At 42.6% G+C, this 101216-nt stretch overlaps 7 protein-coding genes across 11 annotated transcripts; 4 read left to right on the plus strand and 3 right to left on the minus strand.

Moving 5' to 3' along the window:
• Positions 1-3214: 3214 nt before the first annotated feature.
• LOC147244108 (ER degradation-enhancing alpha-mannosidase-like protein 3) lies at positions 3215-13910 on the minus strand. 2 transcript variants are annotated; one of them, XM_086188288.1, is made up of 21 exons: positions 13773-13910; positions 12987-13488; positions 12838-12883; positions 11871-11971; positions 11567-11606; positions 11266-11378; positions 10947-11100; positions 10677-10811; positions 10466-10571; positions 10263-10360; positions 10031-10156; positions 9800-9883; positions 9340-9423; positions 9127-9251; positions 8611-8776; positions 8259-8416; positions 8050-8167; positions 6869-7039; positions 6524-6689; positions 6201-6392; positions 3215-5482 (listed from the first exon to the last, which is right to left on the minus strand). In XM_086188288.1, the coding sequence occupies exons 2-21, from the start codon at positions 13136-13138 to the stop codon at positions 5199-5201; spliced, it is 2619 nt and encodes an 872-aa protein (XP_086044414.1). In that variant the 5' UTR covers positions 13139-13488; positions 13773-13910; the 3' UTR covers positions 3215-5198. The 2 variants fall into 2 exon arrangements, with proteins under 2 accessions (XP_086044414.1, XP_086044413.1); XM_086188287.1 differs by having other exon boundaries at positions 8259-8419.
• A 1212-nt stretch (positions 13911-15122) lies between these two features.
• On the plus strand, positions 15123-20740 carry LOC147244109 (annexin A3-like). The gene is made up of 14 exons (XM_086188289.1): positions 15123-15457; positions 15783-15816; positions 15917-15964; positions 16095-16182; positions 17031-17125; positions 17211-17324; positions 17534-17624; positions 17741-17820; positions 18037-18093; positions 18815-18908; positions 19008-19103; positions 19197-19255; positions 19599-19721; positions 20303-20740. The coding sequence occupies exons 2-14, from the start codon at positions 15805-15807 to the stop codon at positions 20360-20362; spliced, it is 1017 nt and encodes a 338-aa protein (XP_086044415.1). The 5' UTR covers positions 15123-15457; positions 15783-15804; the 3' UTR covers positions 20363-20740.
• rcl1 (RNA terminal phosphate cyclase-like 1) lies at positions 20474-31883 on the minus strand. Its single transcript, XM_086188290.1, has 9 exons — positions 31669-31883; positions 30361-30432; positions 29253-29428; positions 28240-28314; positions 28022-28146; positions 27504-27629; positions 27199-27355; positions 22275-22378; positions 20474-20909 (listed from the first exon to the last, which is right to left on the minus strand). The coding sequence occupies exons 1-9, from the start codon at positions 31796-31798 to the stop codon at positions 20756-20758; spliced, it is 1119 nt and encodes a 372-aa protein (XP_086044416.1). The 5' UTR covers positions 31799-31883; the 3' UTR covers positions 20474-20755.
• Positions 31884-32516: 633 nt separating this feature from the next.
• On the plus strand, positions 32517-40134 carry ak3 (adenylate kinase 3). Its single transcript, XM_086186697.1, has 5 exons — positions 32517-32988; positions 34788-34907; positions 35015-35187; positions 37147-37265; positions 39008-40134. The coding sequence occupies exons 1-5, from the start codon at positions 32841-32843 to the stop codon at positions 39117-39119; spliced, it is 672 nt and encodes a 223-aa protein (XP_086042823.1). The 5' UTR covers positions 32517-32840; the 3' UTR covers positions 39120-40134.
• Positions 39779-48352, minus strand: cdc37l1 (cell division cycle 37-like 1). Of its 3 annotated transcripts, none has more exons than XM_086186696.1 (8): positions 48337-48352; positions 47359-47486; positions 46185-46484; positions 45926-46019; positions 45209-45324; positions 44915-45037; positions 44182-44343; positions 39779-42808 (listed from the first exon to the last, which is right to left on the minus strand). In XM_086186696.1, the coding sequence occupies exons 2-8, from the start codon at positions 47443-47445 to the stop codon at positions 42692-42694; spliced, it is 999 nt and encodes a 332-aa protein (XP_086042822.1). In that variant the 5' UTR covers positions 47446-47486; positions 48337-48352; the 3' UTR covers positions 39779-42691. The 3 variants fall into 3 exon arrangements, with proteins under 3 accessions (XP_086042822.1, XP_086042821.1, XP_086042820.1); XM_086186695.1 differs by lacking the exon at positions 48337-48352 and adding an exon at positions 47639-47819; XM_086186694.1 differs by lacking the exon at positions 48337-48352 and having other exon boundaries at positions 47359-47819.
• Positions 47012-89093, plus strand: exd3 (exonuclease 3'-5' domain containing 3). 2 transcript variants are annotated; one of them, XM_086186693.1, is made up of 22 exons: positions 47012-47640; positions 48779-48912; positions 50216-50276; positions 53628-53692; positions 54780-54941; positions 55326-55515; positions 55611-55660; positions 55743-55882; positions 55969-56075; positions 56150-56223; positions 56827-56865; positions 56963-57129; positions 58171-58324; positions 58414-58612; positions 58702-58811; positions 58948-59131; positions 59270-59433; positions 60413-60631; positions 60755-60808; positions 60893-61024; positions 87152-87218; positions 88020-89093. In XM_086186693.1, the coding sequence occupies exons 3-22, from the start codon at positions 50249-50251 to the stop codon at positions 88406-88408; spliced, it is 2694 nt and encodes an 897-aa protein (XP_086042819.1). In that variant the 5' UTR covers positions 47012-47640; positions 48779-48912; positions 50216-50248; the 3' UTR covers positions 88409-89093. The 2 variants fall into 2 exon arrangements, with proteins under 2 accessions (XP_086042819.1, XP_086042818.1); XM_086186692.1 differs by lacking the exon at positions 47012-47640 and adding an exon at positions 48586-48688.
• Positions 89094-90841: 1748 nt separating this feature from the next.
• Positions 90842-99919, plus strand: nrarpa (NOTCH regulated ankyrin repeat protein a). Its single transcript, XM_086188055.1, has 3 exons — positions 90842-90856; positions 95783-95895; positions 96060-99919. Exon 3 carries the CDS (start codon positions 96514-96516, stop codon positions 96850-96852), a length of 339 nt encoding a protein of 112 aa, XP_086044181.1. The 5' UTR covers positions 90842-90856; positions 95783-95895; positions 96060-96513; the 3' UTR covers positions 96853-99919.
• The last annotated feature ends 1297 nt before the right edge of the window (positions 99920-101216 follow it).

Here is a 101216-nt window from a genome sequence, read left to right on the forward strand (position 1 = left end):
CCTCCCAATATAGATTGTTTCCCATAAACTTGAAGGCATCAGTCTAAAGACCGATTATGTACGTAAAACGTGATGACGTACTAAAACCGGTTTAACATTATGATATGATGCGCTTAAATGAATCGTTTATACACTGCGACATCTGTGCTGCCAGTGTTCATTTAATGATGTAATTTGAATGATGATGAATTTGTCAACCAAATGGGCGATCATTTTTATTATTTAATCTTACATGACATATTATAGACAAGCTTATATGCAATTAAAACAATGATTGAGGGAGGAAGAAGGCTTTAAATAATATATGAATATGTATGGTATAATGGTGCTTATTAGGGCTACAGGGTATGTGATTATTTTCACAAGCATGTCATAGAGATTTGAATTAAAACAAACATTGGATTAATAATGGTATGATTTTTGTGAGGCTGTATCAAACAAAGATATTTGATCCAGTGTACAGAGTGGGATATGAAGATGGGATATGTCTGCAGCACCATGATCCATCCATCCATTTTCTTCAGCTTATCCTGTTAAGGGGGGGGGGGGGGGGTAATCTCAGTCACTTTCAGCTAGAGGCCGGGTTCACCCTGGACGGGTCACCAGTCAATCGCAGGGCCAAGACATATAGACAGACAACCATTCACACTCACAGCCACACCTACGGTCAATTTAGAGTATCAGTCAGCCTCGTCCCCCCTTTGGACTGTGGGAGGAAGCTGGAGTACCAGAGAGAACCCACGCAGGCACATCGTGAACATGCAGACTCCACACAGAAAGATCCCGTGCCCAAGCCTTGAACCCGCAACCTTCTTGCGGTGAAGCAACAGTGCTAACCACTGTACCACTGTGCCACCCAGCACCATGATATTTAAAAAGGTATTTTCATTGGCATTAGAACAAGTAGAAATTTCAATTCAATTGTGTTTAACCAGATACCTGCATTGCCAATGATTGATTCATGATTCATTTGATTTGTTAACAAAAACAAATAATTATATGTAATGATTGACAATTTGCTAGCTTTAAGTAAACTTGCACATTCTGAGAACTGAATATAAATGACTGAAGACAATTACCTATTGAACAAACAGCTCTGGGGGAATATAATAGAGTCAGAGATGACAAATCCAAGAGTCATAACCGTCATACGGATCAGTGATACAGTGTTTATCTGTGGAAAAAGGCAGATGAGTCATTGTTTCCTTTCAAAGAGCCATTTGAGGTTATGAGAATGTGGTTGTGACAGAAAAGCCACAAAATCTGCTGAATACTTGATGATGAACCACAGCTGGATGTAGAAGGTGCAGTATAATGTACTTGAAAAGGTATGACCAACATTGACCAAACAAACATTATATATTAGGTATTTCTCTTATTGCTGCCATTAATTGCATGGTTCTTTGGTGAATGGCAGCTGGGCCTGTACATTTATGACCTGCCTCATCATTACACACATTAACATTATTGCCAAAAACAACCAAAAGATAGTGAATCAGGTGAAATTTTGTGATGTAATGTTTGCCACCATTCTTTTTAGCATTCGTCATCACCATCAAGATCAGTGATGTCATTCAAAACATGTCATCATGCTGAATTCTAATGGACTATCTGGTGCAAAAGATGCAAATCTTATTTTCTGCTGACAAAAAACAGACAGCTGTGAAAACCTGAAAATTCCCTGTAGAATTGCATTTTATTTTTGCTTTCTTTCAGGATGCAATCGATTCTCCCTGGAAAGAAATATGCTTTGAAAAAGTGGGCTCAGAAGTGCACATCAGAGAATATGTAAATAATTATTTTCTACTTGTTCCACTTTTTTTCCCTGACAAGAGTGAAATTAAATTTTACAGTTAGATTCCTGCAGCAGAGAGAGCAGTCAAGCAGTCTTTCAGGGCTCCATTTCCAAATGTGATTACTGTAATGGAAAAAAAAAATCTATTTCAGAGTGGGTGTAAAAAATGCAAGCAGAGAAGAAGAGATAAATTATGAGCAAGATCACTGCAGGTGCAGAATAGAAACAACCAATTAAGCATATGCATTCTTTATAATGTGTATAAAAGAAAATATCTCATAGCAGATATATAACAAAGGGATTTTTCTGATGTGGCATGTGTAGCACCACTAAATACATTACATCGTGTCATTTGGCAAAACATTTTTGGTCCAAAATGACTTAACATTTTGACAGGAGTGAGACCTGCTATTTATCATGTTCTTTATTAGTTAAACTGATGAATGGTGAATGAGTCGCAATGATTCTGGTGGTATAGGGAAAGGAGGAGAAAAGTAGTGGGCGAGATGAGGTTTGGAACCTGACTATAGATCGTAAGTGGGGGATGAAGGCAATTTGCAGTGTCTTGAATTTTATTGGCACAGAGATGGGAAGCCAGTGAAGTGTTCAGACGAAGGAGGAACTGTGCAAAAATGTGAATTTGAGATGGAGAGATCTGAGAGAAGGCATTTTTCCCAGGGAGGAAGAGTATTTTTATGTTCCTGGTGTGCATCAAAGGGTCAGTGTGTGAGACAATCAAGGACAAGTATTTTGACTGAAGAAAGGAGAGGGAGAGTTGAGAATCACCAGCATTGCAGTAGTAGGAGAGGGTATGAGGAGAGATGACAAAGATATTTGGTATTGAGAGAGAAATGCAAGGGCCCGAATGCAGAGCCTTGAGGGACAACGGTTTTCATAGAGCGTGAAGTATACAGCGATCCACTCTGAGACCTAATAAGAGTGGTTAGAGAGGTACCAAGAGTGTGTGGATTCAGTGATTCCCAGTTCTGAAGAAAGGAAGATTGGGAGAATGTTTTTTTTTAATTATGGTCAACTGAAACAAAAGCAGTAGATAAGAGAAGAAGGAGGAGGACACAGGAGACGGATGAAGCCCTGGAAGCCTGTAGATCCTCTGACAGAATGGACAGATGTCTCAGTAGAGTGAAACCAGATTGAATACATCATTCCAGGAGGCGTAGATCATTGGAAACTGCTTGGTCAAGGTTTTTGGACAAAACTGAAGAGAGAGAAAGCTGTGGTTTTGGAAAGCAATCGGGTCAAGGGAGGGTTTTTAAGGAGAACCTTGAGTCTGGCAGCCTTTAGAGCACCTGGAAAGAGACCAGAGGGGGAATCGATGAGGGGAATGAGGAAGGGACGGATTCCTGACACTGCAGAATACTGCAAATCTCATGTACACAATAAATAAGATGGAAATGGATTTTAAATTGTGACTTTTAATTCATATTGACTACAGAGAGGATGTGAAACAAGAGTCAAGTCATGCATCACTTCTGGCACTTTTTGACCCTCTGCTCTGATGACCAACAAAATGCTTACAAAGCAGGTAAGCACATTATTAAATACAATGAAAAATTAAAAACAGGAATATCCTAAGTCTTGCCTTCTTTTCTCTGTGTTAACAATAATGAACACAGTCCTGAGGTATACAAGTTAGCTAAGCCTCATACACGCCGAACACAAAATATCATTTAAGACTAACTCAGCAGCATCATGAAAAAGTCCACTGTATTACTTAAGTGTCCCCCAACTCCCCAACTCAAAACATCAGCTCACATTTTCATGTACCACAAAAGCCAAAATCATGCAACTTTTAAAATAAAGTGAGAGAATAGTAATCATTCCATGCTAGTAATGCCCACAACATGGTTTGGTGTGTGTGAATGTAAGACGAATAAGCAGAGGAGTAAAAAAAGCTGAATCCAAAATGCATGGGAGTGTGCAACCGTGTCAATTATGCTTCGGAAACAAAGACCGGGATACAACTGACCTTTCTATTTCAGATGATTAAAATAAAAACTCAATACGATCCAGCAATCGAATGAACACCACTGACTATTAATATGATTACTCTGTAGCCTTTTTGTAATTTGAGATACATTTAACACTGGACCATTGCACAGTATACATGGACTGATGAGTGACAACAGTACCTCAGCATATACAAATGGATGCTGACTGGTTTCTCAAAGTGCACAGCTGTCTAGGAGACAGTTACATGTAGACTTCAGCTCCAGAAAATAATCAAAAATGTTTTTAAGATACATGAAGTCTTTAAATTAAATCAACTCTGACTGCACAAATTAAAAAAAAAATTGCATAAAATCTGAAAATCCAAAATTATGAGAAGCTAATGTCCAACATGAAAGTTTCATCTGATAGTAAAGATCAATGGGCCTCACTCTTGAAACTTTCTTGTGCAAAAATGTATTCTGAGACGCAAGGATTTTTAACTCTCAATTTAGTGTTGCAGACAGGAAGCAAAGCCTGAAAGGTATTTATAACTTCATGCTCCCGATAGCTGTGGTATATCACTTGTGGATTCCAGTCTGTAAGACTAAACTGAGGGTTTAGAAAAAAAAAATCCTATAGTGTGTAAGAATAAATTTGTGTGTAAAACTGTTTCATGAATGAGGCCCTTTGTGATGATGAGGCTGGGTAATTCAGATACCAACAAATACACACATACATACATTCTAAAGCAGAAACAAAACATACATGTGAAATTCCCTGAAGTTACTTCCTAGTACAAAATATATTTTCCAAATTGGCCCCAACTTGTCTCTATCATCGACTGAAGTTAAATTACTGAGAAGTTATGGCCCGCAACACCACCTACTGGCCAGGTAATAATCCAGTCACTATTATTGAATATTTTAACAGTACTCGTTTAAGTGAAAAGGTGCAATATAGATAAAAAACAAAAAACAAAACTGCATTGCATAAAAATGTAGCTTTGTACATTTTCATTATCTTATCTACATTATCCTCAAAAGTGAGGTCCTTTTAAGCTCTAGTCAACGGTTTACGTCATTATTATCACCACAAACACCTTGTATGTGCCGACAAAAGCAATACTACGGGTTTAGGCAACACCAGCCTATAATTGCCTCCATCTTTTGGCTTTTAACTACCTACTTTTATCTCTTAACACCCCTCATTTCAGAGAGACCTGCACTGCAGAGAATAAAAATTCCACTTTGTCCCAAAAATATAGAACCATCTTTAGGATCACAAGGCAAAACAGGATAAGATTGTGGCCACCACACTGCTTGACTCTCCTCCATCAGTTGTAAACATGCAGGCAGAGTCACATAGGGCTCCATGAGGGCAGTGAGGGGCTCTGAGGCACGTGCCTTTCAGAAACAGATGAGGGATCAGTTTGCTGCTTTGGCTTCAGCAGTGGTCAGTGATTTGTGTCTGGTCCACTGTTCGAGTTTTGGGTTTGAGATGAATCTGCTGACAACTGTTCAGTCCTGTCACTCTCAGGCGCCCTCGTGCAGAACTGCTGCGGTGGCTGAGACTGTTTTTCTTCAAGCTCTTCCTCCTCTTCCTCTTCTGTATCAAGAAGCACATCTTCTTTCTCTAAGACAAACTCCAAGGTGGGCCCCCCGGCTGCCACCTCCTCAAGCTCCCCCTCCTCTGCCAGCCGGAGTTTGATGTTCACACCTATGGGTTTTTCAGTCTTATCTGGACAATGAGGAGAACCGATGACAAGCAAAACAAAAAGAAGAATAGAAAGAACAAATGATTAAACATGACATCTTTGGAAGGCAACATGACATCAAGGCCTGAATAAGCTAAAAAGCATCACAGAGTACATGAAATCACATTTTAATATGATCATTTTATTATATTCTGATTTGTAAATTTAGATACACCTATAGCATGGAAATAATGGAAAACCCCTGCAGTAAATGAGGATTTTAATGTTTAGTATTTATTCATTCTGTTTGAGACATGCTCATTTTGTTGTTAAGCTGCACTGGGTGATACTGGGAAGTGTTCCTAATATTTTGGCCATCCCATTTAAATTATTTACGGTAGAAAAAAATAGTAGGAATACCTTTCAGTCTAGCTACTTCTTTTTTAAGGAGTAATTACAGTTTACCATCACCAGAATCAATGTAATACTAACATATTGTAAAATGTCAGAGGACTTGAATCAATAACTGTAATGGAGCCTTAGCCCTTGTTGAAATTTCAACAAAGGTTTGTGTCACAGGTATTTTTATTACTGTGTCCTAATGAAGAATGAACCAGTCCCCACCAATTGTAACATTTACACAGGTTTGGTCATGTTTAAAAACTACAAATTATTTTGCCTTTTCACATTTGTGGCCCAATTTAATGAACACCTTCCGAAGAATAGAAGAAAAACTACAAGGGTCCTCCTCCTGGTCCTCACCGTGTCCAAGCTGCCTCTCCTTAGACAGCAGCAGCACATCCACATTGTGATGTTCCTCCAGAGCAGCTGTGAGCACGGTGCCCTCTAGGCTGAACAGGAATACCAATGGTATGGTGATGTCATCGGTGGAGTCACCATCCCCGACCATCTGAAAGAGCGGCGTTTCTTCACTGTTACTTCCTTCACGGTGGTCTATGGAAGAGATGAAATGAACAATTAAGTCATTTCATTTTCTTGAGCTCCAGTCTTTCCCAGGTTTGTGACTGCAGTGTTGCGTTTTGACGGAAATCACGTGACTCAGTAACTGAGGTGACAATCCTTACCTACAAAGACGACTCCTATGGCTCCGGCCTCCTGCAGCCAACGAGCTTTAGCAGCAAACATACAGTCGCCACGCAGGGCCAGAGCAATGTGGCCTTTCAACTCAACTGTGTTGTCTATTGGTCCACATGCAGTGTAAGGGGAAGCCCTCACTACGGTACCCTTCACCTGATGATTAAAGTGTGTCAGTATAACTCAGGAGATGAGACAGGTAGCAGTAAACAAATTCATATAATCATCACCCAAATTTGAGAAAACAGATAAAAGAAAGCTTCAAATAGAGCAACAACCCATTTCTTATAAAAGCTCTACTACTTGTGGCTACAGTATCATCATGAGAAACCCACCCCATGCTCTTGCTTGGTCAGGTCCATTCCAAACTTGGCAGGTCCAGCAGTGAGGACTGTCCTACCCAGAAATGGGGGTGATATGAGCTGAACCACATGAGGCACCACCTCCTCCTCTGGTGTTTGACTGAGCTCTGCTACAAGTTTTACCCGGTACAGTCCTTTATGCTCCTGAAAGGGTTCATATTTGAAAAGTGAAATGAACAATTTGAATTTATTACTTTCCCATGGTGTCAAGTGTGAAACAATTTTAACAAGGACTTTGTATGTGTTGTCATATTTACTATTCTAGTAATCCCCCATTCCAGGCATCATTTACATGAACTCAACTCAATTTTAACATTAATTCAATTTGCATTATTAATTTAAAATGCATTATTTTGTTTTCCATATTTGGCGTATACAATTTCTCTCATGATGAGAGAGCAGATCTGCATCCCGCTGACTTAGATAGACTGTAGAACGGAGCATGGCATCGTTGATTAAAGCAGCTTACAAATGTCCTAAAATTTGCTGAAAGCAATGCTGTGCAAATAAAAATAGTAACATGTTCAGCAGCTGGGTTCATGCTCCAGATATGCAGACGGCTCCAAACGAGCATGTTTGAAGACACAGACATGCAAGATTCAACATGCTGTTTCAGTTCACTGTAGGAACTGAAGACAATTTAGGAGAGTTAAAGACATTTTAGGATCATTTTGTATCAAAGGAAATGATTTCATTAAAACTTGTGAAAAAGATCCCAACTTTTTTCTTTGTTACTCATTTCATTTTCTTCCCATTCATTCCCTCTTCTCATCCTGAAAATGTATGTAAAAAAATATTTGGAATATTTCTCTTCATTTCACGCACTTCTCAAAGCTGTATCTATCAGTGTTTTTGCTGTCAAGAAAGGACTCTGAGAGCTTAAGGACTCAATACTGACTTGTTCTATCTTAAAAATATTGCCGTCAACCTCCGGAAATGAAAACACTTTTTCAATAGTTGCAAGTCAAAGACTTCCCATTTAAAAGACTAGATACTAGATTCCATTACAGTGAAGTACGGAGCATTGCATTGCAACACAAATGTGTGATAACTGTAATTACTTCGTTTTGTAATTCTGTAATAACGTAAACAAAATTCCTAAAATCAGCAAGACAGCCAGAAGTCATGAGGTGAGCATAAAGTAACTAAAATACCCTCCGATTCCCGGTGTCTCCTGCGATGACCTCGTTCAGGGGGGTGAGAGAAATACCCATGCTTTTCAGGAACTCCACTGGCTCCATGCCGTTATCATGGAGGGGCAGTTCAATTTCCCTGGAAAGTACAAACACACCAAAGTTCAAACATTAAGTAAACATAGCTAACTGTCTCCACTCTAACAAGAGCCCCTTGCATCTTGTCCCACCTGACAGGTAAAGGGTGGACAGCTCGTCCCACCCCGGTAAGGTACTTGTAGCCATCCCGGATGGTTTTGGCAAATGAAGGGTTGTTAGGAAACAACGTCTCTGTGCTGGGGCAGGAGTGTGTGAACAGATCCTCTTCCTGAGCAACAGGAACCGTTTCCTTCAGCACAGGACATCCAAAAAAACTCAAAGTTTAAACACTTGCCAGCTCCTACATTCATATGTAAATTTTAATATTGTGAATTGTGAAATAATCTGTGTTTTTTTAAGCTCCCATTTTCTTACATCATTCCAAGATTCAAATTCAAAATGTACTATGTGTATCTATGTTTGTGTGATACCAAGTACACTCACTGTGATGTTGCCCAGGCAGGATGGCTGCGTGGTGGAGAGAGAGACGGGGAGAAGGTGCGCCTCCGTGGTGAAGATGTAGTCGTCAATATCGATGGGTAGATGAGTCTTCTCCGTAAACAGCAGGTACAGGTACTTGAACATCTCTGCCAGAAAGAATGAGTCCATCCTACACACACACACACACATTTTTTTAAAAGGTGGACGGTTTCCACAGTAACAGCTAATTCATCAAAGAAACATTTGTGTATAAATTCAGGCTGCGACAATATCAGATCTCAACTATGTGATAATCGTGGTCACAACTGAACTCACAATAATGTTTTAATTAATATGAATGGCATCAGACAAATGCACATTTAAATGTGTTCGTTTGTTTGTATGGCAGATGATAACACTCAACAGTGTAGTGAGTTAATCACCATACCTGAGTATTCATTCTCAATATTATCATGTGTGCATTAACATAATATCTTTCGTAAATATCAGTTATCATCAATATGGGTCCAAACAGAACACCTGTCTTCATGCGTCCCAGTGCGGACATCTTGCACAGCAGCGAATCCACAAGGCACCCTGGCGTAGGCATTGAGTTTCTCCACGATGGACTGTCCCACTCTGAGGTAGTAGGGGTCGCTAGTGGCCTGCAGAGGGCACAACATAACTTAACAATCTCCAGATTGTTTAATTAAGGCTTGGTGCAGAGTGGTGTACTTTTTTCAGCCTTTTCACCTTATAGAGGTAGTAGGTGCTTTCTGCAAACTCTGGTCTCAGTAGGTGTTGGCCCCAGTGAACTCTGAACTCTGTGGTGAACGCCTACATGGAAAAGAGAGAGGAAGAATTCAGTACCACAGGCTTCATCTAGAACAGGAGCAGGCTAGGCAGTTTAAGGAGAGGTTCACTGAATGGATGTGACAGAATATTAGTTATCAAAAGGATGTCCTGTAGAACAGCCTCAGCGAAAGTGACGTAGTTGGTAGATGATGTAGATGTCTCACGGATGGCACTTGTGTGTCCTGAGTATTGTATGTGCTCCTAAAAAAAAGTCTGCTTTTGGCATCAAATACATGCTTGTTGATGAGACAACACTAGATAACAACACTGAGGAATACACAACCCACATGTTAAATGATAGGAGGCAGTAAGGGACCTGGATATCACCGAACAGAGCAAAAAGGAAAGAGGACGTCACCTCGGGAAGAAACTTGTGCTGTTTAGTCACTTGATAAAGCATCTCATGAGTCTCGATAGCCGGTTTAAGATCTCCCCTCAAAACCTGTAAGTAAAATTTATTACACCACAAATGTCTGGAACAATTTTTTTGATTTGATGAGTCACCACTTCTTTGTTGGTGCCTTATTTCATCATACGGCTGTGAATGTGATTAATCTAGTGTACAGTACCTTGAGGAAAGAGTACAGACCTGTAAGCCAGGGAAGAATGCCAGGAGAGAGTCCATCCAGCTACGCACACTCACAGTGGGGTTGTGCATGTGCACGTTGAGCAGCAGGGGAGGCTGACTTATGTACTTCATAATGGCACTGTAGTGCTGGTACACACAAATCCCATCAAAAAATAAATAAATCAACACGGAATAACAATAATATAAAGCACTGCAAAAACACCAGGAGCAGAAAAACAGCAGGTTGACCTACAGTGTTGAACCTCTCCAGAAAAACATTGTCTCCCAAAAGAATATAGGCCTTCATCAGATATTCGTAGTAGGAGTCGATACCGGCACCGACTCCACTGTCTGCAAACACACAAATGACAGTCAAATTATGTTTCATGTAGGGGTCATACAGTGAGGTTGAACCACTATCTGGGTGAGAATGTGCATGCGTTTAAGTTGTCTTACCCCTCCGGACCCATTCTCCATTATGGATGTTGATGACTGTCCCCACTAAGTCACTTCCTCTCTGTCTCCTCTCCCAGAGGACATCCAGAGCCTTCCTTGCATGCTCCTGACAAATAGTAAGAGGTGTTATGCGTCTCTTTACTCACATCAGTTAGCAAGATAACCAAATAAAAAAGACATCCACATTTCTAGAGAGCCAGAGAGGTAGTACCTCGAACACAGCCTCTCCTGATAGTCGGCTCAGCGCAGCAAATTCCAGGATCATTGTTCCCGCACAGGCTGTGCAGGTGTCCGATTCAGTGCCTGTCCGTGAAAGTGGATTTTGGACTCCATATCGCAGATTTACCTGGAAAATAAAATCTTAAAAACTGACCCGGTAAAATGATTTTCTGTAATGTATTGTTGATTAGTCACCCCACTGCAGCACTGGCTTTGGGGAAACTGCTGAGCTGTGACTATTCAACCATCCGTGAAGGAATACCTTGGGATAAGGAAGGCCACTTGTGGTGTTAAATGCAGGTAATAATCGATGGCCAAGCTCTTTAGCCATGTTCAGCAGCTCATCCTCATACCACTGCATCCTCTCCCCACGCTGGCGGAGCAGGTCCGCCATCACATGGGCTCCTAAAAGCCCGCTGGAAGAAACAAAAGAAAGGAAGAAGAAAATAACTCGATATAGCACATAGAGGCAAGTGTGAAGTCATTTCTGTCTCTAAGGGAAACTGTGGCTCAGAGAAATTAGCAATGCATTCAGATGTTGCAATTGATATTAAATTAAAAATGATACATTGGTTTTATACCCCAAAACTCTGATGTTGGTCTCAAACACAGACACCACCACGTCGTTGTCCAGGCGCACATCCCTCACAGTCTTTCTCACAGCATCCTCAAACTCATCAAGCTTGTTTAACACCTGAACACAAACAGAAGGCGCAAGTATATGTTGGTGCAAAATGAATTCAACACCATTTGTACAAATATTAATACTTTATCTGCTTCAATATGTAAGTATGTCAAACGTGCACTTTTCGAAGATGCTCCAATACCACGCTGATTCCCGAGCAAATTATTCATGTAAACAGAGGAAAACAAAGTACTTACCACCAGAGTATCAAGGGTGTCAATCAGTGTGAGAGAAAACCTAAAGAAATAGCAGGATGAAGGTTATCAATGCAGCCTCACTGCTCATTAATCCAGTTTAGTATGTAATAAAGTACCAGCTCCTCATTGCAAAATCTGTTAAATTAGCAGTGAAATTACACTACACCGCATGTTTGACAGATAAAAGAATTTATTGTGCCGCAAGTTCCTTGTTGTAACATTCAGTTAGCATCTTATGTTTGTTAGAGTTACAGCTCTATGAATACTGCTCTACATACACACAGCACTGAGATGATGAACTTACTTCCCAAGGGAGTCATCTATGTCACCTCTGTTGGGTTCCTCTCCTCGGACTCTCCCCCTGCAGCTTAGAGGCATCAGCTCGTCTGCTGGATAGGCATATTTCTGCAACACAGACATCAGCAGCTGTCCAAGTACTGAGAGATTCTCATTACAGAAGTGTGGCTGCAGGGTTTCAAAATCCACTGGGTCCAAATGCGAAACAACTCCCCATTTTCCCCTCCCCATACACCAACTTGTCTGTTACCTACTTATGCTTTCTAGAATTCAGATAGAAGATCAATGATTTTAATATCCCAGTTTTCAGTTTTAGTGCTGAGAATTTCAGCCTGGACTAAAACCATTTATCAATATGATCTAAGATATACTGGTGTGGGTAAATTCTGTATGTCAACCAGTAGAGAAAGTCAAGAGTTCACTAATTGTGGCAGCATTACACTATTTCTCCACTAGAGTGAGTGGTTTGCAAGTTTATTTTTTAACAGATATACCTCATTAAATGAAAATTAGTTCTTACCACATGAAAAATAAAAACAACCCCAGCATCTTTATGTTGAAGATGAATATCAAATCATTATATTCAATAACACAGTTTTACAAGTTTTATTTGAACATGGCCGAAAACTGATTTTGCTTTCAAAAACACTTCTGATGACCAAAATTCAGTTACACACTAAAAAGGACAAGATACTTGCAGAAACAAAAAGCTGCTGTTGTATGATAATAATCTGTAAAGCTGCTAATAGTCACATCAAAGATCTCTGCCATGCACCTTTTTCAGAGTGAAAACATCTCACCTCCTTTGGATCCTTCCCTCAGTAACATCACTCTCCTCACCTGTAACTGATCTTCATCACCAGTCCAGCAGCACTGACTGAGACCACCACATATGCCACACTACCCTACTACACTACTGCAACATGCAAATATAAAGGTGGTGATAGCAAATATAAGACATAAGAAGGTCTTACCATGTAACTGCCGTAAGCATGATCAAACATTTCAAGAATGAGGTCCCTACAAAAAGGGGAAATCAATGATTAACAAGATAGTGTAAGTAAAGCTGCTATACTTTTGACTAAAAGAGAAATATTTGTATGTGTGTTTAGAAATTCTTTACCTGATGACAGTCTTCTCCTCGGGTGTCATGCTCTGGCTGTCCTGACATTCAACCCAACCCAGGAGACCGGCGACCAGTAGGATCTTCAGCATCATTCTGGTGACAGAGTGGTTCCACACCTCCCAGCAACTTTGAGTTCTACTTCTTTTCATGTAAGGTCAATCTTGACTTTGGTTTAATATGGACAAATCAACCCCAATACTTTGCCCAACGCCCACACAAAGTCAAACAGTCCACTGGGCACAGATGTACTCCTTCAAATCCTCGATGGTCTTCATTTTGGTAGGGTCGGCTGAAGACCTCTGATTGAACATCAGCAGACGTTAGCTAGCTTCCATCTCCAAGTCCATGTCGCCACAGTGGTCAGTCTGTGTTTGATCCAGTCTCTTTGCGGTCAGCACCTTCCCCAGGAGCGCTTCAGATGACCGCAATCCATGTAAACAATAGAGGGAGAGAGCAAGCTAACGTCTGAGCATCGGTAAACAATGACTGCTGACGACACCTGTTAAGACACAGACAAAATATTAGCTGTTTAGAGACAGTACAAATATGTCTTATTCAACCTGGGAATTTAATTAATTTTAAATAACAATGTAGACAATGATAATTACCACCGAGTAGTTGCCAAATTGATAACACGGTGGCAGAGCTGCTAACAATCGCTAGCCAGCTAACATATTACAAACAGTCAGTTAGCAAAGCTAGCACAGTAGCTACCGTAACATATACAGCGATACCTGAAGAAATTTGACTTGATATTTTCTTGGAATGAAAAGGTTCACTTGCCGTGTAAACTGCCCGTCATTCAGTTAAATGACCGGTGACACGTCGCCGGAGGAAGACTGCAGGATCCTGACGTTGAGTACCAAGCTGTCAAAGTCCAGCGAGGCGTTCTTCATAGTCGGCTGAACCATAGGCTGAACGAGAAACGCCGTCTGCGTCAGCACTAGTTACGTCATCACGTCTCTGACGACACAGTAGGGACTCCCGTATTGCGCCCACTAGTGGCTGTTGATTTATTTTTGCACGAGTCCCTGTTTTTTTTAGGTTTTGAGTTGAATTGCTTAAAGAGGAGCAAGATACTGAGCCCCTAGTTGCTCCTGACGACCCTGCTATGAACTGGACTGACCCAACGTCAACTGGGATAGGCTCCAGCAACCCCGCCACTACTAGTCGTAGTAGTAGAAGAAGTAGTAGTGTTTTAAAATCGTTCTAAATTTACAGGTTTCAGGTTGTACTTTTTCTTCTCTTTATTTCAAAGGAGGGTTTCAATTCTTTACTTGGAAAAGTGAAGTGAAAGATGCTATTTATCTCATCTGAGTAGCGCTGTGTCCTGCTCCTGTAGTGTCACCAATTAACCAGTAGGTGTCACAATTGTGACCTTCTTGGGGTGCCTCACTTTCACATCTGGTGGTTGTTTTTTTGTTATGCGGTGCAACAAACATTCACTCTCTCCTCGTCGCTGTGGTGACCTCACAAGTTTTGTACTGTTATACATCATGCTTCATGATGTTAAAGTGATACTTCTCCCAAAAAGTATATTTTCACTTTCAAGTACTCACAAATAGATACTTTAATTTCAGATTCATGAGCCACTAAAACATATCCGCCATTCTTTAGCACAGATGAAATTCTGCCTTCAAATTACACTTTGCTTGCTCACGCAGAATCAAATTTACATGGCATTAAATTCCCATAATGGAGATGTAACATATACACTTGACAAATTCTGTATGTCACTCCTTCCACTTCTCAGCCCCTTTTTGTACCTACTTTCAGACAGAAATGGGGAAAAAAATACAGTACAGGGGTGTTATTTTCCTCTAAAGTCTGTGTTTGGAGATAATTTAGTCATGTCAATAGACAGACAGAGGCTTGAGTGCAGGGGACCGTAAATGAATGTTAGGGTTTTCATGTCCAGATAGCACATAGGGCCCCACAAAACACATCAGAACATTAAATAAGGTTGGGGCCAGTATTATTTATTTGCATGGAGGGCTTTAAACTCTAGCTGCACTCCTGTTCAAGTAGAACAGAAAGATCTTAGAATGAGGTCACTGATTAAATATGGGATTACTGAGGTAAATATTTGTTTTCCTGCATTTCCAGTGTCCTTCCTGGGAGTGACTCATTTCATTGCCCTTCAAGCAAACACGGACCCACACTGCTCGTTCTATGAACACAAAAAGTGGACGAAAGTTAACGTTTTTGTGGTGCAAAAGATAATGTAACGGAACATGTGGGTATGAGTATTTACAATAAAACGCAGACAAGGATTCCGCGGCCTGTTCTGGTGTGCGCTGGGGTGAACAGACGGCGAGGAGTTAATGGTTGAACTTCCCCGAGCTGGAGCAGCTGCTAGCTAGCCGGCTAGCCGATGGGCGTCGCCTTCTCCACGTCCCTGAAAGGTGTGGCGACTTTGGCTCACTGTGAAATTCCAGCTTTGACATCACTCCTGCCTTCTCACTGAGGTAAGACGGACTATCATCGAGTCTTTAAAGAATGTGGCTTTGTTCCCTGTCTGGTTTAACACTTTAACAGCCGGGGAAATGGGAGTTCATTGGCTAATTTGTCGGCTGTCGACGTTAAAAATCTGCATCTCTTACACGTGACACGGGCCACACTGTTACTCCAGAAAGTGTCAAACGGAGGTAGAGGGTGAAGTTTTACACGCATTTGTGGGAATAATTAACGTTGCGGAAGTGGGTGTTAAAATGCTGGCAGGGAGGCTGAGGTGGAGGATGAGCGCGCAGGGACACGGCACCACTAATGATTGTTGCGTTTTCCTTTACTTAGACTTTAATCTACAGGCACAGCCATGTCTGTTTGGGTGAGTCGGTACAACACAAGTGATTTAATATGAAGTGAGTTTGTAGGTAATCGGATAATGACGTTTAAATGAGAATTAAACAAGTTTTTCTGTATCGTAGGATGACTTGGACCTGCTGTTAGACTCCCCGTCGTCACTGACTGTGACTGTAAGTTCAATGGTGATGGGGTTTGATGATTTAGATTGGGACGAATTGTAAACTTTGGGTTAGTTTTATTTTAGTAATATGTTTATGTGTCATTGCTTTCTATCTGAGTATGCATCTGTGTATTTGTTAGTCCAGTGCAAGAGGGACTGTGAAAGACAAGGCCAACTTCAAAGCGGAGGAGGATGTGTCTGCACTCAGGGAGGGAATAGAAGGCATTGGTAAGATATTGATGTACTTTGAGATAGTTCTTGCAGTGGAAAATGATTTTCAAAAACGGAACCCATTTGAAATCTTAATATCCCAGGTAGAAGAAAAATACCAACATAAATCCAGAAAAAAGCGAAACGCTATGTTTGAAACATTAAGAAGAAAAATCCACACAATTTAGGCCATCAGTCATCAGTGCAAGACAATAACAATGGATAAATTGAGAGAGGAGCCACTGCTTCTCTGACTGTAGCAGCAGCCATCAAACGCTTCTAGGCTCAAGTCCTCTTGCTATATTGATTGAAATTGCATTCTTTAATTATGGTATTAAACTATAATTATTGGGGATATGAAGCTGTTTTTAAAATAGAATTTAATTCTCATTCGACCCTGTAGTACTCCACACGTAACCCCATTTTGAGAAATTGCAACATGTGGAGTGAAATATAGCCAACGTCGAGCCGGGGACAAAGGATTGTGGATCATCTTTCCTGTTCTAACAATCAGTTTCATTCCCTCAGATATGGACAGGAGCCCTTGAATTCAATAAATACAATAAAAACAAGTTTTTCAAATCATTAGGATCTGCGCCTATATATCTTTACCATTATTCGCCACACACCAGCCCAATGGCAGCTTTTAGTTTGCCAAACTAACTTTGTGTTGTTCAGAAATGGATTTTACAGAACAAATAATTTAAAGCTTTATAAACTTGAAACAGTGTAAATCTGTGCTTCCCATCATATTTTTTGGATTAATATTAAACCTTAAATTCCCCTCAAAAGAGCTTCATCCACTGGAGGGCGGTCATGAGCTGCAGCCCATTAAGTACAATAGTCTTTTTTTTTTTTTTTTGCAGGTACGACAGAAAAGACACTGATTGAGGTGTTGACCCAGAGAAGCAATGCTCAACGGCAGCTCATCGCGAAGGCCTACGAGAAGGCCACCGGAAGGGTGAGAGCGCTTCAAAATATTAACGGTGACTGTGTGAACATTGACGTCAGATATAAGATGTGTTTTATCACCTTTGCTGAATCAGAAATTAATAGCTGATCTGGAGGGTGACACTCATGGAGATTTCGAGGACTTGTTAGTAGCCTTGGTGACGCCTCCTGATGTCTACGACTGCCATGAAGTCATCAGAGCCATCAAGGTGCGATTGTTACATTTCTATTTTGTTCAGTAACGGCGTGCTGATACACCGGGTTTAGAAGCATGCTGAATTCATTTGAGATTTAGTGAGTTTGTTTGGGGGGGGGGGGGTGGTGTGTGACTCACCCATAAGAACACACCCTTTCTACATGTTGCACGATGTCATTTGGTGAAAAAAAATTTTGTGCTTTTTTTGTGTGTCCCACTCAGGGTGCTGGGACCACAGAAAGCACGCTGACCGAAATCTTTGCTTCCAGATCCAACAGACAGATGAAAGCTCTGTCTGAGGCCTACCTGGCAGGTCGGTATCTTCACCACCCCACTTGTCATGTCACTCACTGGATGGTGTAACAGCTTTCAAAAGATCCAGTTTCAAATTATTTTGAAATTGTCTACATGTCGCCGTTTCGTCTCAAGAAACTGGAAAATCGATGATTCATGATCTGAAGTCAGAGGTATCTGGAGATTATGGACAAGCGCTGCTCATCTTAGCTGAGGTAAATTATTGTGCTACCACAACACATTCCTGATAGCATCACGGCTTTATGTAGCCAGCTGAGCACTCCTGTGCTATTTCCAAAAAATGTGGAGGGAAGCAATCAAGGTGTTGACCCCCCCCCCCATAGCTGATTCTCAACTAAAATGTCTTTTTTTTTGTGCTGAATTAAGAATACACTGAATGTGTTTTTACGTGTCAAACTTTATTCTAACAGGGGAAGAGAGACGAGAGCACAGCTGTGGATAATGCCAAAGCTAAGGCCGATGCTAAGGTATAGCCATGGCGTTTGGATCGCGACTTCCTGCTTTTAATTTGCATATTTTTGCATGGAGTTTGGCTCAGGTAGTCCTGACGGAGGCATGTCCTCCTGTTCATTGTGTGGACGACCTGTTTGTCAAGCATATTGCGGAAAAATGCTGGTTTTCATCAACAGAATCAAACAAGCTGTAGTGGCTGGAGGATTTGATTTTGTAAAATGGGAAGGGGAACTAAAAAAAAAAAAAAAAAAAAAGTGACATAAAAGACAACCCCCCACCTCCAGGGTAGAGTAGCTTTTCATCCAGGGATTTGTTATTCCCCATCCGTTACACTTTTGTCTTGACCTTCCACATTCCCAGGGCCTGAAGGCACCACTCAGCCCACACCTCACTCACTGTTCAAGTATCCACCTGTTTATCTTTCTCATGAGTAACATTACAAAAGCTTCCTTTTTATTGCGTTAGTGCACTACACATCGGTTGAGGGGCGGGGCGAATGGGTAGTATGACATCACGAAACCTCACTGAAGGCTCTGACTTTGACCAAATTTATCCCATCACTGCTGTCATCTTGGTTCTTTTACTGCTTTGATCACTACATTCAACATTCGTCATCTCTGCTATTCTTTCATCTCAAACCCCAGACCTTTCTCTCTATGAACAGTAACATTTGTCATTATATTTTATCCCCTGGTCAAACACTGTATAACCCCCCCCCCCCCCCCCCCCCCCCAGGCTCTGTATGAAGCTGGGGAGAAGAAGTGGGGAACTGATGAGGGCAAGTTTATAGACATCCTGTGTCACAGGAGCATCCCTCAGCTCAGACAGAGTGAGTATTACCATTTTACTACTATCAGTAGTATCATTACCTTTATTCTGTATACCAGCATCACATCCTCAAGAATTCCCATCTGTTGTGTTCTGGCAGCTCTGGTAGAGTACAAGAACATCAGCAAGAAGACTCTGCAGGACAGCGTGGAGAGCGAGATGTCTGGAAACCTTGAGGACCTTTTAGTGGCTATTAGTGAGCTTTATGTCCATTTCTGTGTCGCAATATGAATCTGATTCATTCATCAGTTATTGAAATGAAATCATTAATATCAAACATTCTCTCCAGTCAAATGTGTGAAGAACGTCCCAGCGTACCTTGCAGAAAGGCTCTTCAAGAGCATGAAGGTGAGCTACTGCGCACCGCTGCCACCGTTTCACCAGAGCCCTGCCCTAAACAAAATCCACACACTGTTGTCCCGTTTGGCTACAGTAGACAATCACAGTCACCAGCAGTGGTGTGGAAAGGAATGTTAAGCCACCGTTTTATCCACCTCCCTGCAGAAATATGCCACGTTGGTTGTTTTGTGCTGTTGTGTGAATTAAACAACAACAGTTGCTCCTTTACGGCACGGTGCTCTCTAGGTGAACCCAATCAATTGGCATGTGAGTGTATTAGGTGAACAAAATACGATGGCTGCTCCCCCCCCCCCCCCTACATTCAGAAAGTATTTGTGCCTTTTATTGTCAGGGTGCAGGCACCACAGAGTCCATTCTGACCCGGATACTGGTCAGTCGCTCAGAAATTGATCTGCTGGACATCAGAGCGGAATACAAGAAGCTGTTTGGATACTCCCTCTACTCCCAGCTAGAGGTCAGTGTACACTCACACTCATGAAACAGTACTGCCAGATGTCAACTCCATGATCCCCCAAATCAGCCATCCGCTTTGACAAGCATGGCTCTCATTTCATTTAAAAATAAAAAAATAAAATAAAAATCAAAGCCAGAGGCTCCAGAAAAATCTTCACTTTTCCAGTGCTCCTTTCAAGTATCACGTCCCACACACACTTCAGTCAGGGAGAAAACGACCCTATGAAGTCATGAAAATTGTATTTCCAAAAGACAACTCAATTCCTAATATAAAATGTCTCCCATCAACCAGATTGTTTAAAAAAAAAAGGGGGGGGGGTTGTGCCCATCAGCTCAACTGGGAAGCTACATTAAATTCAGCTGAGACCGAGAGTCATGTGACAAACGCAGTAAATATTCAGCTGCGCCGCAGACGGCAGGATGTGGCCGTTTGCTTTTTTTCCCCAATCATGGCGACATTTGCGTGCACTAAAATGAATATGTATAATTGTGCAATTGTTTTTTTTGTTGCAACATCAGTTTTGTATGATGCGTTCTTGAAACGCAGATACAGATCTTTGCCCCTTCTCTCTCCTCATGCAGTCTGAAGTGTCCGGTAGTTATGGCGACGCCCTCAAACATCTTTGCGGCCAAGACGACTAAACTCCCGATGAGAAACATGTGGTGTGAGCTGTAGCTGGGAAGAAGCTCATCTTAAGACCAGACCTTTGCAACAGCATCTCACGGATACGTTAATTTGAATTTAGGGTGACTGGAACTAACGGTCTTAAAACGCTCTTTAATGTGGAATTCTAGCAATGTTCAACCAGAGAGGCTTCAGAAGTAGATTTTCACGGATTCCAAGATGCTGTTGGATGTCTTTCTGAACATATAAGTATTGTTTATATATCATGTGACTGACAGCTTGCGGTCAACAACTGCACATTTATCATTTTATGTTTGTGTATTCTTACAAATAACCAGAAAAGTTGGCAGCATAGAAAAATGTATCAATTTGTTTACAATAAATGCAAAAAAAACGATAACAAAACATGTTTATTTAAGGCTTTTGTTGAGGTTGCTGTAACCGACCCCCACGCAGGTCATTAGGACTTTATCTCCTCCTTTCCGTTCATCTTCTAAAGGTTTCTGAACTTCAATCTTGAACATGATCTGAAAGTATTCCCTTATGTGCCTGAGGAACTCGATCCTAGAGACAGAGAAAGACAGATGGGTGGAGGGGGGAGAGAAGGAAAATTTTTAAAATCGCAGGGAGAGACACTGACCCTCAGCTGGATACAAAGTACTCCAGCCGTCAATAAATAATACACACTAGAAGACTCATGAGTGTGTTAGGGGTTTACTCAGCTTGCCGTGACATCACCAAGGGCGTGTTAAATGACAGATTACACCGAAGTGGATACATTTGGTTTTGGTCAAAACTTCAGCGCTGGAAAGTGTGAATTATTCAGCCCAGATATTCAGAAAACGTATCAACACATGATTGAGAGCATGGCTGTGTGGTCTGTCACTGGTGTTACCTGAGCAGGAGCAGCAGTGTATTGTGATGGCACTGCCAATCTTCAGTTATCATAGTACTGTACTTGAGAGGGACACAGCACCGGTACCATGATAACTGAAAATGGACAGTTCATAGTTCACGCCTGGTTTCTGAAGAAGGTGACAGAGCCTGAAAGCATTTTTTTTTCAAAACATTTTTGAAATAGTTGGTATGCAGGTAACACATCCCACTTTCACCAGCAGCTCAAGTTCATCTTATATCCGATTCCTTCCTTCAGCTTCGTCTGCTGCTTTTTTGGTTTTGAGAATCAACAGACAATGGCTCCCTTTACATGGATGGCATTATTCTGATATTAACCAATGCTGGCATGCAGACAGCATTCCCGTAATTTAACTGCAATAAGGTCATACTGTGAGTAAGCAATGATCAAATTAAGTCAGGGAGTATTCTGAAGAAGTGTGTTTATTAGGTGAGATAAGATGTGTATTAATCAGGTGCTAGCGGATTTTTAGCAGGATATTTGGGACACGGGCTAGTCTGACTGCTCCAAAACCTGCCGCCCAGCTTCCATTAAGTGTTACTAGCGCCACTCTGAGTGATTTCCTGCATTACTTGCTAGAAAACACTCAAAATGTTCCAATGTGACAGAAATGGTTTCAGGTCAAATTCCAGCAGATTGCAGGGACGTGATGTGGGCAGACATCTTCAGAGTTTGAACCGACTTTTCTCTGGAGCACGTAAAAAGGAATATTTAATAAAAAAACTCAGCGAATCTCTGTCCATGTACATGTAGCTGGTGAAGCTGATGCGTATACAAGATGTTTCTGCCTTTAATATGTCAAGCATCTGTCCTTAGTGGGATGAAAATAACCCTACTGGTTTTTCAGCGGAGGACTAGTGGAAGAGTAACTGAACATGAGTGTCCAGTGCTTCTACATCTGGACAAAGTACATCTGTCTAATAATTTATGAGGAAGCCAAGTTCCTCTTCTAAAGTTTTAGTAGGGCAGGGAGGTGCGTATGCGTGTGTTTTTGTTGGAGGACAGTGACTTACGTGTATGGGGAGAGGGGTCCGAGCAAAACCTTCGACACGTCCTGTTGGCCAAGGGTCATCAAGAGCAGCGCCAGGCTCTGATTGGATGAATCCACGCAGCCCCCCTTTAACAGAGAACAGACAGAGCGAGAAAGAGAGAGAGAGAGCGAGAGAGTGTGAGTGAGTGTGTCCTCAGCAGCAACAACAACACAGAAATACGTCACAGAGGTGGAGATGTTTTGCAAAAGCTCAGCCACCCCATGATAACACCGACAGTCCACAGCTTCCAGAACCTTAATTAGCTAAAGCCTCAAATCTGACCAAGTGGATCGCCTCTGAAAATATGGTTTGGTGGAGAACCAAGTGGGTGTGTGGGGGATTTCAGGCTGATTCAATATTGATGGGGAATTCCAACAACGTAACACAAGGATTGCATACAGATTTTGAGGCGGACTGGTGCTTAAGTTAACAAAAATGAAAAACTTATGACTGCTTTTGTAGCTCCAGAAGGTCTTTGAAGTCTAAAACTATAACGACATTAAAAATAAATTAGGAAGTGTGGAGTTTAAATGAGGTGATGTTACAGGCACTCGGCTAGCCGCTTCAGGCTACATTCATGATAACAAATTAATAATAATAATATTAATAATGACTTGCTAACAGTTCCACAAAAAAAAACAAAACAAAACACAAAGCTTTGCTCAAACAAAGCGGAGACAAATTCATACTGAGGGTACTGATACAAAAACATGTTTGAGAGTGGAGGGATAACTGGAGCTGCATCCATGTTAATGAATCCTGCACGTGGCCCAGTCATTGTGACAGCCTGTCAGCAGGAATATGATTCAATTACATAATCATATCACCCAACCAGCAGCAGACTGTGGCCACATTGTTTTTATTGATGAGGCAGACGTTTTGGCATCTGCATTCATTCTACAAGTGGACATGTTTTTAAACTTGTTGTCAAATGAGCTGACCCCCTGTCTCGTAACTTAAAACTCTGAAACCATGTGCAGACATACAAACCTCGACATGATGGATGTTTAATGGCCTTTTCCGGTTGTGTCACAAAGCACGCCTACCTTCATGGTGATTACCTCATAAGTACGGATGTTCCATAGGGCTTGGTGTTGTTCTGAACTGCTGATAACGGTACCAGATCATATACCTCGACTTTGATATCGTGTCCTAAACAACACTTTTTTTTTTTTTTACATCGATCAAAATGAGAATTGCGTTTCCTTACAAACCTTTGGTCTTGGATGACAACTTTTTTTTCCAACCGTTTTCACACAGCCAAGAGTTTCAAAACATGAAAATACAAACTGATTTACAAGTTTAACTTGACTTTCAACTCTTTAGCTTGATGTTTAGTTTTAACTGACATTTTTACAATCAAAGCAGTTTTAAAGAATAATAATAATTAAAAAATGTTTTACTCCTTTGAACCTCAACTTTGATCCTGTACAAGGAAACATTTGAAATTTAATGAGGCAATTTGGTGGGTGCAGTTGAAGTACCGATGTCTGATTCCCAGCCTGACATTGCTAACATTTAACTTCAGAACATTAGTGTATAACCACAGAGTTCTGCCCCAGTAGCGATCTGAGCAGTCTCTGATGAGGACAAGAAACTGGACTCTTCTGGCTTCATTCACCTTTGGTGACTTCTCTCACGTGTCCTACAACTCCGAAAGCACAAAATCAAGTAAAATACCCGCGCACCTTACCTTTACACGATCTTGGGCAAGGAGAGTTCAACCTCTTCCACTTTCACTCGCTGTGCTCTTCTCTCATCACATTTAAGAATCACAAAAAAAGAAAGCGCCAACACTCCATTTGACACATTCAGGCTTTCAGAAAAAATATGACATTAACATCTCCCGTGAGACCAGCGGCTATCAACCAACCAAGCAACCACAAGGCCGTGTGGAAAAGTCCCTTGAATCCCTCCTGCCAATGCAAACTCCCTCTTAACAGTCAAATGTACCCAAAATGTGTCCAGGTGCACCTATAATTACTCGATCATTACACTATTACATTATTTTACAATCTGGTCAAAACTGAAAAACCAAGGTTTAACGTCCAGACTTTACAGAACTGGTGGATGAAAGTTCTAGTTGCGCTAATTCTGAAACTGTTAAACCTTTTTCACTTACAAGTGAGAAGATGAAAAAAAATAAAGCCACTCCGAACGACCACCTTAATTAGTAGTTGATTGTTGCTAAATCCCCATACCGCGCGCGCACACACACACACACACACACAAACACACGCACGCGCGCAACATTACTGAATAAATTTGAGTCAAATCAAAATGCTCACCAGAATGTGTTGAAGAGCACTACTTACATCAGCTTGTGCCCGTTGTTGATGTTTCCTCCAAAAACAAAATGTCCACAGTGTGTATTTGGTCTACTACAGGAAGACTGTACTGATTAACCCTAGAGCAAACAGACGCACGCACAGAGCACCCATGCAGCAACATTTTGTTTTCCTTTTTCTGTTTTCAAAAAAAAAAAGAAAAAGAAAAAAAAAACCCTCATCCAGCAGGCGAGTCGCTCGTTCTCGTGTCCTCTTCCTGACAGCACCTCTCGCCAGCCTGTCACTGTGCTGCAGTTGTTCAACACCAGCGGTTATTCAAATCCTGTCGCGTCCGAACCAGGTGAATCTACCTGAGCGACCACGAGGGGCGGCTTCTTAAAGACAGCATGTTAAACGGAGGGATTTCTGAACCTTGGTGTTCGGAGGCTGCGTGACAGAAATATCAGCTCCTCACTCTGCTGCTTGGAGTGAGGAGGATGCGTGTGACAATATTGCTCTTTCAGAGTTAATCAGCAGCACTACCCTGACCAGCTAACTGGACTCACATGGCTCGTATGAGGGGGCTGAGAGACGAAGCCACTCAAGACACAGATTCTCTGCGTCTAACTGGTCGTATTCTGATGAAGCCTGCTCTTTTTTTCCTGTGGGCCAACGTGAGGTGATTTGTTTAGAGTTCCAGCCGAGTTATGTCGGCTCGTAAAGCTGCTACAGGGAGGAAAACCACGGGAGTTGTTGAATATGGGCAGACAGAAATGCTCATAAAGCCATTTATTGTTCATACCAGGGATGCACCATCCCCATTATGTACTGCAAAATATACTCTGAAACACCCTGATAAAGTCGTGAATCAACATTGCAGACTCGGGACGCATGATATTGGACTTTTTCCAATATCCAATATGCTGATACTTTACAACTTGTTTGACCAATAGTTCATTTTATCTGTATCAAAAAAAATAATTCAGATATTTTTCTCCCATCCAGGAGAGATGTCCGGCTCAGCTAGTAGAGAAAAACACTCTCGCTTGATTGCATTTTCATCACCATGGGCGTCACGGAGCCCAGGATGCCCTTTGCCCTTGCAAAATAACCTCGCAGAGAAACTCCATTCTATGCAGTAAACTATACACTGTGTTTGCTGTGAATTTGATGTTCACAGCCACTCGTGAAGGGAACCGAGTAGGCCTGCTTCATTGCACGACTCAAATCCTTGTTAAACTCGCCACTTCCAGCGTCTAACTTGCTGGCTAGCTTGCTCACTCAGATGTTGCTGCTGTTTCAAGCTGTTGGGAGGTGTGTGTGTGTGTGTGTGGGGGGGGGGTGGGTGTGTGTATTCAAAACACTTCTTTTGAGTCCAACTTGTATTTCCACATCAACGTACTTATATAACCGCTTTCTCAGAAGGCTGCAGCAACTCCCGTATCGGAACTGAGAGCAATTTTGATGAAAACCTCTAAAAAGGAAATACCCTAACGTTTCCCACATTGTGGTTGGTGTCCATAAACTGATTCACTGTCACATTCCAGACTTGATGGCCATTACTGGGGAATGTGGGTAAACAAGGCCAGAGAAGGTCAGTGTTGCATGCTGTCATCCTGATTCTGTATGTCAGGTATTCCCCAAAGAATTCCAAATTGTCTCCCGACTCTCATATGAACCACCAGGGATAATCAGAGGTAGCTTCCAGGCCAGTAACCCAACAGAGGCTTGATTCTATGTCAGGAAGTAGCAGTGTTAAAGTACTGCATCAAAGCTTTGAGAACACAATGAGGCTTCATTGCTAATTTGGCTTTCACATGAACACTCTCTTAAAGTGCTGCACAATTAATCCAACCCAATGTCGGGCTGTCCCGTTACATAACTCCAAACCCCCCCCCCATACATTAATCAGTACTGCGCAATTGTTGCACAAATGCCTTTCCTTTTTCAACAAATGGATTTTTAATTTTACTGCTATTCATACAATTTGTCAAAATCATTGTTCTTCTGAAGTACCGAACAAATGTTTGTTTTGTTCATTTTCTTTATGCTGGTTTAAGTTTGTGTTTCTAAATCGAGTAGCACACGTTTCCAAAGTAGTTATTGGCATTTTTCTAGACAACTAAGTAGAATCACAAAAAAAAACACAATTATTATAATATTGTGCACAATAATACAAATAGGACTTTTCCAACAATTGCGCAGCACTACTCACTACTAAAAGTCATAAAATACATCCTCCCATCCAACAATAACAATGATAAGAAGAAGAAGAAGAAATCAGCACTGGATGTTCTGCTAACTGTTTTCCGACTGTTTACAGTGCAGGCAGGCTATCACTATGCCTGCAAGCATTATGCACATAAAACCGGATGGGTTCTTTACTTTGAATGGCAGTTGCTTATGAAATTGGTTCGATGTTGCCTGCACTATTTTCAGTAACTGAATAAGTCACACACCATGCAGGCCTTTGGTTTTGCATTGGACCGATCTGAAGCAGATTTGGATGTTCAGGGGCTTAAACGGTTTATGCAAAGGCTGAAAAAAGTCAGACACTCCTGTGACATGCAGAGGCAGTGGACCAGCCTCCAAGCCCCGGGTGCCGGCGTGTGAGTATGTGCCAAGGTAACATGGCTTACCCGATGAACCTCCTCCAAAAGCAGCTTGGCGCAGTTCCTGCCCAGGTCTTCTGGTAGTACAGGGTCTCCCTGACCCTGCGGCGTGGACGACATCTCAGCACTGAGGAAGCAGCCGTTAAGCGTCTCTGCCACCAGCATCAGACCGAAACCTGGAGACCTGCGGCAAAGCACCAGGGATCATTCAGTACTAGAGAAAAGCTGAGAACCAGACAGAAACACATGCGAATTGCAGAGAGGACTGGAACTTGGCTTACACATGAATGCACTAATGCCTGTGTGGGTACCAGACATGTCCAAATACTCACTTGCCAGAGTTGGCTCCCTTCATGTGGTCGGTGTGGATGTAGATATCCGGGAGCAGCCCGTTGAGGATGCCCCTCGCTGACTCCACTATCCTGTTGGCCATCTGAGGAGAAACCCGCACCGAGTACCTGAATTTATGTCATCAAGGAGGAAGAACCGGACGAGGGTGTGGGAACAAAACTGGTTGGTCTCCATATTGGAGGAAAAAACAAACCAAGAATCTCAGATCATTCTGACGATAAAAGTTAATTAAAAATACCAAAACTAGTCTTAAGGGCTTTTCGGCTTTGTGCGGATTTGCTTTTCTTTGTCTCAAACTGTAAACTCAAAGTCTTTAGTTCTGAACTTCAATAAAGTATAAATTGTGACTTTTCATAGAGTTACATCAACAGTTTTATTTATCAACAATAAGAATAATGTTATCTACAGCCCTGGTGGATCATGCAGAACACATCTGGATTGGTGGGGTTCAAATTGGTGTTGCTTTCTCCAGCCATGGTAAACGAGGTGAGAAGGATACGCCACTCCTCTGATTCTCTTGATCTTCCCTGGATCTGTGAGCTGCACTGGTCGGATGGTTCTGCGGACAGGACAGGTGAGAACGACCTCCCCTCCCCCTCCAGGTGCCATTCCTCTCTTAACCACCTAAGGGAGCAGAAACAGAGAACTGAATGTGGGGTGGCCTCCAGGACGAGTCAACCAAAAAACTACATCATGCACGCGTGGCGAAGCCCTCACCTTGATGTCGAAGGCCTCTCCATCGATCCCAAACTTCTTCATGAGAGGAAGGGCGGTGGCCTTCAGTAGATCCACCTGCAGGGCACGGAAGGTTTAACCCCTCAAACATGATTCTGTCTGGAAAGAGTTGAAACTGGCAGCCTAGTCAATGGGCCATTTCACAGGATGGCAAGAAGCGGAGACTCTCCTCAGTGTTTCCATGACAACACCTATTGCCAACTTCATTCTTGTCTGTGGTTTGTTGACACGATTTAGAACAATGGATCTCAGAGCAAAGAGTAAGAAAAAAAAGGTGAGGCGTGTTATTGTTCATGCTGAAACAACAAATTCAATTCAGGCAGATTTAAGGGTGAGGAAATTGTCACGGTGAGGAAAACAGAAATAGAAAAGTTATCATGTGAACCCTAAATTGTGGGCATTTCAGCAACAAGCCATTTTCCTGGAAATAGATAGCGGTGTTTTGTCAGAATAACTCAAAAAATATGATGCAGATTTCCACCAAAGTAGGTTTGGGGGAAGTTAGCATAGATTAAGGAGGAAGTAATTACATTTTGGGGGCGGATCTGTTCCTTTGTGGTGGAAAAATTGCATGTTTTTACATCGGGTTTGGCTGAGTTCACCTTGGCGGTAACGTGTGCTCTCCGTCTCCGTCTATCTAGTTGTGTCAAGTGAGGAGAAGCTGTGCTGAACAGTTGCATTGTGGACACGAAACTGTTGTAAACAGATCAGCCAGTGAGTGCCTTCAAAAAGCATAACAAATGAGTGTTGTGTAATGGACTTTCACGATGTGTCGGCTTGGGGAAAGTTCAAGGCTGACAAAGTGACAAGTGTAACAACGATGCAGAGTAAAAACTGGAGCAAACAGGGAGGAAGTTGTTGATTTACCCCCCCCCCAAAAAAAAAATTAGTTGCCCAGTCAGACATTTTTCGGTCTGACTGATAAAACAACATGGATAATGGGATCACGAGTTAAGTCATTCACACCAGCAGCATAAACAGGAGGTGATTCTCACTGTGGGGTCTGTGGGGTCATTGGTGACTCCCCTCAGGGTGGCCTTCAGGGGGGTCTTCATGAACGGAGCCAGCATGAGCAGAGCCTCCAGGTAGTAGCCGACAGAGCGCTGCAGGTTACAGTCGTGTTCCACGGGGCCGCCGTATAACAAGCCAGGCTGGTAGAAGAGCACCGTGCCTGGTGGAGATGGAAAAATAACGGCAGTGAGGGAGTGCATACTGTGGTCAGACACTCTGCAGACCATGAGCTTTAACTGTGTGTGTGTTGATGTCTATAGCCCCTTTCACACTGCACCAAAGACGCGGATGAACATGGGTGTTTAGGCACTCTGAAAGGGTCGACTCCACATTTTGACCCGCATCCACCGACCCTCGGCTCTGCTCGGCTTGCCTGCAGTGTGAAAAATGCAACCTGCGTTGTCTCAGGTTTCCTGCGACTTTCCTGTCGCAGTCTGATTTTTTCACTGGGCCACCTTTCAGGCTGTCATTGTGGAAGCTCCGGGAAAAATAAAAAAAATAAAAAATCGGGCTGGGCTGCTCACTCATCTCGATAAAATCTTGGCCTCTGCCATAACACCAGTCTTCCTGTTGATGTCCCCGAGACGATCTCCTTTTCTCCTGACAATTTACATGTGTATAATCTTACATGAATTAATCTATGCTCGTGAACTCCCACCTACAGGGAACCCTAACGTGAACTGCGCAAGTGTCACCGTGTTCATCGACAACTTGTATAGCGATTTTCACATCTTTTTTATCGATCAGGGTAGCGCACTGGCAAGATCCTGAAATCTGCAAGCTGCTCACCATCTGTGGTGAAGAGGAGACCCAGCGGCAGATGTCTGGAACCGTATGTGACGCGGTGATTTATGGGAACATCACCAGCATTTTGAGACACAGCACACTTTGAATGCGCCCTAATGCTGAGCAAATGCGGGTCCAAAAACCCGCTTTGACACACGTTTCAGTGTGAAAGGGGGGTATATGAGTGTGTGTGTGTGTGTGTGTGTGTGTGGGTTCAGCCAAAATGAACAGATGAACACTTGCTCGCAGGAAACACAAAAACCTGGAACAGGAATAATCCTGCGTCACCTTCACATCGTCACTCACCCGTTTGGTTGATCTCTATTCTGGAGCCGTTGGTCACTTTGTCCAGCAGCCTGATGAAACTGGCTTCAAAATCTGGTGATGGAACCAGGAAACATGAAGTTCAAACCTGAATATTGCAGAACATTTGACTTCAGGTAGATTTAGATGCTTTCTGTAACAAAAATCTCATAAAACCCTTACTTATCTATCAAAATGCAATTCTCATTTTTACTAGAACTATCATCTGAACACAGTAATTCATTATTTATAAATATTTAAATATTTCCTCCACATGTCAGATTAAATGTTTATCATCCAGTAACTGTTCCAATGTTAAGAGAAAAACCCACAATGAACTGACTTTAAGGCATTTTATTTGATGAATTCTGATGTTGCGGAAGTAAGAAATATTTCAATTGAATTTAAACAACAGTTGTGTCTGAAAACGTGCAAGTTTTTCAATATGTTCCTAATAACTTCCTACATTCAATCGAGCAATGTAGAATTACTCCTGCCACGGATCAGGGATTATATTTTTTTCAGTTTATTCTGTGTGGGAGGGAAATGTTAAGGAAGGACTTTATCAAAATGAATAAAACTGTAAAAAACAGTTTAATTTTCACAACTTGCTAAAAAATTTTAAAATATATCATGTGTTAGAATTACTCTAGAGATAAATATACACATGCAAAATATCATTACATTAATATTTCCTGAGAAAATCAACTATAATTTTTTTTAAAGCTTTTATGAACCTCTGTTACTGGTCAGGGTTGGCTTACCAAACTTCCAAATTTTAAAAGTACAAAATTATAGCAACGCCGACCACAATGTAATAAGCATTAAAGACAAAATAAAACTTTAAACTGTGGGCGGGGGTCTCGATTTGTCAAGGAGCTGTGCATAAATACATCATCTTCAGATTTAAGTAATCGACAAACGTCACGTTTGCAACTGTTTTCCCCTAAAAAATAATCAGAGCATCATTGGAGATGAAACTAAATAACACTTCCTGCTCCGCAGCATTTCAACATTTTCTGTTAAATGATAACATGGTGCTGTGTTTGGGGAACTTCAGGTAACCCTCCCAAACATCACTCAAACCCGCTAAAGTAAAGAAGCTAACATATGACTGCTTTCCACTCGCGATAAAGTGAGATATGTGCTCATATAAAGCAATAAAACATGTATCTCATGTGTTCACTCGTGTGCCCTCGTTCCTCCACCTCTGACGCCGTTCTTTAAAACACACTCCCAACTGCGTAATGGCTAGCTGGTTAGCTAGCAAGCTAACTGCGACGCCACACGAAGAGGGACGCTAAAACTCACCGCGCAGCCCCGGGTTGTCATCTTTAGATCTTATATTTTTGATTTTAACACGCTTTCCGCTTAGGGTGGATAAAACCAGCCGCTGTCTGAAGAAATTGCAGCCGTCGTGGACAAGTCCGTGGCTGGCCATGTTGTTGTTGTTTCTACCAGGCGTCAGTGGAAATCCACGTGTGTTTCTCCAGGAAGACGTTGATGGGAGGCGAGGGTACGGGAAGACGGAAGGGTCTAAATTGTTCCTTAACACCTGCCTTCTTATTTTTGAGGAATTTTTGGCATTGTAGACGCATTTGCTGCTGTCTACAGGAAAACTGAACTGACATGGTCACGCTTTGTGTTCATGTATAACCCGGAATAATACAGAAAGTATAAAACCGCGTTTAGCAGTGTGTTCTGCTTGGATGGTTTCTTAATAGGCTGCATGGCCGCAAATGGCCACGAGATGGCAGTATACTACCATTAATTCAAATCAAATGCCTTGAGGGCACAAAATGTAAACAAATGAACAGTGTGTTAGCATAATCTCCTTAAATCGGTCTGGAATGTTAGATTAAAATCAAATAACTCTGAATTGAAATAAGATATCAAAATAATAATAGCTTCAGGTCTATTTGAACATTAGACTTGTGAATGTCTCGGAAATGCATGTAAATACAATATTTCAACACTTTTTTAAACCACCAACCGGCTGACATACTTTAGTGAGCTAATGTAAAGCAGATTGATTCGTCTGCCTGCTAATCTGACTCGAGGCTCGGAAGGGATTTATCAACCCTGCCAACAAGCTTCTCTGCTTCCAATTAATTACATAACCGTGTTATAGCCACATGAACACATCTTTATCCACTGGGGTTCTTCGGCGAGCTGGAGACAAGTCATTTCTGCGGGTTTTGCATCCCCGTCTGCTCCTGATGACACCGGACTGATAGCAGTTCTCACCTTCACCACCACCACCACCACCACCACCACTCCTCCTCCTCCTCCTCCTCCTCCTCCTCTTGTTACTGCACCACTGAAAGGAAATACGAGTCCAAACCAGACAACGTGACGCGCCCACTCTTGGTTACGTTGCGCACTTCTGGAGCGATTCATTCCTGATTGAGCATCTAGAGTAGCTTTTCACATGCGGATTTACTGTGGCTGATAATTTAAACCAGAAGCTTACTCTCTTCAAGATGGTTCTACAGAGGATATTTCGTGCCGTCATCATGGGACCTCCTGGCTCGGGGAAAGGGACGGTGTCTGCGCGCATAACCAAAACTTTTGGACTTAACCACCTTTCTAGTGGAGATATCTTGAGAGCCAACATCAACGCTAAAACTGGTAAGGTTGCATGACCTTGCATATACACTGGTGTTATAGAATGAACACTTTACAGAGTTTGTTCGAAACAACCTTTTGAAACTAAGTTCTTTCTCTGGTTCCTAAAGACAAAGTAGAGATTAATTAGGCGTGGAAAGAGAAGCCTCCTGAGGGGTTTCGATGGCTGGACCGGTCTGATAAACCACCACCCTGTTTCTTATCTCAAGAAAAACCCGATGAATACTTTTCCCAAGGTCAAACTGGGAGCAGTTTTATGTTTATACACCAAATACTTTGCTCGACATCACCTGGACTTTAGAAGGAGGCCTCATAACTCCTCAATATCACCTTGGATAAAGATAAAGAGTGGTGTAAAGATAAGGAAGCCCACACGTTCCTCTGGTGGAGGGACATGCAAAAACCCTGTTTTTATAGCTGCATTACAAACCAACCTGCAACTCTGACAATGTTTCACTTTTGCACAGTTTAGATCAGTTTAGATCATCTGAGACCAGAACATTTTCCCACACAGTCACAATGTTGTAAATGGATACAGATTAGTTACTGGATAATAATATTTTTTTCTTGGCTAATAATTAACTGGTTCAGAATCATCAGAGATTGTGTGTGTGTGTGTGTGTGTGTGCACGCGCATGGGGGTGTGTATGGTAAATCTTGGTGATTTCCTGCTTGCAGTCTGGTTTTGCCAGTTTTACTCCTTCCCTTCGTTGGACTCCCACCAGTTAAAGTGGAAGCAGACTAACTCTGTAAGGCGACATCTCATCCCCTCAGTATTTGCTGGTGCAGCCTCCTTGTGGCTACAGTTGAATATCAAGAATGTTACAAATGTACCTTTATACTCCCTTATTACACTTTATTATTGCAAAAATACAACAGCACAAGCGGCACAGTGGTGCAGTGGTCAGCACTGTCACCTCACAACAAAAAGGTTCCCGGTTTGAGTCCCGGCTCCATCACAGGATCTTTCTGTGTGAGTCTCCATGTTCTGCCTGTTCCTGTGTGGGTTCTCTCTGGTACTCCAGCTTCCTCCCACAGTCCAAAGACATCAAGAGGGGACGAGGCTGATTGATACTCTAAATTGACCGTAGGTGTGACTGTGAGTGTGAATGGTTGTCTGTCTCTATGTGTTGGTCCTGTGATGGACTGGTGACCTGTCCAGGGTGAACCCCGCCTCTCACCTGAAGGCTGCTGGGATAGGCTCCAGCCCCCGTGACCCTTAACAGGATAAGTGGAAGAAAATGGATGTACAACATTAGAAGCCAACAGAGAGAACCCATGCAGGCAAAGCGAGAACATGCAGACCTTGCTGCCCATAAAAATAAATTATGGCAACATCAAACATGCACAATGTCATTTTTTCCCCTGGATTTAATCAGTTTTAAGATGGAGGTTTTCAGGCAACAGGTTCAACTTAAAAGTGAAAGTATAAGTTACAGTGAGTTATGTCTGGCATATTGAGGATGAAGAAGAAGATGAGGAGGATGTAAATGTGAATTAAAAATGTGGAGAACATGCAAACTCCACACAGGAAGATCCCGTGCTCCAGCAGGGGCTCAAACCTCCTTGCTGTGAGGCGACAGCGCTAATCACTGCACCGCCATGTCGCCCTCATCAGAAAGCCTATCATGATCTTGTTCCGTGAGGAGTTAAAACTTCTTTAAATAAAATTCTGAAACTTGATTGTAGTCAACTGCCTGGGCCATTAAAAACACTGTGAATTATAAAACATTCCATTTTTTAACGAGTATGAAGAGCATCCTTTCACTCTGTCTCCATTTCTGTGTGTGTGTGTGTGTCAGAACTTGGCCTGCTGATGAAGTCGTGCATCGATCAGGGTCAGCTGGTACCTGATGACATCATATCTCGTCTCATCCTGAGCGACCTGAGAGCGATGGACAACAACAGCTGGCTGCTGGATGGTGAGTGAACAAGATTGGAAGATACTGACTTTGGATTTTTGAATTTTGGCGTACAAATTCACCCTCATACTTCCATCTCAGCTTCCTGTCTCCTGTCTCCCTGCCAGGTTTCCCTCGTACGGTGTCTCAGGCCGAGGCCCTGGATGACGTCTACACCGTGGATACAGTCATCAACCTAAATGTACCTTTCCAGACCATTAAACAGAGACTGACCTCTCGCTGGACTCACCTCCCCAGTGGCAGAGTCTACAACGTTGATTTCAATCCACCTAAAGTTCCTGTAAGTATTTCTAATTTGTTACGACCTCCTTGATTTACTATCTGGCTTCTAAATGTTGTCGAGACAGAAATAGAACAGAGGACAAACCTTAGTGTCCACGGTCTTTAAGAAGGAAAACCTGCAGCTCCCAGTAGGAGAAGCACATGTGTGGATAATAAAGTTAATGATCCTGAATCCCATCTAGGTGTGTGGCTCTCAGGGTCCTGGTGTTGTGCATGTTTGCTGGCCGTCACACTGTCTTGGCTCATGGTAATGTTGTAAGCACCTGTGTGTGTCTTATCTCCTGCCACAAATGACAGAGGGTTGTCTTTCTACTTTGTTTTCTTTCCTTGTGTAGAAAATAATCCACACTAAAAGAGTTAAAATAAAAGTTGAACATGTGAGCGTTGTAGCATCAGAAGCTAATTTTGTGTCATACAAGGCATTTTACAGGGCTTTTTTGCGTGCTACATCCGTTTCCATGATGACATGTTGAAGTCAGAGACAATTTTAAGAAAACAGTTCGAACTGAGTGGCACCACACAGCAAGAAGGTTCCAGGTTCCAGTCCTGGCTCCAGCACAGGATCTTTCTGTGTGAGTCTCCATGTTCTCCCTGTTCCTGTGTGGGTTCTCTCTGGTACTCCAGCTTCCTCCCACAGTCCAAAGACATCAAGAGGGGACGAGGCTGATTGATACTCTAAATTGACTGTAGGTGTGACTGTGAGTGTGAATGGTTGTCTGTCTCTCTGTGTTGGCCCTGTGATGGACTGGTGACCTGTACAGGGTGAACCCTGCTTCTAGCCTGAAGGCTGCTGGGATAGGCTCCACCCCCCCACAACCCTTAACAGGATAAGTGGAAGAAAATGGATGGATATCAAAGTTTTAAACAGAGCATTAATCATGTATCCTACTGCAGGTCCCTGTTTTTGCTCCTTTCTCCTCAAAACAAAACCACTTTATTGAGGAAAACTTTTCAGTTAATTTTTGCAAATAGTTACTTTCTGGGAGACTAAAGTCATTTTCAACTTGTGAGTATGGAAGCCAAGAACGGCCGTGTGCAATAAGTTTAAAAAGAAATGCAACTGATGTTAAAGCCGATAAATGTTGAGTTATCTTGAGATACCTGAACTCATTCGTATTCTCATTCTGACCTGATAAATCAGTCCAGATTTCCTTATATAACAACTTAATTAACCTGTTAGCATGAAGATCCACATCATTATATTGAGAAAATAAACATTGATGAATGACATTGTTTCAAATTTTAATTATTTTATCAATAATATGAAGGTTACTACAAGCCTGGCCTTTCTGGGCTTCTGTAGACATTATGTTAAGAAGTAAATGATAACTAATGTATGGGCTATTGAGTGAACTGTTTCAGTGATGGCTTCAGTCCTCTGAGAAAAATAAACATGAAAAGCGGAATATTATCAGTCAAGTCAGACGTGGGTGTGTACGTGTGTATCAGGGAATGTTTGTGTTTTCAACAGTTTCCACCCACCTTTTTTAAAAACAACAACAACAACAACAACAAAAGACCTTGAACACTGTTTGTGGAATTTTCAGAGACTTCAGAGAAACTTGAATAGTTTCGAGACGTGAATATAACCAGTCGGACTCTTGCTGGATGTGTATCCTGGATAGAGGCTGACAACTACATTTATAAAAGTGCTTCATAAAATGATTCCAAATGGGGACAGAAGCAGTTTCTACTCTTGGTCCAGTGAAACAAAGGCACCAAGTTTCCAGCATTTCCATTTCAGCTCACCATTCCTGTGGTCTGGCCGCTACTTGTACAGTTGCTCACATTGTTTGAGCATTTATTGAGCAACTCGGCAGGTTTCTGCCCCTAAAGGCTTGAACACATGACAGCACGGTGCATTATGCAGCAGAAAACACACACACACACACACACATACTGACATGTTTAGGTCTTTTAGGCTGCATCCACATGTGACTGTGTGTATTTTCTTCAGGGGTGTGATGATGTAACGGGGGAGCCGCTGGTCCAGAGGGATGATGACACACCACAGACGGTCACACGGAGACTGAAGAACTATGAGAACCAAACAGAACCCGTCCTGGAGTACTACAGGTATGGACATATTGAGGGTATACTGTGTCCATCTATTATGACATCACCAGGACTCAATTACCAGTCCTGCAAAGAGAACTAAATATGGCAGCGGGCTCCCATAAATGCTGCAATGGGTGAAGGGCAACTAAGTCCTCCTGACCTTTGACAGCCCCCCCCCCACACCCCCCCGCATTCCTCCCAGTAGCTTGCATGAGTGAAAAACTGCTTAAGAGCCTCATTCCATTCCAGGAGGATAAGCTCATGATTGATTCACAGTTTTCCCCTTACAGATGTTACATTCATACACAAATTCTCATTTACAAAAAAAAAATACATGAGACCCAGCAGAGAGAACATGCGTCATCGTTTCTATTTCTGGACCAATTAGGCAGGAAGTCATTACTTTCCCTCAGACTGCAGGGAGTGCTTAGCTAGCATCCTGCCTCTGTTGATCACAGTGTCTGAGAGGTAAAAACACATTGTTTTTCCAAGGTTAATACAGATTATTATTTACAATGGAGACGGATATTTGGAACAAACAAACAAACACTTGCGGTAAAAAGTGAAAATCTTGGTGTCATAACCCCTGACACTAAACTTTGTTGAAATGCCTTGAAGCATATATTATACTCAGCAATTGCAAGTAGCTCCCAGTAGCATTTATCACAAGGTTAACTGAAAATGTCAATAAATAAACAAAATAAGGAGTGATCATGTTGTGCCGTGGGTGGGACAACAGAGTGGTGACAACAGACAGAGGCGGCTGCAGCAGAGAGATAGGAGCGCAAATACACACATAGGAGCACACAGTCAGCACTTGTACTCCTGTTTTTTTTTTTAAATTAGCCGTACATGTCTTATTAGCTCCTGCATGAATATTATATCAGCGTCATTGGTGCACCGCCATTCATGCCATTTTTTCTGTCTTATCCTCTATCCTTTTTTGTAAAGAACACTGCAAAATTAAGACGGGAAATAAGAAAGTAAATGATAAAACGATGGAAGTAGCTGATGGAGAAGGGTGGGATTAACAAGTGTGTACTTCTTCCCACTTCTTTTCGGACAGGACAGGTTAACAAACTCGTATTTTGTGCTTTTTATCTTTTTTTGGTGATATTATTTTCCCTATGAACATTTTGCTCTTTTTTAATTTATCTATTTTTGCTGCATGTTCTAAATTCAATCAAATCAATAAAAAAAAAAAATCAATCCAATCCTACTCAAGTGTGTCTATATGTCAGGATGATTACACTGAAAACTACCATGCAACTCTTGGTATAGCGAAGTATAGCGGAGGGATGAGTGCCCCGCGAGTGTTGTTCATGTTACAGCTGATCCTGTTGAGTATTAACCAACTGATAGGCCCTTTGTCACGGCAGCCATTTTGACATTTGTAAGGAGAACAAAGGTGGAATAAATAACATTAATGATGGCTCTGCTCCATTTACAGGAGATGGTCCAGCGCTGGCTGCAACACTAAATACAGTTAATCAGTTACACCTGGGAATACATAACAAAATGGCTGCTGTGAAACAAGCCAGTTGCGGCAACAAGGCCCTTTTCATAGGAGCCATTTTTCACATGTAATGATTCTCTTTCTATTTAGTGTATCCAGCCATTCCAGTGGGTTAGTGCGCCTAGTATCAGAGCCATGGCCCACTTTAAGCGACCAAAACAGCAGTGTTTACGCTGCTATGACAAGTCAAAATGGCGGCTGTGACAATGGCCTTCAATCACAGCAGATTTCTCTGTTCTCCTAGGAGTAAAGGTGTGCTCGAGACCTTCTCTGGGACAGAAACCAACAAGATCTGGCCTCACGTCGAGGCTTTCCTCCACAGAAAACTCTCCCCCGTCAATCAGAGAGTCGCATAGATCGTACCGCCACGAGACGGCTTCCAGTTTACCAGCAGGAACCACCACCTGTTTTCATCCAATCACGCTGCCTCCATCTGTGAAACGCCAGCAGCCATCTGTGTTTTCATACACTCCTGAATGTCCGAAATGAGCCGAAAGTTCATGTCAGGAAGGAAAAATACAACGACTGCACTTTATATTGCACAATGGTGTTAAGTAAGGAGGCTTTCAGGAAGTGTGCATGAAAGAGGTCGCTAGAGTAAACGCCAGTTTTCTTTTCACTCCATTACGTGCCTTAGAAAGCCTGGAGACGTCAGTGACAAGAGAGAGGTGGTGAATGAAGTGGATTTTAAGGAATGGGGTTGTGTGTCAGTTTCAACTTAATTGTTTTTAATGAAAAAAACCAACAACCTGCCATCACGTTATGGTCAGTGAAACCCCTGGATCAGAGGGGACCGGAGCAAGATGCCCTGAACTAAGAGACGTTTCAGATTTTTGCCACGGCGCCTTCCTCTCTGGGACTTATTCAGTAGTTTCTTTGTGAAAAAAGGGAAACACACTGGCAAATCCTGCTGTAAAGTGCCTGAAAATGAGACGCGCAGCTCAGTGAATGTAAATACTTTAATGGACCACCACAGAAAATGACCACATTCATTTTATTCGAATGATCCCCACAAACCTTTATTACACAACACTCAAATTTTAATGCCCTCATTTTAACCAGTTTCATCGGGACCATGTCTACTGATACTTACCATGTGTTTTAACTTAACAGCCTGACAATTGAAGACGTATTAATTTAAGACATCTAATTTATTCAGGGCAAACCTCAATGCCTATGTGGTTTTTGGTCTTAAGAATAATTCAGCACGTTAAAAGTCAGAGAAGTGCTTTATAGAGCAGATGAATGCTGTTGGGTCATTTCCTGGAATGTACTGTAAAAAATCTCACCCCATTTTTTGCTCCGTGAACAGCTTGTTTTGTATCTATCACACATCCAAATAAACCCGGTAACTCTTTCCAGTACGTGAATGTGTTCCAGAATATCCAGATACTTTCTTAAAAGAGGTCTCCCACATTCTCATAACGGAGGCTGTTGATGCAAATGTTTCAGAGCTGCTTTGTATTTGTGTTTCTGGTGGGAACAAAAGCCAAACCTTAACATCATCCTGTGACTGAGAGGTGCCACTCAGCATTTCCTTAAAGCTCATTTCCTACCCAGAAACAGGAGGTTAAGTCATTGACAATTTTTTTTTTTAGCAAAACCTTTATAATGCTTATAATTAAGTAGATGTCAGCATGGACAGTAAAAGAGAAGAAGTCAGCAATATAAAAAGGAATATTTTGGGAAATATACTGATATGTATTAGAGGGCCGAAACCTTCAGAGACCGTTAGCTTAGCTCAATGATTATTGGCGTGTGGGAGGTATTAGCATACCAAAAATCGAATACACTTCTCTTACATACTGTCTTCGCCTGGATTAATCAAACTAGGGTTGCTTAGAAGACTAGAAGAGCGACTGCTGCCAGGAATTGAGGAGGACTACTTTGGGACTAATCGAGATCCTGAACCTGATCTGTGCGAAGCAGAATACATGGAGGACAAACAGGTGTTGGAAGCTGAGCGGGCAGGAACATGGGTATGCTAACCTTGCATTCAGCTTAGTGTCCGTCAGCTGGTCTCTGTGGGTTTCAGCTCTCTAAAGCAGCACCGAGAAGTTATATTCATCTTCGTGTCCAACTTGGGGAATGAGGGAATAGAAGAAAATTTCCCCCAAAATGTTGCCTTCCATCCTTCGAGATGACAACACATTATTTTAGCTTTCTGACAAACTGTTTTTTTTAAAACAAACTTTTTTTAAAAATATATGAACCTACCATGTAAATGTAGGAAAACATGACCTAATGATGGAAAGTCAGCAACTCATACACAGCAGACTTAAGTCATGAATACTTTTATTTATTGAGCCATCTGGTAATATTTAACTCCGAACTCTGCAGCTCAAAACCAAACTGATCGTGTCACTCAGCAGATTTTAGGACTGATTTTTGTTGACCTTTTAAAATAATTTATAATATCTAGCTGGAAGCCTGATGAATGTAGCAAAAGCTCCCTTGCACACCGACACAAAAAGTCAGTACAAAAGTGAAACACTAAAAAAAAAAAAAAAACGATTCAAAGTAAGCTTCTCTAAAGCCTTCTTGTAAAATACTAATTTTTCCAAACCCGGACGTCTAGAAACACAACAAAAATTTTAAAAAGAAAAGAAAAACAAAGTCAAAAATACGGAGTGAGGACGAGTAATACAGATAAGTGTATCACACACCTCGACCTCTTTAAAAGACAGTCTTTCTGTTGTGAAAATATAAAGTGCAGGACACATTCAGATGCAGAGAGCTCCTTTCTGCAAACAAATATAGTTAAAAGTCTTTTCCTGGAGAGCTCAGCCCCCCCCCCCCCCGCCTCACCTGTCATACCTTTGCTTTCCTCCTCTTCAACATCTCAGAATGAAGAACTTGAACTGAGCCACTACGTCCACACAGAGCACTTAGACCGGAGGTTGTGGTTATTTTTCAGGCTCTGGATGAAGATGGTAAGCGGTTTCATTTTTGCATTCTTGTAGAATTGATGATACATGAAGCCCAGAGGTTAGCGTGATGTGTTCTGCACCACCTGAACACATCTTAATCATGTGACGGTCTGATGGAACCAATTCATAGGATGCTTTAAAATAGATCAATACATGTCCTCTTTGGACTGTGCATTCGCATGCATCTTGCACCCAGATAATACCCAGGTATATATAATTTATAATTACTTTTGCCACCCCGAAGCAGACTTTAAAATCAGATAAAGATGAGACGCACTTGCTCGTTTTGGATTTTAAATATGGAACCTTTAAGTCAAGGAACCTAAAAAAGGCAATTTTAAACAACCTTTCCAAGCACTATTCTCTTCCATTTCCAGACATTAACAACAGCTTTGCCTCCAGGTTAAGTACAGGTTGCAACGTTCTCATAATCTTGTTCATGGCTGAGTCAAATTATTCAACAGGTGCCTACATGTGTTTATGTAGTGGCTGTTTCTATATCCTGGTCCTATCGACACAATCAGGCCATTTGTAAGACACATAATCAATGCCAACCACAGAGTAGCAATACTATACATATCAAATGTCAGCATCATCTAAAACTAATGGGAACCCAGGATATGATTCATTTCCAGCACCTGATCAAAACCCCCTTGTGAGCATCTTCAGGTATCGGACCTGGTACCTTACTACTTTCCTACTAGTATTCTTTGTGTGATCTGGATTTGCAGTTAAAGTCGGGAGTAACCAGAATCACTACAGAGTCATCAACGGCTCGTGCATTTAGCCGACAGGTGACACCAACTCACCGCCTGTTAGCCATCATAAAATATGATGATGACTGCCTGGGTTTCAGTTGATGAGAGGATCAAGACTTGATGGTCACAGCGCTACTCAGCCTGGTCTGCTGGTGCAAAAAGGGCTTCAAACCCAACTCGCTCACATGTGGGGAGACGGTGGAGATGGAAGAAAAGCAGCGGCCGACCCTACACCCCCTACTAAGAGGACTCCATCATGCGTATATCGTCCGTTTCTGTAGTGTCATCCTTTGTCCACCTCCCTGCGGTTGTCCACAGTCCGGCCTCCAAGCAGCGCTTCACTGGGTACTCTGCCATCTGGTGGAGTGAAGACAAAAGACGGGAAGATTCAGAGACAACTGAAAACATTCACAGGTTGGCGTTCGCGCTAATGGGAAAAAGGTTTAAAGGGGAGCTGGAGGGGGAGAGAGAGAAAGAGGGAGGGCAGCTGGAGGAGATTAACCTGCTGTTGTCTAGTTAGAGGATTACGCTGCTTATGTAACAGCATTCTGCCTCTTAACATTTCATGCCTTTAAATCTGACCTTAAACGAGCATTAAAAACTCATCGTAGAGTCAGAAATGCTCCTCGGTCTGAACAGCATTACAAAGCAGAAGCAGAGGAGCGCCGCCTTCAACAGGCTGGATGGCATTCCTGAGGAACAGCAGGAGGAGGAGGGTTTCCTTCTCTCTGACTCGCTGTTTGGCAGCAAGTCAAGCTGTGGGGCCATCAGAGGGGAGGAGGATTCATTCACTCTCCTCTACAAAAGGGGATTCGGCACTAATAAGATCCCTACATGGACTCCCAATTTCAAACTTGACTAGAAATGTCGGTGGCAATTCTGGCAACCTTCACTCCTCTAATGTTGCTTGGCTTTGAGATGATTTCCTTACACCACCCAGAGCAAAGTTACCCAGATAGATATTCTGCTTTCAAGTTTGATTTTTTTGTTTGTTGGGACAAAAGAGAAGATTCCCAGTGGGGACTTGGGGGGGGGGGGGGGAGGGGGTGTAAATACCGCAATTAAAGTCTCATCTTCCAGGAACCATGTTTCCCCCCAGTGTAGCACAAGGGGCTGAGGGTTTCATCGCAAGAATAATAATGACCGCCTGTGAATATTTTTAGCTTTATTAACCCCAGGTTCTTTAGTCTGTGTCAACCTGAGCCGTTGTGACGGAGGGAACGTTGGTCAGAGGATGTGCCTGCCAGCCAAACTGAGACCTTTCAGATGCTGGAACCACACACTCGATGCAGTTCTGCTATTGAAAATCATGTAGATGCTTTAGTGGATGAAGTTGGAGAACAGAAATCAGGCAGAATGAAAAATGAGATTTTGGCTTTAAGAGTGGATGTCAACCGCCATGTGCCATTTATGACTCATAAATCCATTAAATAAACTGAAGAATCTTTAACCCCCCCCCCCCCCCCAAAAACCAAAACAAAACACTGATTCTGAGAGCATCAGGTGGGAGGTGGCTAATTTCATGTGGAATGACCCACATATTCCTGCTCAACTGTGTCAGCTGACGGTTTTTCTAAGAAACTGCAACGGGAGAAATAATCTATTCTTTTTTATATATGAGATGTAACAAGCTAGGAATACAACCAGTCTAAAAATGCATCATATCATATTTCAGCTCTCCAACACAAGACAATGATCTTTGCAGCAAAGGAGACGGACATAGCACTCACAGGAAGTAAATAATCGTGAGCTTCTTTGGGGTCCAGTCTGCAGTTTGTGCCGTTGCTCTGCTGCTCAGTGTCACCTTTACACTTGACGGCGTGTTCTTTCACTCTGTATTTGAAGGCCTCGAGCTCGGTGTGGAAGACTTCTAAGTAGACGTCTTGTCCCTCCTACAAAGCAACAAGAGGCGACACGGTAAGGACGGCAAGCGAATAAACGAAGGAGGAAATGAGGGACGTGTCAGTCAGGGATCGCAGCATGAATCTTTTCCAGTGGTCTTGGTGGTGTTTGCAGGGATTATTTTCACCCTTCATCAGTTCTCAAGTAGTCAGATAGTTACATTTTGCACCAAATCTGTGTGACAAATAATATCAATGGCGTATCACAGAATGGGAGTGGACATCATATGCTTCCATTATGGGCTGTAATACACTTGGCCAGGATAAAAACAGTGATTATTACCAATTGACACACATTGCTGCTCTGTTTATCAAAGCGTTCAGCATCAATCCAGCTTTGGTGCTGTAGACTCATATACACACACACACACACACACACACACACTTAAATTCAAACATTTTTAAAGAATTCCAGCAGCTGTTGGAACCCCTGGGAACAAGTCAGAGCCTCTGTTATGCCGTTTTAACCAAAGGAGGGAGGAGCCATTAATGCTGCTCGGATGTCATGATTATGAAAGCTTCAGGTGGTTCAGCCAGTTCTGATCAGACGGGGGTCCCTTACTTTGGTTTTGTGGAAGAACTGTCTGAAGCAGCCTCTGGGATCCTGCCGGGAGTTTGACGCCATCTCCAGGATGAATTGCATGACTACAGCTTGGTGAGCCACCTGCTCCATCAACGCTTCTTTCTGTAGCAAAACAACAGACAACACACTTTAGATGCCCTTAAATCACACTTTATTATTTAGTCCTCGTACTTACACCTTCAACATAGTTCAAAATTCTGTAAACAGACAGTGGCGTTAGAGCCGTGGTCACAGTAACACCAGCGCTAAGGTGAATGTACGAATGCACGTTACCCCTTCTTGCTGTAGTCTGATGCACCATAGAATTAAGTAGTTGGCCGTTTCTTCACAGATGAGCTGAGGTTTGTCTGCTAGAAATCTCTGGCTGTCGTCCCACCTCCGCAACATACCTGACGGACAGAAACAAAACCACATTAGTCTGCACCGTCAGAGGACTGAGGAGCTGACATCCTAACTAAAGTGAGAGAATCTGGAGAGGTTTACCACAATAGAAAATGTTATATACAATGAGCAGTGCTGCAGCAACTTGCTGATCAAAATAGTCCATGTCTCATCTTTCTTCTTTCAGCAGGACAGTTTTCATTGACTTTTGTCCTTCCACAGGATGATGCGATAACTTATTCTTATTTTTCATTAAACATGGTGGAGCAGCAACAAAGGAAGAATCATTCCTTTTTGGGTATAGAGTTGTTTTGGTTTTTTTTTTTTAAATACAGTGTAAAACTACTTTATTGGCTGGACAGGTCTTCTGAGGCAGAGGCCTGCACGCTCCTGGTGGCCTTCTCGGAATACAGATTCTGGATAAAATACAAAATGGCAGTAAAATAAAATAAAGAAATTAATAAAAAAAACAATAGAACTGTCAATGCTGTGCTGCCTAATGTGCCTCTACAGCTTATAGCGTCAATTGCTATTGAAACCATAACACAAGAGTTTAGTGAAGAACAGCAGATGACGTGAAGACTACTTCAGATTTGGCGTGTGACTTACCGAAATGGCGCAGCTCTTGCTCATACTTCTGGAGAAAAGTCTTGCACTTGTCCTGATCGGTTTCCACAGGTTGATTTTGGACATTGATGATACTCTGGAGGAGTGACAATAATGTGAGGTTGCTAACGAGGGCTTTAAATGACAGCACAAATGTAAACGGCAGCAGCATTGAGATGCCAGCACATCAGTGACGGCAGATCTGTTAGCAGTATTTCTCTCTGCGTCACTCATGATTTCTTCCTTCTGTCCACAAACTAACCTTATCAAAAACATCCCAACTTCCTACTGCTCCCAGCACAGGACTGCGACTGGGTTCCTGACCTCCCAGCATGTTCTCCTTGCGTCGCCACTCCTCCTCAGTATGCGAGAGTTCCGAGGGGTGAGTCAGAGTCCGGGCGCGTTCCTGCTCCAGGGACTCAGAGCTGTGGACACCTAAAGAACATAGCTGGTCCTGAGCCTCAGCCAGAGTCCAGCTGGACACGATGGAAGCCTTCACACAGTGCTGCTGGCGCTGGCACAGTGACGCCATGGCACCGTCACAAAGATGTGATGATGGTGTCTGATGGGAGTAAGAAATAGATGTGAGAGCAGAGGTACATCCAGACAGTCACCCAAGAATGCTTGGACCAGCGGAGGGAAAAGTATACATCTGAAAAAAGTCCTCTAGGATATAAATATTGGAGCAACATTATCATATACACATTATTAGTCCTAACATCCTCTTAAGGAAAGGGGTCTTAGCTGACTTTTGGAAATCCAATACAAGTAAAACTGTGGGCAACTACTTGATGCTCTGGAAACCTCTTATCACCAGGGGGTTTCGAATAAGGGGTGAATATTTGACACATACTCTCTCATCACTCAGTAGAATAAGGCTACAAGCTTTCATGACCTCAACCATACTATAGTTGGTGCCAGGGTGGGGCAAGGGCTTAAAATAAATACACAGTCTGTTCTTCACTCATTGATCAATCCATGGTTCGCCTAGCAACCACCACCAACCAGCCCCCGCCGCTCAGTGTCTGAGAATATCAGGACCTGAGGGAATGAGAGGGGCTGAGCTCGCCCTCCCGCATCTGGATGACGTCCAACATCCCAAAACGATGACACGAGTAATCTGTTACCTTATTGCTATATGCTAAGTGGGACCCAGCTAGCCCAGCTGCGCAGCTCAGAATTAGCGGTCATATATAGTTACTAGCTACATAAAACAGTAGCCAACACACAGCGTAACTACACAACGGTGAAGGGTAACAACTACAAAAGGCAAAGTCAAGTAACGCCAATGAGAAACATAAACGGCTGTTTTCGAGCGATAACTGATGCAAAGATGACCCAACACGCTAAGCTAACTGTTCGTATACTTTTAACACCGTTAAATTGAGTCCAAAGAGGCTTCTGCAAACAGTCAGCCAACTAGCAGAGCTCCTTACCTGCTGTAGAGGGTGGACACCTCCGCGGGGTCTGGCCGGGGGAGCGGGGTCCCCCCCGGGCCCCTCATTGTTACTCAGCCACTCCATCACCGCCGACCTGGCTAGCTCTGTTAGCTAGCCGCAGCTAGCTGCGGTACAAAGATGAGAATCACTGTGGCACTATGTGACCAGCTATCCGCCCGAGGACTGTGTAAACGCCGCTGTAATGATATCACAATCCCGATGTGGGGCTATGACGCCGGGCAGCGCCTCCTGTTAGTGACTGCGTGAGCTACATTACCAGTAAGTGAGGCTGCTGTCACATCTCCGAAGTCTGTTGAGTCTTTTTAAAGAAGTGACGGCAGCACGTGGTAAACAACTTTGACCACGTGTTCACGGTCTCAATTATTTCTACTGGATTCCATTATTATTGTTATTGTTATTGTTATAATTATTTTTTTTTTAAGCCAGTAAATATCTAAGAACAAACATGTTTAATCAACGTTTGCCAGACTTTTTTTTTGGGGGGGGGGGGGGTGCTCCGATGAAATGGATGCACAGAATAAAATTTAAAGTTCGTATTTTCAGCGGGTTTGGAAGATAAAAGTTTGAAGGTGTGATTAAAGAGCTAAAAATAGTTATAAATTGAAACAGAAAAAAGATTAAAAAAAAATCAGTGAATGCTGTTACGACACCGTTTTGTGCAATCGTATCAAATACTGTTATCACTGCCATTAACGCCCGACTGAATTATGAACTTTTTTTGTTAAATTACTCCATTAAGTTTACGTGTAACCACCCAAACTTAATTTGTAAAGCAAACCAACGAACAAAATACACTGAGAGTTTTAAAGAACGTTTCTAGAAAAAAAAGCATGCGATTCTCTTCATGATAATGCAACAAATTTGAAAGTACGTTTGCCCATTGGATTGCATTCTTCTAAGTATTTTTAAAGAACACTAAAGTATGTTTCAAATCTTTTTTTAACAATTACTTACTGTACAATCACTTTTGACTGCATGTACATTCGTTTTTCTTCTGCCAGTGTATATTCCCCAATCCAGGTAAACCCATTTGATTTGAACTACATCATATGGGTGTCTGTCGTCGTCACTGACGCCAGAATACTTACTTTTATTACAGACGTCGATATTTTTGTTTATGTGCAGTTTTCGTATTATTTGACCAGGCGGTGGCGGTAGTGAGTTCGAAGCATCCATGATGTGCTCAAATGAACCGCAAGGAAGACTAGTTGGCAACTTATCCCTAAGTTTTAAACTACAGGCAACTTTCCCCACCACCGCGGAGCTCAAAAGAACAACTACGTCAAATTAAAGTCTCGTGTTATATGTATGTATATAAGTATTTAGGATCAGAACTCTACATTAAGTGGATACGATGAATAAATCCATAAAAAATATGTATTTCTTCCTATTTTAGAAGACATGGATGCCTGAGACAACAAACAGGGGCAAACTGTTATTGGACTCAAGCTGGTTTGTCAAATGCAACTTCTGACTTAACGGAGAAATTATTGTACCTGGCCCGACCGGACAACAAAAACATAACACATGGTGAGTTCTTTTGTTTCAATCTTTTCGCTTTCGGCGGATATATTCGAGTGTCTCCCAGAGAGCAGATTGTTTGCTTGCTAGCCTAAAGTGAAACATGAGTCAACCACTCTACAGAGACCCACCGCGGAAATGGGTTAATGGACGCTGACATGAGTAACAGTCGAGCACACATGAAAATAACACACCTTCAGGTGCTCACCACACTTGCCCTATTATTTATCCCATATGTGTGACTGTCCATGGCAAGCTAACACATAGGAATAATGTAAGCTTTTATCCCACCGTCGCTAGGTGGAGCTAGAAGCTAATAGGAGATCTCTCCTGGATGAGGGCTGCTGCTGCTAGGACTGTGGTGACGGCTTAGTCCCGCCTCTAGGGCCTGGGGACGGACAGACAGACAGACAGGCCAGGAGAAACAAGCCGACTTCAGACCTAAAAACATCCTCAGCCTGACCTCAAGTCTCAGTGCCAGCTGGCTCCTCTCCCTTTCTCATGCTGCTGTTCCCACTGCTTTCCCCGCGTGTGCAGGAATGATCATATCAGCAAAACTGCCTTGATGCTGTTCCTTACATTTCTCTATGTATTATTATCGCCCCCCCCCCCCACTTCCTAATAGTTTAGCTTCCCAGTAGTGACATAATTCATTTCGTTGCATAGCTGTTGTCTTACATCAGGAGCAGATTGTGCAGAAACCTGCTGAGTGTGACATGTTGTACCAAAAGTAGGGATTGACTGATAGTTGTGTTTTCATGTCAGGTTCAGATTATTACTATATCAAGGAAGCTGGTAACTGATACTTGTGGCTGACATTTATATTCAATAAATGTCAACATTTCAGTGCCAAATTTTACAGCAGTTCAAATGTCAACACAGGGCTTCCCTTAAAGTAACGTGCATTATATGTACAATATGTGACCAATAAATTAAAAAAGTATGAAGTTTAAACTTTGAGCATATTGTAAAAACAATTATACATGTTGATTGACTAACTCTAAAAACATGATTGTTTTGGATGTAAATTAGAGTGTCTCAAGTTCCCAGCAGGATGAGAAGACAATGAAAATCTTTATTCATCTTTGTTAGATTTTTCCCCCTGATTCATTCTGAGTAAAAAATTGTTTCACTGGGAAAAACATTATGTTATTGATAACATGAAAATATGTATCTAAGCCGATTGTCAGTCAATCTCTTTCCAAAAAATGTTTCCCATGTGTGTATAAATATATATATATATATGCACTTTTTGTTGTTTCAACACCTTCTATTCACACAACTTTGCTGTTTGCCTTCCTCTCCTCTATAGTGACAGCAGCAGCTCACCATCTGTTGGACAGAAATGAGCTGCTCTACTCCAGAGGCATCGGGTGTGTACCACCGCTCACACACAACTACCTATCCATCATGCCAGACTTGAAAGCAACACACAGATGGGTACACAAACTTGGTAGAATCCCCTCCAACATTGGTTTTATTCAGGAGTTACCAAGAATGCATATTGATATAATTTTGTTATTAAAACAAATATAAATCCAGAGGAAAACTATTACAGAAAATAATGTGGGTTTGTTCTTAGGAATGGCCATTGCAGCCAGTAAAGCATCATTATATAGAACAATCAGTCTGTGTTTTTGGTGAATTTTTCTGTATTCAGTCCTGTGGTTGGGCTCTGTTGTTTATGGTGTCATGTGAATAATGAAAATGTCTATCATGCCAAAAAGAACTGCAGGTATATTCAAACCTAAGTAGCATCTGTGAGTATACTTGGGTCAGACTACTATTTTCAGATGTTGAACTTCGAGGGGCTTGATGGTGTGTACAGTGATATCATTATTTTGTCACTGCAGAGCCTGAAGGTATGCAGTGAGTCCACACAGGCATAGAAACCAAGCTGTAATAGTGGGTCACTGGTAGAGAGGTAATTCATATGCAAACATTGCTTTAATACACATCTAATTCTGGAAGTGCTCTTAATCTCCTCTTCAAGCTTCTGCAATGGCACCTGTTGAAAGGTTTATCCAGCAGCGAAAACAAAATACAAAAAGAGAGAAGTACTTGTCGGAGAATGTCATGGCGTCCTTCCAGTTGTGTTGAGCGCAGCTTCTGCCAAGTCACACTGAAGCTGTTCTGGTGGCTGTAGTGACACCAAATGCCCCATTTAGACACTTGATCTTTGTGTTTCCTTTATTTTGGCTGCTGCCTGGCAACAGGTTGTTAGACCTACTTGTGGATTTAATCCGTCTAATTTGACTGAAATTTAAGTGTGACTTTTATTGGTTTGTAAAAGCCGCAGACGAGGATAGTGTCAAGTTATTCCTCAGTGGAATATAGTACTATTCTCTAATTCCAAGTTGTCATTAGTCAAGAAGGGATGGAAAAAAATCCTCACCACAGGGGTGATCTAGTGCATTTAATGTATTAGTGTCGCTGTATTTATGTGCATTGACGGGGTTATTATGTCGTTATCAGTGGGGAGCCTCCAAATTACCAGCCAGCTTCTCCGAGCGACAGTGAGCGAACAGCAAAAGACGCTCTGGAGCCTTTTACACATTTGAAATCAAAGTACTTTTCCAACCATAGAAATATTTTTGCATGTCTTAGTCCATTTACTACAAATCCAGTTCAGATGGTAACTGACAGTTTTCCATTGCATGCTGTAATATTGTGGGTTTGCAGTGAATGTGCTGCATCACCGTGCAACAATTCTGTACATTTAGTGTTGCAATACTGGCTGGAAAGTTTCCTGTGAATTTCTGGAAACTATTCATGGTGAGTTTAAGTTTTGTTTTTTGCAAAGGCGTTGGAAAATTTCTATGGGTAACTCTTGGAATTAATGGGGATTTATGGGAATTCATGGGGATTAACATGATCTCTGTGGTTTAATGGGAGTAAACAGGAAAGAACTGGACATTTTGGTGTCATTTATACTCAAAAATGACCTTCTCATTTATCTACATATTTCTATACCCATAAATGTACCTTCACATGTACTGATTATTAGCATCTTGCATGCTACTGCAGGACTTTGATGCCACAACCTCAACATGCACTGGGCACTCTTCCATATTCACACAGAGAATACATACATTTTATTCCTTTTTTTTTCATGGTGAAAAGAAAGAATGCTTTTAAGTTCTTCAAGGAGTCAAACACAGTATTTCACAAATGTATCACCAATGTTTGCATTCATGTTTGTTTATTACCAGGATACAAAACATTTACAGTTATGTCTGTATATGACAAGGTGAATACTGTTAGCGTGAATCAGAATAAATGTGCCATGGAAAGTTTCTAGCTTTGAATATCCCCAGTATCTTGCAACCCTTTTTCAACTGCAGACATGATAATAATAATGGTGATGGATTACATACGCTTACCTCTTTCCAAGGAGCTGGGAATGCATTTTCCATGTCAAGTGGAAACCTCTTGACTGTCTGCTAGGTAGGAACTGATGTATAGTTTGTAAATAAATGGCACATGCGCTCATTAGATAAAACTACTGCAGTATAATACTGCAGCTTCTCAGTGGCATCATAATCTTCAGTTTTAATTGTAGTGCTGTTGAAATGTGCGGGGTCGTTCCTCCTATTTTCACATCCTATTTGTGTGAATTTGGGGCAATAAAATATTAGGAATAAACAAGAGATTTACTCATGAAAATGAGTCAACAACAAGTGATGACAAGTAATCATTGTGTAATAAAAGACATTCATGCCAGTTATTGTAAGACCAATTCTCACACACATTAAACTTGGCATGCTAACAAACAAGGTTGTGTTTAAAAAGACCATTAAGGACAGAAATAGTGACAGTAAAGAAAGAGTCAGACAGAGAGAGAGAGAGAGAGGCCTGTTGGTCTGCTTTCCCAGGCTATGCATCAGGAAGGCTGTATTTTTTTACACCATGACCACCGCATAGCCCTTTCCTGGGGAAATCCGAGACAAAATCGAGAGAGGCTGCAGCAGGGAGGGAGCAGGGAACAGGAAAACTAGCCCTGGGAAGGAGGAAGGGGAGGTAGGGGGGCAGGTACAGTGGAGCCCACACAGCATGATTGACAGAATGAAGCTGGGACTTCTGTGAAGGCTGACTGGAACACATGCACAGGCAGCGAGACGCAAAACATGACGCACACTTGCATACACACATCATCCCTCATTTTCTAGGCCCTTTTATTCACGGAGGCCTTCCAAAGAATGTGCCCCAAGAATCTTCTCCAGGGTATTTTGGCTGCAGATTCGGCTGGAATGCAGAGCTAATGTCGGGTTCCTCTACTACCCAACCAGCCTCGGCTGTTAATCCGATGTTATGGCTACTCTGCTATGCCTGTTAAAGAAATAATATTTGAAGTTATGGCTACTCAGCTATGCCTGTTTTAACAAACAATATTTCCAGTATATTGCATTTCCTTAAGTTAAGATTTAGGTTGGACCCTTTAAAAAAGTTTTTATGACCTCAATGGAACACAAATTTAGAAGACAGAGTTGCAGGAAGGGTTGACGAACAAGTCGAAACAGGTAATTGGGCTTGTGGGAAAAATGTTTATTGTAAATTAAAAACTTCAGTTTGAGTCCTTAAGGCCTAATAGACCTACAAAGGTATCTGGTGCCTCAAAGAGTCAAAAATAAACTACAGAATCCATTAGCTTCCATTCCTTGACAGGTTGATAGAGGTCAGAGGTTAAAGTGAAACCCCATCTCATCTGCGTGTTATTCCCCCAGGTCTTGACCCCTCCGTGCTGAGAGACCAACTCTTGGAGCTGTGGCTCAGGAAAGATCTGCAGACGGTGAGAGTCACTTTCACAGCATGTGTCAGTTCCACTTGTGCATTAAGGAGTGTGGGTGTTTACAAAGGTAAAGAGAAGAGGAAGGAACACGAAACAGAGAGAGGGAGCTTAAATGAATCTCACTAGTGTGTGTGTCTGTGAGACTGTGTGTGTTAATGGGGAAACCAGAGTGTCTGTCAGTAGGAAGGAAGGAATTTGCATTGCACTGAATGAACTTGAGATCTGTGTGAGGAGGATATTGAGTGGATGACATCTGTTTTGCGAATCAAATGCAGCGCCAGGCATTCTCACACAGATATTATATTCTCCTGAAGGAAGTCACTAATGCCAAAGTTTGCATTCTTAATTTGGGACCCCAAATATGTCACACGCCTGCGTGTCAGCTAATGTGTCACAGTTATTCTAAGAATGTACATGCCAGTTTAACAACTGTGATTCTTAAATTTGAATTCCCAGGACAAGAGTTTGCTTGGGGAAAAAAAATAGTTTAAAAAATGCAGTTGTTCATCGCACTCGGCACGCAAATGTATAGTCATTCATTAAAAAGGTGGCAATCAGCTTTGAGCCTGCAAAAGGGTTCAGATGACAACCTCACACCCAGGGAGGTTGTGTTGTTTTTCTCTTGCATGAATCTACCTCAAAAAACAAAAAGACAAAACAATGAAAAACCACTGGAACAGCTTATTCAGGGATGCACCCATCAGACTTTTCCAGCTCTCAGTCAAGCAACATGTTGAGTACTTGTCTACTGGCACACTCCAGGTTTATGACGCAGTCCGCATAACGTCGCAATCAAATGTTGTTGCAGTGGCTGTTGGGGAACTACCTGACTGGGCTGGACTCCCACCAGTACAGAGCAGTAATATGGTTGTTTTTTCATGGTTGATGACAATAAGAAATGGTGAAAAGAAACTGCTCATGTACAGTACATGGAGGTGTACCTCTAGTGTTGTAGATCTACTTTAAAGGTCTCAGAGCGTGAGCAGTCAGTTATGATTGACAAGTAAGTGGCTCCTGTTTTTATACGTTTACATTTTCTCTCTCTGACTTGTTTACGTCACACCACTCCCACTCTGTTTCCACACAGATCCACTGGGCAGCCCAGCAGGGCTTTTCAAAGCTGGATGATCCCCTGGAGGGCTTCCTAACAATCCTGGAGAGCTGTCCAGGCAAACAGAAGGGGTGGAGCCAGAGCTTAGGCCAGTGCCTGCTTATGGAATTTCAGAAATGGACAAAAGAACATCCAGAGGTAGATGAGATTTGTCATGCAGGAGTTACAGTAGCAGTTATACAGATATGCAGTGTCAGACCCACCTGTGACTGAAAATACCTGTTATACCTGCCAGGGGGCCCCTTCCCTTGGCAAAATGTGAAAAACCCTGAAAGTATAAGATGACATTTTCTTTGTTTCTGCATTTTGGAGTATCTTTGCAGTATTAGAAAAGATTGAAAGAAATCAGGCAAACCAGGTTAAAGCTGAATATGCAGTCCCACCAGAGTGAACAAGTCGTGTTTTCTTGAATTCAACAACTTCTCCGCTTTTCAGAGTTTCCATTTTCTTTATCTCTCATCTTTTCAGTCAACAGTATCTCTTGTTTTTGAACATTTTCTGAAATATCCTTACCGTTGCCAGGTTACGCTGAGTTCGCATCCAGAGCAGCAAGCATTGGCCCTCCAACATCGAGCTCTCAGCCTGCTAACCAACACCCAGACAGTGTGCGTGGACACTCTGGTGAAGCTCTATCAGCTCAGCTCCCTGGATACAGCCCTACTCCAACAGCACATTCTGAGGTTGCAGGACCTCAACTGCTACAAAGAGGCGAGTACCTTGTTTGATGCAAAGGATAGTTTTCGATGGAAAGAATATCAAATGTTGAGATTATGTTTCTGTTGCGGCAATCTTGTTTTTCACAGGCAGCAGTGCTCAGCATAAAGCTGAAAATACAGAAGGAACTGGATATGGAGGAGGTGAGGAATGCGTCCGTGCACACTTGTCCACTAGCAGTGACTTTCTTAACTCACTTCCTTTTCATCAAATGTACCTCTGCAGATGTGCATACCGCTGATCTGGCAGGATAAGTTACCACTGGCGGAGTCATTTGTTACTGGAGACAATCACCTAGAGCAACAACTGGTCACGCTGCTGGACTCCTGGTGCCACCCGAGCTTCAACGTGGAGGAGATAAGAAGGTTCGGAGCACGCACGAATGTGTGGAAACCTATAAATCTCGGAACACATTTGAATAATCCCGCGTGCTTGTGTCTGAATTTCACAGGCGGTTTCCTCACCTCACTCTGTCCAGACACCACTTGAGTCAAATTCAGCCCAAACTACTGACAAAACATGTCATAAGACTTCTGGAGAAATTCAACATTGACCAAGGTGGGAAAAATAGCACGTGCAGGTATGCTTTGTGTGTTTGCACTTAGTAATTCTTGTGTCATACTTTGACTCAGGATTGTGTCCCAATGCTGTACGCAAGAGACGTCAGGATTCTCTCCGTTTCCTCATGCACAAGACTTTTGTGGAGGTAAGCGACATCCTAATATAGTGTGTCAGGATTTACATTTTCAAGTTCTATGCAGTGAGTGAACGAATGAGCTCACTGATTTGAGCAGGTGACATTAGATTCCTCTCTAAAATACCTGCTCTCACTCTGCTAGTCATTCCAAAACTCCACTGGTAGTGTGCGTGAAATGATTTAGCAATTTGTTGCCAGTAATTTTATACACTGATATGTGGTTTTTGATGCACAACCTTCCCCTTTTTTTCCTTTTCTTTTTACAAAGTTATTTCCCTATGGAGGTTGTGTGTTCTTTCCGTCTGTCTTCTGAACCTAATTGTGTTATAGGAATATTTATTTAAATGTACCTTTTTTTGATGCTCTGAGCTCATAGTCTGGTTTTAGTTATTCAGGTGTCAACTTAAATTACTGTAGGAAATTGTTTGAAATTTTTGTTTTAAGCCAACAAAAGCTGCTAACAGCTGGAAGTTGGGCTGAATTCAGATTCAGTTCCTGAAAACAAAAGCAGCAGGGAGCATTTGAGATTCATGAAGAAAGTATTTGGGGCCCTGGTCTTTGGTCTTTGCGTTACAGAGGAAAAAAATGACAGAAACTTCTTTTTTCTTTTAGAAAGGCATGACAGAGGAGAACTGGAGTGACCATGTTCAGGTAAATATCTGACAGACAAAGAATATAGATTAGTATTTGTTCTAAAAAATGCTGGACGTGTCGTGTATAAGTGCTCTTGTGTGTCCTGAATTTGTAGTATGTAGTGGCAGATGACATTGAACTTCAGATCCAGTTAGTGGAGTTGCTGGTGAAATACTGTGGTCTTCAAAAAGCCTCTCAGTGGTCCCTGAGATACAGCATCCCCAGAAATCTACTTCCGTGGGGGGTGTGGGACACACAGCAGAGCTTACCGCCTGATCTACAGTGAGTTGACCGAATACTCATCAACATATTCTATTATACGTCTTGCAGTATGCAAATGTTGTGCTGTCATTATAAAAAGGAAACGCTTTGGCCTTTGGAGGCACCGCATCCCTGCTCTTAAACACCGCAAGTCAATCTGTAATTTGTACTTCTTTAGACAGCTGCTAAACTCTCTCTTGTAACAAGAGTTGAGCCATTAATTAAATTTCAACTACAACTACGGCTTTCCACCGTCATGAAAGCAGTATATTAAAATAATACAATTACTGTGTCTCACGCCGTGGCGTGTTGCGTTTTGTCTTGTGTTGTAAATGAGGGGCACCCTCCTTCTCAGCCAGCAGCTCCGCTTCTCTTCTCAAGACTGTAACAGTTTCAGTTTGGGCTCATTGTTTCAAGGGAGGAGGGAGACACGACGGGTTTCTGCACATGAAGACGATTCGGTCGCCTGGAAACACTTTTCAACAGACTTAAATAATGAGTTATACACTTGTGACATGACCGATTAGTTTCATCAGCTGTAGTCTGCATCTCCATGATCCTGTTCACACTTTTACGCATTAAAAGGTTTTTCCTTAGATGGTTTGTTATCGGATCTAACTTCCTGATATCTATTTAAATAAACGCTCACTCTGAGTAGAAAAGTCTTTAATCTGCGTATTTACTTACAACACACCAAAGAAGTTCTCAGCTACTGTCAGCTGATTAATCACTAATGTAATGATACAACTACTTGATGTATGGCAAATGTAATGTGTATATATGGCATATTATAAATAATGTATAAATGTATTTCGGTGAACTGACAACACGACCATTATGTTTGTTTAGACCACACTTGGAAGCAGCGACGTGCTGGTTGTAGATTTGACTAAAGAACTGCGGAACAATCAGGATAATATCAGCCAGCAGATCGATCATCCGGGCCCTAGCTGTCCTCTCTCATTCGACTTTCATTGATTTTATATAGTCTTTTTTTCCTGACCGAATCTCTTCCTTGTGTGCTTACACACAAATGCACACTCATCTCCTTGTTCTGCCCAGACTAGTTCATGTGAGTGATTCAGCACAAACGGAGGAATGGATACCATCGGAGGCACACACCCAGAAGTTCTACCAGGTACCACTCACCAAAGATAGGGTTCACCTTGTGGACACGCCAGAAGCCCTCCAGAGATGTCAGAACAGTCTGCTAAAGGTAAAGAACAACAACAACAAAAAAAGATTCCTACCTTACAAATCAGCCATTAGTTGAAGAAATTTTCATGGTTGTTTCTTCTTTCCTAGGAAGGTGGTGTAGTCGGAGTGGACATGGAGTGGCAGCCTTCATTTGGATGTGTCTCAGCTCAGCAAGTTGCCCTGATACAGCTTGCAGTTTTTGACCAGGTTTTCTTGTTAGACTTATGTGCAAATGGATTTTGTCAACATCCAAATACTCTTAGTTTCATCAGGACCTTGTTCTCCCAACGAACTGTCCTTAAACTGGGTAAGCAGCCGACTGAGCAACAGTAACATCAACTTTTACTTCAGGCATTCCTGCTTCTACTTCCTTCCTGTCTCCTTTCTCTCATTCAGGCTATGGTATGTCCGGTGATGTCAAGTGTCTCGTGTCCACCTGGCAACATCTTTTAGAGGAGCCCTTGAAAATGGAGGGGATGCTTGATCTTCTTAATATCCATCAAAAGGTGATCCTGTTGTTCACTTAATGTCTCACAATTAAATTCAAAATGAAGTCTGGCAGGGAAGTTAACCCATATTTCAGTCAATTTGAAAATCTGTCTTGAGATTAAACATGTTTTTATTCTAAAATTCCCTGTTCAGATCCAGCGTGGAAAGGTCAAAAGGTTGCACGATGGCCCAAAGGAGGTTCTAGTAGGAGAGGACTCTGTAGAGAGAGGGCTGAGTCTGCTGGTTCAGCAGGTCCTGGGGAGACCTCTGGACAAGGCAGAGCAAATTTCCAACTGGCAGAAACGGCCACTGCGCATCAGCCAAATTAGATATGCAGGTATGTACTTTTGCAAACACACAATAACACGGAGATCTTTTTGCTATTGATATTCCATAATAAACTGTAAGCCAATAAATGGACCCATTCTTGCTCTCTCTCTTGATCTCTGTATCTCTGTCTCTATCCTTCCTCTAGTGGCAGATGCCTACTGTTTGCTGGACGTGTACTCAGTCCTCTCCAGCAACCCTGCCAAGTTTGGGTTACCAGCAGACCTGCGAAGCATCTCCTTCAGCCAGCCAGAGAAGAGCAAAGACATGAAGCAGAAGGGTAAACAAGCCAAGAAGGCCAGCAGCAAGGAGGTGAGGGCTCAACATCCCCAGGAATTTCTGTCATTTACTGACTTATCTTCAAGTTTACAGTGGGATTTGACGCCTTTGAAGATGATAAAACAATGACTGTGTAGTATTTTTTTGTAATTGTGCTCTAATTTTGTGATATATTGACAGAAAGATAAATCCAATTCATATATTGACACGCTTTTAATGACTTCTTGGGTGGACTTGCCATCTACATCTAGCAGACTGGGCACTTTCCCAGATGGCAGACACAAAACAATCTTTTAATACAAATTTATTTCCCAAGCAAGATGTTTCCAGTCAGTAAGTGTTATGTAATCATGACCCCTATTATTGATTGGAATATTATTGGTTGGGATAGTGATCATTTTTGCTATAATCAAGCAGCCCGCGACTGAAAGAATTAGACTTGAGGAATGTGGATTCTGGCATTTGGCAACATGTTCACTTGGTCTTCACTAGGATGAACTGATGGTCAGAGGTCACTGTGATGCCACAAAACCCCATTTGGAGCATTATTCAAGAATTCATGCATTGATCATGTTTCTCAAAATAAGATTACGTGGTGATATTTTATATACTAAAAGTTCAAATGTCAACTTCACGGTGACCTCTCAGTTATCTGCAAAACAGATTTATGGGTATTTTTTTAACACTCGCTAATATTTGATAACTCCTCAAAAGTCTTCACCGTGTAGTTTTGTATGTAAACTGCACCTTAAGTGATTAGTTTAAAGCAAATATTGTGCTTAGTCTTAGTTCTGTGAGCTTGTGGTAGACACAACAGGGACAAGGAAGACTTGAAGAGCTGAAGATAACCTGCAAGGATAATGTCTGTTTGACCAAGATGCTCCTGCAGCTCCGGGGGTGCACTCGTATAGCTCACCATGTGCCTTGACCTCCCTGCGCTCTGCTGCAAGTGAAAAGAAAATCCCCCTGTGGGGATCAGTTAAGTATCACATTATTGTCTCTGTCCATTTAGGAATGTCAAGGGGCTCAATGGGTCAGTCCCCCTCGCTCCAATGCAGAGAAAGACCTCCCGTGTGGCAATAAACCCCAAGAAGACTTCCCTCCTCTATCCCCCCAGCAGTTGCGGGTGGTGTGTGACAACATGCTACAGGGCCTCGGGAGGTACCTGCGCTGTTTAGGAGTCGACGTGGTCATGCTGGAGAGCAGTGACGACCACAGGAAGGCTGCCAAGGTCAGTCAGCAGCCCAAGCAAAGGAGAGCTCAGCTTTTCATAAAGAAAGATAAACTCATACGAGAAGAACAGCAAATATATTAAATTCATGTTTCCTTTCGTTGTGATGTTGATGTGTGTCAGTTAGCACAAGCCGAAGGCCGTGTCATACTCACATGTGGACAACCATACCAAACTGTAAGTATTACATGCATGCCAGAGTGAACGAAGACTCCATATTCAAACCCTTGGTAAATTGTTGTCATCGTTGTGTCCTGATAGTTGCGGTCCCAGGTGGGCGAGGGGCGCTGTCTGTTGCTAAACTGCTCCGACAAGGCCAAAGACCAGGCTGTTCAAGTACTCAGACACTTCAATGTCCAGGCCACTCCTTGTGACATATTCAGCCGCTGCCAGGTAGGGAGGTTCATCCGTTTTTATTTTATTTGAATCTATTTGTGAAATCAGTGCTGGTTGAATTCTTACAACCTACTGACAAAATTGATATAAAGGATTCTGATGACTCACACATAGAGAAATAAAGAAAATAGTTGAGAAGAGCGTGGTAGACCGTTGGAGTGAACGACATAAATGTTGATTGTAGGTATGGTTGTACAACACACCAGACATGCCTGTCTGACAGCAACTTTGAGTGACATAGAGCAACAAGATTGTCACAGTGAGAAGCACAAGTACATCCATTATGAGGAAATACCGCAGAACTGCTTCAGTTATGAGAACTAATCTTGTGGATCCTTTGTTGAATAATGTGTTTTGCCGAAAGGGGAACTAATTTGTAAAATCATAGGGGCATGGACACCACGAGCTTTAAAAATAATAATTTGGTTTACTGAGAATTTGTTGTTGACGCTAGAATTGGTGGAACTTTTGGCAAAACGTATCGGCTAAAACGTAATCTCATGAGCTTTCTGCATTGTCTGAGGACTGTTTAGTTTTTTGTAACCTGTGAAACAGTGCATCCATAGACATTGTCTTCCCAACCTGTTCTCAAGTTGCTAATCGGGCTAATCAATATGGCAAACTTTATAAGGCACACAGAAGTCTCATTACAGATGTTAGCTGGTTGCACTGGATATTTTTGGCTAATTTTTGCCAGATCTGGAAGCAAACTTGTTTTTGGGCCTTACGCCAAGGGTTTTCCCCTCTGCACAGCTGAATTTTGGGAACTTGTCAAGAGTGTGATTAAGATGGAGTGAGGGGTTGGCTTCATTGTGGCTGCGCTACCTTATGAGCTGCTTTTGGACTGGAGGAACATGTTTCAGCTGGAGAAAGTAACACCTTTTGTTTCTCCGCCATCTCCAGTCAGCAATCACCTGTAACCATATCAGTTCCATAGGTACTTCATTTTTAGGGACCTTTTCAACTTCTACCCCAGGTTAGGTACTTCAGCTCAATAGGAACCACGTATCTCACTTGTGTTGAAAATGGCCACAGCTACCCCTGGCCCGCTCACATCACTTGACCCTTGTTGAATACCAACAAAAAACTGGCCTGAGATGGAAAGAAGTTCTCAGGGTGCTGCTGTTGCTTGGTCCGAAAGAAGAAAGGGCTTTACATCTCTGACAGGAAGAGGAGCTCTGACTATCAGAAGGAGGCTCAATTCAAACTTGGAGAGTAGCTGGTGGAGGTGCTCTGGCATCTAATTTGTTTCCCTTCTGGTTGTTTTGCTGTGGAAGTATGTCCAATCACGAGGAGGCTTGGGGGCGAGGGTGGAGGGATTGTATATATTCCATCTGGCTTGGGAATGTCTCTTAACTGCTGTGAAGAATGCAGATGAATGAGGACATTATGGGAGGGAATAAATAAAGGGTAAATAACAAAAGTGAAATGCGTTTATTTTTACATTAAAGGTAATATAAAAACTAGAGAACCAGGAAGGAAAGGAGTTGAGTCTGGACGAGAAATACAACGATGGTTGTCTTTCAATTGTTTTCTGCCTTAAACTCCTTTCAAGCGCTTTTTATCAAATTACAACAACATTTCTGTCCTGCATACGTGTGAAAGCTTTGCATACGTGTGCATTGTAATAAGCCTTGATGTTTGAGGGCAGCAGTAACTTATTCATCCTCATGGGTGGCTGTTTAGGGAAACCATGTGTGTGTGCTGCAGTGGCTGCGTTTGTTTGTTTGTTTGTTTGTTTGTGTGTGTGTGTGTGTGTGTGTGTGTGTGTGTGTGTGCGCGTGCGCGCACACGCGGTGATTGAGAGAGGTATCTCTTCAGGACAGTTTCTAAACTTGGGTGTTCTAGTTAGTGGGGGGCCCCCCAAATGTGTCAAGACAGACCACTTGATGCATTTGTGCCAGACCCTAATGGAGACAACCAGGACCACCTTGACACTTCTTTCTGACACATTAAAGTATTTGAAAACTCTGCTGAACTACCAACCAGAGGCCATATGGTCTGTCCCCCTTCCATCCCGATTTATTGTTCACTGCCTTGGGGAAGTCACTTTGATATGTTATGGTCATAGGAAGTCCAAGTGTCAAGGAAGGAAGGAAGTAATGTCACTGATGTTTGTTTGTCAGACTGTTGGCAGTTTAACTCAGAAAGTTGTGGATTGCCCTCTTTTTTTTTTTTTTTTGTTCATACCAAAATATGTGTAATTTCTTAATGATGCCCTGGTTGAGATTGTGTCTCAAACTTAGCTGAACGTGCTTTCATGAAAGTGAAGGAATTGGAAATGACATATTTCCAAAATTGCCCAGCCTCTGTAGTTTTAATTGATCCATGATCACTTCTTGAATCAAACATTTTTGTTTGAATTTTTATTTTCAAATTCCAAGACCAAACTTGATGACAAAGTTCTCTGTGCACTGTGCAGGACTGACCTTATATGGTATAATAGTATAATTGCATGAATCTTGCACAGATGTAAGTGTGCAGAGGTCTTTTTCATCATGTTTGGACTCACTGACTCCGCCAACATCTTGTAAAGAAACACGCCAGCTGGGTAGAGCTTTGCTGATCCTGATGCCTGATAGAGGCCCAACAATTAATAAGTTCACACCGACACATTTTCTTAGGGAAACAGTTGAAGTATCTTGATATGTGCAGTTTACCAGAACTTTACCATGGCAAAGATGTTAATAGATTAGAATGAAAATACCCTTAGCAATAACCCACCTGCCAGCTACCTTTTTAGCAGTATTAACAGTCCAGGACCTTTTTTTTTTTCATCTGTCTTGGCGATGAAAATGTGTTTTGCACTCCGTTTTAAAAAAAAAAAAAAATTTCAATACTTTTCAATGAATGTGTATTTAATTTAGATTTTCTAAGTTCATTCCAAATGCTGATTACTATTGATAACCGTTATACAGTTTATGTTAAATTGGATTGTTTAGTGTGTGTGTGTGTGTGTGTGTGTGTGTGTGTGTGTGTGTGTGTGTGTGTGTGTGTGTGTGTGTTAGAGACAGTGAGAGAGAGAGTTTGACCCTGGGGGCTGCTCCACAGCCCACCCAGGCAATGTTAACCCCTTTGTTATCTGATTGTGAAGCTCTCTGATTAGCAATGGATGGGTTAGTTCCTCTCCCATCTTTTCTGTGTGTCTCTCAGTCATGCACACACACCACTGATGAATGTCAGGAGGGAGGAAAGAGGAGTTTAAAAAAAAAAGACAGAGAAGAGGAGATTAACGGATATCTAAAGCTTGGGCAGGGAAAGGGTTAACGTTTGTCTCTTGTATCATTAGGCCACACAGAGATTTTAGAGGCAGAGGAATGTGTCTGTCCACCATCAAGACCCCAAAAGGAAAAGGGGACATCGATCCTATTGTCTACATACAAGTACAAGAAAAATTTAGTTAAAAAAGAAAAGAAATTTTATAATTCATTGACTGAAAGTAGAAATGTTCACTTAAGGATGTACTCTGAAGCCCCTTTAGACCACAGGAACCTTCCCTGGGAACTGGGAACCTTTGCAGGAACTCCATTCATTAGAACCTCATGAACAACAGTCGCAATTTAGTTTACCCCTGAAAAAAAGCTCCATCTCCAACAATACAAAATAATATCAGACATCTTGTGAAAAGTCCTCTGAATCAAAGCCTTCTCAAAAAACACTTTTGGATAAAAGATGTGGTTTACTTTACTGAGAATCCTTTTGTCTTTTTCGTGCTGGATCTTTACTAGTTGAGATGTCCCACATCATCCACATTGGTAGATGCCTTAATTTCCAGGTGAATACGGAGAGATCTTCTACCATCTCAGCAGGTGAACGTGAAGTGTAGAAAGACAAATGCATTTCAACAAATTGCTCAGGGGTTCCAAAATTTGTCAACTCAGGACCTCAAAATAAAGGTGTTGGAGACATACAACCCTGGGTGTCCCTGGAGGTGGTTGAAATTATACACATTCACTAAGGGCGTGTTTCCACTGGCTCACTTCATCTCGGGTCTGGTTGGTTTGGCCCCATTTCCACCGGCCCCAACACAGTTCTAACCATTACCATTTTGGTTGTTGTGTCGCACACAAATTACACCGGGGAACTCTCGGCCGGTGAGTCCACCGACGCTGACGTGGTACCCAGTGCAGTGGAGATGCACCCATACCGAGCCGTCCCCACCTGACCCCACCTGAGCCGAAGTAAGTTTAGCTGCTGCTTTTATGTTAGTTATAGTGCTTTGTTATCATTGAAAACAATTAAGGTCTTTTTTTAATCATCATCTTTTTTAAGATATTTGGGAATCATCTTGTGACACCCCCCAAGGTGTCTTTGGGTAACTCTGAAAAAGTAAATGGGATTTTGTTCAATAAATATAGTTTGAATGTATGAAACAATAATTACTGGTAATTTATTCGAAAAAATAAAGTTAAACTACGATGTATTCTGCTCTAAAATTCACCCAAAAGGCATTTGGATGGTTAAAGTTGAAAGAAGATGCCACATGTCACAGTATTTAACGTCGCCTTTCGTCCTTAAAATGAATCTCTGTAGATTCCTGCAAAGGGTTGGGTAAGAGGGAGGAGTTGGTGATCGGTCCATTACAGTTTCCTTTTTCAGCTAGATTCTATCCTTACCACTGATGCCTGCTTTGAATATACTTTCCTGGCATACACAAACACGAACAGTCTGTCTCTCTCTCTCTCTTTCTCTTGCACGCGTGCTCGCGCGCGCACACACACACACACACATACGCACACACACACACACACACACACACACACACACACACACACACACTTCCGTTCAGTTGTACAGTTCCATCAGATGTCCCATACTAGCCTTTTATAGACATGTTGAGATAGCAGAGATTGCCTGAGAGATAGACATGAAGCCTAGCAAACACACACTCACTCACACATACTTAGTGATACATGCACTTGCACACAAAACTTAGAATCATACACAAACACACTGTCAGTTACCTCAGCACCTTCTGACACACACATAAACACACCGAGACACAGACACACATAAACACACAGAGACGTACAGGAGCTGAGAACGCTCAGACTCAGCCCTAGACACTGTTGCAGCAGAAACACTGGTTCCCACGCACCAGACTACTGGGGAAGTGAAAACAAGAGCAACAGGAACTGCCACACCATGAGAGGGAGGGATGGGAGAGATGGGGTTGGGGGGGGTAGGGAGAGGAAAAGGGGAGGGAGGGGGAGAAGTGAGAACAGAGGTGATCACAGGGAAGTAAAAAAGAAACAGTGAAAGCAGATGAGACAAGTGAAAAGGTGAAAGTCATCTTGAAAACAGCAAGGATTAGTGACAGGGGTATTATGGAGAGTGTGGGAGAAAATCAGACATGAGCAATGAGTGTTTGCTGAGTGAGGAAGAGGGAGAGGAAGAGAGAGTGTCAGAGAAAGATGCCACTGAAGGAAGAGGAGGGGTGGAGGAGGAGGGTGAGGCGATGGAGAGACTTGTCTGTCCTTTGATCTACAAAGAGAGCCGCGGGCTGAGAAACGGGAGGAATGTGAAAGGTTGAGACATGTTTAAAGTTACTCCTCACTGCCCGCATGCGTGCTTGAGCGAGTGTGTGCGTGCACGCGTGTGTTTTTGTGTTTGTGAGTGTATATCATGTTCAGCATGTGCATATTTCTTAAGTGAAAGCAGAAGCAGACAACCTTCAATATTTCTCTTACTCTTGTCACAAAAAACCTGAAAACATTAGCCAATGAGAGTGTGTGTGTTTTAGCAGTGTGGCAGCTGTGGTGTTCATTCACCGGTCTGCCTGGTGACAAACCCATTTTGAATCTGTGTTCCATCATTTTCCCACTCTCCCCCCCCTCTCCGGAGACGAGAGTGAGCGACAGCATGAAAGGGGAGGAGGAGGAGCGGGGGGGAGAATTCCATAGGCACGCCAAGACATTCCGAGGGAAACCATCCCAAATATTTCCCAGTGTGTGTGGCGAGGGCTTCACGTCTGCTCTTACACACATGGTTTGAGAAAGAGCTAACATACACACACACACACACACACACACTGATAGATTGTGTTACTCACTTGTAACGTGGGTCTTTATCACTCTTTCCTACGTGTGGAGACAGCAGGTAGCGGGTGCAGGTTTGAGTGATGGTTCCATGTCCTTGGTCTGGTTCTTGTCTGGAGGTTGGCGTGCTGTGTGTGTGTGTGTGTGTGTGTGTGTGTGTGTGTGTGTGTGTGTGTGTGTGTGTGCGCGCGTGTGTGTTTGTGCGTGCGCGTCAATGGTAGGGAACCAGGAAAACATCTGTGTGATGGTTTTGTTAGTTTATGAATGGGTAGGCAAGTTAAGACAGGACCACAAATATTTAGCTAATGCGGCTCAGAAATGACTTCTCAACCAGAACGACAAGTGAGTCATTATTCAATAATCAGATCGGATCAGAACACTGGAATTCAGAGAGCAATAAATAGTATTGTGTTGTACAAGATAAATGCATTGTTATTAGGTTTATAAGAAAATAAGCATGTTTAAAATTAATATATAATATACATAATACTAATCAATAATAATTAATATGTAATAATTAAACATATTTTCACAGCATTAGAGCATGTACATGTAAGAGATAAATTCAGTATGGGATTCATTCATTTTATCGTGGCTTTCACAGAAACTTGTGGGATCCGGTCAGTTCTTTACCTTGTTCTCTCGGGTAGGAATCCGTTGATGAGTTGGTAAACTTGGAGTGTTTGGTTTGTTTTCACATACAGAAAAATTCCAAGCGAATCACAATGTGTCGCTTCAAATCACAGCTGACCATTCACAGTGTTTATTGGTCAGATGTGTCTGAGGCGGAGAAAAGAGATAGAACAGGAAGAAGCTCCATGTTTGGACTTGTGTGTATTTCAACTTTTTTTTTTTTCATATATCTTGGGCCTTATTATAGAATCTTATATAGGTTTGATGCTCTGACACATCCAAAAAAGTGAAGTACACCTGGTGCTGTTAAGACTCAAATTAGTGGTCGTTGGTTTTGGACCGCAGTGCTCGCCACAAACGGACTGTACCACAGAGTTAGCTTGGAAGGGTACTTGGACCACCTTTTCAACAAGGTCTGCATTTTGAACTCACCAGAGTACAATTTGTTGTCTACATATTATCAATTAATTACAGATAAATATTGACATGTGGCGGAGTTGTACAAAGCTCTGGTCTAAATCTGTTCTCCTGTCATAATTGCAGTTAAATGTTAAATATTTGAGAAGAAGAAGACGAACATCCTTCACTAAGCATCAGGTTTAAAACATCACGCCTGCTCGCTTTTCCCACTCTCAGGAGAGCATAGCAGTGCATCCCACCTGTATGCCGGTGCACGTGTGATGCATGTCGGTCTGCATGCTCGTGTGCGAGGAAAGGTTTGTCCACTGGGAGGGGCAGATGATTGTTTGTAGTGTAGATTCAGGAGTTAATAATCTGTGGTTCTTCCTGCTGTACTTCAAGGAGAGGCGTTCTATTCGAAGATGAATCCTGTTCTCACCTCTCACGTGAAGATGGTGGGCAACGTGTATGAGGTTGCAAATGTAGTTTTGAAAGGTAAATCTCAGGGACACTGAGCGCAGCTCCAGGTCACCTAAGGTGAACACGGATGCTCAGCTTCATGTCACTTGGTTGTTCTCGCAGTTTGTTGAACGACGTTCTCCTCCTTGTTGACCAGACCCGTCCTCCTTTGAGGGTCTGGGGGAGGTTTTGGATGGTCACTTGGTTCTGCATGAACCAGAATATCTGATATTATTCATGTGCTAGAAATGAAAGTGAAGAATGATGACGATAACACGCTCCAAACATTAGTAATCGCGAAACAACCACACAACAGACCTGAAAAGAATACACAACCCTGGGTAATTTTGGTCATCGCCCCACTCATATGATTAACATCCATTGGCAGCAGCACCATTGTGATCTGTTGCTTTTTGTCTTGTGAACCAGTAAAAGCCTGATTGTGTGTGACCTTTAAATGTTAGTTTGGTGAGTCCGTGTCGGATGTCAGAACTCAGTCACACCACGCACAAATGTTGGGGTGCTTTATTTGTATTAAAATCACCACCCACAAATGTAATCAACATTGTTACACAAACTCATCATAAATCCCTTTTTTCATCTATGCCTCTCCTCCTCTAATCCCTCCTTTACTGTATCTGCTGCTTCTCTCTCTCTCTTTCTCTCTCTCTCTCTCTCTCTCTCTGTCTTCTTCTGCTCTCCTTCACCCTCACCTCTCCATTCCATTCCCAGTCTCACTCTCCGTTTCAGTTTGGTCAAGGCGAGGAATCCGGTGCAGCCGGCAGCTGGAATGTCCTGTTTGTCTTGCTTTGTTTATGTATGTGTGCGTGTGTGTGAAGTTGGTGAGGCTGGTGGTGGTTTTTGATGTGTTCCATTGTCTGAGAGCCAAGCTGCTTCCTGTCACTGAGCCTGAGAGAAACTGAGAAGAGGGAAAAGAGCAGGGAGGAAAAAACTGGGAGAACACATGACAGCGACAGGTTGAGATGGAGAGAGGAGACACAGGAAAACCGTGGGGATGTGAGATGAAAATACTTCTTGGAGATGGAGCGAGGATGCTGACAGGAGGGAGAGATGAGGCAGGAAGGGATAGAATGATAGAAGAGGGAAGAGAAAGTTAAAGGGGGGAGAAGAGAGGTGAAAAGGAAGGAGGGAAAGCTTCAATAGGGCTTTTCCTCTAAATACCAATACAATGAAGTAGTGCGTAATTTCCCATGCACCCTCCAACAGACAGACAGACACACACAATTTGTCATATCTGTTATAATTTTATTCTCCATATAGATCTGGTTAACCTTGTTCCTCTGTTACTTCTCTCACGCTGTCTTCATAATGTGTGTGTGTGTGTGTGTGTGTGTGTGTGTGTGTGTGTGGTCTGACACACATTTATTGACAGTGATGCAGGTTTTAGAGGATGAGAAATTATAAGAAACCAACTGATAACGATAAGGGAAGAGATGCAGAGGAAGAACAGCAGCGAGAAATTATAAACAATTGCCAAGTGAGAAAATGCAAGTGAGAAATAGCTCAGATGCCATTTGGGTGCGTGTTGTGCGCATGGTTCATTTCCCTGTGAAAATGTGGACGTGCATAAATCATTCTGCATGTGTGTGTGTGCGCAAGTTGCTGGCCGGTGGAGGGGTTTTGACGGGGCAGAGCAGAGCATTCCTGCCGGGTGGTGATGTCATGAGAACTAGCTCTCTGCTCACAGACAGACAGCCCTGTTTATGTTCCCCTCCAGAGGAGAAACCACACTGTGTGTGTGTGTGTGTGTGTGTGTGTGTGTGTGTGTGTGTGTGTGTGTGTGTGTGTGTGTCTTATTGGCTCGTGGGGGAGGTGGGGAAGCCGAGAGGCACTGGAGAGGGTCTACTTTCCCCTGCAGCTGAGGGAGAGGGAACCACTTACTGATGCCTTCCTCTCAAACGTCCACACAGAAAGAGGAAGTTTCTCATGTTTTGCCGAGAGCACAGTAGCTGCACGGCCAGACTGCGCTGCTGTGAGTGATTGCCCTCTGCGTCTAAATAGTCCCCTAAGGGAGGCAGAATTCTTTGCAGTGTAATAATAACAAGACTGAGGTCAATTAATGACAACAATACCACACAGAAAACAGATCTAAAGCCATTTAACATGTGTTATAATATGCATGTACATTTCTTTATGTGCAGGTCATCATCACAATAGCATGCTCAGACTTCGTCTACACAAAATCGCTTGTAACGGTTAAGTCAAAGATAACTGATTTACCAGAGGTTTTCCTCAAATTACACTTTCATCGATGAAATAGAAATCAAAAAGGTAACAGGGAAAGTGTGTGAGAACAAGCTCAAACAAACATCCATTTCTCTCCCAGATGCTGCTGGTATGAGTGTCTTTGTGTCTGTGGTCATGGTATAATGGTTTCCCTTGCAATAGTGAAATGTGATCTCGGGTCTGAGCAGCTTAGTGAATCATAGATCATTCTCCCACACTCAGCACGCAGTGCAACATGGCAAACCATCTGTGCTCACTGTGCCTGTGCTGCGCTCACCTAAAGAGCTGGCGTTGCTTTTGGCTGTCAGTGTCAGGTACTCGTTATTACCATGACGATGTGCCACACAGGCACATCGTCCAGCTGAAGCTGCCATGACGCATGACATGTCATGAAGCGGTTGAAGACATTTTGGCAGAAACCCATGTTTTAACCATCTATTTTCTTCTGTGATCTGACGTCTAGGAGAGAGAATAGCTTGATTATAGGTTTAAGCTTGGAATTTGACGATTACATCATTTTTTTTGCAGAGGCAAACAACTTAACAGGCTGGCGTGGAGCCAGTCGTCGGTATAACGATTGATTCAAAACTGCTTATTACCCTGTAGCTCAGACAAATGACGTCTCTAGAATTTGACCCAACTGCGCCAAATTCTAGACAAATTATAACTAAGCATTTTTGGTTAGATATTTTTCTCACGTTCAGAGGAACAATAGACTCTTGTGTTTCACAGTTTTAATGCTTTGGAAGAAGAGCAGTTGCGTCCTTGCCAGGCTTTTTGGGACACCGTCATCATCTCACATAAAGGAGGTCAAATCATGCCATCTTTCTTTACTGTGTTTTGGTAATGTTAGGTTACTAAATGTATGATGTTTGCCACCTTTCAGCTCCCAGTTGTCGTCCCTTCACATGATGAATGTGTGCGGTGTGTCGTCTGTGTATCACACTGCACTAAGATTTCTGAGATTGTGTGATTGTATCGATCTCTGTCCTCCTTTTGAGTTTTGAGACTAGTTTTTGACATCAGTAGATTGGAAAAGGTGGAAGATCTACATTTCACTGTTCTGTTAATAGTTATATAGTGTGTGAACCTGCAGGACTTCAAATCAGTGTGTGTGATTTTTTTGTCCAAATTTTTTAATTGATTGTAGTCTCAATTTTCTAGTTCACGTATGAACAATTAACATAAAGATGTGCTCTTGCAGGGGCTCTATTTAGCTAATATTTACACATCTAGAAGTGTGTGATTTGGATCTTTCTCACAGTCCCAAGTGTTAAAAAAAAGCTCACAATGTTTGCAGGTAACCGTAATAGAGAATCCCATTAATCAGATGGCATCAATGTATCCTAATATCTAGTTTGGAGAAGAAGATAAGTGTGAAGGTCTCAGTAACATGTTTCCAGCCTTGAGGAAAAAAATTCCACCTAATGGTGTTTGAATTGCTTCTTAACCAGCATTTTAAATGAATGGGGGGCAAAAATGCCCCACAAAATTCCTAGAATGCCCCTGTAAACCATGACTGAGGGGGGAAAAATTGATTAATTATTATTTTTTTCTTCAATTTCCTCCACTGAAGCTGACAAATAGACTTCTCACCAGCTGGAGGCAAAATCATCACTGCGGCTACGTTGTACGCTCTTATTCCAAGTGTCTTTATCTTGTTATTCGTTAATAAGGGTTTTATCTTGAAAACAACAGGAGATGTGTTTATTTTGTACCCTGACTAGTTTGATAGCTCTCTGACAACGCCTGCGCAATGCCAAACAGGGGCCATTCGGGTTGACTGACCACACACGGAGGATGTACACTATTGCCTGTATAATTTTTTTTTTTTAAGTCAAAAATTAGAAGTCGTAGTGCAAAAAGTAACCTCTACTTGGAATGCAGTACTACACGCTCAGTTTGTGTCATATACATGTAGTATGTTAGTAGGAGGTTGAAGTTGTTCGTAGAGGCTGCAGTCTGTGTGGTGCAGTGCTGTCAGAGTGTTAGAAGTCTGTTTGCTTAGGAAGCTCTTGGCTTGGCGGGCACACACACACACACACACACAGACTGTCTCAGTTGTATTCTCTCCTTCTCCTCTGTTACAGAGTCAGATTAGAGTGACCATCGTCGCGGGGTGGGAATGGTCACAGGCAGACACCCCCCCAGCCCTCAGAGAGCAAAGAGGTAGAAGGCTGGAGAGGTCAGGCTGTTTGGCCTGGGAAAGGCCCAAAAGAGCAAAGAGGGGTGTATGTGGGGTGGGGGGTTGTGTGGAGAGATAGACAGAGAGGATAAGTGGATTGATAGAAATCAGAAAAGAGCAGAAAGAGAACACAGAGAAGAGATGGATGATAAAGAAATGGAGGGACAGGAGAAGATGAGGGATAAAGTGGATGTAATGTTCTGCAATGTGCATTAGTGTAAAAATCCAGAAACAGGAAGTTAAAAAAGACATCAAACATGGGCTTTAACGATTGTACTGCTATATTTTTTGGGAGAGAGGAAGGTCCATAAAATAGGAGCGAAAGCCTTTAACAGATTTAGATTTGTTGGACCTCTCAACTACGAAGGACAGAGGATATAAATGGAATGGAAAATTAAATCCATAGTAGGTAAAACGAAAAAAAACAACAGCAACATGATGACGATGATTATGATGATGCACAACTTGTGTCCTTTCCCCATTTCCTCCTCCCCCTCCTTCCCCTCCTCCTCCCCCTTCAGGCCAAAGAAAACCAGTATTGAATGTTTCTCATAGGAACTTCATCCCGCCATTTTAACTTTTGTCTTGAAGTTTTCAGTGTGTTTGCATGCATGTGTGCTCTCTGGAGACCAGCAGCATTGCCAACAGACCAAAAAAAAAAACCAACTAACATGGTTCCTCATATAGATATTCCCTGTCTAGTAGAGGCCGTACTAGCAGGGTGCGAGTCTTTTCAAAATAAAGCAATCAAATGGTTTCTACGTACAGGTAATCAAGTGGCTATCATAATATTGATCCATAAAATGATTGCAAATGGCAGCTGATATACTATTGTGCCATTTTCAGTGAAATTTCATCGTAAAAACTAAATTTTTGCTTAATTTTTTGTTAATTTTGAGTCAGCAGAAGCTTGAAGGAGTTGCGAGTGGTCTGTCTGCAACTGTGACTTTTCGAGTGCTATCACTCTTCTCTGAGCTTGTTTCATCTTTCTGACTGAACGCTGGTGTTTGCTTTTGTGCCCGTAGAGGTGCGTGGTTTCGGGTGTGACTGGGTGTGTGATCCTGTAGTAGTTATGTATCCTTTGGGTGTTGGCGTTTGTGGTTAAGGGTGTAGACTTTTTCATGCAACGCTGCAACCTAGCCGACTGTAGGACTGTTAAGTGTGTGAAGAAGAACTTTTGGCATGTCCCACAGTCCCGAACCTAAGCTGTGTTCCATTAATGAATTAATCAAAACTCCAGTCGCTCAGTGTCCCCCTTTGTTGCCGGTGAAAACCAGAGGTGACAAGCGCCTGAGTACCTGTCTGTCTGGATGATCCCATGGACCTCTCAGACACACACACACAACACACACACACACACACACACACACACACACACACACACACACACACACACACACACACACACACACACACACAGGCCTCCTTGGACGCAGGGAGCCTTTTCTTTCTTTCTTTCCCTCCATTTTCCTGCTGTCTATTTTGGTCAACTGGTGGCCCGTTCCCACAGTGCTGCTGTTCCCATGGTTATCGCCGCGGAGATAGCGAATGGGGGTTGGGGCGGCGGTGGTGGGCTTGACAGAGAGTGGGAGAGACAGCGTTGCTCTGTTCGAGGAGATAGGGGACTCTACAGGGGACTGAAGAGGAGGCGGACGGGGGGTAGGGAGTGAGTGAGGGGTATGGGGTTGAGTGTGTATGTGTGTGTGAGTGTGTGTGATGTGTTGCTCCCATGAACATCACAGGTGGCCCATGAGGATTCATTTTTTCTTCAATTTGCAATAATTAATTGAATCACCAGTGTTAAGAAATCTTTGGGAAACATTCAATTATTAATTAAAAACACAAAAAATTACAAGCCTGAAGTACACACTGGGAGTACACACCTGTTGTGATTACATCACCCATGTGTACTGTAGGTGCTCCTTTCCCATTGCCACGGCCCCCTCCAGCCTGGATAATCCTCCCAACACCTCTCTAGTATGTTGTCATATTTGCATTGTTATGACTCCCGATCAATATTCTTAGCACGTGCACGCCCACGTGCTACTGATACTTTTCAGGTGTTTCTGTGCACAAACGCTGTTGCCTTGTGTGGACGTTTATCAACATTTATCTCTAGAACCTTTTTGGGAGTACATGTTACTTCCTGAGATAAAAAAAAAAGAAATTGAGGTGGCCAAGGAAGTGGAAGGGGAAGGGTAGGAGCCGGGAGCTGGGTAGGGGGGCAAGGGCTAGCGAAAGGAAGGGAGCAAGGGAGGGCAGGAGGGGTGCGGGGCTCAGAAAGAGGGATGGATTCAGTTCCCACACTTCTAATTACTGTGTCACTGGAGACTGAAAGGGGACTGCCCCTGGCCCTAGGGAATTTGCTGGGGCCGGTCGCAGAGAGGGAGCAGTGGTGGAGGGAGGGAAGGGGACAGAGGAGAGGAGGGGAGGGAAGGAAGGAAGGGTAGAATTAAAAAGGGTGTATGACACAGGAACTCTCCATCGTCCTTTCTTTTGGTTTTACCTCAGTGCATTCACATTCGAGGTAAACCCCTTCATTGCGAGCCCCCCTTCCTCTGCTTGCATACCCCAACCTCTCACCTCCGGCCCACTTCTCCTTAACCCTCCACTCCCTCCTCCCGCTTTCCCTGCAGCCTTTGTTCATCATCGTGTACTGCCTCCTTTTTACCCCGATGTACTCCTTTTTTAACCTCCCCCTCTACCTCTCTGCTTTTCTAATGCTGTGTCCCCCTCCTGTGTCTCCTGCTGACATGAACAAGGCTCTCTGAGACACTTTGATGTGAGTTTGAACTCACACACACACACACACACACACACACACACACAGAGTCTTATCCCTCATCATGATTGCCACTTAACTCAGAGACCTCTCCCTCTTTTATTTGCCTTTATCTCACCCCTCCATGGCTTGTCCAATGTGAGTTGCATGTGCTGATTATATACAGTATATGATGATGATGATAGTGAGTGAGTGAGTGAGTGTGTGTGTGTGTGTGTGTGTGTGTGTGTGTGTGTGTGTGTGTGTGTGTGTGTGTGTGTGTGCCTGCGTGTGTTTGTCCAACGCTGTTTGTTTTTTATGTAAACAGCCTTTTTAGTTTGCTCATTCATAAGTTTTGGCCCTCCTGGTCAGTCTCTCATGCATTCATCCACATGGGGACAAACTTAATTTGGGATCATTTCAACCCTTGTTAGCGTAACCTAAATAAGGCCGGTAGCTTATAGAAGAACTGGCTGTGAAACCCAGCTTTGTGTTGTCAAAGCTGCAGATATACTCCAGAATTTGATTTGAACAGCAAAAGTACACACTGACCTTTAAAGTAAAATTTATTGATTGATTGATTTCAATATCCATCCATTTTCTTCCACTTATCCTGTTAAGGGTCGAGGGGGGGCTGGAGCCTATCCCAGCAGCCTTCAGGTGAGAGGCAGGGTTCACCCTGGACAGGTCACCAGTCCATCACAGGACCAACACATAGAGACAGACAACCATTCACACTCACAGTCACACCTACGGTCAATTTAGAGTATCAATCAGCCTCGTCCTCTCTTGATGTCTTTGGACTGTGGGAGGAAGCTGGAGTACCAGAGAGAACCCACACAGGAACAGGGAGAACATGGAGACTCACACAGAAAGATCCCGTGATGGAGCTGGGGGTCGAATCTAGAACCTTCCTGCCGCGAGGCAATAGTGCTGACCACTGCACCACCGTGCCGCCTCTGATTTTTAATATATTTTTTGAAAAATCCTTAAGGATCAGTATTTATTTCTACAAAACACTTGAACATTAATATTGAAAAACTGCTGTTTTTGTGCATGTAGTCTAAGTCAACACATTCAGCTTTGGAATGTCAGAAGAGACACTTGAAGTACGAGCAGGGCGTAATCAGTTTAGTAATCAGAGCAAAAAGTTTGGTTAAAAATCATCTGCTCCTCTTTTTTACTTTGCCAAAACCATAGATTCTGCACTTTTTTTCAAACCCCAATTTTATAGCTGGACCATGACACCTTTACAACACAAGCTAGGATAACGGATTCCCCTGCAGAAGCTGTGAACCACATGATCACCAAGTTTATAAAGCAACAAGAGCTACAGAAGCAGAAGAGTTGTTGGATAGTGATGCAGTCAGTGTTGGGACTTAGACCTGTTTATAAAATTAAAGAGGCATGAAATGCAAGCCCCTCTCTCACCGGCCAAAAACCTGCAAACATCTGGCTGTTGCCTGCAGTGGGAAAGGGTTTAATCGGTATTCAATCCCAGATTTAATGATCCTGCAGTAAACATTACAGCTCTGGCTCTTATTGACATTGATGCAAACACAAAACGCAGGTTATGGTAGTAATTAGCATTCTGTTTCCAACCCGATGTTGTGATGCTGCATGTAAGCAGCTCTAACACCGTTCAATTGGCTCAGAGTTTGAAAAAGAGACTTGAGCAAAAGATATGTCTGTCACCGCCCTCCTTGTTGTACTCAACTTTACTCTTTGCTAAGTCCGTTTAACAGTACATCTGTGACGTTGAACGTGACACAGAGGGGGAAAGAAATGACAAAAAGGCAACTTGTCTACTTGTAACGAAATTCAGCTACAGCTACATAAGTATATTCACCATTCATTTTTTCCATTGACATTACAGCAAATCCTTACATAAAAGTTTTCAATCCTGGATCAAGCGAACCAGCAAACAGTTGAATCATGATTGGAAAATTTTAATTTGGCTCAACAAGATCATAGAAAAGTGGAAAAAAGCCAAAGGTACCGGACTTGTGTAACTGCATTGCGAGTTAAGGAGCAACTCATCCAATGAGGCATTGCAAATGATACTTCTGACTCAACACCACTGACCGCTTTGATGTTGCTGATTGAGTTGTAACTACTGATCATAAACAAGTAAATATTCATATATTTGAAAGGAAAACCATGTTGGCAGGAAAAATCAAAGTAGCAACAGTGAAGTGCAAGGTAAATATTTTCATGGTAAATATTTTCATGGAAACAGCACGTCACTGTGTCACCTTAGAATTGTGGGTAATGTAGTAATTCCCAGTGATATCCCTATTAAATCATGTTGTCAGGGTTGATATCCTACAGGTTTGTTCAGGATTGTATACCATCCTTTCACAACCTGCTTGCTCAGGGTCAGTCCAACTGGGATGGTTACGACATTAAGGCAAATAATCAAATCCTCTACGGAGAATATGACTGGGATTTTCTCTTCTGGAACCACACCCTTGAGCTCTGTGGGAAAGAGGTCAATCGCTTTTTCTTTTTTTTTTTCTTTTTTTTTTTAGTGGACTGACCTGGGTTTAAGAAGCATGTATGCAGGTAAGGACAAATAGTCTTTCCTGTTGTCCCTACACATGGACCTTCTAAAAGCTTGCTTTGCCAGTGAGAGTCTCTCCGAAGGAAACTCCACATGTGGTGGTGCATACTTTTGAAGCAGCAGACACACAGGCTGTAAAAAATGATTTGCTGATGACCTTGTCTGTCAAAAAAAAAAAAAAAAGCCATGTTGGGAAGACTCTTCTTCTGTGACTCCTCAGTCCCTCAGGACAGAGCAGACCAGCAGCAGAAACCACCACCACCTCCACCACCATCACTGTCAATATTTACAGTCCTGGATGAATCACTCTGCATTACAATAACATTCCCTGCGTGCCTCTACATCAGGAACAGATGAGAAAAAAGTAAAAGTGGAGAAGGGGGGCCGTTGGGTGAAATATGTGCCAGCAGCGATAAACGTTGAGCAAAGGAATCTGCCTGTGGCTCTCCCATGACGGGCCCTGTGTGTTTGTCGATGGAGCTCAGGTTGATGGATTCAGGTAGAGTGAGTTGAATTTCAGTTTGGAGTGTGTGGGTGTAGTGACAGTTTCAGAACTGTTGGCACATGTTGAAGAAAGCTGTGATTGTTGTAACAAAATCCGGTTGAATAGGTGCGGGGGGGGGGTGAGAATGTAGACAGTTATTATGCGAAAGTCGCACTGCAATGACAAACATTTGGAGCACCAGCGGCTCTCTTAAAAAAAGACAAATGGTAACTTGGATATTTGAGCAGTTGTCTTTATTGCATCTCTGCCAGCAGCAACACAAAGCCCACCATTTGTCCCCTTGACAATTGTGTTTTCCAAAAGAGAACAGGCCTCCGAGTTTTCATGCAGTCAAGCATGTGGAGTTTTCGTCTGGCTTTCAGATGACAATTCAGACAACCAGGGATATATTCTGGGTATCTGCACATGTCGGATCTTTGCATTTGGCACATTTTTTAAATGATATTAACAGGTGGCTCATGTGGATTTGCTCCTAACAGCCGCAATGTTCATTCATAATAACTCAGCACTGGCATGGGAATTGTCTTCAGGGACCTGGAAAAGTTAAGGAAACAGCCATTTCAGCCTAGGAGAAAATTTTCAAGAAGGAATAAATCCTGAAAATTTTTGAAAGGACATGAAATTTTGGCATGAAAATGTTCCTCAAAGGTTTGGAGACGTCAGGCAAAAAGTATGAACCCTGTAACCTCACTAGGAAACGTGTTGCGTGTCCTCTGTCTGGCTCCGTTTGGTCTCGATGCTTTAATTTTTTACCCATGTTTACAAAAAAGAAACTTATCAATAGATGCCTGGTGGTTGTTTAATCCAGCTTTTTATGTTTTTTAGGTGTTTTTATCCCTCCTCAAAAGCCTTAGCCTAGTGAGCAACCTTGTCAATGGGACCTTTTCAGCACACTGTTTTCCTGCGCTGTTTGGCTTAGACTGGTCTCAGTTATCTGCCGACTGAAGAGAGAAAAAAGAGCTCTGGGAGGAGAAGAGAAAGAAGGAGGTTAGAGGTGAGAAACAACCAGAGGGGAAGGAGCGAGGGAGATTGAAGGGAACACTGGAAGGGGATAGATGGAGCTTCAAGCAAGACATAGAACAAGAGTGAAGGCGTCGCTTCAATTGGGGGGGAGGGAGAGAGAGAGGTAGAGGTTGAGGTTGAAGGTTGAGTGGGTAGAAAGCAGAATGAACTGACTGTGCCAAGCCACGGGAAAGCATTAGTGCTATTTGTGTGACGGGTAGACTGTTATCTGCTAGACTCCAGACTATTATCTTCTTCATTACCCCTTTAAGCGAGCGCCAATAAATGGGACTGGGGAGCAAAGGGGGGAGGGAAGACGAGGCAGAAATGTTGAGGCCAAGCAGGGGGTGAGAAAACAGTTGAAAGTGGAAAACAAAGTTGGCAGGATAGAGAAGCATGAGTTTGGTCAATAGTTAGAACAAGGAATGGAGTACGTAATGCTCACAATTAGAAACATTGTGTTAGAGACATTGATCAAATATGAATGATTAAAGAAGCCATACATGAGGTACATTTTCACATTGAAGTAATGGTACTTTCCAGTGTTTTCGACGCTTATTTGAGGGGGGTTTTGCATTCTGTGAAAAAGAGTAAATACACAAAAGGAGAGCTATAATCCCCTTTTTGAATAACTTCTAATGTGGTAAATCTGTAACATATGTGACTGACCTGCTGTTTTCGCTTCCACCATTTGTCTCTGGGCTAACCGCTACGTAAAAGTGATACTAACAAAAAGGGTATTTTGCCTGTGGTTCACTCACAAATAGGTGTCTTGAGCTCACAAAGAAGTTTTTCACCACGGCGTGGGATTCCAGAAAGAGCTAGCCATGTATAGTTAGACTGAAACTAACTGTGAGCAACTACTAACGACAGCAGAACTGTCCAGATGAATGTTTTACAAACTCTCAAGTGTATTGATCAGTATAAAACACATCTTTATATCGCTGTATACTCTGTAATCCTCAAACACTTTGAAATGATTCGTGCTCTAAATGCGGTGGCTCAACTGAATACACCAGCAGGTCACACTCCACCCTCGTTCACATGGAGCTTGAAGAACAATTGCAACTTGGCCAACTGAAGGTCATTCCTCAAGACCACTCTCCTTTTTTTTTCATGGTTGACTACTCTTCTTCTTCTACTCCTTCTTTGTTACAGCCAAAGCCACATATATTGTTGTCTGCGTCTATGCCTTGCAGCAGTTTTTATGCAACCTATCCACAGTGTGCTTGAAATGCATTTAGCAATTAAATGGAAACACAGTAATTAAAAGACTGTAAATATAGTAGTGAGCTGAAACTGTACGATGCTGCTTCTCATCAGCAAATATCAACTACAGAAACTCCCTCTACGTCACAGCACCACGATGTGTTGATGTAAACCGCCAGTCCGTCTTCTGGTTGCTTGACACAAGCGAATCTGCTCTGTCCACCCTGTAGCTGGATCAAGCCTACGTGACTGCTGGTGTAGTCCATTTAGCAGATGCGTTTATGGACATAAGCTAGCAAAGAATCACTGGTTTGCTATGATTAAGTGTTAGCGGTTAGCCCTCTTCCTGTTGCCATGAATCCATCAGGGCATGCAGCCCAGGTGTGATAGAAGGACAGGTTGATGTGGTTCATGTCAGTGAAGCACAAATTCCATTCGACTGAAGTCTGGGTAAACTGCCAACCTGCTTGTCAGATTCAAAATTGGAAATGCAGAATGACAGCTGAAAGAATTCTCAATTCATGTGTGTAAGAGCCAAAAAGATCATGACAGTGCGATAGACAAACACACACCCTCAGCCTGTCACAAAATGATTGACGTGACCACAAGGAGAAATAAATCAGTATCGGAAAAATAAAGCACCTCGACTTCGCGCAATATGTGTGTTATCTTTAAAAAGATGTTCACTGGATTTGTAGTATCTTGTTCATGCTTGTCAGTTACCACATTTTTTACATACCCAGCAGGTACAGAGCAGCGTGTCACACAACACAAGATATCACACCTCTGGGAACTTGGGGAAGAAATAATGAATGACTTGTATAATTTGTGCTTCATGCAAGGGAAATAAGTGGCTAATGGCATGAGTCAGTGTGTGAGTTTTTACATCTGTGCAGTATATGTGACTGCCCGTGTGTGTTTTTATGTGTTAGTGCAGTGAGTCAAAGGAAGGTGTGTGTGATGTCAAGCCCAGACAGGCTCCGCTGTGGTCCAAGTTCAAGTTGCCGTCAGGTGGTAGTGGTTAGTTAACGGAGCTGGTAATTACCTCAGACTGCTGGGCTGAGACACTGGCCAGATACCCTCAGGATAGTGTGGGAAAGTACATTTAGTAGGTCAGCGCAGTATTTCCCGCATATCCCTGCTGCAGTATAACTGACCCCTGTTCTAGCTGTTAAGGCGACGTATACACAGTCAGTTCCTGAGACAATTTTTTACGGAGCTCTCTTCCATCCAATTTTTTGTCAATGTCTGCCCTGAGGGATTTTTTTTCAAGGTTCCAAAACCTGTTTGGACACACTGCAGGAAGTAAGAGATATCTTACCTTGAAAAAACATATTCAGTAAACCTTTCAGCTCTTACCTTTTTTGAATAGGAGCCCCATGTGTGAGGTTTTTGGTCCAGACCTGTGTAACATCTCGTCTCTGTAGTAGTATGAATCACACCTCCGATGGCAGCATCCTCCACCCTGTTGTTGCTTCATCACACATGCAAATGACCTTGGTATGTTATAGTAACTGTGCCGAAATTACCTTCATCTCCAACCCAACAGTTTACATTTGTGTAGCTGCTCGTGAAGGTTTGTTTTTGTCTGGGAATCTCCTCAGCAATCATGTTTTCATGTGCATTTTTGAAGTATCATATTTGAAAAGGTTGATGGAAACAGAGAAATTTGAAGGGAAAAAAAAAAGGAAGCGGTGTTCTTTTTTTTCCCCCCCAAGTTTGGCTTTTTGAAAAAAAAAGGATTAATTGCTCAATTTCGTTAAAAGTTAACTTTGAAAAGAAAACACCTTTTTGAGTGAATTCAGATATAGCAAGAATTTAAATAACATAGAATAAAAACATTTTAAAAGCAGTAACAAGTTATACCTTGAGTATTGTAACCATCTAATATCCAATCAATATTTTGATTTTTAAATGAAATGTGCTAAATAATACACTTTTGGTACGAGCTTTGATGTGGACTGAACTAAGAAATAAACTGCATGTTTCCATGGATGGTCGGCAGTATTCCGACATTAACCTGATCAGCACCCTGAATCTGACGCTAACATGTAGACAGAATTTCCTAACATCTTTAACCTGAACAAAGTCATATTAGGAATGTTCGTACCCTAGTTGCACTCATGTGTTCTACACACGCCTTCATCCCTCTCCTACTAGAGTTGTAGCAGCATTTTTTGCTACACGTTCAGCAGTCAACCTGCTTCACCGCGATCGTACCAGTGTTACAAACTCAAGTCTTTCTGCATTATTAGCAAGAAAACACTCCAAACGCACCAACATGACGGCGATGGATTCAGGTCTAATTCCAGAAGGAAACTCTGAAGAAGAATGTAGGGACTTAATGTTGCCTGGCGTCTTCAGTCATTAGTCGGCATTTCCTCTGCTGCTTGTAAACAGGATTATGAATGGAATATTCTACAAGCAACTCATGATCAGGAAATGATGTCATCTTAATGAAGTAAAATACTTCCCCCTCTTTTCTGCTTCCTTTCTTTAGAAAAATGAACTTAACCACAAATTGCATCTGTCAGTGAAAGTCACGTATGAGATATCCATTACTGCTGGATAGTTCCCAAATCACCTAGAATGACCTTGGTGCTGTGTGGGAACGTGGAACAATGGGTCAAGGCTTTGGTCTGGCTCGCTTCTTCTTGTCTACAGTTGTAGAAAGCTGTTTTTCCTTCAGTGGACCTGCATCATTTCACAGTGGTAACAAAACTTTATGTCTGCCGACAGAATGACAGGGAACCGATGATGGCAGGGCCATCAGACATGGGATGGTGGTGATGGATCACCGGTCTTGTGTTTTTTTACTTGGAACAGCTGCTGTTGTTTCTTGGAAAGATGTTCTTTCCTTATACACCATATGTATATATGTTTTGGACCAGAGCTGCGTCCGACAGTGAAATTAAGTATTTTTAACCTTCAGTTGGACTCCAAAGTCACACTGCAAAAGAAAAAACAACATTTTCAAAGGGAAGCTCTTGGTTCTTCCTCTTAGTTCCCACGCTGGCTCTTACCTGACTTACCACAATTTGAATCAAATCACTAGCATCCAATTGGCTGCTCTGACCATGTGACCCACATCGGCCCAAGAAGCAACGCCTTTTTAGATTGGTGTAGGATTTTCCCATGGGAGCAGCCTACAGAGCCAGTGTCGTTGGTGCGTGCGTGTGTGCGTGTGTGTGTGTGTGTGTGTGTGTGTATTTGTGCATGCTAGGAAAAAAAAATCCCCCCTCCCTTCTTCTCTACCTCCTCCAATATCCCCCTTTCTCTCCCCTCTTTTCCACCACCTCCCATCCTTTGAAACACAGTATCACACTTTATATAGCCTTTGTTGTCACAGCAAGGAGCATTCTTTCTCTGGCACGGCCACTCAGAGTGTGAGAATGCCTGAGGTTCCCCTGGAAAACACTGAGAGAACAAAAGACAGAAAGAAACAGCAGCAATGTGGCTGAGAGTTGGAAATAAATACAAATTATGTGCATGATGTGTGTGTGTGTGTGTGTGTGTGTTTGTCAAAATGATGGTCACAGGCAGTTAAGTGAAATTTATTCAAAATATCAATTGATTTTTTTTTCCAAATTGCTGGAATTGCAAAATATGTAAATGTTTAATTGAATTAAAGATTAATTTAGATATCATGGTGTTACAGAAATGTCCTGTCGACTCATCATCTTCTACACACTTATGAAAATATCTTTGTTTGATGCAGATCAGATGCAAGAACATTTCCTTTAGCATCTCAAAAGCAATATCAGTCAGAATAATTGCAACAGGGCGGCACGGTGGTGCCGTGGTCAGCACTGTCGCCTTGCGGCAGGAAGGTTCTAGATTCGACCTCGTCTATATGTGTTGGCCCTGCCATGGTCTGGCGACCTGTCCAGGGTGAACCCCGCCTCTCACTCGAAAGCTGCTGGGACAGCCCCCCCCCCCCCCCCCCCCCCCATGGGATGGATGGATAATCACAACTAGATTTTTTTCAACCTCGTGCAGCCACTCAAGCCAGCAAAACCAAGAAGTAAAGTCAGCATCAGTGAGTTGTTTTGCACCATTGTGACTCAGGTTGTCAAACCGCATGTCTTCATTGTACATTTGTCAGTATGTTCAGTGACATATGTATGAACTTGTTAGTTGACATAAAGGAAAACATGGTGGTGAAATAGGAAACATGCACCCAAAGGAAAGAATCAAATCAGCAACACAACATCACGGACCAGTTGTAATCAAGTTGAGTAAAAACTTCAAAAGCTCCAGCTGGCTGACCTACGAGGATTGTGGGACTGAAGCTGCATGCCATGCTTCTTTGTGATCAGAAACACGCGGTTTTGCTTGTGCAGACACGCCAGATTTGAATCAGTTTGACAAAACTGTCAGAGCAGTGTCGCTGGAGGTGCTGCAGTTGTCACTGGAGCACGTCGGTGTTTCTCTTCATCACACTCATGCCTGAAAACTGCAGTGGTTAAACATTGCTATGGAAAATCCAGTCTTCATGTCCTGCAGCAAGCCAAAAAAAGCAAAAAAAATTCTGCAAAATCATCCGGTCTGACGCTGCTTTAGAAGTAAAATGGAAACATATACTCCCATGTGTGTTCTCTCAGATATAAAGGCACCATGAGAGCATGTTCATCAAATCACTGACTTGCCACAGACAGGTTTCTTCTCCAAATCACAGCATCAGATCAAGTTCTTACTTCCTTGTGTACTTTTGTGTATAATAGGTCTTTGCATGGATATTTGCTTGTGTAACTGGCTATGTTGAGACGAATCAGAATTATTTCCATCCAGGTTGCGTGTGTGAGAGACGGTTGTGCGTGTGTGCTCGCTGGTCCGCGGCTTAGTCTTGAGAGTTCAGAGCAGGTTCTGGCTTGCTTAACTCTGGGAAACTTTGAGTTGAGCAAATAGCTGGGTCTGTTTTCCTGGCTGCTGCCACGCTCGTATGTGTGAGATGTGTGTATGTGTGTGTGTCTGTGTGAGTGTGCGCGCGCAAGCAAGCATTTGTATGGTTTATGCACACTGCGGTGTAGCCTGTGCAAGTGTTATGTCTGTGTGTATGCATGTTATCCATGATTATATGTGTGTGTGTATGCGTAATACAAAGTAGAGAATGCACCGGTGGAGAGAGGAGCCACATTCCCACAGACAAGACAGGAGCTGACACCTCTGCTATTCCCACACCTCCACTGTCTAGCCGCTTTCTCTTGTCCTGACCTCCGTTACCACAAAGGCAAACACACACACACACAAGTACAGGAGATGCTTGGGTGTGAGGTGGATGTAGGCTCCTGATTCCCAGTCTTCACTAAAAATGTTCCCCATTAAAGAGCTTAAGTGAGCTTTCCTAGCTAGTCGAAGGTCCAGCCATGTGCTTTGATTTACAGCCCACCTCTAAGTGGAATGCTGTTTGTCAGGTGGAGCTCAGGTGTGTTGACAAGGCTTTTAGCGCTGACATGCTGTCAAGACGGCTCACAGGAAGGTGTGTGTGTGTCTGTGTGTGTGTGACTGTGTCTGTGTGTCTGTGTGTCAGGGGTCGGCAAACAAGAGGTCACTAATGTCCCGCCAAGGAAGACCTTTACTATAGAGGACGGGACGGCGTGGGCATGTGAACGTTACTGAGGCGTTAACGCTGTCACTGTGTACACACTCACACACTGGTCTGATCTCTCCGTAACACTTAGCCCCTTTCACACTCGAGCAATAACCTGGGAAAAACGTCTGTTAGCCGTTGGTGTGAAATGAGCCAACACAGGATATCTGGCCCTGGGTCTGACTCCAGAACACACTTTTTCTCTTCATGTCTGGTCCTAACAGAAAGCGGGGTGTCGCTGTCGCAGCACCTGCAGAGCTGTAGGACTTTTCTAGAACTCCTGTCGGCATTTCTGATATGCATAAAGAAGCTCAACGGAAATTGTTGTCAAAAATGGAGCAAACAAAGATGATTAGGAAAAGACAGAACAACATTGATTCATAAACATCCTGTTAATTATCAACAACTGAGTCCACATGAAGTTGTGTGAAAATGCGATGAAGCAAAAAAGAGGACTCGCCGCCGCCTTTTTGTTTCTCAATATACTTTTCAGTTAAAATAAGAGCTCTTACTTGTATTTTTTTTCTTTTCAGGCGTGCAACAGCGATCAGTACGTGGCGGTGCCCAGAGAGGACATGATCAAGATGCTTAAACAGAAAGGTCAGTCGTACACCTCAAAACTGGAACTCACACATCAGCTATATTTTAAAGTAGCACATCGGGAAGACTTGAGAATTGAAAAAACGGTTAAAAAAATGTGTTGGGGTTTTTTGGGTTTTTTTTTGCTCCTTAGGTGTTTTGTGCGATTTTTCTGTGCTTATTGGGAGATGGAAACATTGTGAAATTGAGACGTAACCATTTTTTTTAACAGATAAAAAGATCTTCTGTTGGCGTAAATGTGGAACAGCTAATTGAGAACACATCACGACTCTGAGGCAAAAATGTTGGAATTGTCTATAAAATGTATCTTACATTGGCTTTGTTTGGTTCTCTAATATGAATACAGATGTTGCTGGACTTTGGCGAATGAACTCCTAAAATTTGAACATGATGTTCTTATGTATAAATGTATATTTTCCTTTGCAGATTTCTGAAAATACGTAAAAAATGTGTGTTGTATTTGAATGAAATCCTGACTAGTATCGTGAGAACAGGGATTAGTGCCTTTTCCTGTGCTGTTAGCAAGCTTTTAGCTCCTCTGTGGTGTTTTCTCACCTGATACGACCTTTGCACTGCTGATAGTTTGACTTGCCAGCACAGGAAAAGCACTGATGCAACTTAGGACATCTCGTCGTATCGGCGAGTGAACAAGCACAGGAACTAAACTGAATGCAGCCGTCATTAATCTTGTTATTATATTCTTATTCTGCCTGCTAATCCTGTGTTGACGAATTCAAATGTCTGCTGTGATAAGAGTCTTTCGACTTCTCAAGTCCTGAGGTGACCTTGTTGTGTGTTTAGGGTTTCTGCAGGACCAGGATAAGGATCAGGATCAGGACCAGGACCAAGATCAGGGTACCGACCTCAGACAACAGGAGGCCCAGCAGCAGACAGAGGATCCGCTCAGTGATATACTGACCTCTGAACCCCCGAGGTACGCCCCTCAGTGTCAGTGGGCCGCCCTTTCAGATCTGGACCCTGACACCTTGAGCTTTCCAGGGGGGGCACCCATACAGCTCCACACTGTGCCCCCCAGCATCTTGCCAAGGATACCCCACTTCTACATCTGCACCAGATGTGGAAAGGTGTTCTGGGAAGGGTCCCACTTTGGCCGCGTGCTGTCCTTGTTTCAGGAGGTCTTAAACATAAGCGACGGTGATGAGGCCGGATGCTCCACTTCTTCACAGTAGCGTCGGACACAAAACACCAGTTTAACAGTTAGAGGAACCATCCAGGTACTCCTCTCCACTTACATTTGGGAGTTTCCTGATCAGTTTGTTAGAATAATAAAAAAGATTCCTAAGCTAGTCAGGGAGGTGACACCACCTAAAGCTCCGCCCCTCAAACAACCAGCACGCCACTAAATCATTTGGATGAAAAATTTAGTTGAAAACAATTTGTCAGCCGGCCCCCTGAGGTCTGGTCCGCCATACCAGAAATAAATGTAAAAATAAAGTGGATTTATTTTCTTTTATCATGCCAAAGTTCTGTGCAGATGTATGTATTTTCAATGGTTTCAAACGTTTAAATGATTTTTCCATTAAACCAAGGACGGGCGAGGCTGTCATTCCCTTGGGGGGGCACGTGTTCACTGTTCTGTTGGGGAACTTTTATGGGGGATTGGGCCGTGATGACATCATTTGGATTCTTAAGGTTTATCCAGTGAGTTTACACATCCATGTTGTCATTCCGGGCATTTGAAATGACTTTCTTTTTTACCGTCTCCGTTTAAGTGCTGTGTCATTCATGATAACTGGATGTAATTGCTCTGTTTTTCTTAAATCAGTTGTGTTGTAATTTTTTGTCATTCGAGTCAAGTTATTTATCGTGGAAATGTTAATAAAAAAGATGTTTTCATTTAAAAACCTGTGAGAAACTGTAATCACAACCCGTCTGCTGTTTTAATTTGTTTAATGTGTTTCAGAATTCACTCACCAGATGGTATTTGGACTCAGAGCCGACAGATCGATGAGATCATCTAAGCTGGGGTCTGTCAGGTGTAACAGTGATGGGGGGGGGGGGGGGGGTTCCTGGCCTCAGGCTGGAGAGCAGCCAGGTCACAGAGTAACCCAACACACATACACACACACACACACACACACACACTTAGCCTTCCTCTCCAGCCTCCTCCTCACTTCACAAATCCCACATTGGCTTTGAATTCTTGCCCGAGAAAAGTTTTACTATGAATTCTTACATAAAATCCAAGAAGCTTTAACTGGTGACAGATGTGCACTTTATTTTATTGACCGCTTGAATCAAAAAAGCCACAGTCATTTCCAGAAGTGGGCCAAAGTCATGGAAGTGAATGTGTTTAAAGGGAAATTACTTCCACTCCTTCCAAGTGTCCCAAATCTGTCCTCCAGCAATCTTTCTCTCCACCAGCAGTGGATGTGTGTGTGATTGACAGATCAGGATCTACATGCATGTCACCGAACACCACATTACTAATTGTATAACCTTAAGGGCACCACTAACTGTAGGCTTTTGGGGCTTTTGTTGCTCTAAGTAATGTTACACCATCTATAATAGAGTTATCTGTTGGGAAATTCAAAGTATTGTCACTCCTGAAGAATTGCTCAACAAAAGTGGGCGTCTGCGGCTTTTGAATGTGAAGTTCACTGTACATTGTTAGTGCCGGGGGGGTTTTGGTACTCTGGATTTGAACCTGTTGCTCCCACATGGGAAAGTCTCCGACTAGAAACTGTCCTGGACAAAGGAGATCATGTGGATTAGTCTCAGTCAGGACTTATGAGGAGCATCCTGTGGTGACGACGATGAAGATGATGTGACTTTATGCTCTCAACTGTGTCATTAGGAGTTGAACCTGATGCTACTATCAATGGCTAACTAACCCTTTAAGGTCGAGGAGACTGGAGTTGAGGCTCTTTTTGGTCTGACGACCAGCTACATGATTTACTTTGTCAGTCAGGAGGAGTACGAGAAAACAATGATGTCAATTTTCACCAAACTTGGGGGGGAGGGGCGCAGCATGGGCTTAGGAAGAGACCTGATTTTTTTGGGGGGGGGGGGTTCCATTTCACAAAGTGAATAAAATGTTTTTTTGTGTGTTTTTGTTTTTTTTGTTCACATTTGTTTTGGCTGAGTTTTCTGCCAAGTTACCTGGGGTGTGTATTTTAATTTCTCCACAACACCGACTACCACTTTTTTGAACTCAGTGTTTATATGTGTGGGTTTTTTTTTTAGTTTTCTACAAAATGTGAAGAGTATAAGTGTATTTATACAGAGCCAACATCGACACAATATCTGCTGTAGGCCAAATCCAATCTAAAATATCAGCGTATGGAATATCTACCAAAACACACACACACACAAACATGAACATGGTACTTTATCATGACTGTAGAAAGTGGGATTAGAAAAACAGTGAAAACAATTTCTAATAAATACAGTATTTCAACTGCTGATTTAAGGTTTAAATCAACGGAAATGATCGAGTTTGATTTGAAATTCAGTTCGATTTTCAGATGTGAAGAGTTGATCAGTGTGACTAGAGTGACGAGCAGAGGAGGGTCCTTACTGGAAGAGAGAGAGAGAGGGAGAGAGAGAGAGAGAGAGAGAGCACCCTCTTGTCTGGAGGCTGTGAAACAGAACACAAATCTGTCAGGAAACTGATGGTGAGTAAAGTTCCTACTGTTTTCCTTGTGTGTATCATGACCTATTTTCTCCAACACATCCTGGAATACATCAAAAATATCCTGGCACTTAGCCATGCGCCCAGACCGAATAATAATCTATAAACTCATCTAAAGTCGTGTAATTACTCTGAATGACGTTGACACCCTCGCTGCCCATTAACAAGCCCCTCTGTGTCTGCCTCGTCCCGTCCTTGTCCGGGTGGTCGCAGCCCTGCCTCTCTCTCTGCAGAGCTGCAGAGCAGAGCGCGATCTTTCTGCAGCAGCACCATGTTATTTGATCCTTGCTCTTTCTTTGCTGGGAAGAAAAGCTCGCCTCTTTCCCACGCTCCGAGGACACGTGGTGCCCGGGATGAATTGAACGCACAGGCCCCTCCCCCTCCGGTAAAACGTCACATCTCCCTCTCGCTTTCTCTCTCCCTCTCTCTCTCTCATACACGCTGTAGTTCAGCAGCCTCTCTAACAGGAATGTAGCCAAAGCGTCATGACAGAAATAATAATAATAAAAAAGAACTACCGACATTTTTACATGACAGTTTTAAATGTGTGTTTCCTCCTGTGTCCGCCTTGTGAGTTTTCCTGTCTGGACTCTCCTCTTTCTCTGCGCTCACATTTCCGAGGCTCCTCCCGTCTTGTACGGCCCCAGCTGCCCCGAGTCTCGGCGCCAAACCTCGGCCCTGCGCACCGAGCTATCCCGGTCGGTCCAAGGAAGCTCCCCCGCCACTCCCCACCTCCCCCCTCCAACCCCCAACCCTGCTGCTGCGCTGGCTTCACGTTAGTTAACACAATCGTAGAACAGAGATCTGATTCTAACAAAGATGTGTGTTTCCCTCTGTTCCTAAGTCATATTTAACCCTCGGATTCCCTAAAGATAGCGGTATTTTTTTGAAGGACCAATACCTGCCCGTACGATATTATCATACATGCTTACTTGTGATGATATCTTAATATCTAACTAATGCTTTCTAGAGCAGTTAAAACCCATAAACAATATATTTATCACACTGTGTCCTCATCAACTGCTGTTTATGACGAAGAAAGCATGAGAGCTGTTCATCAGATGGACCGATGCCATCGTCCCTATCACACCTCATGTGTTGATCGAATCACCTTATAGAGAAACAAACAAAAAAACACATCTGAAATCCCACCTTTTGAAAATACATCTATTTCCTTTCCTCCCTCTTTTGATTATTTGAACTCCCAACATGGAATCTGTCCTCTTCCTCTTTTCTCATTGAATATTTCTGTAATGTGATAATAATCGGGCCCTTCTGAATCAAAGAGTAACTGATTTATTGTTTACAGAGCTGCAGAAACTAGTTTATCTGTATGATATCCAACAGTCTCAATGATTTTCTCTGGTTTTGGCTGCTTCTCAGAAACATTTAGGGGGAGAAACTCATCCAGTAAGAGAAGTTTTTTAATCCTGCGGTCTGTGTAAATGTTTTCCAAGTGTCCAGACGTTCTGCAGCCAACGTTCTGATAGCGGACAGATGTTCCTGATTGTCCACAATGTGTTCTGTGCAATTCTCCATCCCATGAGAAAACACACATGCACACGTGTATACACACACACTCACACACACACACACACACACACATATATATATATATATGTTGATCCTGAAAATACTATTGGATTCTGAACTGTACATCAGGAGGTAAATCACGGACCATACTGGGACCGTTTTACACTACAAACCCCGGTGTACCCGCTCAGGTCAGTGCTGCGCTATAAGATAAGAGCAACACACATCTGTGTCTGTCGTCTACATCAAAAGGTCTGAGTTAGGCATTCACTGCATTTCTCTGAATGAGTCAGAGCCGCAGTCTTTGTTTTGGAGCATTTGCAGCTGCGGATCAGAAGAACAAACAGGCAGCACCCACTCACCTGCAGATGCACCTCAAAGTGTTCAGATGAATCACCGTCGGACCCAGGAATTTTTTAGCCCATTGACCATTTATGTCTGAGTGAAGTTAGGAAGCGGGTTCAATACCTCACCACATTAAGTGTTTGTTTCAGACCGATGACAGTCACATTAAGCTTGAACTCCCTGAGTAGTTGCTCAGTTAAACTGGGTTTTTAGATCAGCATGTGTGTGTATAACCACAGCAACATCTGTTCATGAACTGGAGAAATGACGCGTGAACGATATGTAGGCATCAGGTTTCTTTAACCTTACTAAAGTAAACATTTCTAAGCTTCTGGCCAAAATTGAAACTCCACCTCAACAAAATAACAAACCAGCTTTTAAAATCCATGATCGATGAAGCCTGATTCAGCCTTGAAGTTAAAACACTAACGAACTTTGCCACAGAGATCATGACCTCTGACAAACAAGCAGCCTTTAGCAAAGTTGCATAAAACCATCAGGAAGTTTCTTTACAAGCGTCATACACAGCATGTTGAAGTAGACATCCCGTCGCCATGGTCACCGCCAGTAGATGACCTGGACGGGCATGAAGTTCTTAAAAGGTTCCAAGGATGTTCTGAGATTATTTAAGGGTACGTTCAAAGGATGTTCCCTCTTGGTTGCCATGAAAGTTCCTAGAAAGTGCAAGTGTTCCAGGAAGGTGACGCAAGAACATAACTAGAACCACAGACAACAATGTTGTTGTTTGACCCCCAAAATCTTCCTGTTATTTCACTTTAGGTTCTACAAATGTACTGGGAAGAGTGTGGAGAACTGGAGGGAACATCTTAATACAATCCTCAAAATGTCCATAGAACACCCTGAATGTTCTCCAAACGTCTGCCAAATAAAGTTAGAGATGTTCTCAGAATGTGCAACTATAGCCGGGGAAGTTTTCCTCCTAAAAAGTCCTAAAGGGAAACTTTTTGTTACATTTTTTTTTTTAAATTAAGAAAAATATGACTTACAGAGTCAAAATTAGGAGACAGAAAGTAATATTATACATAAGTTCAATTGTGAGAAAAAAAATTAGAAAATACAAAGTCTAAATTATGTAGACCGATGGACCTCAGCCCCGGTGTGAATGCACACAATCATTTCTTCATCATTTTGTCTCACAGGTTTGACTTTCTTCTCGCTACATTTTGACTTTTTATTGCCATCATTTCAATAGAAAGATATAAATATAACGTCATTTAGGGAACTTTAGGATAGGATAAACTTTATTGTCCCATACGGGAAATTTGTTGTTGACAGTAGTGCATGATATGCTACAACATAACACTTAACAGATGCACTACAACTTTGAGCTGCAGGAGTTTGTTGACCAGATTATGATGGTCTAAGAACATCCTAAAATGTTCTATAAAGGTTCAGGTTACTGTTGGAGAACTTATTCCAGGTCCCCTATACGTCTGTAGGCTGTGATTTAGTAACTCCACGGATTTAAAACTGTGGTTTACCTGTTAAAATAAAGTTTGTCCACGGGGTTACACACATGCCTTCATCCAAATGCTCCCCCTGCACCTGCATCAGCAATAAATTAAATGTGTTCTAATCAGAGTGCGGAAATCCGCTCGTAACCTATTAGTTGTCGTCTAAAGTTGCTGTCTCGACTCTCAGCACACCGATACAGCCGCAAATGTGCGCCAAATGTAGCGTTCCGAGTGTGGGAAAAAAAAGAGGACGTGTTTGAACGAGCGGTTAGAAGTGTTACACAGATGAAATATGAGGGCGCCAAACGGAGCAAACGGTCCGAGGGAGGCTGCAGTCACCTCCGGTGCGGTTTCCACCAGTTTCTATCTATCCGTCCATCTCTGTCACCTTCACACGCATTCTTTCTGTCTAACTGTATTTCAGTCTATCAATATCACACACACACACACACACACACACACACACACACACACACACACACACACAGGCGCCTAGTTCCCACGGTGGCGGGGGCTGTTGAGCGGCGTGTCAATCTGCGCACAGCGTCACCTCTTTTCACTTGCAAAAAGGAAGTAGCGCAGGGGCTTTTGTTATTTGAAGTCCCACAGTCTAGTCATTTCAAAACAACTGGAATATATCCGCAGTTTATGATTTAAGACGCCGCATGTAATCTCCTCCTCCTCCTCCTCCTCCCCCTCTTCCTCCTCTCATTTATGTTCCCGTTTGCTTCACTTTATGGAAGCTCACACACACATGCACACGAGAGATAAAATTTGAAATAATAAAACTTTCAAATATGGGCTTCAGTTTTTAGAACACATCCATGAAATCCTTGCAGATAATTGTGAGTCGCGAGTGAGTGAGTGAGTGAATGAGTGAATGGATGGATGGATGGATGAATGCAGATTTTCTCAGGTTTTGCAGAGAAAGTTTGCGCCACCTGCTAACTCCGCCCTCCTCCTTGATAACTGTCATTAACACCTTTTTACAGCCTCTATTTACCACGAAATAGCATTTATTATTGCACATCAGATGTATCGTTTGACAAGTTTCACCTGCTGTGAGAGTGAAACAAAAGTCCAGTACATATTTTATAACCAAAAAAACAGTCCTTTAGCTAACAGAGTGAGCTTAACTTTATTCAAAGTGTGAGTAAGCTCTTCGCTGATGCAACTCTATTTACATCCTTGTGAATAAGAATACTTGATTGACGTTTTGTTCCAAGTTCCTGCCGATAATAATCCACTGGATGATCCTTTACAACATGCGCTTTACAGCTTTGTCAGCCTCGGCTCCGCTTCCTGGGGTCAGCTCCAGGAGATCGGATATAGAACTCACCATCATACTGCTACAGGCGGGTTGCTTCATATCTCTGCACTAACATTTGGCTCCCCCCTCGGAAGACCATGCTCCTCCCTTCACATTCACAGGTCCTGATCCCTCCCCCTCACCGAGCCAGCCTATAACCTCCCTGGGTTTCCACCCATTCCTCCACATTTGATTCTTTGGGAAGGTATTGTCATGCAAATAAAGGACGCGTAAAATATTCCCCCAGAGCGCAGCTAGGCAGAGACTCACACGGACCGCGCGGAGGACACAGACCGGGCCACACGGTGGATTCTATCGCTTTCGTCGCTACGGACCCGTCCATCTGTCCATCTCTCACAGGTAAGTCGCAAACCTGCAGCGAAGTACAGTTCCAGACCTGTGTAGTGGCTAAGGTATCCGTGCGTAAAGTTGTGCGCACTCTTGGATGTGACGGAATGCGGGTCCTCTAACGATGGCGAGGAGCCGGGGTTCACGTGGATTTATGTTCTCTTTATCTTTCCCAGAACCCCTGGTTACATGAGCAGCGACATATAGCCAGGAGCCGGGAAACAGGTCGGACCATTCAAGGAAAACCTGCAGGGATCCAGCAACAAGGGGGGCTGCGCTGGGGAGAGAGTGGTCCTTTCCTCGAGTTAGGTGACCTGCTGCTGCTGCTGCTGCTTCTGCTGCTACACGGGGGGGACTACATCTAGACACTCCTGGATCGCCCTTGATGTTGTAGGGATCTTAGGATCTCTCACATATTAACATTTTTTTTGTTTTTTTGCACACCAAGTGTGTTATTTCCTCACTCGTCCTTTTTGGGATATACACAGTGATCGTCTAGTACTTTAAAGTGCCTTAATAGCTGGTTCTAATCCAGTGTAGCTGTGGCATTGTGACAGACCAGAGACGCTATTATCAGCTTTAGAAGCCAGGCAGGATTACTGGTTCTCCACCCTCCAGCGAGCTGCAACCATGAGCCAGGCGGATGTGTCGACATGCTCCGCGCCGCAGAGGGTGTTCCAGGAGGCGGTGAAGAAGGGTAACACCAAGGAGCTCCACTCGCTGCTGCAGAACATGACAAACTGCGAGTTCAACGTCAACTCATTTGGACCGGAGGGACAGACAGCGCTCCACCAGTCCGTCATTGACGGTAACTTGGAGCTGGTAAAACTGTTGGTGAAGTTTGGTGCAGATATCCGGCTCGCCAACAGGGAAGGGTGGAGCGCTTTACACATCGCCGCCTTCGGGGGCCACCAAGACATTGTGCTATACCTCATCACCAAGGCCAAGTACTCGTCTGGCGCCCGGTGATCTGTCTCTGCTGTCAGGTAAAAAACAAAACGAAACAAGAAGTAGAAAATAAACCTGCAACACACGGGAAAGCCTTGCAAAACAAAACAAAACAAAACTGCCATTATAGTTGTGCCAAATTAAAAGGAAATAAAACCTAGTCCTGCACAATAATCCTCCCTCACGGTAAACCAAACGGGGCCCTCTCTGCACTTCACCCACACCTACATGAACCTTTCACAAAAGAAACTTCCACTTCGGTGAGTTTGGTACTAAAGCTTTCCTTTTGAATGTCTATACTAGATCATGTCGTCCACCATAGAAAAGTCTCAGATGTGTGTGTGTGCGCGTGTGTGTGTGTGTGTGTGTGTGTGTGTGTTTGGTCTCCACAGTGCAGATGGCCCAGTTTCAATACATGACCTCCCATCCTCAGTAGAATAGTGTCTTTGTATGGACGCAGATTTGACCTGTTGCTCATCATTGTTCACTTGTTTAAAAAAAAAAAACAGAAAAAGAAAGAAAGAACCCTCTTTTTTAAGTTATTTGTATATGAAACATGGCACTTGATGCTACATGGCTGCATGCTGGAATATTTGAAAGGGAAAGACACATGAACAAGAGAAGGGTTGCCCTCTGTTGGTTACCAGAGGTCTGTTTTTAAAGAAAAAAGAAAAAAATATTTTTTTTACTCAAAGAGCGGCATTATGGCTATCCAACACGCTTTCCAGATGTGTAATCATTATGTAACAACATTGAAATTCAGTGTTGTGAAGTACTGTACACGATAGCTTTACTTTATTTCTGTTTTTTAAGTAAAAAAAAAAAAAGAAAAAGGAAAAAAAAAGAAGAGCTGAACTTGCCATGCTGGCGTCCAACTTTTTTCAGGCCAGTGCGACCACTTTGCCAATGGTCATTGTGTTATAAAACCGCTGCTTTCGCTTGTGTATCAAAAGTAAAAGTTTAAAAAAATTGGAATTCACTTTATAATCTCCTTTCAGTATTTTATTAACATCCTAGTCATCACTGTGAAAGCAGGCTGTTTTATTTGTATTTATGAAGGTACATTGAGAAGATGCTTTTTTTTTTTTGGAATATGTTGTGGTTCTTAAGCAAAAGAGGGTGAGTCAAGCTGCTTCAGACTTGTAGTAGAAACTGTCCCGTGTGGAGTTAGAACCCCCACCTCCCCCTTGAAGACCCCCCCCCCCCCCACCACCACCACCACCACCCACCCACCCCCATCAAAGGACTTTGTTTGGTTGCCTTTTGCCAGCTACCTCGACTGTTAAGTATTCTCAAGTTTCTCAGCTCTCTCACCAATCTGTTTTGGAGTGTTTTTTTTTGTAGCCTCACAGACAGATGGACATCACTCAAAAGATGCAACCCCCCCCCCCCTTTTCCCCCCCTCCCTTCCATTCCTGCATCATGTAGTCGGGATACTTTACTTCTTTCACTTCAACCAAACCAGTTCTGCAAGGTGTCTCATGGTTGCCCCCCCCCCCCTTCCTCAACACCACCACCACCACCACTTTGCTCTCTCTCTCTGTCCTCATCAGCCTGTTTGCTTTTTTTTTCCAGTCATATAAAAAGTGGAAATCGCATGACTTATAAATGCAGGGAGTTTTATTGCACAAATATGAGGAGCCTTGTGCACCCCCAGTGTTTGTACGGGGTAACTGCAGGAGCCAAGGCTGTGGAATAGTTACTACTGAGCAGGACCCTTTTTACTGTTGGATGATGAAGACTTTGAAAAACACAAACAACCTTGCGATCGCAGGACGTCATAGAAAAAAAAAGACAAAAAAATCATAAAGTTACCTGCTGCGTTTGGAAAGTCATGGCACCCTAACATTTGTATCAATGCTGCTTGTATGTTTCTTTTTTTTTAAATGATGATTTTTTTTTTAAAAAACCTACTGCTCAAATGGCCAACAGTTGTATAGAAGCTTCACAGCAGCACTGCTTCACTTCATGAGAGGTGTGTATGTGCGTGCGTGCGTGTGTGTGTGTGTGTGTGTGCGCGCGTGTGTGCGAGCGAGCTTCTCATGAAGTTTGGTGTTGCTGTGCTTTCCCAGTCATCAGGACTGAGAACTTCCCATTTTAAACCTGGAACCGCCACACGTTAAAGCGATAGATCCACCGCATCATCAAGGTCAATGAAATATGCATCGCTTGTCTTAAACTTGATTTTTTTTCTCTTTTTTTTATTTGAATATTGCACTGATGACTGTTGTTGAAAAGTTGGCTTTTATGTGTCAACATTTTAATTTTTTTCTCAATAGAAAAAAAAATCAAACACAACAAAATACTATTGTATAAAATATATGCTCCAGTTTATAATGTCCTAATGTGTGTTATACTTTGTGGAAAAAACATGATGTTTTTTTTAACAAAGATGCGTGTATCTCTGTGATTGGGTGTATGTATATATACATATGGATATATATATCGACGCTGATGATGATGATGATGATGATGATGATGATATCCTGGGGCACTTTCTTTTCTGAAGTGCTGTCTTCCTGTTTTTATTAAAGGGGAATAATACATTTGATGGTAAGATCATTGTAACATGATTAAAAATTGCACGGTTGTGTGGTTGTTTGGCTTATCAGGGTCATAACATTTATGACGTAATGAGCCAGCCGCCGGATTGGTGTTCATGAGTGAGATGATTTTTTTTTTTTTTTTTTTTTTTTTTAATTTTCAAGAGAAAGTGCTGACTTCTTTGGACCAAGTTGTGTTTCTGGTCTTGCTTCATTTCAAGCAAGAGGGAAACTTTTCATGAGTGATGCAGATGTTCCATCATGTTTGATTTTTTTTTTTCCATTTGTTTGTGTTTGAATTGTGTTTTTGAACATTTGTAACACTGTGATGATGACGTGACGTCATGTGGAGATGAGTGCTGTATTATTTTTGTACGTTTGTGTACAAGCCAGTAAAGAAATCATTAAACTCAACATTTTTGTGTATGTATGTTACATTTCTTCCTCATCTCACACACAAGTACACACACCAGCTATAATTTTCACAGAAAAGGTTTTGGGAAACTACCTCCCCCAGCACCACCACCCTCTCTCTCTCTCTCTCTCTCTCTCTTTCCCCTCCTTGTCTTCCAAGCCGAGCCCAACCCAGATCCCCATTCTCTCCCTTTGTCATTCATCTGGCCTCATCCTTTCACTGCCGGGATAAAAGAGCCCAGTGCATTGTGGGTAGGCTCAGTTTAAAGAAGGGTCCCCTCCCCTCTGTGTGTTGTGGGAGAGCTGGTTTTATGTTACCCACACACACACACACACACATACACGCACACACACACTCAAAAACTTTCCAACACACACTCTTCTCTTGTGCTCTCTTTCTAACAGTTCAGCTTTGCACGACAGCTCAGTTCTCTGCTAACAACCTGCTATTGCCTTTATTCCTGTGCACACTTAAGTACGTCTTTCACTCACTATTTATAGTCTTTTCCTTCATGTAAACTGCATATTCTTCTGGGCCACATCTAAAAAAGATCCACTAGTTATTTTTTTCACTTTTTCTTTTTTGTGAAATATGTCTTTTTAAGCCTGCCTCTAATGATGTTGGTAAAACTTGCACTTCTTTAGAAGCCTGAAGTGTTTAAATTGTGTAACATTTTGGTCTCTGCTCTGTTTTTTTTTCTTTTTTTTCTTTCTGAAATCTCCTTTTTACGGCACGGATTGAAACACAGGAGATTTTGTCCACTGTTTCTGTTCAGCAGCACCTGTCTGTTTGAAATGACAACTTTCACTCACGTTCACGGAAATGTAAAGTCGCAACTAATATTGCACAGCTGTGGGAGGGTCATGGGAAAACCGACGTGACAATACATCTTTCTACATGTTGGACCTGTTTGTGTTGTGACATTTTCTGGGTGTAGACCGACGGTTAACTGTTTGAGTAAAGGAGAGCGTGATGCAAATGTGATGGAAAGACTTTGTGGTTTAAGAGATTTCTCTTATGATCGTGCTGCAATTTTACATCTGCTCCTCTCTGACAAGCTATTGTCAGAGTAGCTGTTAAACATGCTTGCTGAACTGCGGTTAACCTCAGGACATTCTGCGCTCATCTGATGCATTTCTCAGCTTTAAGTCTCCGCTTTAAATGCAACACCGGGGAAAGTTTGCCTCTCCAAACACCATCCCCACTGTGTTTTGATATCGTGGCAGGCTGAACGGGCTATCTGGCTTAGTGCTCGCTTGTCCTTTCCTCCCTCCCTCCCTCTCTCTCCCTCCCAGTCTCTCACTTCTGCAGGATGTTTTTGTTGAGCTGGGTTCCCATTGTTCACACAGTGAGTTGGCTGGCCTCCCAGGGTTGCTGCTGGCTGCTAGGCCCCCTAATAGGTTCTTCATGTGCCTTGGCTTTCCTCG

Source organism: Aulostomus chinensis, chromosome 19 (assembly GCF_037954235.1).
Source record: "Aulostomus chinensis isolate RoL2024-O1b breed Wild chromosome 19, RoL_Achi_v1.0, whole genome shotgun sequence".
NCBI lineage: Eukaryota > Metazoa > Chordata > Actinopteri > Syngnathiformes > Aulostomidae > Aulostomus > Aulostomus chinensis.

Coding starts and splice junctions, on each gene's coding strand:
- LOC147244109 (XM_086188289.1), top strand. Junction 18,094..18,814: donor AAGCTAAGGCCGATGCTAAG/GTATAGCCATGG, acceptor CCCCCCCCCCAG/GCTCTGTATGAAGCTGGGGA. Junction 19,104..19,196: donor GGACCTTTTAGTGGCTATTA/GTGAGCTTTATG, acceptor CATTCTCTCCAG/TCAAATGTGTGAAGAACGTC.
- rcl1 (XM_086188290.1), bottom strand. CDS start 31,798: ATGGCCAGCCACGGACTTGTCCACGACGGCTGCAATTTCTTCAGACAG. Junction 29,429..30,360: donor AATAGAGATCAACCAAACGG/GTGAGTGACGAT, acceptor CATCTCCACCAG/GCACGGTGCTCTTCTACCAG. Junction 27,356..27,503: donor AAGGGAGCCAACTCTGGCAA/GTGAGTATTTGG, acceptor GCTTTGCCGCAG/GTCTCCAGGTTTCGGTCTGA.
- LOC147244108 (XM_086188287.1), bottom strand. CDS start 13,138: ATGAAAAGAAGTAGAACTCAAAGTTGCTGGGAGGTGTGGAACCACTCT. Junction 11,379..11,566: donor ACACCCTTGATACTCTGGTG/GTAAGTACTTTG, acceptor GTTTGTGTTCAG/GTGTTAAACAAGCTTGATGA. Junction 8,777..9,126: donor ACTGGGACGCATGAAGACAG/GTGTTCTGTTTG, acceptor GTGTGTGTGTAG/GATGGACTCATTCTTTCTGG.
- exd3 (XM_086186693.1), top strand. CDS start 50,249: ATGAGCTGCTCTACTCCAGAGGCATCGG. Junction 55,661..55,742: donor AGGAACTGGATATGGAGGAG/GTGAGGAATGCG, acceptor GTACCTCTGCAG/ATGTGCATACCGCTGATCTG. Junction 58,325..58,413: donor GTCAGAACAGTCTGCTAAAG/GTAAAGAACAAC, acceptor CTTCTTTCCTAG/GAAGGTGGTGTAGTCGGAGT.
- nrarpa (XM_086188055.1), top strand. CDS start 96,514: ATGAGCCAGGCGGATGTGTCGACATGCTCCGCGCCGCAGAGGGTGTTC.
- ak3 (XM_086186697.1), top strand. CDS start 32,841: ATGGTTCTACAGAGGATATTTCGTGCCGTCATCATGGGACCTCCTGGC. Junction 32,989..34,787: donor CAACATCAACGCTAAAACTG/GTAAGGTTGCAT, acceptor TGTGTGTGTCAG/AACTTGGCCTGCTGATGAAG. Junction 34,908..35,014: donor CAACAGCTGGCTGCTGGATG/GTGAGTGAACAA, acceptor TCTCCCTGCCAG/GTTTCCCTCGTACGGTGTCT.
- cdc37l1 (XM_086186696.1), bottom strand. CDS start 47,445: ATGGAGTGGCTGAGTAACAATGAGGGGCCCGGGGGGGACCCCGCTCCC. Junction 46,485..47,358: donor GTGTCCACCCTCTACAGCAG/GTAAGGAGCTCT, acceptor TACTCCCATCAG/ACACCATCATCACATCTTTG. Junction 44,344..44,914: donor AGTTCTTCCACAAAACCAAA/GTAAGGGACCCC, acceptor GTTGCTTTGTAG/GAGGGACAAGACGTCTACTT.